The 101,556-nt window shown below is 55.2% G+C and overlaps 7 protein-coding genes across 19 annotated transcripts in view; 6 read left to right on the forward strand and 1 right to left on the reverse strand.

Annotated features, from left to right (window-relative positions):
* Positions 1-4,866: 4,866 nt before the first annotated feature.
* On the forward strand, positions 4,867-17,616 carry LRRC61 (leucine rich repeat containing 61). The gene is made up of 2 exons (XM_039253881.1): positions 4,867-4,949; positions 16,097-17,616. Exon 2 carries the CDS (start codon positions 16,255-16,257, stop codon positions 17,032-17,034), a length of 780 nt encoding a protein of 259 aa, XP_039109812.1. The 5' UTR covers positions 4,867-4,949; positions 16,097-16,254; the 3' UTR covers positions 17,035-17,616.
* Positions 4,873-12,336, forward strand: ZBED6CL (ZBED6 C-terminal like). Of its 2 annotated transcripts, XM_039253879.1 has the most exons (3): positions 4,887-4,949; positions 7,057-7,343; positions 7,751-12,336. In XM_039253879.1, exon 3 carries the CDS (start codon positions 7,788-7,790, stop codon positions 11,043-11,045), a length of 3,258 nt encoding a protein of 1,085 aa, XP_039109810.1. In that variant the 5' UTR covers positions 4,887-4,949; positions 7,057-7,343; positions 7,751-7,787; the 3' UTR covers positions 11,046-12,336. The 2 variants fall into 2 exon arrangements, with proteins under 2 accessions (XP_039109809.1, XP_039109810.1); XM_039253878.1 differs by lacking the exon at positions 7,057-7,343 and having other exon boundaries at positions 4,873-4,949.
* Positions 17,617-17,749: 133 nt separating the features above from the next.
* On the reverse strand, positions 17,750-21,217 carry RARRES2 (retinoic acid receptor responder 2). 3 transcript variants are annotated; one of them, XM_039253882.1, is made up of 6 exons: positions 21,125-21,217; positions 19,966-20,198; positions 19,625-19,729; positions 18,665-18,760; positions 18,293-18,410; positions 17,750-17,865 (listed from the first exon to the last, which is right to left on the reverse strand). In XM_039253882.1, the coding sequence occupies exons 2-5, from the start codon at positions 20,137-20,139 to the stop codon at positions 18,294-18,296; spliced, it is 492 nt and encodes a 163-aa protein (XP_039109813.1). In that variant the 5' UTR covers positions 20,140-20,198; positions 21,125-21,217; the 3' UTR covers positions 17,750-17,865; position 18,293. The 3 variants fall into 3 exon arrangements, with proteins under 3 accessions (XP_039109813.1, XP_039109814.1, XP_039109815.1); XM_039253883.1 differs by having other exon boundaries at positions 19,966-20,237; XM_039253884.1 differs by lacking the exon at positions 21,125-21,217 and adding an exon at positions 20,464-20,582.
* Positions 21,218-32,508: 11,291 nt separating this feature from the next.
* Positions 32,509-38,558, forward strand: REPIN1 (replication initiator 1). 10 transcript variants are annotated; one of them, XM_039253922.1, is made up of 3 exons: positions 32,509-32,523; positions 33,890-34,087; positions 35,776-38,558. In XM_039253922.1, exons 2-3 carry the CDS (start codon positions 33,931-33,933, stop codon positions 37,491-37,493), a joined length of 1,875 nt encoding a protein of 624 aa, XP_039109853.1. In that variant the 5' UTR covers positions 32,509-32,523; positions 33,890-33,930; the 3' UTR covers positions 37,494-38,558. The 10 variants fall into 10 exon arrangements, with proteins under 10 accessions (XP_039109853.1, XP_039109849.1, XP_039109850.1 ...); XM_039253918.1 differs by lacking the exon at positions 32,509-32,523 and adding an exon at positions 33,021-33,194 and having other exon boundaries at positions 33,961-34,087; XM_039253919.1 differs by lacking the exon at positions 32,509-32,523 and adding an exon at positions 33,021-33,194 and having other exon boundaries at positions 33,961-34,087; positions 35,779-38,558.
* A 3,690-nt stretch (positions 38,559-42,248) lies between these two features.
* On the forward strand, positions 42,249-62,070 carry ZNF775 (zinc finger protein 775). The gene is made up of 5 exons (XM_039253929.1): positions 42,249-42,345; positions 53,254-53,315; positions 57,411-57,472; positions 59,967-60,823; positions 60,908-62,070. The coding sequence occupies exons 2-5, from the start codon at positions 53,287-53,289 to the stop codon at positions 61,271-61,273; spliced, it is 1,314 nt and encodes a 437-aa protein (XP_039109860.1). The 5' UTR covers positions 42,249-42,345; positions 53,254-53,286; the 3' UTR covers positions 61,274-62,070.
* A 9,185-nt stretch (positions 62,071-71,255) lies between these two features.
* Positions 71,256-76,096, forward strand: LOC120246416 (zinc finger protein 22-like; the record flags this gene model as incomplete). The annotated part of the gene is made up of 2 exons (XM_039253917.1): positions 71,256-72,066; positions 73,838-76,096. A coding segment is annotated over one exon (552 nt), but the record flags the coding sequence as incomplete, so codon positions are not given.
* Positions 76,097-92,278: 16,182 nt separating this feature from the next.
* The window catches only part of GIMAP8 (GTPase, IMAP family member 8), a 26,559-nt gene continuing 17,281 nt past the window's right edge, over positions 92,279-101,556 (forward strand). The window contains 2 exon segments of the mRNA XM_039253935.1: positions 92,279-92,391; positions 98,733-99,393. Of these exon segments, the coding sequence (XP_039109866.1) occupies positions 92,339-92,391; positions 98,733-99,393 (714 nt within the window). The 5' untranslated portion in view covers positions 92,279-92,338.

Here is a 101,556-nt window from a genome sequence, read left to right on the forward strand (position 1 = left end):
CCCCCCCCCCCCCCCCCGCCGTGTCCCTAACCTTACGACTAAGGGTTGTGATAGCAGCCAGCCTCTCCCCTTCATCTGAAAAAGTTCAGTCTTTCAGGACAAGATCAGCCCCGACAAAGACCTGGGAGACTCTGAGGTGGCAAGTCTCTTCACCTGCCTGTTCTGCATCTCACGCATCAGGAGTACGGGGCTCAGAACTACAGAAGCTGTGCCCTGGATAGGCTGTGCTACCACGTGCAACAACCAGGCCCTTAGTCTGCAGCAATCGATTTCCCAAGCATGTTCTTCTCTTTTTTCTTTCTGCCCAGCCTCCCAAAGGCCGTTCACCTGGCCTGAGCAGCTCAGCTTGGCTTCAAGATTGGGAGTGAAGAATCAAGCACTGGGCTGCCTTCCACTGATTGTTAGTTGGGTGAAAGTTACTTAATCTTTATGGTTCTCAGTTTTACTGCTCAGCTGCTATAATAATAGTGCCTGCCTCATGGAGATTACGAATATGAGCCCAGAGAATGGATTAAAGTGGCTGCCTCACCAGTAAGTAGGAGTTAGTAATCACTTTATTTTTATATACGTTAGTTCCTTGCCACTCTTTATTCTGCCAGGACCTCAGCTTCATTTTCCTTTTTGTTTTGTTCCCAATAAAGCATCACAGATACCATGCTGATCCACTGTGAGCACTTTGATATATGAGGTAGGACCTGGGAATTGAGGATCATGAAGGATGTCTGGGGCCTGTTTGGGTATCTGTATTTATTTTATTTTATTTTGTAAGTTTATTTTTGAGAGAGAGAGAGTGAGAGAGAGACAGAGCATGAATGAGGAAGGCGCAGAAAGAGAGAGAGGGAGACACAGAACCTGAAGCAGGCTCCAGGCTCTGAGCCATCAGCACAGAGCCTGATGCAGGATTCGACACCATGAACTGAGATCATGCCTGAGCCAAAGTTGGACGCTCAACCGAGTGAGCCACCCAGGCGCCCTCTTATTTTATTTTTTAAATGTTCATTTTTGAGTGAGAGAGAGAGAGAGAGGGAGAGAGTGTGAGCATGCGTGCGTGCACAGTGGGATAGGAAGAGAGAGAGAAGGAGACAAAGATCGGAAGCGGGCTCCGAGCTGACAGCAGAGAGCACGATGCGGGGCTCCAACTCACAAGCCCGGAGATCATGACCCAAACAGAAGCCGAGCGCTTAAGTGACTGAGCCACCCAGGCGCCCCATGTATCTGTGTTTCTGTTTCCTGTCAAAAGTCCATGACATAACTTACAAACGCAGCATCCTCTCAATGAAAACACTAAAGATGGGGGAGGAGGGGAAGCGGTGGATACTAGAATAGATATGCATATTCTCAAGTTCTCAGGAAAAAATAAACATGCGAGAACTAACCAGGAAATTACGGGGAAAGCAGAGTTTGGGGACACTCCCAGATACAAAGGTATGATAAAGTCACGACGTGCAAAGCTACAGAAATGAAAACAATGGTGCTGGCACGTGGACATCTCTGAGGCACTGAGACAACCAAATAACATTATAAACGACGTGATCGGGGCCCCTGGGTGGCTCAGTCGGTTAAGCATCCGGCTATAGACTGTGGCTCAGGTCATGATCTCACCCTTGGTGAGTTCTACCCCCGCATCAGGCTACTCGGTGACAGCGCGGAGCCTGCTTGGGATTCTCTCTTTCCCTTCTCTCTGCCCCTCCCTGGCTTGTGCCCACGCATGAGCTCTCTCACTCCCTTAAAATAAATTTAGAAATAAATTTTTATTTTTTATTTTGTTTAGAAATAAATTTTTAAAAAGACTCGATAAAGCGTAAAGATGTGAACCCTTGTTGCAGAGGTCGCAGTTTTAGCCCAAACTGGAGGACTGGACCAGCCTGGGGTTGGCTTGCTGGGGGCCAGGGGAGGGGCGCTGTGAGGGTAAAACCCGCAACCACTGCCTAAGGTAGTGACCCCAGCCTAGGCCCTTTCATCAGTCTGACCCCAGAGCTGCCAAGAAGCTCAAGGTAGCCGGTGACACAAGACTTGGGCACTTTGGTAGCGAAAGGGCATTCTCTGCCCAGCCCAAGGTGGTAGGGTGTCCCAGTAGACTTGTCCCAGCTGCGGCACCACCGCCAAGCAGCGGGGAAACTGCCCCGGGAGATCCCCCCGGGGCGGGGGGGAGGGGCTTCCCGAATTGCCAGGTGGGCCTTCAAGGCTGGAAAAGACCCCGGATTACAATTGCTGCGCTTCCTTCTGTCTGCGCGCGGGTCGCAAGGGGCCTCGGACATCGGCTAGCAGATAAAGACTAGGCCACCACTGTCCCGCAGCGCGTGTGACTGCTTTCTCCGAGGCCACGCCGCTAAGGACCCCCAGTCAAGGTGAGGAGAGCGCGGCGACCGCTGGCGGAGCGGACCCTGCAAGCCCCTGGGGTGCCGGCCGCCGCCGGCCGCGCCTGCGCACTGGGGGCCTGGCCGCCGGCAGGAGGAGCGTACCATCCGCAGGCAGGGGTGGGCGCGCGTCGCTCCCGGAAGTAGCCCCCGCGCGTGCCGGAACCCGAGCCCCCTACCGCGGCTCCTTTGGGCCTTTGGCGCCGTCCGGCGGCTCCCGCCGTGGCTGGGGACGAAGCGCGGCGGCCGGTGGGGCGGCAGGCTGGTCACTACCGACCGCGGCGGGGCTGTCGGCTGTGTCGAGAGCGGCGCCCGGCCTCGCAGCTTCGCGGGCCTCGTCTCAGCGGGCGGCCAAGCCCCCCACCCCCCGGGCCCCAGGCCCTAGGTAAGCCGGGGAGGGGGCGCTGCGGTACCCCCTTCACCGCCGCGGCCGCCGCGGCTGGGGGTGGGGCGCCTTACCAGGCCCGGCCCCGCCCATCAGATGGCCCCAGGGTCTCCCTCCCTGGCCGGCAGCCACCTCCCAGCGCCTGGCGCCCAAAACGGGCCCGGTGAGGCCCAATGTACCGGACAGCGGTTCTGTCCAGCACTCGCTCTGTGCCAGGGACTGCCCTTGAAGTCTTTTGGATATTTTAGCTCACGGAACAAGCCTGTGAGCTTGTGGGTGGGTACTGCTGTCCCTGTTGTGTAGATGAGAAACCCGAGGCACCCTAGTGCGGGGTCGTAGCCAGCTGTTGTGTGGGTAGCAGCCAGGATTTCAGCCCCCGTCCCCCGGCTCCCGACCTCATGCCGTTCAGCCCGTTAAGGAAAGCAGCCGCGCAAAAAACAGCAGCGGGCTCTCCTGGTGTGTAATTTAAAACCGATCTCATCTTCGGTCACTTTTGCGTAATGTGAAATCTATCGACGCGCGGTTATTACTTAAAATGTCGCGCTTAGGGTTTGCAGCTAGCCACATTCGCGCGCGGGTGGACCCCCCAAAATATATAGTAGTTTGCTCTACTCTTTTCCTTCCTCCCATTCTTCACCATCTTTCTCCCTGCAGGTGAATGGGGGGGGGGGGACATGCAGAGCCCAGGACTTGAGGGCCCAGCAGGTGCCTTGAAATGTCCTGGGGTCTGGGATGGATAGACCGTGCACAAGCTAAGACAAGACGGGGCTGGCGTGTGGGATTGGGCAGTGAAACCTCGGTGCAGGGGCGCCATAGTTAGGAGATACCCAGGGCGGGCTGAGCTCTGCACAAGGCTCTGGGGTCAGGCAGGCAGAGAAATAGAGAAGTGGCTCCTTTCCTTCTGGGCGCGCACATGGGGACAGGGCTGCTAAGAGCAGTTAGAAGAAGGCCCTGCTCCTTGCAGCCAGCACAGATGTACGCGCTGAGGCACCTCCCAGCTCAGGCTGTAGATGTATGGCTTCCCCTGGGGAATCTGTAGGCTCCTGGGCACAAACTGCCTCAGTTCCTTCCCCCAGCCGCACTCAAGGGCTTGCCTGGCCCCACAGCCATCCTTCTTTGCTCTCAGAGAAAACAGATTCCTTCTCATCTCCAAAGATGAACCTGCTCACCGCCGGTGCCCTGCATCCCTTTCCCAAAGAAAGTTCCTGCCATCACTGCTGCTTTCCTGCATCTGTTTATTTTCTCTTCCCACTGCGCCCCTTTCTCTGTTTGGAGATGGAGCCAAGCCTTTTACCTCCCGTCCCAAAGTGTGGCCCTCCTTTCCCCACCCCACCTCTGACATGGCAGGCACCTGTGCCCCTCCCTCACCACCCCAGTCCTTAGCACACGACCATGTCTCTGTCTTCTTCGTCCTCTGCAGCGACCTGTGACTCTGCCTGGCCTGCCTGGAGAGCCTTCTCTTGGCCTCCCTAACTTGCCTTTAGTTTCTTCTGTGTCTGTCTGTCATCTTGGAAGTCCCCTCCCCCTCTGGCCTCTGCAGTGGCAGTGTTGCCTGGCCAGCAGCCCGCCCCTCTCTCCCCCATTCAGCCCTTTCCCTTAGTGTCCGTGGAGACTTTCACATGGATCTGTACCGTTAGCTCAGACCCGACCCTGTATCTGTCACACGTCCTTCTAAAGATTTGTTGCAGAAGAACCTCGAATAAGTATAACCAGAAGTGACCTGCACTTCTAAAGGGGATCACGAGGGAGTCCCCTCTCTGTCCCTAGGTTCTCCTCCACATGTGTCTCTGGAAGAGCTGTCCAGACTGTCCCCTCGGCCCCAGTCCCTCTGCCACTACCTGCTCCGGCCCTCCTCGCCCCCGGAGCGTGTGCCTGCCTCATGTGGCCCCACTGTGGGACTCCTGATGCTGCCCAGGGTGTAGCCCGAGGGACCCTGTCACGCAGTTGTCCTCACAAGTGCACCTGTCGTCTCTCGGGAGAAATGTCATAAATAACTTCTTACCGATAATCAAAGTACTGGAGTTTTTGAATGATTTTCTTTTCAAATTTTACATCTCAGATTCACTTCAATTCCAGTTGGTCGTCCCCGTTTGCTTTGGTGGAAGAGAAAGCGGTGTGTTACCATCGGTGACTGCGCCTACGCAGGGTCCCAAATATACCCTCAGGGAGTCCATCAGGATTTGAGGATCCTGAAGCAGTAGCTGAAGGTAAGCAGCCCCTCACAAGACAGAGTCTAAAGTCCAGTGTCATAGAATCTGTCCCGTGTCACTTATCTATAGGTTAGCCCGCGGCCCTGCCGCCACAGCGCAGACACCACTTACCGTGGTCTGGCGCCGTGAGCCCATTTCCAGGTTGTCTTCTTGTCCCAAGGCCAGGGGTGCCAGCCGGGTACTTCCCCTCCTCTGTTTGTGTCTTCAGGGCACAGGGCTGGCTTACGGCAGGTATCTGGTGAATTCTCATTAAGTGGTCGAGTGGATCGACCAAAACAGATGTACAGATGGGACAAGGCAAATTGGAGAACAGAACAGGATCGGTGTGAGCCAGGCCGCAGTCCTAACACACAGTGTTTTTCCCAGTGTTTTTCCCTTTGCTCGGCCGTCACCGTTGCGGGCAGGTCTGGTTTTGGTGGCTTGCTCTGAGCTCTCAGTGGTGGCGAAGAGCCACTTCCGGAGGCCTGCTGCCGGCTCTGGTCTTCGCTCTGCCACTGACCCTCACGCCCGGACTCAGGCTCTCCGATTCGTCAGTCATGAAATAAGAGCCGGGGTAAGCCCAGCCCGGTTCTGACGTCCCAGAGCGCTTCTTCTGGGCCAGGACGGTGTCTCGCCGTTCCCGGGCACCCTTGTTCAGCCCTTGCACGGTGCCTGTCCCATGGGGGTCACACATGCGGTGCGGCAGCAGCTGGGTTGTTGGGCAGGGGCCCTGGCGTGATGCCTCTAATCCTTCTGAGGTTCTCCCAGCTGGGAGGGGCTCCGCGTCACGTGCCCTCACCTCCTCACGGTCAGAATCTTTTGGAGCTGCCTTGGTGGGCTTGTACCTGCTAAGGCAGTCCTGCCCTCCCTGGTGATTCTATTTTTCTCTCTTTTTTTTTTTCTCCCTACGTGCATGTGCAATAGAGGGGTGAGGGAGAGGGTGGGCACTGGTGGCCGGGGGAAGGAGCAGAGGGAGAGAGAGAGAGTCTCAGGCAAGCTCCACTCCCAGCGTGGTGATTCTTTTTGGGGTTTTGTTTCGTTTTTTATGTTTTATTTATTTCTAAGAGAGAGAGAGAGAGAGGTAGCGTGAGTGGGGGAGGGTCAGAGAGAGGGAGACACAGAATCTGAAACAGGCTCCAGGCTCTGAGCTGTCAGCACAGAGCCCGATGCGGGGCTCGAACCCACAAACCGTGAGATCATGACCTGAGCTGAAGTCGGATGCTCAGCCGACTGAGCCACCCAGGCGCCCCGTGGTGATTCTTTTTGGTGTTTAGTGTCTCTCAGCGTCAGAACGTACCAGTTTGAAATCTCCCTGTTCAGGCCACATCTTGTGCTGGCGCAATGGGACTTGAAGTCCACTTGCTTCCTGAAGTGTGTGGTGAGCTGTTAGTTAACCTTCTGTGAGGCTTCCCTTATCCAGAGAGATGTGTTCTCGTGCTGGGCTTTTCCTTTCCTTCCCATTCCCTTTCCTGTCTTTCTCTTCTGACTTCTTGGTGTCTCTTTTCTGGTGTGCCTGGGTCTGAATGTGACCTGATCTCTAGGAGAAGGAACACGGAGAAGGTCGTGCCTAGGCTTGAGCGTCTGGGTGGACGGTGTCCCGTTTCCGAGGGTGAGGGGCCTGGAGGAAGACAGGTGAGCGGGAGCTGGAGAGAGCTCTGAGCCGGAGAGAGGCTCACGGGGCATCAGTGTGCAAGCGCAGCCCCCTTGGGGAGGGTGTGTGAAATAAGAAACAGGACCTGGGCGTGAACCCTGGGAAACAGCAGGAAGAAACAGGCGGAGGAAGAGGGGCCAGAACAGAGACCGCAAGAGAGGTGCAGGTGGAAGTGTGGCATCCCAGGGCCACAGAAAGATGGCCTTCCAGACAGAGGACGTGGGCCAGCCGCCGTGGGTTGCAGAGAGGCCCGTTGGAGGCGGTACCTAGGGGGACGCTGGTGGCTTTGGCAAGAAGGGAGCAGAGGGGGCGGAGCCAGAGTGGGCTTTGAGGGGGTGGGAGGTGAGGAAGCGCGAGCAGCTCTTCAGGAGTCTCTCTGGGGCAGAGAGAGGGGAGTGACAGGGCACTAGGGGGCACGCGTCACTGGCATTGGGCTCCCCTGTTCTGTGCTCCTGTCCCGTGTCCCTGACGCAGGCTGACTTCTAGAGAAGGAATTTCACAAGATCTAAGCAAGGCCTCTGGCAGCCTCACCGCCCAGTACCCAGCGTCATGACCTGTTTTTGATGCCCTGCCGTGTGACGGGCATAGCCCAGGTGCCCGGGATGCAGAGACGTGGGCTCCACGCCCCCCGGCCTGAGCTGATGGCACCTGGCACTTGCGCGTCTTCCAGAGAGACCTGCCTGACTTCTATCTGTCCCCTCTTTGGGGACTCACAGCTGCAAGTGGCGCCCCTTCTTTCCCCGCACCTCCCTGTTGTGCGGGTCAGTCACTTACTTGCGTCTGTCTCTCACGTGCACACAGGGGCCTTGCCGACCTTCTACGTTATCCGCAACAAGGCACAATTATCACGTGCCCGCTGGGTTCTCAATAGACATCGAAAGGAGAAAGAGCAGCCTCAGTTAGTTTGGCAAAGATGGACATAGAAACCACTAACGCACAGAGGGCCGTGGGGATTCAGGTTGAGGGCTGTTCCGTTCAGTCCGGAGGAGTGGATGGCAGCCTCCACCCAGGAGGTTGTGGTCCTGAGACTTTTGTCCTGGGGCTGATTTCCTAGGATCTCCCTGCACTTCCATCGTCTCTCTGCTTCTCTCCCCTCCGGCCTTCCCCCCCCTAGTCCCCACCGTTGAGTAGGGGAGCTGAGAGCCGTTCTTTTCATCTTGCTTTGCAGCCTGGGCCCATCTTCTCATTTCCCCAAGTTCCCAAGCATGTTGGAAGTAGAAAAAGTCAGGAAGCCCCCCAAGAGGCAGACACCTTCAGGATCGGCGGGGCAGGGGCTGCCTGTGTGCGCCGACTCCTCCGTGACCAGACCCAGGAGCCCAGCTGCGTCCCTGGCTTCTCCTGGCTCCAAGTTTAAAACCAGAGCCACCAATACCTCTCACGGACTTGGCTGGGGTGCTGAGGGGCGCCTGCCGAAGACCGAGGTCAAACTTGAGTTTGTGGATCTAGAAGAGAGGGCTGTCAGTGGCCACAGCGAGATCGAACTGTTTGCCTCCCCGGAGGGGAGTGAGAGGGATCTGCCCCTACGGAGGAAGAGACCTCACCCCTTCCCCAGTTCCTCGTCCATCCCTGCACCTGACCGAGTTTTCCTGGAGGCGCAGGAGGAAGGCACCCTGGGCCTGCATGTCCATCGAGAGGTGAGCGAAGCCTGCTCCCCGGGGAGGCCCGGTCTGCACCCAGCTGCCTCCCGTGAAAAGTGCCAGGCCAGCCCTGGGCGGAGTAAGCCAAAGGGAGACTCTGACCTCTGTAGCCTCAAATGTGTGCCTGGGCCGGAGCCCACCGGGCAGCCCGGGAAGAAGGTGTCCAAGCAGAAGGCACGTGGGCAGAGGGAGGAGGGGGAGCAGGCAGGAAAGAAGCCGAGGGACCCAGTGCTCGGCTCCGGCCGGTCCCCCTCTACCCCGCCGCGGCTCCAGTCAGCCGGCGCGGACCGGCCAGAGGTGGGCCCGCCCAGCGAGAAAGAGAAGGCAAAGCAAACTGACCTCCTCATCGCCCATCTGGCCAGAGAGGTGCGACGCCTCAAGAGGTGGAAGAAGAGACACTTGCTTGCGGCCGTTGGGGACAAGTCACTGCTGGGGAGCCTCCAGAAGCCACCCTGCCTGAAGAAGCTGGTCAGGACTCTCAAAGCGGAGACCAAGGGCTGGGCGTCTCCCGGGCAGCCCCCCAGCCCCCCGGACACCACGGGTCACAAGGGCGCGGCCGATCTCCGACGGTTCTTTACCATTGACTGCAAGAACGCCTGCCGGGTCACCTGCACTCTGTGTCATGCCAGCGTCAGGCAGGGCAAATTTAAGGGGCATTTCCGAACCTCAGGCCTGGTCTGTCACTTGGTGAGTAAGCACGGACTAGAGAGAGAGGGGAGGCAAACTGCAGCCAGCCCGGGGGAGATGCGGGGAGGTGCCCCAGAGAAAAAGCACAGGGGCCCACCCTCACAGACCACTGGCCTCGCCCCCCAGGGGCTGCCGTCACCAGGACACCACGCAGAAGCCTCCCCCCTGGTGGACGGTGACAGGCAGCTGGCCGCAGGCGGGCCTGAGCAGCTGTCACCGGCTCCACCGCTCTTGCCTCCTTCCCACCAAGATGAACCAGCCAGTTGCCCGCTGGCGGTCGGGGAGGGCAGGGGTGGCTCATCTGCCCTCCGCCAGCCCCGGGCTCAGGCCTGGACCCAGAGCATCGCCGAGTTGCTCTGCAGCCTGGCGTTGCCGCTGTCTTTTGTTTCATCGCCGCCTTTCAGAAGGTTTATGGCCCAGGTTGACCCTAGCTACCACGTGCCGCCTCCAGCCTTCTTCTCCGGAAGAGCCCTGCCTCTGCTCCGGGAGGCCGTCGGTGCGCACGTGTGTCGGGAGATGCAGTGGGCCAAGGGCAGCTGCGCCCACCTCACCATGTCCGCCGCTGCCCAGGACGCGGTGGTGGACTACGTGGCTGTCACCGCCCACTGGGGAGCAGTACGGCCGGGAAGCCGGCAGGTGGCGTCGGGGAGCCTGAGAAAGCAGGCCGTGTTGTGGGTTCGAGGCCTGCCCCGGGAGAGCTCTCTGGAGGAGCGGCAGCGGGCACTGCGGGAGCAGGTGGGCCTGTGGCTCAGCCGCAGCTCCCTGCAGCCGGGCTTCCTGGTGGCAGGCGGCTGCCCCAGCCTGGAGCAGGCAGCAAGGACAGAGGGCTACACCCCCCTCCCCTGCTTCGCCCACTGTCTCGACTCCCTGGTCAGGAGCTTCCTGTGTCACCACCAAAGCGTCCAGCTCATCCTGGGGACGGTCCAGGCCATCTGCGGCCATTTCCAGGGCTCTGCGGAGGCCCGGCAGCTCCTCGGCCAGCTGCAGCAGCAGTGTGGCCTCCCGGCCCAGCAGCCCTTCTGGGAGCTCTCGGACCACTGGGTGTCCGCCTGCTGCTTGCTGGAGTGGCTGGTGGAGCAGCAGCAGCCGCTGCAGGAGTACGAGAAGAAACACCAGCTGGGCAAGGCTGGGACGGCCCTGTCCGCTACGTTCTGGAGCCTGACGCACAGTCTGGTCACGCTCCTGCAGCCCTTCCGGGTGGCAGTCCAGGAGGCGAGCGCCGCGCAGGCTTCACTAAGCCAGGTGCTGCCCCAGCTGCGCTACCTGCATATCTTCCTGGAGCAGGTTAGCAGGCATTTCGAGGACCAGGGCAGCGGGGAGGCAGGGGCGGCTGTCCGCCTGGCCAAGGGCTTGGCCCTGCAGCTCTCCACAGACTGCCAGCTCGACGAGCTCTTCCACCGCAAGGAGTTTGTGCTGGCGACCCTCCTGGACCCCCGCTTCAAGGGCAAGATGGAGTCCATCCTGCCCGCAGGGGCTGACATTGACCACTGGAAGCAGGTGCTTGTGTACAAGGTGAAGGAGGTCATGGTGTCTGACTACTCCCTGCCTCCCTCGCCCTCCCTGCACAGCCCCAGGGCAAGTCATGCAGGTCCCACGCCAAGTGGCCGCCGCGTGGCCAGGAGTCTCAGGGCTGAGCGGAAGGGCCAGGAAGTGCCTGTGTGGGGAGGCGGTGGCCCCGGGTGTCTGATGCTGGGCCAGAGGGAGAAGAGCTTGCTGGAGCAGCTGGAGAGCGTGGGGCTGCTGGCGTCCGAGAGAAGCGGAGCCTCGCTGTCCACCGAGAGCCATCTGGCCAGTGTCATCGTCAAGAAGTACCTGCGTGAGAATGAGACAATTGGCGCCCAGGAAGACCCGCTAGTTTACTGGGAGAAGAGGCAGGAGGTCTGGCCGGCTCTGGCGAGACTGGCCACTGTCTACCTGTCCTGTCCCCCGACAGCGGCCTTCTCCGGAAGCGTCTGTGCCTCCCTGGGCAGCCCTGCGCTTGCGGAGCACGGCGCCCCTCTCCCGGTGGCGACCATAGAGCACCTCCTCTTCCTGAAGACCAACCTGGAGAGTTTCCCCGACTACCCCGCCCCTGCCCTCATCTTCCCCAGGGGAGACCCGGCCGAGGCGGGGGAGAACAGCGAGGCTGACCTCGTCTGACGCCCTGAAAGTCTGCCTGTGGGAAGTGTGTCTGGCCTCAGAGAGGAGGCCACAATTCCGCACCCTAGGGCATTAGACAGAGATGGCCGGAGTCCTCACCTGTTTGGAGGGAAGAGGGACAGGTTCTCGGTTCTTGACACCTTGCCTTCCCGCCACTCCCCTCCCCCACCAGGGTGATGTCATTTTCCATCCACCATTGCTTAATTTATTTCTAGTAGTTTGTGCACAGAAAAGGTTAACTCTGTCCAAAAGTGACTGTAAGCTGTACCGCACAGCCAGCCCGAGCCTGGCGAGCTGTGGACGCTGTTTCCAGAGCTCCTTTCACTGGAGAGGAAAGAAACCCTGAGACAGAGTAGCCATTTTAGGAGGGCAGTGTACGAGCACGCAGGCGACAGTCTTCTTGGGGCCTGTAGCTTCTCCTGGGCCCAGAGGGGCCAGAAGCCCCTACCTCACGGGGCTGCCCCGCTAGTGAGGAAGAATGAATCGAGCACAGCTGATGTGCCCAGGGGTCAAAACATCACCGGCACGTTGTTTCCAGACCAGTGGAGACCTCGAGGCCCCTTCCTCTCTAGATGAACGCAGTCTCGCTCAGAAAGGTCTTCGCGGCCTGCCCCGGCCCTAGGGAGCTACGTTTCTGTCCCTCCTGCAGCACTCCCCCCTCTCCCTGGTCACTTGTAAAGGGCAGATTCCCCGCCCCCCACCCGGCCCGGAAGCAGGACCCAGTGTTATCAGACCCACCGGTGCCAGCCTGCCCAGCACCCTGTCAGGACAGGGTGCGAGTGCACCAGACCGGGAGCTGGTGGCATTGGGGGAGGAAAGAAAGAAAGGGAGAGGCAGGAGGCACTGGGGCAGGCCTGTCCCACCCCCGCCCCCCGACCCCTTCCCGCACACGACGCAGGGTTGGCCCTCCTGAGGAGCCGGGGGCCCAGGAAAGGTGGCCCTGAGGCAGAAGGTAGGTAGCAGAGATCAGGCAAAACGCTCCGGGTCTGACTTGCGCTCAGCCTGGCTTTGGGGTGCGTGGGTGTATGGGGTGTGCCTGGGAGGCCCGTCCCCTCGCCTCCTTTGAAGAGGGTGGCAGTCACTCAGCCTCCTTCACCGTGGGAGATTTGGGAGTTACTGGGAACGGAAGGAGAGGAGACCAGTTCACTCAGCCTCTGTTAATACGCAGACATACTTCCTCTATTTTCTTTACCTGGGGACCCTACCCTCCGTCGTGTTGAGGATGCCGTACTTTCGTCAGAAAACTGTAATTACTGCATCTTCACCTCCTAAATAAAGCTTTGTAAACATGTTTAGTGGTTGGAGTAGTGTGATATAAAGTCCAGTCTCCAAATCGCTCAGGTCACATCCTCCTCCGCCCAACCCTACCCACCCCCCCCCAGCTATATTAGGCTCCTCTGTCTGGGAGGGGAGGGGAGGGGCCTGGACTATTCTAGATCAAGTTGGATAGTAAGCTCAGAGCATGGCCCTGGGCGGCTCTGCTGCCTTTCCTAAAAGTGCACGTGTGGTTCATGTGATTTGTGTGGTTCGTGCTCAGAGTCCCGCACCCCCTCCCAAATTCTTATTCAGTGGGAGAGGGGGGAATGTGAGGTGCCCTGGGGGCTGGGCCTGGCTCTTCAGGGTTAGCAGGCCAGGAGGGGGTGTGGGGACTGGTAGAAGAAGGTGAAGGAGAAGCTGGCTGGTTCCCAAGCAGTGGCCCTTGGTGGGGGGAGAGCAGTTTTGTCCCTTGGGGACACTTGGCAGTGTTTGGAGACGTTGGCTTCTCACAGCTTGTTGGTGGGGCTGCTCCTGGCTTCTCTGAGGCACAGGGATGCTGCTAAACTCCTGCGACGTGCAGAATCACCACCACGACAGAGACTCCCCCAGTCTCAGGTGGCAGTTGTGCTGATGCAAAGGACCCTCATCTCCACTGGGGAGGGGAGGGGATGGGCCGGAGGAAGGGGCTCCGGGGTCATTGAAGCAGCCATGTGACTGTCCACTTGAGGGGCAATTCGTTAACCACTTCCCCCTTCCTACCTCAGCTGGCTCCTGGGCATCGTTTTACAGCCCACTAGCTAGGTAGGTAAACTGAGGCTCATTAGTGGCAATTCAGAACGAGGGAAGGTGGCCCTCCCGCAGGATAGACGAGTGTCCGCTCTGCCTTAGTCACGGTCCCATCCGTGTGACCAAGTCCTGCCACAGACACATGCTGGACCAGGATGGGAGGATCCGGGCTCCGGATGTTCAGGGAGGAACCGTGCCGCAGGGGGGCAGGGGGGTGGGGGTGTGCTGTTCCATCGGCAAGGCCGCCCGCCTGCCCGTGTGTTAGCAGGGTTGCAGGCTGGGAGGGCGAGTGCTCAGGCGGGTGCTCGGGCAGGCTCAGACCTGCCTGCCTAAGGCGTGCAGATTCCAGGGAGGATGCGAGGGGGCAGAGCAGAGGTCTGGGTGCTGAGGAGTCCGGGTTCTGTAGCCAGCGGGGACGTGGTCCCATGAGCTGGAGGGCTGAGTGCCTCCTGCCAGGCAGGACCTCGGGGCCCGGAAGTCCCGATTTCCAGTTAATGTGCTCTTCGCTCCTGTTTCCTCTTCTGCAAAAGCGCTCCTCCCAGCTGTAACGTGGGGAGCACGTGCAGTTCCCCCCCTCCCCCAGCCCCACCACTGCCAGGTCCCCTGTCCCTTCCCTCCATGGTGGCCATCTCTGTCTGGATGGTCACTGGGCCAGTTCCTCAGGGCATTGCTCCCTAACCGTCGTGGTCGGGCTGGGGGCTAGCCGCCGCCTGGCGCTGCTCCACCCAGGGGCCGCCTCTCGAGTCCGGTGGCCATTTTAACACTATGTCCGTCACTGGGTCCTTGCACACCTCCGTCTGGCTGCTCGTCAGTGCCCTCCATCTAGCTTCATAAATGTTGGCATTCTTTTGAGATCAGCTCGTGACTGCTCCCTTTCACTGTGCGCCAGGGGCTCCTGACCACGTTCACCCCCAAAATAGTGTGTGGTTGGGAGGCTGTGCATAGTCCTGGACAGAGGCTGCAGATACTGAGAGAGCTCTGTGGCCTGCGGAAGGCCGGCCCGTGAGCCACACGTTCTCACCGGGCACCTTGGCAAGTGACGCTGGAGTCCCTTCAGCCTGGAGCTTCGGCCGCCTCCCGGGCCTGATGCACACGGTCACCTCCAGCTGAATGTCTTGCCCCCCAGGCTGTCCCATGAGCCCCACACATTGGGGAAGGGAGCCCCTGCAGCCAGTGACACGGCCGGAGCGTTAGAAGCTGGTCTAGACTCTTCCATGCTCACTGCCCTCCGGGAAGCCTGTCTTTCCAGTGCTTTTATGGCAGTTCTGCACCCAGTGCGAGAACCCCTCTTGCACCCCCCCACGTGACAGTTTTAAGTGGGTGCAAAGTTGACTGCGTCCCTTGCTGCTTACAGGCCCTGTAGATCCCATTCGAATACAGTGAACCGGACCTCTTAGTGGATGCCTGAATCGCTTTTGGAAAGAAATGAAGTGGAAACGAAGGGGTGTTGTGGACTAGAGGGAGCTAGGTAAAGCTGTGGGGGAGGCGGATCAGATGTTCGCAGCCTCCCCAGCTCCCCGTGGGGGTGTGGGAGGAGCTCTGGGCCTGGTTCCCTTGGAGAGGGAACTGAAAAGCCGTGTGGATTGTGTAAACGCAGACTTGGGACTCATCAACACCCTGGAGTCCAGGTTTTATAAACAGCAGGAGTGAATGGTCCCATGGTTCTTTGCAGGCGTCGCCCTGCCTGGCCCAGGCCCGGCCAGAGTCTGCAGGGTTGGGACTCCGCCACTGGAGCAGAGGTCCCTTCTTGTTTTCTCTCTGCTCAAACCTTGACCCTGCTGTGGCCAACATTGCCAGGCCTCCTCCCTCCTGCTCCACGGCCTTGCACTGGCACCTATGCTTATGCTGTCCCCCGGCCGTTGGTACTGGAAAGGCCCTCCCTCCCCTGCCTTTCCAGAACTCAGGATGGGTTCTTCCCATCCAGGTCCTTCCCGCCAGGATGGCCTCTTTGCCTGGCCTTCTCCCCGCTTGTGTTCTTTGGAAGTGACGCCATGTTTGCAGTGGGACCGTGCTGTCTGGCACGTAGGGATCGATGCCCGTCCGTCGATGCCAGAGTAAAGAGCTAGTTTGGCGGGTGGTAGGCCGGATGGTGGAGAGGTGTGCCGTCAGGACTGGCAGTGCTGCACCTGCTCGCGGGACCTTCACCCTCCCTTCCTTTCCTTGACCTCAGTCTCCTCATCTTGGACTGAGAGCTGAGCCTTCAGGCCCCGCAACTGCGACCAGAGGCTACGTGTTGGCCCACACAATCTGGAGACCCTTCTGAACGCGTTGCTAATGTTTGAAAAAAACATTGAGTCAGTTTTAAAAGATATAAAGAAGTGGTGGGATTGGGGGGTCCTGGGTGGCTCAGTCAGCTGAGCGTCCGACTTCGACTCAGGTCATGATCTCACAGTTCGTGGGTTCAAGCCCTGCGTCGGGCTCACTGCTGTCAGCCTGTCAGGGCAGAGCCCACTTTGGATCTTCTGTTCCCCACTCTCTGCCCCTCCCCCACCTACATTCTCTCTCAAGAAAATGAATAAACATTAAAAAAATTAAAACTAAATCTGAGTCAAGACCATTTGCGAGAGGACAGAGCAGGACCCATCATGCTGCCATTTGGGTCTGCATATGGCAGGAAACAAAAAGGAAATTGTTGAGGGTGGTGACCTATAATCTATTCAAAAACTAATTAAAATAGTTAAAAGAAAACACCTCAGGATTCATAAAGATAGATCACGAGTGGCTGCCGAGAAAGGAAAATTTAGAGATTGTGCCTTCTGGTGCCGAGACGGAAAATGGGAAGATTCTGCCTTCCGTCCAGTGTGGCCGTAACTGCCAGAGCTCGTCAGGGTCCCCCTCTTAGGTGGGGGCCTGGGCCTGGGCCACCTCCCTCGAGGGGCTCTGTGGCCTCAGGTCTTGCGGGGCCAGCCAGGCTCCTGCCTCGGTGGTCCAGGCTGGGTGGTGCAGTCACCTGCTGCGGGCTCGGTGCTCAGGAGAGGCCTGCTTACCATTTGCTTGTCCGTCCTCAGGAGCGTCCGGTCCTCGAGCAGGGGTGCTGGAAACAGGCCCCCGCACCAGCCTGAGCACACTCGGCCCCCTTTTCGGGGCAAGCGGTCAACTGCCCCCCCCGGCACCCGCGTCCCTGCGGCAGGACCAGGGCCCCAGCCGCCTGGACTGACGCCGTCTGATGGAGCCCCAGGCAGAGAAGCCAGGAGAGGCGGACGGGGTGCGAGTCACGCCCCAGCTGCTCAAGTCGCGCTCTGGTGAGTTTGCCCTGGAGTCCATCCTGCTGCTGAAGCTTCGGGGCCTGGGGCTGGCCGACCTGGGCTGCCTGGGGGAGTGCCTGGCCCTCGAGTGGCTGGACCTGTCGGGCAACGCCCTCACCCAGCTGGGCCCGCTGGCCTCCCTGCGCCAGCTGGTGGTGCTCAACGTCGCCGACAACCGGCTGACGGGGCTGGAGCCGCTGGCCGCCTGCGAGAACCTGCAGAGCCTCAACGCGGCGGGCAACCAGCTGGCCGCCCCCGCGCAGCTGCAGTGTCTGGCCGGCCTGCGCAGCCTCCAGTGCCTGCGGCTCCGGGACCCGCTGGCCCGGCTCAGCAACCCGCTGTGCGCCAGCCCCGCCTACGCCGCGCTGGTCCGGGAGCTGCTGCCCGGCCTGAAGGTCATCGATGGCGAGCGCGTGACCGGGCGCGGCAGTGAGTTCTACCAGCTGTGCCGTGACCTGGACAGCTCGTTGCGCCCCAGCTCCAGCCCGGGCCCGAGGGCCCCCGAGGCGCAGCCCTGGGTAGAGCCAGGGTACTGGGAGTCGTGGCCCGGCCGGAGCAGCTCCATCCTGGAGGAGGCATGCCGGCAGTTTCAGGACTCGCTGCGGGAGTGCCACGAGCTGGACCGCCAGGCCCGCGACAGTCTGGCCCGGGCCGAGCAGGCGCTCAGCCCCGCAGGCGCCACCTCATCCTTTGTGTTTTGAGTATCCCCGCGGCCCGTGGCAGCTGGGCACGTGGCCCCAGGGTTAGCATACTGTGGCCCAGCTGCCCATGTCTCCCCTACGGGGACACGTCCACGCGCTCCTCATGCTGGCCGCCGGGCCGCAGACTGGGCCCTTCGTTTATCTGTGTTCCTAAGAGCAGCGCCTCCCTCTTCCTCTGCCTCAAGGAAAATCCCATACCGTCCCTCCCCGAGCTGCAAGGACACACCCCTCGGTGGCCTCTGGCACGTGTAAGGACTCTCCTCAAGCGGCCAGGCACCACCTGCACTGTGCACCTGGGAGGAGGCCGTGTCCACGGCTGCCACGCCTGGCTGCGCGGGTCTGAGACTTGAGGGAAGACAGTCGCTTTTTCATAAGGCTGAAGATGAGAAAGGTCGGGAACCTGTGTCCGCTGTCCCGGCCAGTCCTGGGAGAGGCCGCGGCAGAGCCCGGAAGCTGGCGTTGACCCACCTTCCAAATGACCCTCTGCTGCGGGCCCCCCCCATCCCCTGGGACCCTGGAGCCTCCGCTGCCCACCCTCACCCACGCCGATCCCTATTAAATCTTTCTGTTTTAGGAAGCATTGCTGCCTGTCTGTCGGTCTGTCATTTTCCATGCGCGAGCTTTGTTTTCCCAGCTCTTCCTCACTCACTCCCGCAGCTGAGCTGAGGAGAAGGGGGGCGTGCAAGGGGGGGCGTGCAAGAGAGGCAGCAGCGCATCTGGGAGAGCAGTTTTATTCGCTCGGGGGTAATGGGATCGGCCTCCCTGGGCGCAGGGACGGAGGTCAGGCTTGCACTGGTTCCCCTGCTACTGTCCGGGAAGCGGGACGAGCGTCTGGAGGAGAGGACAGAGAAACCAGCTCTGACTCCTCTCCCCCTTGCCCTCCCCCGCCGTCTCCCCAGCCAGCCTCCCATCCCCAAACACTGGAGGGCCGTCCCGCCCCACGCAGCCCTCCCTCGCCCCCGCTCAGCCCTCCCTCGCCCCCCACGCAGCCCTCCCTTGTCCCGCCGCCTACCTCAGCTGGAGGGCAGGGCCTTGAAGAAGGCAAACTGTCCCGGGAAGTAGTAGCTGTGGGGGTCCTCCCCTGCCCGCTCCACCCGGCCGCACTGCGCCTCGTGCTGCTCCTCAGCCTCCTGCCGGCGCCAGCAGCTGCTCAGGNTCCCCAAACACTGGAGGGCCGTCCCGCCCCACGCCCCCCTCCCTCGCCCCCCCCCCCCCCCCCCCCACCCCCCGCGCAGCCCTCCCTTGTCCCGCCGCCTACCTCAGCTGGAGGGCAGGGCCTTGAAGAAGGCAAACTGTCCCGGGAAGTAGTAGCTGTGGGGGTCCTCCCCTGCCCGCTCCACCCGGCCGCACTGCGCCTCGTGCTGCTCCTCAGCCTCCTGCCGGCGCCAGCAGCTGCTCAGGCCCCCGGCGTCCCCGCGGAGGGCGTCCCCACAGAGAGTGCCCGGGGAGGGTGCCTGCACCCTCTGTGGCACCCACCTCCACATCCCTTGGGGAGTAGCGGGGCCAGGCCCCTCCCCCCTCCCCCCTTCCCAACCTCCTCAGCCCTTCCTCGCAGGCTCCACAGGCGCCGCTTCTCTCCCTGTTACCGACCTCCCCCCGCCTCTCCCCCTCCTCCTCTGCCCACTCGTACCCGCTGAACCTGCGTGAATATGGGGCAGTGGACCATCCGGCCTAGGACTTTGTCTGCAGAGTTGAGCTTGACGCAGGCCAGGCATTTCCGCTTCCTCTGCGGAGGGCAGCACGGGGCGGGAGAGGAGAGCGGTGAGGGCAGGCCTGTGGCCCCAGCGGGACAGAAGCCGGGGGCTGCGTGCCGGGGACGTGGGTCCTCCCCGCAGGCCCTAGGGCTGAGCGAGGGGTCCCGCCGGCCAGCTGGTTCTGGGTGAGGCGCAGCCCGGGCCGGGGAGCTCCCGGGCCTTGAGCCTGTGTGGGCAGGACTCCTTCCCCAGACGGCCTCTCCCCACCGGACTCTCACCTGAGCCACTCTACTGAGCTGTCACATTTCTTTGCGTTTTCTTAGAAGATTTGATTGGAACACAAGGGTTGTGACAGCAAAGTCTGGAAAAATCACTGGTATAACCCAGTCCCTCCTTTAATAGATGGAAGGAACTGAGGCCTTCAAGGAACCCAGAGTGACAGGCTGGCGACTGGAAGGGCGGGGACTAGAACCAGATGGTGGTGCTCCCGGCCGGGGCGTCCCGGTGGTGGTGGTGGAGTACAGCTGAGCGCGGCTGCGGATCAGCCCAGGCTCGGCCCTGTCTACCCGAAGACTCACGGAAAGCGGGCAGTTCAGTGGGCCTGAGATGGGCGCCCGGCAAACCCCGAACCGTGGGCCTCTTCCTCCAGTGACCAGAAGCCTACGGGATGAGCTCGGACGGAGGCGGACTCTGTCCGGAGAACGTGCGTCCCGGCCCGGGCCGCCCACAGCACCACAACCCGGGGCCCACACGGCCAGGCCGGCCTCTAGGGAGGCTGCCCAACCTCGGGGCTCCTTGCCGGATCTCTCCCTGCACCCCGGTGACGTACGCTCACACCAGCGAATGCCCCCGCCTCTCTCTCTCACACACGCGCGCACACACAGGCCTTCGCTCACCCCATTGGGCTTGACTTTGCACTCAGCTTTTTTCCAGTCTTTCTTCCGGCAGTTGGTCTGCTGGAGCTTAAATTCCAGCCTCACAAAGGTCCCTGCAGGGAAGGGCTGCCGACAGACAGAGACAGGTCAGCATCCGGCTGAGTGGGCAGAGCGATTCCGATTCCTGGATGTGACTCCCCCCCCCACCAGGTGGCACTTCCAAGGAGGCGGCTGGGATGCTGGCCTCCCGAGAACCAGGTGCTCAGAGCCCAGGCGCTTTTGCATCTGCTTCCTCGGAACAAGCTTGTGGCCCCCGTCCCCTCCCCTACCCTACCCTCCCCTCCCCAGGCAGTGCTGCTGACCGTGTCCGTGGCACTGTCCACACCAATCTCCTTGAAGGCCCACTGAACAGGCGGGTGTTTGTGGAATTCTTCCAGGGCCACCTGCAGGCCCCGCTGCTGGGCCGCTGTGAGCTCCGCGCTGCCCACGCCCACCAGGCCCAGCCACAGCGCCAGCGGGATCAGCAGCTGCCACATGGCGTCACCTCTGTTGCCCCGGCCCCGCACAGAGTGTGTTCGGCTCCCTGGCCCTGCAGCTGGTGCGGGGGGCAGAGGTGGAGGGGCAGGAAGTGGCCCTGAGATTCCCCTGGTATTCCCCTGGTGCTCGCGCCCCCCCACCCCGCCCCCCAGCTTTCCTGGGATCCCGCTCAGCCCACAGCTGGCCTTGCCCTGGCTAGGTGCTGAGCTGGCTTTTGTCCTCAGGCCAACAGCCTGGGAAGCCCTCCTGCCTCCCGCTACCACCGCTCTCGGCCTCCTGATTTCTTTCCCCCGTGTCGCCAGTCCCCTCTCGGCTCCCCCTACCTCAGCCTCTGCAGTGCGCTTCTCCCCCAGCGCCCTGAGCCTGCTGGCTCCCTCGCAGCCCTCGGAGCCCGGGCTTCCCTCGGCCCCCAAGGCTAACTCAAGGGGGAGGGGGAGGACACCGAATGGAGGCCAGCTGGAGGCCCGAAGGCCAGAATATTTTGGGGAGGACGAATACGAATTTTTTTGGGAGGACGTAAACACAAGGGAGGGGCCAGAGCAGGGTGGGAAGGGGGAACGGAGGATGCTTAACCCTCCCTGTGCTGGGGCTGCTTGTGGCCACTGGCCCTGCCCCTGCCCCCAGAAACCCAGGTCTCAGTCCCGCCCCACTGTTCTAGAGGCAGGCGCTCCCCCCTTTAACTCCTTTTCTGGGGCCTTCCCCACCACCCCTCTCCCAGCCCTCCTGATCCCAACCCCCAGCCCCGCCTGGGGCTGCCTGAGGCGTGGACCCACCCCCTGAACTCTGGTTACAGACAGTCTTAGAATCAGGAGGTTACAGAGGTGGAAACAAGCCCCCTTGGTGAGAGATATCAGGGTGTTGCCTTACAGCAAAGGCTCATGGACGGACAGACGGACAGTCGGGTTGACCGATCTCACCCTTGGAGCTGCTCCCTGTGGCTCCGCCTTTCACCCAGCTGCCTCCCCAGCCCTCTCCCCTTCTCACCTCCTCTCCCGTGCCTCGGTCTCTGCTGCCCTTCTCCTGGCTGACTGTGGCAAGCCTGTCAGCCTCTTCCTGTCCCCCACCTTCCAATCCACGGTCCGGTCTCCATCTCCTCCCACTGCCCCCCCACCGCGGCCCCTCCAGCTGCCGGCCCTCCCAAGGCTCCTCCCCACCCTGTTAGGATAGGCCTGGGCAGCCAGCCCTCGAGACCTCCCACCTCCCATCCACCCTCCCGGGTCCCCGCCCTGCCTTGACTTGCCGCCTGACCTTCACCCCAACCCCGGCCAGTCCACCCTCCCCCCACCCCCCTTGGCTGAGGAGCCCAAGTGTTCAGCGGGCCTGGCCCAGCTTCTCCATGGTCCTGCCTCTGTGGGGCTGCCCTCTTCTTCGGCCCCTCCTGGGTGCCCGTCTCCAGCATCCTCAGACCCACATTTCAGGAAATCCTTCCCCACAAATACAGACATCCTTAAATCTGATGAGGCCTTAGGAGTCCTTTGACCCCTCCCCCTGCGTCCCAGGCCACACACACACACACACACACACACACACACACACACACACACAGAGACAGATTGAGAGAGAGACAGGAGTATGGTGCCCAGCGATCCTTATCACCAGCAAGCATGTTCAGTCTTGATCCTGCGTATCTCATCCTTGGTGGTGGTGGATTCTGAGGTCTCATGGGAGCCTGCGGGCACGTAGGAACGGGGTGATGGAACTCATCGGGCTGGCATGGGAGGAGGGGGACACTGTCCAAATACCGCTCAGCCGCCACGCATCCTGAGCAAACAGGAGCTAGCTCTGGGACTTGGCGGACCAGGGACCAGCACTGCCATTTCTCTGGCTCCAGGCCCTCGGCTAATTACCCCAAACAGAGGGTCTCCTTTACCCTCCCCCCAATCCCTGGAACTTCTGCTTCCTTCTCTGCCAGCTGGAGATCAGAAACTCCAGGCTACGGACTTGTTTGGAGGATTTGAGGACTTACTGGAAAGTGACTGATGGCCGAGGGTTTGGCACAAGTTTCCTCACCTTTCCCATTCACCCCTGCTGTGCTTCTCCACAGGGAGCTACAGATTCCTTTGCAATGTGCCCTGGGGGCACCACAGAGACCCTTGGCTTCTGCTGGCTCAGTCGGTTACCATGGTTCCTTCCGGCAGGCTTGTAGAGCGTGTCCTGTGCCTTGACCACGATTGTCTCCTCTCCGATCTTCTTTCTCCTTGTCAACTTATATCTTTTTATTCATTTACCATTGTTTTGACGGAGTTTTGGAAGGGAGTAGGGATAAACACGTGTATGATCCACCATGTTTAGTCAGAGTCCATGAGTTATTTATATTGATAGTGTGTATCCACATACACACTATATACAATTACTATATATATGCGTATATATATAGTTATGGGCTAAATTGTGTTCCTTTAACATTCATATGCTGAAGTCTTAACCCCAAGTACTTCATAATGAGACTGTATTTGGAGCTTGGACTTTAAAGAGGTAATTAAGGTAAAACAAGGTCATATGATGGGGGCTGGAGACGACCAATCCAATATGACTGGTGTTACGAGAAAAGATTAGGACGCAGAAGGAGGACCATGAGAAGACGCAGGGAGGAGACAGCCATCTGCAGGCCAAGTAGAGGAGCTTCAATTTGGACTTTTGGCCACAAGAATTGTGAGAACAACTTTCTGTTGTTTGAAGTACCCGGCGTGTGGTCCTTTGTTGTGACAGTCCTAGCAAACCTACACACACACGCACAGAAGAAATCCTTTCCTAAGACGTGGTACTATGGACTCAACCCGATTATTAGAAAAGCCATGTCTATGTGATACAATAATCGGTGATCAAAAGAATGAGGCTAGGATGGCTAATACTAAGCTGAAAAAGAATCAAAATTGCCTTTTTAAGAATAAACATATGGGAGTGCCTGGGTAGGTCAGTCGGTTAAGCATCTGACTCTTGATTCAGCTCAGGGCATGATCTCACAATTCATGAGTTCGAGCCCCACATCAGGGGGGTGATGCCAATGGGGAACCTGCTTGGGATGCTCTGTCTCTTCCTCTCTCTTCCCCTCCCTGCTTGCTCTCTCTCTCTCTTTCTCTCTCTCTCTCTGTCTCTCTCAAAATAAGCTTAAAAAATAAAAGTATAAAACAAAAGAAGCAACATATGAATCTTGTATTTTATCTGGAAAAACTAAGAAAATGGGATGCCATTTTTAATGTTTTGATGTGGCAGGAAATGAAACTTAGATTTTAATCAGTGAAAAGTACCTTAACATTAACATACCATACCATACCCTTTCAAGGAAATTCAGCAAAAGGATAAAAGGAATTTGTACCTTTACGAAGTACATTTAAATAGTCAGCTTCAGGGGCGCCTGGGTGGCTCAGTCAGTTAAGTGGCCGACTTTGGCTCAGGTCATGATCTCACAGTTCCTGGGTTTGAGCCCCGCATCAGGCTCTGTCTCTCAAAAGTAAATATCCCCAAAGACAAGGGAATCAAGAGCAAAAATGAACTATTGAGACCTCATCAAGATTAAAACCTTCTTTTTTTTAAATTTTTTTTTTAATGTTTTATTTATTTCTAGGAGAGAGAGAGAGAGAGAGACAGCGTGAGCAGGGGAGGGTCAGAGAGAGGGAGTCACAGACCGAAACAGGCTCCAGGCTCTCAGCTGGCAGCCAGCACAGAGCCCGACGAGGGGCTCGAACCCACGAACCGCGAGATCATGACCTAAGCGAAAGTAAGATGCTTAACCGACTAAGCCACCCAGGCGCCCCTAAAACCTTCTTTACAGCAAAGGAAACAATCCATAAAACTAATAGCCGGAATGGGAAAAGATAGTTGCAAATGACATATCAGATAAAGGGCTAGTATCCAAAATCTATAAGGAACTCACCAAACTCCACACCCAAAAAACAAACAATCCAGTGAAGAAATGGGCAGAAGACATGAACAGACACTTCTCCAAAGAGGACATCCAGATGGCCAACAGACACATGAAACGATGCTCAGCATCCCTCCTCATCAGGGAAATACAAATCAAAACCACACTGAGATACCACCTCACACCAGTCAGAGTGGCTAAAATGAGCAAATCAGAGGACTCGAGATGCTGGCGAGGATGTGGAGAAACGGGCACCCTCCTACACTGTTGGTGGGAATGTAAACTGGGGCAGCCCCTCTGGAAAACAGTGTGGAGGTTCCTCAAAAAATTAACAATAGAACTCCCCTATGACCCAGCAATAGCACTGCTAGGAATTTACCCAAGGGATACAGGAGTGCTGATGCATAGGAGCACATGTACCCCAATGTTCATAGCAGCACTCTCAACAATAGCCAAATCATGGAAAGAGCCTAAGTGGCCATCAACGGACGAATGGATCAAGAAGATGTGGTTTATCTATACGATGGAATACTACATGGCAATGAGAAAAAATGAAATCTGGACAAGTGTAGAAACAAGGATGGACCTTGAGGGTGTTATGCTGAGCGAAATAAGTCAGGCAGAGGACAAATACCATATGTTTGCACGTATAGGAGGATTAGGAGGAACTAACGGAGGACCATGGGGGAGAGGAAGGGGGAAAATAGTGGGGGAGAGGGAGAGAGGCAAACCATGAGAGACTCTTGAATGCCAAGAACAAACTGAGGGCAGATGGGGTGGGGGAAGGGAGAGGGGGTTGATGGGCATGGAGGAGGGCACTTGTGGGGATGAGCACTGGGTGTTATATGGAAACCAACTTGGCAATAAACTATTTAAAATAAAAAAAAAATAAATAGCTTCATGATGCAAGAATATTTTCCTAAATCAAAGTGGTCGGGGCAAATACCAAGGTGAATATCCCACAGACCTCATGGAGTCCATTAAACCTCACTCAGCGATCTACCACTAGATGGAGATGGTGAGCACAAGCTAGGTCCTTTACACTCAGCCAGGTTTTTCAAGAACAGGCTGTAGAATTATTTTTCTTACATACTTGTGGTAGCCTATGGTCACTTTTTGATTTATGGTTGCACTGTAAGAAGTTCTTTTGGCTCCATCTGACCCATAAATAATTCCAATCTGTTAAAATGATTTTTATCTACCATCCACACATTTGTTAGAACCGTAAACCAGGGCAGGCACAGATAATAAGCAGCATCTCCACCAGTGGAAGGTACTTAGAGCAGTTTGGATGCTATGAAATGAAATACTTTCCAAATGTTCTTTTTAAAATGAATTTTATTTTGTATATTGTCGAATGTAGTGATTTAGTGGAATGTTACTATGTAGTAGTTAAGCATGTTAATATTGTTGTAATTTAAAAAAACAATAGAGAGAGAGAGAGCCAGGGAGGGGCAGAGAGCCAGGGAGACACAGAATCGGAAGCAGGCTCCAGGCCCTGAGCTGTCAGCACAGGGCCCAACACGGGGCTTGAACCCGCAAACTGTGAGATCATGACCTGAACAGAAGTGGGATGCCCAACCGACTGAGCCACCCAGGCACCCCCACTGCTGTAATTTCTAATAACGTCCTCAGAATAAACCTTCTCAAGTCCTGTTTAGAGGAAACTCTTCTCATGTGTTAAGACAGCAGAGGCAAACCACTTCTGAGAACATCTGCGATCCCACTGGCCAATTCTGAAGGCATCAAATTTAACTGTGACCCAGATTTGGTCTTAGAACAGGGGAGAAGCCTCCGAGTTGAAGTCAGGTTTTACATTCTGACTCACCACGTGGATTTGTTTGAGAGGAGCCTGGGTGGGAGGCAGCTCAGGCTGGAGGTAGCGCTTTCCGTATTTGGTGAACATGTACAGATTTGGTAAACATGTACACCTGCCTCTGCTGGACTGCAAAGGCTTCACAGAGATTCTATTTAGAATTTCCTTGTGTTTCCAAATCAAGCTGGGCTTTTAGTAGATTTTAAACTATGAATGGATACCCACAGGCTTCCAAATCCATCTTCTGAATTAAGTTGAAGAAGACACAGCCCGATGTCAGCCTGGAGTAGAAATAGACCTGGCGTCATCATAGCAGAGGAGATTTGACCTTGAAAGGGTGAAAATGGAGATCTCCAGGGAAAGTCAAGTACCTCCTCTCCTGGCTGAGATGCCAAAAAGATTTGTTGCCACTCTTCCTGGCAGCGTGTGGTCCTGAGAGCCAATCACCAAGTAGCGGTAAACGTGGTCGCCAGGGCGTCCGGCGCCCTCCTCCCATTGAGCTTCAGTCCCCCTCAGAGCCAGAGGCTCCTCAAAGGTTCTCGCATTCCTGTCATTCTGGAATAATGCTCTTGATAGAAGAATATGTCTAAGGCACCGCTACCTATAGTCAGAGCCCTTCAAGGGGGTAATTGTCTTCTTCTTTGCCTCCCTCACATACTGATTGGAGTTTTCCCATGAGGAAAAGGGGTCTTTTTCTCTCACTCAGAGTTCTGTGAGACTCGTATCATCGGCTCAACGAGCAGGGGCAAGTGGGAGAGAGTTTGAGGTCTGCTGGTAATGACGGTCCAGACTGCTGCCTCCACACCTGTGTGTTCTAACCCAGTTCACTCAGCGTGGGCTGGAGCTCTTCCGTTTCCTCATTCATTTGGCCCACGGCACCTGGCGTTCCTACCATGAACCTGAAGCCTTTCTAGAAGCAGCTACAGTAGACAAGACAGGAGGGATCCCTGCTTCCTAAGTGAGTCCATATCTACAGGGTTTCCCCGCAGGTGACAAGAGCTATGCGGAACAGTGGAGCCAGGCAGGGGAGCTGGAAGGTGATGGGGTAAGAGCGGGTGAGGGCTGATAAAGACCCTCTCATCCGTGCTCAGGTCCCAGTCTGGAGTCTATGAATGTTACCTTATGTGGCGAAGGGGACTGCACAGGTGAGTAGGCTGAGGATTTTGAGATGGGGAGATCATGTTGGGGAGCTATAATTAAAAACAAAATCTCCTACCGACCCAGAAAAACTCTCCGCAAAGGCAGAAGAGAAAGAAAACAGGTTTGTTATCAAGTAAGCATGAAACCGGAAAGGGATGTACGTTACAGACGAGGAAAGGTATGCTAAGAGATTAGGAAAACAGTAAGAGATCTCACCCTGTTACGCAGCCCAGCAGATGCACCTAACACACACACACACACACACACACACACACACACACACACACGAACACACTCAAGATAAAGAGTAAACTAGTCCTTCCCAGATTTGTCACCGTGGTTCACCGTGAACTCACCTGGTGACTGGGGTAGCCACCTGTGTTTGCTCATTGCCTTTGTGCAAAGAAAAGTACACGGCTTCTATCTTTATGACAGGAGGTGGGTTCGCAGCTTGGAGCCAGGCACCCGCAGAAGTCAGGCTCCCCACCTCCCTCCCGTGGGGAGCGGGACCCAGGGTCACCATCTCCCTTGCTGTTTACCTATCAGAGAGGTGACTCCCAGGGCTTCGGAAAAGAGGCCTGGGTTGTAAAGCTGACAAGAGGCTTGTGTGGCTTTTAAAAAGATTTACGTGCATCTCCAAGGGGCAGAGAATAACTCTCAATGACAACTTTACTTTTTTTAAATTTGTTAATGTTTATTTACTTTTGAGAGAGAGACAGAGACAGAGCATGAGTGGGGGAGGAGCAAAGAGAGAGGGAGACAGAGAATCCGAAGCAGGCTCCAGGCTCTGAGCTGTCCGCACAGAGCCGGACGTGGGGCTCGAACTCATGAATCGTGAGATCATGACCTGAACAGAAGCCAGACACCCAACCAACTGAGCCACCCAGGAACCCCACAACAACAACTTCTCTCAAGCAAAATGCTCTAAGGCAAGGGGTGGGGAGGGAGAGTCTCTCCCTTTTTGCACCAGGGAGAATTAAAGCTAACTTTTCATAGTTTTAACTTGTATTTGCCCTCGCAGTTAGCCTGGATTGTCTGGGTGGCCCCAACAACGTGATCACAGTGGTCCTCACCAGAGGGGAGCAGGGAGAGCTCTGACTCCAGCAGGGACAGATGTGACAGCCCAAGTGACCTGCTACACTGCTGGCCTCCAAGCTGGAGAAAGGGGCCCGGGGGGGGGGGGGCGGGGAGGGGAGACACAAGTTGCAGCTCTAGAAGCTGCGGAAGGTGAGGAGACCAGATTTTCCCTTAGAGCCTCCGGAGGGAACACAGCCCTGCTGACCCCTCCATTCCTGCCCAAGCTGATTTTGGACTTCTAGCCTCTTCTGGAACCAGGAGAGAACGCGTGTTGTCCTCAGCCGCCAGATCAGTGATAATGTGTCGCAGCCACAGCCGGCCACAGGACACTCCTTCAAGTGGGAGGTGCCGAGAGGGGAGAGGTTCACTGGGAAGCGCCGTTTTGAGGGGAGGAACCCTGAGCGGGGATCTGAGGAAAGTGATGAGTGATCCAGGCAGAAGGCCGCCGTGGGGGGACCGGGCTCCTGTGTCTGGGCAGCGTCCAGCCTGACCAGGGCCGGGGGTGCCAGGGACAGAGGTGGGCGCAGTCAGGCCTGGTGGAACTGGAAAGACACTGGCCATCTGAGGCCATCGAATGGAGGGCCACGCTGGCCTGGGGACGGGCCTGGGGTGGCAGGGACAGTACGGGAGGCTGCCCCAAAGGGCCCGGAGCAGTGGGGGGCACAGCTGGGAGCTCCCCCACCCCCACCCCCGGGCACTGGCCTCACTGCAGGAAATCAGATCGCTACCTGGTTCTTTCTGACCAACTGTGCTTTTCCTTTCAGAAACAAAACAGACTCCTGGAACGAGAGACGAGAGACGCAGCAGGACAGTGTCAGGTGCAGCTGTTGGGGGGACCTTTGCTCTCCGTCTGGGGCTGCTCTTACAGCACCGTCTTGCCTTTACACAAGGAGGGGCGCTTTGATCTTTTCCTGAGGCGTTTCCACGACACAGAGCAAGCTCCTTTTGCCCAAGGACGCCAGCCGGGGACACTTAGGGCCTTCCTCGGGGCGGGGGCGGGGGCGAGGCTGCTTTCTGCCCAGGGCCCTGCGGGGGAGGCTCATGATGATGGAGGGCTGGCCATCACCAAGGTCACCTGGGACTTTGGGCCTCCTCCCGGGGCTGCCGGCAAACCCCTGGGGCTGGCCCTGTGAGGGTTTCAGGTCTGCCCTCAGGAGGGAGGCCATCTCAAGCCAGAGTCAACTGTCAGTTGCATTAGAGGGAAGTTCTCCTCTCCGGCTCCCTACTCTCCTCCAGCTTTTCAACAGCCATCCATTCAAAATCCGTCAGCAAGCGCTTGGCTTCATTTCACATTAAGCGCTACCCCCAAGGGAGAGTTCCGTCGCTAAAGCAGGGCGACGAGTCCTCTCACCATCCCTTCGAGTTGTGGGAAAATAGCGAGGACCATTTGTGTGTGGCCCATGACGGGGTGAGCGCGTGGCCCAGTGGCAGTGGCAGGCGCCGCCTCCATATATGTCGGATGTCCAGCGAGTCCTGTGGGGGCGGCTGGGACGCTGTATCTGCGGGGAGGTGGATGCAGGTTTCCCTCTTGCAGATACAGGACGGCTTCCAGGCAATACTTGATCCTGGGGCTCACGGGTGGCTCCGACGGTTGAGCATCTGACTCTGGATTCTCACTCAGGTCATGATCCCAGGGTGGTGAGATGGAGCCCCGCCTCCGGCTCTGCCCTGGATGTGGGGTCGGTTTCAAATTCTCTCTCCCCCTCCTGCTTGCACACATGCTCTCTAACATAAAAAAATTAAAAAAGATGATACGATCTAACAAGACGTTAAACAATACTCAATCCTCTTGATAGAGGATTTCTGGAGACAGGATGCCCCTCATCCCCAGGCATGCCCACCTACTTTGTCATCTAATCCACCAGCGGGAGCCAGCCACCGGTGGAGGGGAAGGGGATCCTCCCCAAACCCCTGACAGGTTTTGCTGTCCAGTGGGCCGTCTACCCTGTCCAGCTCCATCCTTCTGTGACAAGGATGTCAGAGCTACTCCACCGGGGTAGGCCACTTGGCTGGCTGCTTGTACCACCCCCCAACATCCTCCTCTAAGGCACATCGAGGGGTGAAGTCTCAAATACCAAGGCCTAGAATTCCTGGCTGGCATAAAGGGAGCAATCCCTCCTCTGTTCATTTCCTCTCTCAGAGCGAGGGCCCCATCATTTCTTTCTTCGGCTATGCCTGAAGAGGAAGTTACAGCAAGTGGTTAATTCCACTGGGGGCCAGCGAGTGAGGGAGTAGTTTATGACTTCAGCGAAGAGCCTTTCAGCTAAGAAATCCTGGTTACCAACAGATGAAGATACTTTGGGGATCCATGAAGGAATTTCCCACCGAGGGTGCTTGCGGGAATGTGGTGTTGGATGTACCACATTTAGCCATGAACCGATATACAGCTCGTAATTACTCTGTGCTGGCCCAGCACCTGGTGCTTTCCCACACATACGACCTTAAGAGTAGGGCCAGTTTCCTATCAGCCCCTAACTAGCTGTGTGGCCTTGGGCAAATTCCTTAACCTCCCTGAGTCTCAGCAGTTTCCTTTGTAAAACACTAGAAGAGTTGTATTTTCCAGGGCTGTTAAGAGGATATATTGAGGAATATCTGTGAAGTTTATCACCATCTCTGACACCAGATAAGGACTCCCTACATGTTAACTTCCCTTACTAAGTATTTAGGTAAAAACTAGAGTATCTTCTGAATGCACTGAAAGACAAATCTGTCTTCTGTAACCACCAAACTTGATATATATTGTACACTATGCTATGAATCTATTTTCGGAACCCCAAAATTACATGATCTGACAGAGGGTTTTTTTTTCATGTTTGTGAATTTTATTATGTGAAAAATATAAAACTTCTACATTTAATCTACAAATAGAAACCTTGACTTTGAGAAGTAAAATAAGACCTGAACAAAGGAGGGACCGAAATCTCAAATCTCTTCAAATGGATTTTAAAATATTGACAAGAAAAATGTTAAAATGGGGGCAAGTTCTAAAGTTTATGTGGAAGAATAAACGAGTGACTGTAGCCAAGAAAGTTTTTTGGGGGGAGGGGGGAAAGAATCTGTGTGTGGGGGAAGTACTTACATTATTAGATATTAAAACTTATTTTCTATGACAAAAATATACACATAAAATTTAATTTGGGGTACAGCGGTTACTCTATATATGATACCCAAGGCAGAAACCCTAAAACCCTTTTACTTTATAAGAAACGAGCCCCCAAACAATGTGAAATAAAACCAATTTGCCAACTTTTATTTTATTTTTTTTAATGTTTTATTTATTTCTAGGAGAGAGAGAGAGAGAGACAGCATAAGCAGGGGAGGGTCAGAGAGAGAGGGAGTCACAGACTGAAACAGGCTCCAGGCTCTGAGCTGGCAGTCAGCACAGAGCCCGACGTGGGGCTCGAACCCACGAACCGCGAGATCATGACCTAAGCGAAAGTTGGACGCCTAACCGACTAAGCCACCCAGGAGCCCCTGCCAACTTTTAAAAATGGACAAATAGAGGGGGCACCTGGGTGGCCCAGTCGGTCAAGGGACTGACTGTTGACGTTGGCTGGGGTCTTGATCTCAAGGTCGTCAGTTCGGCCCCCACGTGGGGCTCTGTGCTGGGCGTGGAGCCTACTTAAAAAAAAGACATACATTCAAATAGAAAAGTGAGCAAAGGGACATTAGCAAATTCGCAAAAAAGAAAATACAAAACAGCAACAAGTAACTCTGAAAAAACAAGCCAGCTAACTAGCAATCTAGGAAATGAAATATGAAATTCAAAACAATGAGCAATGACTTTGAATTTGAAAAAATAGCCTGTGTTATCAACAATACGGAAAAATGGGCATTTCTCAAGGGAAAGCTAATGAATTTTCCTGGAAGATAATTTAGAAAGCATTTAAAAAATACACTGTGCCTTTGATCCATCAGTTGCCCGCTCCTGGAATTTTAAAGTCAGGCAGGTACAATAAAGGATGAAACTATAATGATCAATGATACAGAAAAACAAGAAAATGTATCTGTACATTTATTCTGCCATTAAGAATCATGTCATAAAAGAATATCCAATAAAATGGGAGAAAAGGCAGAATACATTTTTGCAACGCATCATCCTAAGTACATCAAACATGCATAGATAAGCATAGAAAAAACATCGGAGGAGACCTATGAAATGTAACGGATCTAAAAGTAGGGGAGATTTTTATGTTCTATTTCCTACTGATGCAAAAGATTTGTTTTAAAAATGATTCTATACTCAACATTGACTTTGTTGAAAAGCATAAAAGTGCACGACACTTTTAGCCTGGAAGCCCCAGGAAGTGTTTGGTTTGGAAAGCCACGGCCACCTGCTCCGTGGTGAGTCATGGGCGCAAGCTCGCACCTGCCTCCGCACTCGCCAACCGGCTGCTGCGCGGTTTCAAGCGAAATGCCCGGCGCGGGAGCTGCCCCTGGGCCAGGCCCCGTGCCCCCGGCCCCGGGAAGCCGGAACGCCTGCTCCTGGTAATTTCTGGAATTAGGGCATTCCCTTTGTAAAGTTCACGCGATCGGGCCTTTCCTCTCTCCGCTTGTGAACAAACCAGAAGCCAGACTTTCGGGTCAGCCGCGCCGCCCCCAGCCACGGGTATTTCGATCCTGCAGCGCTGCCAGGGGTCGAGGTGGCCCACGGCGGACGCAGCAGTGCAGGGGTGGCCCGGAGGCCGCAAGCGCCCTCAGAAGTCAACAGGGCCAGGTCTGGCCCAGGGACCGCTGTGCGGCCACGCGGTCGCGCAGGGGCGCGCGTCCTCCATAGGGACAAAGGGTCGGGAAACTTGATCTGGGCCCGTCCCGGAAAATCCGGGCTGCGGTCGCCATGGCTACCGAGCGGGGCTCCCGGCTGCCGCCCCCGACCCGGCCCAGCCCGCGAGGGGGCGCAGGGAGGGGGGTGCAGAGGGGTCTGGCCCCGCCGCCCGCCCCGCCCTCCGGCCGCAGCCGCCGGCCCCAGCCCGCGACTGACCCTCGGCAGCTCCTGTAGTCACGTGGCGCTGGGAACCGGCGGGGGGGCTGGGCCCGGGCCTGGCAGTTGTGAACTCGAACCTGCCGCTGTCGCCGCGCGGGGTGGGGAGCGCGGCCGCCGGCGCCGGCGTTCCGGCCTCATGGACGCGCGACGCGCCTCCGCGCACCCCGCCGGAGAGGTTCGTCCCGGGCAGGGCGCGGGGTTCCACGCGGGCCGGAGGCCGGCGGCCCTACCTGCCGGGCGCGTGACTGTGTGTGCGCTGTTTGTGTGTGTGTTGGGGGGTGGGGGGACGGTGCTGGACCGAATGGGGGGGGCGAGCCCGCGCACCTGCGCACAGGCTCCGCGAGGTGCGCTCTGCGTGGGGACCCGAAAGGGCCCACTCGGGGTGCGCGGAGCCGTATGTCCGCGACGTGGACGGGGGACACGCGCGAAAACAAAAGGGGGGTGCGGGGGGGTCTCCACGACCCTTTGCCATCCAGAAGGGGCAAGGGGATTGTGACCGAGACCTAGCCACACTAGCTCGCCCTACGCAGCCCCTTGGGAAGTGGGCCTGGAATTCCTGTTGGGAGGAGGGTGGGGGAAGGGGAGCCAGCAGGGATTCCAGAGTTTCTGCCATCGGCTGGCCTTTGGCCATCAGCATGGAGAATTCGTGCTGTGACCTTACCAGTGGAGGAAATGACCCCCAAACGCTGGCGTGTACTTCCTTGGTGAAGGGGGCACATCTGTTTATTAATCCAGTATCCATTAAGGTTCCTCTGCCGGGCATGGTGTCGGGCTGGGGTGGGGGAGGGGGTTGTGGCTGGCGAGGACACAAAGATGACTGTCCTAGAGGAGCTCAGAGCTTCACGCGTGTTTTCTCTCCCCTCCCCGCAGGTAAGGCTGGCCTCTCTGCGCTGGGAGGCCTGAGCTCTGCCATGGGGGTAGGGGTGTCTTTACTGCTGCAGTTTTCCCTGACATCTGGGGGCTACCAGAGTGTGGGCCGAAGCAGGCGCTACAGCCGCGGAAGTATCCCCAGGAGCATCCCCAGGAGAAGCTGGAAAAAGCCTCATCTCCAGCTCTACGGTCTCCAGGGTAGTGTCTGGTCTCCTTTGTTGGGTTCCCACACCATTCCACAGCCCCAGGGCTCAGGTCTCCTCCTGGAGGAAGGAAGTCACCTGTAGGGGGGAAGGATCACAGTTCTAAACCAGTCCTTGCGCTCAAGTCTGGCGGTGAGGAATGAGTCATGTCTGAGCTCCTCCAGAGTTCTGCTCTAGGGGATATAGGAGGATGTGCCTGGAGCCGGCAGTGAAGGTTCATTAGGAGGCTATCTACCATATCTACCAGCCACCCCTCAGTGGCTCTAGGAAGCCGTGCTCGAGGAATCCGGGCTCCCTGGCACGGCAGAATAGCTGAATGTGGGGCAGCCCCTGGTGGGGTTGTGGCACGACCTGGCAGGGAACCGAGATTACAGTCTGGTCTTTCCTCCCCTTCTCTTGCCCCAGTAATACCCACCATCCCGGGGGAGGCAGGGATCCGGCCCGGAGGGTAACAGGCGGTTAAGTGTTCCTTGGATTCCCCAGCGCTTTCCTTTTTGCTATGTCCTAATCGTGTGTGGGTGTGTGTGGGGGCGTGGGGGGAGGGGGGGAGGAGGGCAGGCAGGCAGGCAGTGTGCGGGCACAGCCAGGACAGACCGGGGCCTGGCGTTCTGCAGGGCTGGCAGTATCCTCCAAGCGCTGCCCTCCTGTTCCCCAGAAGCGCTGTTCTCTCTTGCTCTCCAGGCTTTTCTACCCTGAGCCACTGAGGTTAGGGTGGCCAGCAATACCTCCCCTATGGTGCGATTAGAGCCCCGGAGACGGTAAATAGGATAAGGGCTCTGGAAGTTTCTGTGGGAGCTGTACGAACCCCCGGGGTTTTGGAGGCAAGAACACTGGCTGGGGGAACACTGGCTGGGAGTTCAGCAGACCTGTCCCCTAGTCTGGGCTCTGCTCTTGGCTTACTGTGTCCTCTCCGGCAAGTCCCCGCTTCTTTTTATGCCTCAAAGTTGCTTCATCTATCAAACAGGGAGCTTAATGTCTGTTCATCCAGCCTGACAAGTGTTGCTGTGAAGCTCAAGTGTAGCAACAGGAAGTAGTAGAAACAAGCTGAGGGCAGCGGGGAAGCACTTGAAAAGTGGAAAGCACTAGAGGGAGAGGTGACTGCGCTTTCCGGTGAGTCCTGAGGCAGGAATGTTCGTGCAGCCAACGCGGGAGAGTTTACTCCGTGCCAGACACTGGGGTGACTGCCACGAGGGGGATTCCAAGAAGTGTCAGAGTTCCTCCCTTCTGGTAGTTTCCGGGCGCAATGAATCCTTAGGACAAATACCCTTGAAATGGTATCTGTATTTTTTTAATGTTTTATTTATTTCTGAGAGAGAGACAGCGTGAGCAGGGGAGGGTCAGAGAGAGAGAGGGAGACTCAGAATCTGAGTCAGAATCAGAATCAGGCTCCAGGCTCTGATCTAGCTGCCAGCTCCAACCCACCAACGGCGAGATCATGACCCGAGCTGAAGTCGGACACTCAACCGACTGAGCCACCCAGGCGCCCCACAAATACCCTTGAAATGGTATCTAGAAGCCCACAGTTGAACTAATGCAGAACATAAAAGGAAATAGAAGAGCAGTCCTGATTCAAGGGCTCTAGCAGTTCAGAGGGATGAGGTCCTCTCGGGCCTGGGGTCGGCCAAGGAGGAACAGGGGCGGGATGAATCGATCTCCAGAGTGACACTGCTTTTCCACCCTCAGCAGAGGAAGAACCCATGCTGGAGCGTCGCTGCAGGGGCCCCCTGGCTACGGGCCCGGCCCAGCCCAGGCTCCCTGGGCCCTCCCAGAAGTTGCCCCAGACCCTGGAGAAGGAGCCCCGCGGGCTGAGGTTACAAGGCACTTCCGTGGCCCAGTCGGGCAGCCAAGCCCCGGGCAGGGCCCACCGCTGTGCCCACTGTCGAAGGCGCTTCCCGGGCTGGGTGGCCCTGTGGCTTCACGCCCGACACTGCCAGGCCCGGCTGCCCCTGCCCTGCCCCGAATGCGGCCGGCGCTTCCGGCACGCCCCCTTCTTGGCGCTGCACTGCCAGGTCCATGCCGCCGCCACCCCAGATCTGGGCTTCGCCTGCCACCTCTGCCGGCAGAGCTTCCGAGGTTGGGTGGCCCTGGCTCTGCATCTGCGAGCCCACTCGGCCGCAAAGAGGCCCATCGCCTGCCCTGAATGTGAGAGACGCTTCTGGCGACAAAAGCAGCTTCGAGCTCACGTGCGGAGGTGCCACCCCCCAGCCCCGGAGGCCCGGCCCTTCATATGCGGCAACTGTGGCCGCAGCTTTGCCCAGTGGGACCAGCTGGTGGCTCACAAGCGGGTTCACGTGGCCGAGGCCCTGGAGGAGGCAGCAGCCAAGGCTCTGGGGCCCCGGCCTCGGGGCCGCCCGGCCGTGACCGCCCCCCGGCCCGGCGGGGACGCCGTCGACCGCCCCTTCCAGTGCGCCTGCTGCGGCAAGCGCTTTCGGCACAAGCCCAACTTGATCGCCCACCGCCGCGTGCACACGGGCGAGCGGCCCCACCAGTGCCCCGAATGCGGGAAGCGCTTCACCAATAAGCCCTACCTGACCTCACACCGGCGCATCCACACCGGGGAGAAGCCGTACCCGTGCACGGAGTGCGGCCGCCGCTTCCGCCACAAGCCCAACCTCCTGTCTCACAGCAAGATCCACAAGCGCTCCGAAGGCTCCTCCGCCCCGGGCGCCCCCGGCTCGGGGAGCCCCCAGCTTCCGGCCGGCCCGCAGGAGGCCTCGTCCGAGCCGCCCGCAGAGGCCCCCCTGAAACCGGCCCGCGAGCTGGCGCCCGAGGCCCCCGGAGCGCCCCCGCGGGACCCGGCGGCCGCGCCCCCCTCCCTCTTCGGCTGCGAGGACTGCGGCCGCAGCTTCCGGCTGGAGCGCTTCCTGCGGGCCCACCAGCGGCAGCACACCGGGGAGCGGCCCTTCACCTGCGCCGAGTGCGGGAAGAACTTCGGCAAGAAGACCCACCTGGTGGCGCACTCGCGGGTGCACTCGGGCGAGCGGCCCTTCGCCTGCGAGGAGTGCGGGCGCCGCTTCTCCCAGGGCAGCCACCTGGCCGCCCACCGGCGCGACCACGCCCCCGAGCGGCCCTTCGTCTGCCCGGACTGCGGCAAGGCCTTCCGCCACAAGCCCTACCTGGCGGCCCATCGGCGCATCCACACCGGCGAGAAGCCCTACGTCTGCCCGGACTGCGGCAAGGCCTTCAGCCAGAAGTCCAACCTGGTGTCCCATCGGCGCATCCACACGGGCGAGCGCCCGTACGCCTGCCCCGACTGCGACCGCAGCTTCAGCCAGAAGTCCAATCTCATCACTCACCGCAAGAGCCACATCCGGGACGGCGCCTTCTGCTGCGCCATCTGCGGCCAGACCTTTGACGACGAGGAGAAGCTCCTGGCCCATCAGAAGAAGCATGATGTCTGAGAGGCGAGGGGGCCCGGGAGTCCTTCACAGGGGAGCGTTGCCGGGGGGTCTGGGCCGTCGGGGGAGGGGGCCTGTGTTGCTGCCGGTGTAGGCGAGGGGTGGGAGAGGCAGCGAGTGTGCTGGGACCCTGTTAGAGAGAGAGACCACTGGCGGGCCGCAGGGACCCCGGCCTCCAGCTGGTGTGAGCTAAGGTTGTCCTGACCGTCCTGTGCCCTGGAAAAGTAGCAATAGCAGCCCCACCTTATTCTTAGAGCGCTCTGGCCGGAGGGGCCACCAGGGGGCAGGAAGACCCTTCCCCGCTGGTGTTAACGCCTTAATGTCCTTGTCCTTTATTATGAATTCCTTCAGCTGGTTCTTTTTGTTTCTTTTTTTCTTTTTTTCTTTTTTTTTTTTTGGAAGTAGGCGTGGTGCAGTCCTTAGTAAAAGAGCACTTGGGAGGAAAAGTGGACCAGCTGGATACACCTGGGAGAACCTGCTGGCCCTGTTAGGCAGCACCTGGGCCTTTTCCAGCACTGAGAGGTGAGGCCGTGCTGCTCTAACCTGTCTCACCCCCGTCCCCCTCCTCCTGCCCCTGAACAGGCACCGGGACTCAGAGAGGCCCATCTGCTGTTAGCGCTCAGCTCCACCCTGTCCCTCCCCATGATCAGCGCACCACCCTCCCGGCGCTCCGAGCAACCCCTGACTAGTCAGCAGCCCAGTGTCCAGGCTTTTGTCTGAACACCCCAACCCTCCACTCCTTCTGGAACTCAACATGGTGGAAAGGACTGGCCCGTTGATAACGGAGGGCCAGCCGGAAGGAAGACAGGGGCGAGGTTCCTTTTCAGCACTTCTAGGGTTTGGATGCCCGGTCTCGGCTTGAACACTTAAGTGACGGGTAGACCCCACCTCCTGAGGCCCTGGTCCTACTGTAGGATAATTCTAATTGTTAGAGATTCTTCCTTAGAATGAATGGAATCTGCTTTCCTGTAATTTCTACCTACTGGGGGCTTGTTCTGCTCTCTGGAATGAAACAGAACAGCCGCTTACCCTCCTTTTCAAACTAGAGAATAAAGATTTGGTTTTAGAGCTGGTGGCTGAGTGTTCTTTTCTCCCAGGAGCTGTGTAATTTGAGAGAGGAGGAGCACACTCTGCCCTGAGGAGGGAGGGCTTTGGGGAGGGGCGGTTGGAAAGAGGAAGTGCCCCACCCCAGCTCCTGTGCACCCTGCCTGCAGTGCTTCCCGGGGGAGGCCAGGCACACCCCGCAGGTGGGGCTGTTTCTCCAGGGGGTTAGCTTTCCGTGGGGTCGGGTCAGACTTGTCGGGTGCCGGTTATCAGGAGTTAAAGGGCTGATGTGAAGGTCCGGCAGTGCCTTCCAGGCCGGCCGGCTGCTCTTCCCCCCCATCGGCCACTCTTCCCCCCACCGGCTGTTTCATACAAGTTTGGGTGCCTATTTTTGGCACATAACAGGAGGCCCTTTCCCTGCCAGTTTTAGTAATTCCTGCACAGATCCCGCACCTAGCACGCGGCGCATAATAATCACCACAATATATTTCTGTGAGTGGCACCTTGCAAAGGAGTCTTACCTAAATCATCTCACGTGATGCTTGTGTGGTGGATGCCCTTCTACGGATGAAAACATTTGCTCAGGGTCATATGACTGATAATCACCAGAGGCGATGTAAACCCAGACCTGTCTGGTCCCTTCACCTGTGCTTCTGACCACTGCCACGTGTTTGTCGGGTGAATTCAGTACGCTGCTGCTTTCAGTGAAGATAATTATTAAGCGCCTACCGTGTGCTTGACGTTGTAATGGAAACTAGGGGTTTACCAAGACTTGTCCTTACCTCTAAGAGGCCTAAGTATGGGGAGGACGTATATGTGTACACAAGTAATGGCAGAGGATGGGGGTGAGTAGGACTCCCAAGTGTGGGGGATGGAAGCAGATCACTTCCAAGTTTCATGTTGGTTTATGAGGGCAGGGAGCCACTCAAAAACCGGTGTAGTTAATGGCAAATTATCTTTCAGACACTGGAAGCATTGTATCAAGAATGCCTCACTTTCAATATCTCTCTTTAGGGGACCCTGGGGCTTCAAGGGAAGGGGAGCCATGCTTTTTTGGTGGGGGGGGGGGCAGGAAAGTAGGTCAGTGTCTGGAGATGATGAGCAGGGAGCAGGAGACGGTCCTCGGGCATCTAGGGTTTATACTTGCCGGTTGGGGAAGGGGATGTGGGAGAGAGACTCTGACCAAGGCTCCTGACTTTGAAAAATCATCACTTTTATTTAAAAAAAATTTTATTTAATGTTTATTTGTGTTTGAGAGAGACACAAGTGGGGGAGGGGCAGAGAGAGAGAGAGGGAGACACAGAATCAGAAGCAGGCTCCAGGCTCTGAGCTCCAAGCCGTCAGCACAGAGCCCGATACGGGGCTCGAACTCGCCAACTGCGAGATCATGACCTGAGCCAAAGCTGGACACTTAACTGACTGAGCCACCCGAGTGCCCTGAAAAATCATCCCCTTTAAAGGAAATGCTTAGCATGTGGGGGAGACAGGCACTACATGTCCACTAGTGCTGGGCTGCACCTGCTTTGGGGTAGAGATGGTGACGAGGGGTCCAAAGTTTGGGGAAAGCCCCAGAAGTGGCCTTGAGGAGGCTGGTAAAGCTGGAACCGGGTGAATTTGTCTGTGGGTCCTTTCTGGGTCCCTTGGGGGACCCGGTGGTTCCCAAGTCCTTGCTCAGCATGGTGCATGCTGACAGCAGTCTTGAAGGAGGAAAGTCTCAGGTTGGAGGGCACAGCGCTGCAGACAAGAGCTATGCTTCTCTTCTGAGGTGTCCGGTTTTATTTCCCTCCTTCTCCTTCTACAGTTACAAAAGTACTAAATTAGCTTGTCAAAATTTAATAATACAGGCATATATTTGTTAAATGTGTAAGTCTTTCATTCCCCCCTCCCTCCCCATTCTGTTCTGTCTCTTTTTTTCTTCATTTTTTAAAATGTTTATTTATTTTTGAGAGAGAGAGAGAGTGCACTCATGGGCATATGCAAATGGAGGAGGGGCAGAGCGGGGGGGGGGGGGGGGACAGATGATCAGAAGCAGACTCTGTGCTGATAGCAGAGAGCCTGATGTAGGGCTCGAACTCCCAAACCTCAAGATCCTGACCTGAGCCGCAGTGGGAGGCTTAACCAACAGAGCCACCCAGGCGCTCCGTCTCTCTTTTTTTCCTTAATGTAAATAGGATCCCAGATGTGCTTCATTCTTTCGGTCCTTGAAACACTCTTGGTCATGAAATGTCAATCTGGAAGAAGTCTTTCACTCTGTAGAGGAGGAACCATGTCCAGAGAGAAGTGCTCTTCTCACTCATATCCAGTGGCAGATGTGAACTGGTATACTGGAATTCCACAAGCCTTTGTTAAACCTTCCGTAGGGAATCAAGAAAATAAAGGGGTGAATGGGGTTCTGTAAAAGGTTGATGGCCTAGTGGTATCTGGCCTCTGTGTAGGGTTCTATGCTTTATAAATGTTTCCATAGACAACAGAACAATTTGGGTCCTGCAGAAATCCAGGAAGGTAGGTATGTAACTAGGAAATTATTAACTCGTTTACAGAGAAGTCAAAGTCCAGCGACAGAAAAGTATCTTTTGTATAAACTGCACAGAAGTTAGTGGCAAAACTGATAAAATATCAGTCCAACATTATCTATTGTTGTGGGGCTGAACAATAGCTGGGGCCATGGCAAATGCTTAGTAGGCAGCTGTTGACTAATTAGAATGAGGTCCACCCGTTTAACGGTAGGTTTGTAAAAAGTCTCAGAGAGAGAGGCCAGCTTCTGTTTTTAACAACCTCGTGTCTCCAGCGCAGTTTCTAAGCAGCTCCAGAGAGAATCCTGCCAGTGGGAGTTGACCTAGCTGCCTTGAGGTAGCAGGGTCAGGAGTCTTTATTGGTATAAAGGAACATTTGCTTCCAATTAGTGTGGGTAGAAATGAAAATTCTCTTTCCTGAAGATCTCCAGGAACAGAAGACCCTCCTTGGCCGTCGGGACCCTGCCTCTAACTCAGCAGTGACACTCGACCTAAGAACGTGACCGCTTCAGACCGCTGTTTCTGGACGAGAAAGCGAGGGGGTTGGGTTGAATGATGTCTCATCCCTCGCAGAGACCCCAGGGTCGTCCATCGCGCGCCCACGACGCGCCTGGGGCCGCGCGGGGCGCGGAGGGCAATGTCTCTCGGGTCGCGCAGGACAAGTAACTGCTTCTCATCCTAGCACTTGGTGTACGGTAGTGCTAAGTGCCAGCACCATGTCACACGCACACTCGAGTGGGAGCGTCAGCGTGGGGGTTGTACGTCTTGTTCCCCCAGACCCCGGCACCAAGAGGGTGCGGGCGCGTCCCTGAGTCGGACGGATAGTTGCCGAACGACCGATGGATCGGAGAGCGCGTCCGCGGGGCTGGAGGCGGGGGAGAGCCCAGAGAGGGGAGGAACGGGGTGCTGCGGCGCCGCCCGGTCCCCAGCGCCCGGCCTCGCCCTCGCTCCGCTTCCCGTCGGAGCCCTGGGAAACGGGTCCGGAGGCGGCGGCCAAAGCGTTAACGCGGCGCGGGACCCCGGGAGGCCCCGCGGGCGCCGAGGTCAGCCCGCCCACGCGGGCTATTGGCTCAGGAGAACAAAGGGGCCGCCCCGCGGGCTTCTCCGATAGGGCGGAGCTGGTCATCTGAGCGGCTCAGCCAATCAGGCGGGGGGACGGCCCTGGGGATGGCCAGGCTCATTAACCAATCAAGAGCAGGTGCCCGCCCCGCCTGTCCCGGGACTGGCGGGGCCGGGGAGCCCAGTGCCCAAGTCGCCCCGGGGTGGCAGTTCCCGTTAACCTTAACCACAAAGTCAAGGTATTTATTCCCGTCTCCTCCCTCCGAGTCCCTCCGAATCCGGGCGGGAGGGGCGTGCGGAAGGACGGACCGTGCTGAGGGGCCAGCGCCCGGTCCGCTCCTCCCGCGCTGCCCCACCACCCAGCCTCAGGCTGGAGGCGGCCTCGGGGGTCTCGGGGTCCCCTGAGCCCCTGACGCTGCGGCCCCGAACTTTCCCCACCCCCACACAGCCCCTGGGGAAAGGGACCCGGGTCGTGCGTGGGAGGGGCGGCAAGCCAGGGCAGAGAGCAGGCGGGGGCCGTGAGAGCGGGAGGGACCGGGTGGGGAGCGGGGGGCTGATCCCTGGTCCCTCCCGGCGGGCGCGTTCTGCCCTAGCGCTGTCCCGGTGCTTGGGGGCTGTGTCAGCTGTGCGAAAGACCGAGCTTCTGGAGGGCAGCACCCCCAGTGCTCGCCGCAGAGTGACACAGAGTAGGTGCTTAATAAATGAGTAAATGAGTGGGCATAGAGATTGGGAGTGCGAACAATAAGAGGCAAGCACCACAGACGTTGGAAGTGCGTGCGTGCCTGTGTGTGTGTTGGGGAGGCTCCGTTCCAGGAAAATGGGCACCGGAGTCAAGACCTCAGTGGGGGTGAGGGTAGGAGCCGGGGGCTTCTTCCCCTGTAAACGTGGAGGAAACAGGGATGCTGCCTCCTCCAGTCCTCTGGGTGGGATGGAGTCTGGAGTGTGTGCTGGTCAGCCAGACCTGGGGTTGGGTGTGGTCAGAGCTCTAGCGCTTGAGGCTTACTGATGTCCAGGCTTCACCGTTAGCTGTTCTTTTTGGGTCCCTGTTCTTCTGTAAAAGGAAGAGATTAGAGGGTATTAGTCTCCTTTCAACTCTAAGGCTCCGTGATTCTGTGCTTCTAATGTGTTTTGGACTTAAATTTCTGTATTGTAAATGTTTTTTATTAAAAATTTCATTAATGGTTTACAACACGTGGGACCTTGGGCTGGATGTTGGGGAGAGAGAAATGCTCCATGTTAAGATCTTTATAGTCTTGTTGTGGAGACAGATGAATTATTATTATGCTTTTTAATGTTTACTTATTTTGAGAGAGAGAAAGAGAGAATCCCAAGCAGGAGCTCCACTCAGGGCTGGAACCCATGAACTGTGAGATCATGACCTGAGCTGAAACCAAGAGTCAGTCGCTTAACTGAGCCACCCAGGTGCCCCCAGACGAATTATTATTCCATGTACATGGTCTTGGGTTGGGCGGGTGCACAGGTCAAACAGAAGGGCCCCTAACTGAGGGTGGCATACCCTAAAAGGCTTCCTAGTCAAAGTGATCCCTGATCTAGGCTGGGCAGAGAAGAGCTGGGCAAGAATGTTCCAAGACTGGTAATGGGTGAGTCAAGATGCGACAAGGTCAGGGAGTCACATGTTGGGACAGTAGGGAGCTGGGAGGCAGTGAGGAGAGGTGAGCAGAGGCCAGGTTCTAAATGATCTTGCCAAGACATTTTTAGCTGAGCCTAAAAGTGGTGGGGACCCACTGGAATATTTGAAGCCAAGTAGTAGTATGTCCTCATTGTAATATTAGGGAAATTTTTTGAGTCCTGGGTGCTGACTGGATTGGAGGGGCAAGATAAGCCATGAAACTAGTACAGTTTTGGGGCAAGAAAAGGGAGGCCTGAACTGAGGTGGGGCAGTAGGAGATCTTGCAGGTATTAAAAACAGCACTGGTGCAACTTATTGTCCTATGCATTGTGACAGTTGCACTCTGTGGTAGTGACAAGTGGCGGTGGTTTTGAGAAGCCTGATGAAGACCCCTTGTCCAGCCTTGGAGAGGCAAGGGCCACCCAGGACAAAGTGCAGAACTTGGTGGAGGTGGTCTGACCCATGCACTTGCCCCCTAGTGAGGGTTAAGCTGAGGAATCCAAGATTTCCTAGTGCAGGGGTGGCTGGGAGGGAAGAGTGTGGTTGGGGTGTGCAGAAGACCTGCGGTCTAACTCCCTTTGAGGCAAGGGGTGTCACCTCAGGGCTTTGCTTTCCTCATTTGACAAGTGGGGTGGCACTCCTTGCTCTTTCCAAGCTGTTTTGAATGTAGCAGGGAGGTAGAAAGGTGTTTATAAATGGAAATGTGCCGTCTGTCCAAAGTGTTGTCAGTAGTCAGTTTCATCCCTTGCCGTCAGATCGGGTAATGGGGGTCCCCCGGCCCTGGCAGGCTCCCGGTCTTGGACTTGGGGCTGAGGAATCTCTTCTAAAGGGAGATGGGTGAGCAGAGACTGGGGCTGTGAATGCCTCAGGTGAGGGACAGGCACGGGCGCAGGGAGGTGGGGGTGGTAGGGCGGTCCCTGCAAAGGTGCCAACGTTGGGCAGGTGGGGGCAGAGGTCCCGGAAGGAGGGCGCTCTGAGACTGGCCTGGAGTGAGATCCTGGACCTCGGGTGGACCTCGGGGAGGTGGGTAGGCATCATAGGCTAAGGCAGCTGCCCGGGCTGTCCGTGGACCTGGTTCCCAGGAGTAGCTGCTGGAAGGAACCTGAAGTCTTTACGTGGAGCTGTTCTTTTTTTAACTTTTTTTTTTTTTTTTAAGAAAGAAAGAGCATGAGCAGGGAAGGGGCAGAGGGAGAGGGAGACACAGAATCGGAAGCAGCAGAATCTGAGCTGTCAGCACAGAGCCCGATGCGGGGCTTGAACTCACAAACTGCGAGATCATGACCTGAGCCGAAGTCGGACGCTTAACCGACTGGCCACCCAGGCGCCCCAACACACAGAGCTCTTCTTACTGGGGCAACCCTGAGGTGCAGTTCTTACAATGTGGGAGGCAGGGAGGGGGTGAAGGCAATGTAGTGACCTAAAAATAATTTGTCTTGCACTTTGTGAATGGCCTTCAGAGTCCTTTCATACTGTGTTTCCTCCTTGCTTGATACAGCGGTTCAATACACCGGAATAGGCGTTCTTGTTTCCCAGGTGACATCATGGCCCACCCTTTCCCCTGGCTGCCCACCTCTGACCCCTCTCCTCGGACTGAGGACCCCGTGTTTGGGAGACTGAGGCCTGAAGATGCTGGAGTAGATGCGGGGGGAAGGGGTGAGGCTTGGAAGAAGGTGCGTGGGACACCCACACCTGACCCAGGGCGGAGTGAGATCCTAGGGAAGATGGGGCGGAGGCCCAGCAGGGGCTGGGGAGTCTTGTGGGAGTCACAGAGGATGCGGGGCATGCTCACATCGGCGTGTGGCATGGAAGTGGGCCTCTGGGGGGTGGAGGAGACGCCTCCCTGGTCTGATTTGAAACCTCTGGGCCTGCTTGTCTGTCTGTGGGCCCTGGAGCCACGGTAGGTGGGAAGCAGATGTCCTGGGGCCCTGAGAGCAGTTGGGCTGTGTTTCTGATAAGATTTTAAACCTACCGGTTCATGTGTTCTTGGTCATAAGCTCCGGATGAGAGGAAGGTGGGAGGTCTGGTGTCCAGGGACCTGATACCGGCAGAGAACCGACCATCCAGATGCCGGCTGGGGGATAACCCCAGGGTGCAGGCCTTGCACAGGAGTGGCATTTGTAGGACTGGCCTCGGGGGAGGGCCCGGTGGCTTTGGAACAGGTCCTGGGAGACGGAGGTTCCTCTGGCTCCCTGCCCACAACAACGCTGAGCCTTTGAGCCAGTCTAGTCCCCCTGCCCGGCGCTCAGCGCCCCCAGCCCCGCTTTCCTTACTTGCCCACACGGCTGCCTCTGCTCCCACCCCCTTAGGCACCCGCACCGGGCCCACAGGAGCCTCTACTCCCCCCCGGCCCTCCCCCAGGGCCGCTGAGGGTGCAGCAGCCTGCCCTACAGCTGTGCACGGCCTTGAGGTAGTCCTGGTAGTAAAATCCGGGCACCCCCCCTTCCTTCTGCCAGGCCCGCTCATGCTGGTGAGCAGGGTTTGGGGTGACTGAGTGGGCACTGGACTTCTGAAGATTCTGAAGCAGCTGGAGGGGTAAAGGTTTAGGAGGAGTGAGCGGCTGTGGCCCTTTGGAGAGGGCCGAGAAGTGGAGAGCGGGTCCTTCTCTGTCCCTGGGAACAGGGGAGAGGGCGACTCTGCTGGCATGTAGGCTCTGGGCAGCGTGTGTAGTGTTGCCGCAGATGTCTCATCAAGGGCCCGGAATGGACCTGGGGAGCAGGCCTTTTCAGGCACCTTCACCTTAGGAACCCAAGGCCGAGAAGCAGAGTTGCTTACCAACACTTAAGGACAGGTGGCTTAGGACTCAAGGCCCTGATCCCAGGCTGGGCGTGACATGGGCCTGATATGAGAGGCCAGGTCCCAAGGAGACAGGCAGCCTTTGGGAACAGACTGGGCTGAAGGGCCGGCCCTGGGGGGCTCGCAGGGGAAAGGGTTTGCTGCTTCCTCTTGGGCTGGGAGGGGTCTCTTGCTGCTCTGGGCCTGCTGAGCAGAACCCAGTTCTCCATCTATGGCTTCCTGTGCAGATCCAACTTCTCCCCAGCCAGCTACAGCCCTGGCTGACCTCACGCCGTCCCTCCCCCCAGCTCAGGTGACCTAACAGGTGGCTGTCCCCCATCACGCTACCTCCCTTCCGTCTCCCTGAGTTCCCTTTCTCGAGCAGTAGGCCGTTGGGAGGATCACGAGCGTGTGAGGATACTCGTGTCCCACACAGATCCACATTTCCACATCCACGAGCACGCCGGGCAGTACTTGGGTGCTCCGCCCTGGCGCACGCTGGTCTCCGTGCGTCTGCGGGTGTATCTGGGGGTTTCTAAACCCTCAGTTTCATTGTACTTTGCATATAGTTTCGCCGCTGTTATCTTAGGGATGAGAGTCTCCGTATTATATTTTTGCACCTCTGAACTTTTGCTTACTCAGCCTTGTTAGACGTCAGATCCGATGGTTTCTGGATGTGTTTGTGGGTACGTTTAGTGTTTTTATCAGCTTCTCAGATGCCTGTGATTCATATTGTAGATACAAACACCCACTGATAGTGACTGAAACTGGATTCCCAGGCGGAAAACCTCAACTTGTCCTGAGATCGTGGTCATTAGTGACTGAGGACTGGGGCCGGCGGAGCCCTCTCTGCACTCCTTCATTTGTTTTCTCCGTTCATTCACTGATTCGGTGTACAGGCATACCTCGGAGATATTGCAGGTTCATTTCTGGACTACCGCAGTAAAGCAAATATTGGGATAAAGCGAATCAGGTGAATTCTTTGGTTTCTCGGCGCATACTGAAGTTATGTTCACACTGTATATGCAGTAGTCTGTTTCCTGTGCAGTAGCATTATGTGTATGTTACATCTAAAACAACCATGTGCATGCCTTAATTAAAAACTAAGTTCGTTGCTAAGAAACACTAGCCATCATGTGAACTTTCAGCAGGGCATATTACTGATCACGGATTGCCGCAAAAAATACAACAGTAATGAAAAAGTTTGAGATATTGCAAGAATTACTGAACTGTGACCCCGAGACACAAAGTGAGCAAGTGCTGTTGGGAGAAAATTGTGCCAGTAGACTGGCTCAGTGCAGATTTGCCACAGTTTGTAAAAGAAATGCAGTATTGGCAAAGTGCAAGAAAGCAAAGTGCAATGAAATGCAGCATGCCTATAAATCAAGCGTATCAGGGACTGGGCAGGGCAAGCCCCTCCCATCCTTGAGCTTACAGTCTAGTGCAGTGCCGTCCAGTAGAGTTCTGTGAACATAGGGGTGTTCTCCGCCGTCCATATGGTAGCCTGAGCACTTGAAATGTGGCCAGTGTGATTGACCAACTGGATTTAAAATGTAATTTATGTAAGTTTGAATAACCACATGTGGGTACAGAAGCCAGACTCCTGAAAATGAGGGATTGGGAGTTTGAGGTTTGTTAAGTCCTGTGCTTTCTCCTACAAGGCAACATGGTCCGGGAGAAAGAGCTCTGGCTAGGGCAGGCTGACCCCGGTTTGGTTCTGGCTCCAGTGCTTACTAGCTGTGTGACCTTGAGCAAATGACTTAACCTCTCCGAGCCATGGTTCCTTAGCCATGATTGATTGTGAAGGATGAACTGGGCGGTGCCTGCTCAATGCTTGGTGCGTAGCCAGTGCTCAGCAGGTGGTGGCTCTCTCGTGTTCTGATCAGATCAGTACTGGAGGCTTGGCTGACCGCCCCTTCCTGCCACAGCTAGATCAATATCAAGATCTCAGGGAAGTCCCGCACTCCCCTCGATAAATTCAGTTGGAAGAGACAGAACCTCCGTTCCCAGGGAGCATTCTGGGAGCATCTGCCCAGAGTGGAGGCTGGCTGCAGCCTGCGCCCACTGGGCCACTGCCTTACAAATGCTGTCCTGAGCCAGTCTCGAGTCCCGTTCCCTGGGCATCTGACCTGTGTGAGCCAGCAGGGTGGGTCAGGCAGGGAGATGAGAGGCGGCGCCTGCCCACAGGGAAACAGGACCCGAGGACATAAAGCTGGGAGCGGGCCAGGCAAATGAGAGCACGTGGGGGCCAGGGCGGGAGGCCGGGTGGGTGGGCCGTGCACCGTGGGCCGGGTGGGATCAGGCCAGCGGAGGGGTGGGAGAGACAGGGGTAATACAAAGGTGGGATTCGGGAAGCATGGGCGCCTCGCTGGGGGCTGGACGAGGAGGGGGCACTTTGGGAAGGGGAGCTCCTTCCTGCCCACAGTGTCGGGGGTGGGCGGGGGCCGGGATTGTTGGTTTGGGGGAGCAGCGGCGGATGGTGAGGGGCCAGGTGTGGCCCTGGTGGCGGCTCAGGGCTGAGAAGGGCCTGGGAACTGGGCCTCTGGCCAGGGTCTGGGGGAGACACAACCCCCTCCAGGCCTCCGCCCCTGGCACGTGGCCAATCCCCACGCCACCAGGGACAAAGGACAAGTGAGGTGCCTTCCGACTTCTTCCCTGCCTGAGGCCTGATCTGTGAAGAAGGCTGTGCTTGGCCGCTGGAAAGAAAGTTCCAGGGGCCTGAGGTTGAGAGGCTGCGGTTACACGTGGCCGTGTCCCTGCACTGCCCCTCCCGTCTGTGGCCTTTCTGTTCACCCCAGCTGCTGTCCGCTCCCCTCCCTGCCCCCAAGTTTCTGCTGAGAGCAAAGCCCCTTTGTTACCTTCCCCTGCCCCCAAACCTCACCACCTGCTGCAGGATACAATCCCGGCTTTGTGTGGCCTGGCCGTTGTCCTGCAGCTGCCCCCCGCCCCCCCACTGAGGGCCTCTCTTTGAGGGGCTGTCATCCCAACTGCAGCCTGACCCAGTGTGGGAAGGGGGGCCGGGCCCAGAGCCAGGTGCTGGGAAGGGGGAGGTGACCAGGGGTTTGTCCCCAGATCCACAGAACTTGCTGAGCAGGGAGGGGAGAGGTCCTTGGAGACGGGGGTGAGGGCCCTGCGCGAGGAGCTGAGCAGCCTTCAGGGACTCAGTGTGGCCCTGATGGGGGGGTGCGCGTCGGGGACTTGTTGCCTTCTGTTTTCTGGGCAGTGCACATGCCGGGCCAGGGCAGTGAGCCGTGTGTCAGGGAGGGTGGGGGAGTGGCGGGTAAGCAGGGGCGTGCAGAGCGGTGTAGCAGGGCGGAGGCAGAAGAGAAAAGCTTAGAAAGGGCACAGCTCGGCGTGGCCACTCGCGGAGACTTTCCTCCGTTTGGCTTCCTTGGGCTTTTACCCGCAGGGCACCTGCTGGCCTGTTTCCAGGCACATCCCACCTGAGCACCCTGTTGGAGATGGGCCGTCAATACACGGGGGGCCTGCCCCCCATTGCTGTCCTCCGTGCCCCCCCGTCCCCCGTCTCCTCGGGTCCCCTTCCCCTCAGATCGCGCTCTGCTGACTGGGACCACGCCCTGAGCCCCGGTGTGGCTGGGACAGAGAAAGTCCCCAGGGATATTGGAGGGGCTGCCGTGTGGCTCTTTGTGAAGCACCCACCAAAAATTGAACCCTTTCTGGGACCTGAGGTGATTGTCAGGTCCCAATACCCCTTGGAAGACAGAATGGATCAAGTAGCACCATTTTGATGGGGCTCAAGGGTGTAGTGTATGTACGGCTCTTGTGAATGAGGCCGGGCCCACGCTCTGTCCTCACCTTGAATTGTGGCCCCGGGCTCTGGCCCCTCCGAGTTTTCCCATATTGAGGTAGCCTCCCCCTTCGCCAGCCCTCTGAACTTCGTTAGGGGGTCCTTGTATCTCCAGCGGGCGAGAGGCTTCCCCAAGGCGTGGGACACGCAGGAACCTGGAGGGAAGAGGTGGCGTGAGGGCAGGAGCAGCAGCATCCATCAGGGCCCTCCCGGTGGGGTCTCCCCTCCCGTCTTCTGCTGCCCGCTTTTCCTCTGCACCACCAGCAGCTTTTAGTGTCTGTACGAAACCACAGTAGGAGCGCATAGCAGACCCCTGTTGGGGAAATAGCATCAAAAACCAAATCTCCTGCCAAGTCAGCAAAGCTCCCCACAGAAGGAGGAGAGAAAGAGAAAAGAGAACAGGTTGGGGTTTTTTTAATCGAATAAGCATTAAACCAGAAAGAGATGCCCATCACAGGCCATCTGCTAAGAGATGGGGAACACAGAGAGGTCTCACTCTGGTGCGCAGCCCAGCAGAGGCAGCCTGCCCCTCACATGCTCTCAAGACAAAGCATAACTAGTCCTCGCGCAAGAGCCCTTCCTCGATGGTACCATTTGTCACCATGGTTCACCGTGAACTCACCTGGTGACTGGGGTAGCCACCTGTGTTTGCTCATTGCCTTTGTGCAAAGAAAAGTACATGGCTTCTATATGACAGGAGGTGGGTTCACAGCTTGGAGCCAGGAGCCCGCAGAAGTCAGGCTCCCCCCCTCCCTTCTGTGGGGAGTGGGACCCAGGGTCACCATCTCCCTTGCTGTTTACCTATCAGAGAGGTGGGTCCTGGGGCCTCAGGAAAGAGGCCTGGGTTGTAAAGCTGGCAAGAGGCTTGTGTGTCTTTTAAAAAGATTTACGTGCATCTCCAAGGGCAGAGAATAACTCACAGTGACCACTTTTCTGAAGTAAATGCCCTAAAAGAAGGGGGGGCTCTTTCCCTTTTTGCCCCAGTGAAAATGATTTATGTATTTATGTATTTATTTTTTTTTTAATGTTTTATTTATTTTTGAGAGAAAGATAGAGACAGCGTGAGCAGGGGAGGGTCAGAGAGAGAGGGAGTCACAGGATCCGAAGACAGGCTCCAGGCTCTGAGCTGTCAGCACAGAGCCGGATGTGGGGCTCAAACCCACCAACTGTGAGATCATGACGTGAGCCAAAGTCAAACGCTTAACCGACTGAGCCACCCAGGTGCCCCTGATTTATGTATTTTAAAAAAATTTTTTTAAACTTTTATTTGTTTTTGAGAGATAGACAGAGCATGAGTGGGACCGAGGCAGAGAGCGAGGAAGACACAGAATCCGAAGCAGGCTCCAGGCTCCGAGCTGTCAGCACAGAGTCGGATGCCGGGCTCAGACTCCTGAACCGTGAGATCGTGATCTGAGCCTAAATCAGATGCTTAACCGACTGAGCCACCAGGCACCCCGACTTACCTATTTTTTAAATTCATTTTTGCCCTTTGCCCCTGCCCCCACCTCTCTTGGCAGGTCCCAGGTTCCCAGCCTGGGTCCCTGTCCCTGGAGTGGCTGTTGGAAGGGGACCTGGGAGAAGGAGGGGTACGCCCTTGGGATGGGGCTTCTCGAGGGACAAGGTGAAGAGCAAGAGAACACGGCTTTTCGGGAGGTGAACTGGAGGAGCCCCTCTGTAGCAGTGGGAGGAGCCGAGCATCTGGGGTGTGGGGGAGCAGACACCCCAGCTCCTCACTCGGGCCTTGCGAGTGTGGGCGCTGAGTGGGTATAGGTGTGTGAAACGAGACCCCAGTCCCTAGGAGAGGCGGGGCAGGGAACCATGCCACTCCCCCCCCCTCAGCTGTAGCATCCCCTCTGGGCCGGGGGCTCCCTCCCAGACCCGGATTCAGCAGGGAGCACACAGCAGCCCGACTTCTCCATGATGGGGGATGGGCAGGCCAGTAAATACCGCATCGGGCGGTGAAAAGTCCCAGAGGAGCACGAAGAGGAGTTGGGGCTGTGAGTTAGTACACGGTCACCCGGGGAGACCGCTGTGAAGGCGCGTTTAGGCAGAGACCCGAGAGGCAAGAGGCGAGGCGGGGCTCTGGGTTAGAGGGTCCGAGGCTGGGGCCCCCAGCAGCGTGGCCTGCCCCGGACGGTCAGGATGTGTCCAAAGCCCTGAGCATTAAAAATAGAAAAGAGGGGGCACGTTGGGGCTCAGTCGGTTGAGCCTCCGACTCTTGATTTTGGCTCAGGTCATGATCTCACAGTATATGAGTTCGAGCCCAGGGTCAGGCTCTGTGCTGACAGTGCTGGCAGTGTGGAGCCTGCTTGGATTCTCTCCCCCCGCCTCTCCCCCACTGGTTCTCTCTCTCTCTCTCTCAAATAAATTAAAAAAGAAAAGAAAAGAGATGAGCCCCAGATCGGTGAACTCTTTAACCAGCATTCCACGTGGCCTGTGCCTGATCTCACATGGAACAGGGGTGGAAGGGGACTTTGCAGGAGTGGGGCCGGCGGCTTGGGAGGGTCAGTTCTGCCTTCCAGGGTGTCTGCACGAGCACTCAGGAAGGTCTCAGGACTCAGCTGCGTGTCCTGGGGTGCCGTCTCTCACCCTCCCCTGCCCGTGGGCTTGAGGCTCCGCTGTGGGAGTTCGAAGACCTGGGGCCTCACTCGGCGCCACCGTTCAGCCGCCCCTGTGACTCAGGGCAGGTCAGTGGCCCTCCCTGGCCTCAGTTTCCTCCTCATAAAATGAGGATAATTCCTGCCTAGCAGATATGTGCGCCACTTATAATAGCCCCGCGCTTTCAACTGAGGTCATGGGCAGAGAAGCTCTTAAACACGAGGGAACGTGTGAGGGCGGGAGGACGGGGGCCCTGCTTGGCCCTTGTCCCGCCTGCCAGCTGCCCTCCCATTGCCCCGCCTGCCAGCTGCCCTCCCATTGCCCCCTTCGCGCCCGCAGACGGCAGAGCTGGTGCTCCGGAGGCCTCCGTGAATGCCAGCGGCCTGCTGGCGCGAGCACAGGTGAGGGAGCACCGGGGGGGTGGGAGCCGGCTGCGGCCTCCTCTTCCAGGCTGCCCCCCCGCCCCCCTCCCCCGCCATCCTGCCACTGAGTGTGCGGTGTCCGCTTCAGCTCAGGTCACCCTCTCATGGTTCGTGAGTTTGAGCCCCGCATCGGGCTGTCCGCTGTCGGTGCGGACTCTGCTTCAGATCCTCTCCCCTCCCCTCTCTGCCTCTCTCTCTCGCTCAGGAATAAACATTAAAAAGAGAATGGAAAGAAGACAGACTGTGGGAGCTAATAAAACGACAAAGGCCGCTGTGACTCACTAGGCAAGGGGACGCGTGCACACCCGCGTAGGAGGCCACATGCCAGGGCGAGCGGGTGCTTGCCAAGTGCTGGCATGAGGGGTGCGTGGCGGCCGTGCGGACCTAACACTGAGAACAGCCCTCCGGGTGGGACGGTCCCTGCTGGGTCTCCATCGGGGAAGTGCAATTTGGTCCATTAAGGCTTCCTGGGGTCACTCAGAGTTCGCGGTCCATTGGGAGGAAATAGGCCATCAGTTTGGGTGTCTCCCAGGCAGGGTCCTGTGAGTGGAAAGTCCTGTGCTCTCAGCAGAAGATGCCTCCTCCCCCCCCCCCCCCCCAGCATCCCCAGCCTCCTGGGGAGGGTAGAGCCACCCTGCTGCAAAGTGGCTCTGGCCCTGGGAGAGGGGAGCAGGACCCATCCCTAGACATGCCGCCCCAGGCTCAGTGACGCGGGTTCCTTTACCTCCCCTCCCTCCAGAGCCCCAGCCCTCCCCCGTAAGCATCGCAGTGAACCTAAGACGGAGACAAATCAGCTGGTAGGGTAAATACCAGAATCTTCCAGCTCACGGGGGCCAGTGTGATGTGTGGACACCCCGCGTTCCGGGGCTGGGTCCTGACTCAGACTTCCGTGAGCGGCACCCACTGCTGCCATGTCACTTTGAAGGCTGAGTCCTCAAGGTGTGTGTGTGTGTGTGTGTGCGTGTGCTCGTGCGCGCGTGCGATGCTGACATTACCATAATTCTAGGAACACCGAGGACAGATGGTTCCATATATTTTAGCAGAAGGACCCTTTTCCCAGGGAAACTCCTAAGGAGAATCCTAATGCAGGCAGGAGAGGCAGGGTCAGCCAGGGCCCTTGCCCCGGCCTGTGGCAGCTTCTGAGGTACCCTGGGGTCTTAGGGAAGAGGTGGAAGAATTCTGGCTTTGACTGGGGGGGCTCTCGGCCTCGCACAGGCTCCTGCCACCTGCTGGCCAGGCTTAGGGAGGACTCTTCCTGGCTGGCCCCTGTTCCAGGTAATTAAGAGCTTACCTTTGTTGTTCTTTTTAACTAGAGAGAGAGAGAGAGCAGGCAGAGAGGGAGAGAGGAGAGAAAGAGAGACTCTCCACTAAGCACAGGGCCCGATGCAGGTCTCAATCTCATGAGAGTTGGGGGGATCTGAGCACCTTTTAATTTCCATTTATTTTACATGTTTTTTTCCTTATCATGGTGAAATATACATAACATGAAAGTCACCATTTTAAGTAGTTTTAAGTGTACAACGCAGTGGTAGTAAGTACATTCACACTCTTGTGCAAGCATCTCCCCACCATCCGTCTCCAGAACATTTTCATCACCCCAGAAACTCTGGGGAGCAAGAAGTCCCCATGGAGCACCTTTTCATTTTATCTGTACCATTTAGAATTTTTATTTATTTTTTTAAAATATTTTTTATTTATTTCTACGAGAGAGAGCGAGACAGCGTGAGCAGGGGAGGGTCAGAGAGAGAGGGAGACACAGACTGAAATAGGCTCCAGGCTCTGAGCTGGCAGTCAGCACAGAGCCGGACGCGGGGCTTGAACCCACGAACCGTGAGATCATGACCTAAGCGAAAGTCGGACGCTTAGCCGACTAAGCCACCCAGGCGCCCCTACCATTTAGAATTTTTAAAAAGTAACCTTTTCAAAAAGTTCCCCGAGGAGCAGAACCTGTTTACGGGCTCCTTCCACAGGTAGGCCAAGGCCCATCTTGCACTACCCCCCGAGCCCTGGGGGAGAGGTCCCAGGGCGTGTACCTCACAGGGCTTGCACGCACGCCGCCCAGCACACATTTGTATCTGCTCTGGGCCCGACAGCGGTGGACAGGAACATTCTCTGGGCTTTGAGGCCGGGGCCATCGTTTTGGCTGAAGAGGGTGAGCCCTCTCAGCCATCAGCCACCATGATGAATGTCAAGGTCAGGTTTAATGAGAGCAAGGCGGTGACTTTTATGGGGCTCTGGGGCATTAACTGGGACCCCGTCGCTTGAGTATATTTTTGGATTCACTACCCACCCAGTTGGGACACCGAACCCTGTTAAACACTTCTGCTGACCAACACTTCAGTGCGTCTAAAGAAACCTTCTTATAATCCAGCAAACTCCTTCCACTTCCTGCCAGTGTGCGACTGAGCTCACCACTCTCCCCTTCACATCATCATTTCTCACAGCCAAGCACCTGCGGACGCCTCACAAGGCCGTTTTGCCGAGAGGAAAACTGGCCCCTCACAGGTGCTTTCTGTGACCCCCATGTTCCCAACCTATCCCCGCGGTCACCGTGTCTGCTTCCCGGTCCTTGTGATGGGCAGTGAGGCTATGGAGCGGGGCAGGACCCTCTGACCCTGGAACCAAACGCTGCCAGATCCTAACTGAAGCTTTCTTTGTATTTCTTAAAATATTTTAAAGGTTTGAAAACTATATTGAATAGTCTCATAAAAATTCAAACAGTGCAGAGGAGCGCCTGGATGGCCCAGTCGGTTGAGCGTCTGACTCTTAGTTTCAGCTCAGGCCGTGATCTCACGGTGGGTGGCATCGGGCTCTGCGTCGGGCTCTGTGCTAACCACGCAGAGCCTGCTTGGAATTCTCTCTCTCTCTCTCTCTCTCTCTCTCTCTCTGTCTCTGTCTCACAAAATAAATGAATAATCATAAAATTAAAAAAAAATTCAAACAATGCAGGTAAAGCAGGGGCCCCCTCTGACCTCTCCAGTCTAGCCCCGTGTCTACAGGGTGGCCGCCATTGTGAATCGTCCTGGACTGTGCGTATGGACGTCCATAGTTTTATTTTTCACAATTTGGCTCAGACGATACTGTTTAGCAGCCTGTGTTTTGTTTTCTTCATAAAATGTTTCAGAAATCTTCACGCCACAGTATATTGCTTTCATATTCATTTTTTTCCCTCTTAATTTATTTTAAGAGAGAGAGAAAGAGTGCATGCCAGCAGGGGAGGGGCAGAGAGAGGGAGAGAGAGAGAAGTGGCTGCACCATTCTGCATCGCCTCCAGCAGCGGGTGACAGTTTCCGTGGCTCCACATCGTCACCCACGTTCGGCATCGGCCGTGTTCTGGATTTGGGCCATTCGAAGAGGTGTGCAGGGGTGGTATTTTAGCTTCCAATGGTGCAGAAGCCAGATTCTTCCTGTATCATTTTTAGAGTCTTCTGGATGATTTATGCACATCAGAAATTTTATAATTTGCTTCGTTAGGATTACACTGAACATAAACATTGTTTTGGAGCAAAGAACTTCCTTCCTTGTCATCTAGGAATATGATGTTTCCGTCCTTTTAGTTACCTTTTCTTTAGCCCTCCAATAACGTATAAGGGTTTCCTTTATATGTTTTTTTTTAAGTTTATTTTTTTGAGAGAGAGAGAATGTGTGTGCGTGCACAAGCAGAGTAGGGGCACAGAGAGATGGAGAGAGAGAATCCCAAGCAGGCAGCTTCCCAAGAGAGTCATCTGCTCAGAACCCGGTGTGGGGCTCGAACTCATGAACCACGCGATCATGACCTGAGCCAAAATCAAGAGTCCGTCGTTTCACCTACTGAGCCACTGAGACGCCCCTCCTTTATATAAGTTTTGCATGTCTATCAGGTATTTTCCCAGTTACTTTATAGCTTTTATCGCCATTTTTAAAAACTTAGGAATATTTATATGTTTTTATATCTGGCAATCTTGCTGAAACTTTTATTTTTAATATTTTGTCAGGTTCTTTTGCACATTCTAGGTTAATAATTATCCGCAAGTGATGCTTTTCCTTTCTCACATTTATATATATTTTTCTTTCTTCCCCTTATGCCCTGGCTAGTTCCGCAAGGACGATGTTGAAGAGTGGCAGCGATGGTGAGCGTCATCTTCTCTCTAACTTGGGTGCGTTTTTGATCTCGCCTTTGGTTATAATATTTGCTGCAATCTCTAGTACAGCTTGTCAACCTAGGAAAGTTTCCTTATTTCCTAGTTTGCGAAGAGCTTCCTCCCTCCCGCCTCCCTCCATCCTTTCTTCCTTCTCTCCCTCCAGAAATGACGTTGAATTTTCTCCTATGACATTTTTCATGTGTTGAGATTGTAGAAGGTTCTTCATGTTTAAAAAGTCACTGTTGGGGTGTCTGGGTGGCTCAGTCGGTTAAGCGTCCGACTTCAGCTCAGGTCATGATCTCACGGTTCGTGGGTTCGAGCCCCGCGTCGGGCTCTATGCTGACAGCTCAGAGCCTGGAGCCTGCTTCAGATTCTGTGTCTACCTCTCTCTCTGACCCTCCCCTGCTCACGCTGTCTCTCTCTCTCTCTCTCTCAGAAATAAATAAAACATTAAAAAAAAATTTTTTTTTAAAGTCACTATCATGAACTATATTGAGCCATCTTTGCCTTCCTGGGGAAGATCCCATGTCAGCTTGCTTTGCCAATGTTTTTGCTTGTTGGTGTTTGGCGTCTACTTTCAAACATTAAACCTGTAGTTTCCTGCCACTCTGCCCTTGACTTTGTACACACTGGGTTATGCTAGCCTGCGGGCTCCCTCCCCCCTCCCAGTCACTGTCACAGTTTATGTAAGCTATGGATAAACCTTTCCTGGAAATTTTAGGAGAACCTGTTTTTATCATTAAGAGGACTGTTACCCATTTTCGAGGCAGAACGTTAGCCGTCTTTTCTGTCTCTTTTAGCATTTTCTTTCTCATTTCCTCCTGACTTAGTTTTGTTCATTTATATTGCCTCACAAAATCATCCTTTTTACATAGATTTTTCAAACTGATACAACATTTACGCATTAGGATTTTTAGAATCCTTTTTATATCTCTGTGTTCCCTTAATCCTATTATCTCTGCTTTTATCTTTATTAATTGCTTCTTCCTACTTCCTTTGGGTTTACTTCATTGTTTTTTTATATTGGAACTTATTTAGAGTTTCTTTGTTTTGTCCACAACGGTTTTATTTCACCTACTTTTTAAAAGTTTATTTTTGAGAGAGAGAGAGAGGGAGGGGCCGGGAGAGAGAGGGGGACAGAGGATCTGAAGCAGGCTCTGCAAGGCCAGCAAAGAGCCCAATGCAGGGCTTCGACCCACAAACTGAGAGACCATGACCTGAGCAGAAGTTGGACACTTCACCGACTGAGCCACCCAGGCGTCCCTCCTATTTCACCTACTTTTTACTGAATGTAAACTTTTTGTTGAAGTGTAACACAGAAAAAGGGGCAGACCACAAGTTCTATAAATTCTTACACAGTGAACATGCTCCCGAAGCCAGCACCCGGATCGAGAAAGAGAACATTTCCAGAACACCAGAAGGCCCTCAGGGTCCCTTCTAGCCATGACACTGTCCATAGGCTGGCCCTTGTCCTGACTTCTAACTCACTGATTAGCTTTGCCAGCTTCTGAGCTTCCTCTAAGCGGAATCACAGGGTCTGTATTTAGTGTCTGTGGCAGTCCTTTTCCATCACGGCTGAAGTCCACGAGCAAGGGGAGCAAACAGCCTGTAGACCTGAGCTCACAGCAGCGTGTGGGGGTGGCGGGGCTCCTGTGAGTAAAGCAGCCTGGGTTTAATAAGGACGGCATAGCACCTATTCGGGGTGCTTAGACCTTTCCGGGCCACTTTCTTGTTCTTGTTTTGTTGAAGAAAGAGTGAAGTTCCCGAACGGCCACGGTCCAAGAAGGTGGGGTGCTTAGGCACCGATCTGGCTGCCATGGAGAGCCCGGCAGAGGAGTGGAGCTTAGGTACCCCAACACCGAGGGACCGGGCGTGCACTCACTTTGCAAGCTCCCGGCACACGGATCCACCTAGAAAAGGAATGAGATGCAGGCGGCTCAGTCAATCGAGTGTCTGACTTGTCATTTCAGCTCAGGTCACCATCTCGTGGTTCGTGAAACCGAGCCCCACACTGGGCTCGGTGCTGGCAAGGACAGTGCAGAGCCTGCTTCGTATTCTCTCTCTCTCTCCCTCTCACTGCCCCTCCCCTGTTTGTGCTCTGTCTCTGTCTCTCTCAAATAAAAATAAACATTCATTTTAGAAAAAGAAGGAGATGCTTTGAAGCTTGGCCGTTCTCCGCTCAGTGGGAAGAGGTCATTGGCTTGGTTCCTTTAACTTTCCTGCATCTCAGGGCCTCAGCGTCGAGAAAGCCGGCCAGCAGGTGTGGCAGCCTCCCTTCCTCTCTGGTGGCTTTTCCTCTGCCCTCCGGCACACCCCCACCTGCCCTTACCTTACAGGCCTTTCTCCTGTCCCTGCTCTCTCCTTTATCCCCCCTCACCTCCCCCTCAGAGCTTCCTTCTGCATTCCTTCTGCCCGCCTTATTTCCTTTGCTCTGCCTTCCCGGCCCTTCTTCTCCTCCGTCCCACGAGCAGTGAGTGATCCTCCGCATCCCCTCTCCCTCTGTCCCCAGCAGGAGATGGGCCTGTGATGAAGATCAAGCAAGAGAAGCCCGAGCGGCTGGTGCCGCAGGCCGTGCTTTCCGAGAAGGATAAGGAAAACATCTTCCAGCAGCAGCATCGGAGCCTCCCGCCATGCCAGACCGCTGGGAAGCCTCGGGCCTTGGGGGGACAGGAGGAGACTGGGGGTCCGAGGTGGGCCCCTCTCCCTGAGCAGGCCGGGGAGCTGGCGGGCCGGGCTCTCTCCGCCGGCGAGGCTCACTTCGTGTGCCTGGACTGCGGGAAGCGGTTCAGCTGGTGGTCGTCCCTGAAGATCCACCAGCGCACCCACACCGGGGAGAAGCCGTACCTGTGCGGCAAGTGCGGCAAGAGCTTCAGCCAGAAGCCCAACCTGGCGCGCCACCAGCGCCACCACACGGGCGAGCGGCCCTTCTGCTGCCCCGAGTGCGCCCGGCGCTTCAGCCAGAAGCAGCACCTGCTCAAGCACCAGAAGACCCACGCGCGGCCCGCCACCCACTCGTGTCCCGAGTGCGCGCGCTGCTTCCGCCACCAGGTGGGCCTCCGCATCCACCAGCGCGCGCACGCCCGGGACCGGCAGGGCGCCCGCGCGGGGCTGCAGGACTTGCTGCGGGCCGCCGCCGCCCGCAGGGGCTGTCGCCTGCGGCCCGGGCCGCCGCGGGGCCGCCCCGAGTGGGCCTGGCTGGGACTCTGCCAGGGCTGGTGGCGCCAGGCTGAGGCCCGGGCCGCAGTCGCCGCCGCCGCGGGGCCCGGCGAGCCGCGCCAGTTCATCTGCAACGAGTGCGGCAAGAGCTTCACGTGGTGGTCGTCCCTGAACATCCACCAGCGCATCCACACGGGCGAGCGGCCCTACCCGTGCCCCGAGTGCGGCCGCCGCTTCAGACAGAAGCCCAACCTGACGCAACACCAGCGCAACCACACGGGCGAGCGGCCATACCCGTGCCCCGAGTGCGGCCGCCGCTTCAGCCAGAAGCCCAACCTGACGCGGCACCTGCGCAACCACACGGGCGAGCGGCCCTACCCGTGCCCCGAGTGCGGCCGCCGCTTCAGCCAGAAGCCCAACCTGACGCGGCACCGGCGCAACCACACGGGCGAGCGGCCCTACCCGTGCACAGAGTGCGGCCGCAGCTTCAGCCAGAAGCAAAACCTGACGAGAAACCGGCGCAACCACACGGGCGAGCGGCCCTACCTGTGCGCGGCGTGCGGCCGCGGCTTCAGCCAGAAGCAGCACCTGCTCAAGCACCAGCGCACGCACCGCGGGGCCCTGGCGCCCGCCCCCGGCGCCCAGGACCAGGCGCTGTAGCGCGCCGCGGACCCGAGCGGACTCGCGGTGGGGGCGGGAGGGGATGTCTGTGGCGGTGCGCGTGGCCAGGAACGGTGGCTTCTGCAACCCCGGGGGGTAAACCCTCGTCCAAAGGCGATTTCCTCGAGGCTAGAGAAAAGAATTCCAGAAGCATCCCAAAGGGGGCAGGTAAAGGTCCAAGTGTGGGCTCAGGGAGGACGTAGGATGAAACATCCTCACTCTGGAGCCCGGATGTGCCCGTCGGTCCGTCGGAGGTGGGACCCCAGGCCGCACGCACCCGGGGAGGGGGCTGTCAGGGCTCTGGGAGAGGCTCCCTGGTGTGAAATGGCCCAGGGCTGGACTTGATCAGCTGTAGCAGCAGCCGGTCACGTGCAGGCTGCGGGATGGCCAGGGGCCAGTCTAGTGGGGGAATTTTAACAGACCGATAGCAAGGACAGAAGCCAACAGTCGTGGCTGAGGAGGCGCAAGAGCAGTTTCAATGCCAAGGGCAGTGCCCGGCACTTAATGGCTATTCAGTACATGTATTTGGAAGGACCGAATGGTTCCGCGGCCCTTCCCAACCGTGAGTGCCCCAAAACCCAGAGTGCTGTCACAGTGGGCTGGACATTGGGACTGGTATGTGTGTGGTGGCCGGACTGGGGTAGGAGAGGGGTGGTGGCGTCTGAGGTTCAGTAGCTTGGGGAGGGGCCCCCAGCAGGAAGGAAGCACGTGTGGCGCCCGCCAGTGGCCGGCCCCGACTTGGCTCTTCCTCAATGTCAGTGTTGCAGAAGAGAAAAAATGAAGAATGGACGGTCTCACGTGGTCTCATTGTCCTTTGCAAGCTGCCCTTCGGAACTCCAGGTCTGTGTGTGCTCTGAGGCATCCCTCTGCCCCCAGGACCGGGACAGGGAGCTTGACCTTGAGCATAGCAGCTCCCCATGCCCGGTTCTTGCTGGGGGTGGAGGGCAGTCTTCCCCTCTCCAAACCAGTTTGGTATCTTCCCACACGCCCTCCTCAACTTCTAGCCCCCAGAGGTTCCTTCCAAAACAAGGACGCAGGGCTCCAGTCTGGGCCTCTGGCCTCGCCTAGGAGGGGAGGGTGGGTGTTGGGGTACCGGGGCTGGAGAGGTGGGAGGTGAAAGAGGAGACCCTAGCATTCCGTAGGAGGGCGGACTGTGTCTGCCTGCGTCCCAGGGACCCGCCGGTTTCTCTGAACTCAGGGAAGTGTTACCTTTTCCAAGAGCTGCTGGATTTAGCACCACTTCTGGTCACCATGTTCTCAGGATCTGTTAGGTCCCCTTCACCCCGCAGGAGCCCTGATCATGGTAGCATCATGGAGAGACCTGTGGAGGTGGCTTTACTTGGGTAACAGGGCGCCAGTAATGGTCAGCGCTCGGCCGGGCAACCCCTGGTCCAGGTCTTCCACCGCGAACCCTTCTGTGTGAACTCTCCCACTGGGCGAGCTGTGCCCGGTTGTTGGCACTGATGTGAGAGTTCGGCTCTCAATCCCGCAGGGTTTTCCTAGGCACCAGGTGCTGCCCTACCTCCCTATAATGCCTGTTCTTCCCCCCCCCCCCCGCCCCCACCACAACTCCTGTCCCAGCTCATCCGGCTCTGGGAGGCCAAGTGCCCTGGATCTCAGCGACACCTGCTTTGAAACACGGGCAAAGCTCAGGAGTCATCTGCTTCTTCCACTTTTCCACTCAGCAAATCCTGAGACCAGCTCCAGCAAAGCACACCTCCTCCAGGAAGGCGCCCCAGAGTACCATTCCTGCATATTAGAAAGCTGCCATCTGCAAGGATGGACCTGCGAGTCCCTGGAGCCTTGTCGAATCACGTGCCTGAGGGGCAGTGCAGGCAGACAGACCTCAGTCAGATGGGAGTTTCCGTAGGATAGAATGAATGGGCCATTGTCCACAGATGGCCAGCGTTTAATGATCAAGTCAGTCAAACAGAGGTGTTGCTAGGAGTGTGGTTAACGAGGCCTAATTGCTGCTTGCTTCCCCACGCACCTTCATGAGGCTGTCTATTCACTAGCCCGAGGTGAGGTGACCGATCCTCACAAGTGGTGCTTTGGGTCACAAGGGGGATAGGGCCCCATCCATTAGAGCGAAGGATTACTGCGATGTACGCCCCATTGACCAGTCGGGGGATGGGACACACTGGTTCACTAAACAAGCCTACTGTGTGCCAGGCACTGTACCAAACTGGAGGGACGCTGCAACGAAGAAGCTATTGTCTTAGCGCAGGCCGCAGTAACGAAGTGCCACAGGCTGGGGGCTGAGACAACAGACGTGTTTTGCTCACAGTCTGGAGGCTGGGAGTCCAAGATCAAGGGGCTGGCAGATTCAGATCCTGGTGAGGGCCCACTTGCTGGCTTGTAGACGACCACCTTCCCTCTGTGTCCTCAGATGGTAGGGACAGGGCTGCACTCTGGCGTCTCTCCCTCTTCTCGCAAGGACACTAATCTCGTCAGGAAGACCCCAGTCTCACAAACTCATCTAAACCCAACTGGCTCCCAAAGGACCCATCCATCACCTTGGGGGGTCAGGGCTTCAATATATGAATTGAAGGGGGGACACAGTTCAGCCAATAGCAGTCAGGGCCCCTCTCCTTGAGGAGTTCATGAACCTTCATAGGAAAATCGCTAATACACAGAACAGTCTGTACAGTCAGCTCTGGAAGAAACTGCCCCGGCCCCCAGCTCCCTTACTAAAGCTTCCTCGTTGGCTATGTCATTTAGCATCACTGCGAGTCAGTGACCGTGGCAGGGCAGTGATACAGGAAAGCGGGATGTTGCAGTGGGACTTGTCCACCAGGTCACGTTTCATGTTACAAACCAACGGCAGGTCACAGGCCTCCTGTTAGCCAAGCCCCTTCCACCGTCCCAACCCCAGGCTTCTCCCACCCAAGGGGGGCCCAGCATTGTCAACTTCCGTTTCCATCCCCGCGCGTTTTGGAATAATAAAACTCGGCCAGGGAATACTTAGGAAGAGGCACGTCATAAAATCAGACAGGGAGGTCAGATCTCTGGTTTACAATCGCGAATACTCCAGAGCATGAGGAGAGAGAAGTTCCACAGAGGAACAGAAAACCACCACGAGCCAATCAGGATCTTTAAGGACTTCTGTCCACATCCGGGTAAGTGCAGGTCTGTGGCGGGGACCCTGCAGCCAATCTTCCAACGGGCCGGATGAGCCTGGTAGAGCTGGGGTTTCCAGAACTGCCTGTTATCATCCTCATGTGAGAAGCAGGCTGGGAGCTAAGAAAAAGGAACCAGGAGCTCAGAAAATGGTGGTTCTTTGGGAAGCAGCATAAACTTCCAGTCAGGAGGCAGCCGGCAAGGTGGCCAGGGTTTGGCTTCCTGCTGCCCAGCCCCAGGGAGCTGCCCGAGGGGGAATAGACTGGACTGCCTCCTGGCAGGTGCACCCACAGGGAGACAGAGGGACCAGCAGGGGTTTGGTAGATGGCCCCTGGTGGGCGTAGGGTATGCTTCTGAGACCTTTCCCTTTTATTTAAGTAATTTGGCAAAACAAAACAAAAATGACCTTTTGGCAAGCGGAGGAGGGTTGGGGCTGAAAATAGTATGTTCTCACGTGTCCGCGTTCTTACTGGATCATGGCAGAGAGGAGAGGGAAATGGATGATATCCTATAGCATGTCCTTTGGGTTAAAAAGAGAGTGGTGTCTCCTAGTTTACTCGGATTTGGAGGGAGTGGTGCCCTAGACAGGCGCTAGCCAGTAGAACTTCCTGTGATGGTGAAAACATTCCATAACGTGCTGTCCCATACCATAGCCACCAGCCACGTGTGGCTACTGACTACTCAAAATGTGGCTTATGAGGCTGAGAAACAGAATTTAAGATTTTACTTTATTTTAATGGCTTTAAGTGGCCACACATGGCTATTGAACAGTATAGCTCTAGGAATAATGCTCCTCCTGGGAAGGAATAGACATGTTGTGTCTCTCCCTGCCACCACCTAAATCTAGAAAGAGCTTTCTTTTGTTGTTGGGAGTAGTGGATAGAGTCAGAGAGTTCTGGGGCAAAATTCTTCTGCCTTTCCCATTTATGCTGTGGGACCCTGTGCCGGTAACCTGTAGTATAGTGCTGGGCACACAGCAAGCACTCAATAAATAGAAATTCTAATAATTACTTTAATAAACTCCATGTGTGGCTACCTGCACAGCATTTGTACAAGTGGAAGTTTACTATGGAAAGAGAAGAATGGGGTTTTCCCCAAACAGAGCTCCATCCCGCAAGGAGGAAGTCACCACCTGTGTTAAGTAGGCGGGCTGCAAGTTTAAGGACTTGGCTGAATTGATCATAGGTCACATCTTGGGTTTTAATGTCCAGGAAAGAGAAACTTTGGAGCAGATGAGACCTCGCACCCACACCCCCACATCTCCACCCGGGTGTCGGCGGTGTCTCCCAGCCCCCAATGCTGGGGCTGTAGCCTTCCCTGCAACCCTCTATTCCTTACATGACATTAGCACACGGGCTAGCTGGGGGGCCATCTCTTCTCTCCACGCTACCGGGTGTAGCTTGCAGACCTGCATTCATTCAACAGAGACTGACTGAGGAGCTATTCTCAGTCAATAGCTGGGCACTTGGGATACAGAGAGGCCCAAAACAGGATCCCTGACCTTTGAGGCGCTCAACCTGGTGGGAAAACAAAGGTGTGCTAAATCCCAATTGGAAGTCCGCACAAGGTGCTTTGGAAGGGGATGCTAGTGATCGCTTTGCTTTCCAATTCGGGGGGGTGGGGGTGGGGAGGGGGAGATGGGAGGAGCTAGTAGGGTGGGGGGAGTGGTTGCCCTGCTGAGCAGGAAAGCGCAGGCCATCCAGCCCAGAGCAGGGGAAAGCCTGAGGAAGGCTGGGCAGGTTTCTGCAGGAGCAGCTGTCCGGAGCTGTCCAGGGGAGCATGCGGGGTGATCTTCCGTCTAGCCAGCTCTGGGAGGGTGTGGGAGGGCCCTGGGCAGGGCCCCGCTGAGCCCTGCACACCTCTACCCACAGCGGGGACACAAGCCTGCTGTTCTCTGGGACACTTAGGCTGTGAGCAACCTAGGCCTTTGTTAGGGTCCAGTGTCCAGCTGTCACACGAGGCTGGTGGAGCCGTGGTGATTGCCATGCCGGCCACTAGCCCTGCCTGTATGAAGAGGCATGGCTTCATTTGCAAGATGTCTCCACGTCTCCTTCCTATTGTGTTCGCCACAGCTCGTGAGAATGGTGAGGAGAGGGCTGTCTGTTGTATTTGGGGGGGGGGGTTATATGTGTATGAAACCAGAGAAATGAGGCGACTCAGCAGAAGTCACACATGGGCAGAGCAGAGTTGAGGTCTCCAGGAGCCCATGGCCCTTGGCCTTGACGGGGTGGGTTTTAGGTGGTATTGTCTCCCTCCCATGCCCATCCCCCACCGTGTGCCTTTCATGTCCTTTCCAACTTGGCACTGCTTCCTTAGAAAGTGCTGCTAAAAATATGGGTGACATTCTCAGGTATATTGTTGTTTTTGCTTTTGAGAAACTTGGTCATTTACTAAATGTCCCCGTTTCTCCTGTAGCCTGCAGAAGAGATGAAAGCTGGTTGCTCTGGTGGGTGACAACTTTTACAAAGGGAGCTGGACACCTGGAGGTGTGGCTGTTCCCCGAGCACCGCACCAGCCCCTGGGTAGAGCGTGGGTACCAGTTATCAGTGGTTAAGGGGTGATTTTGTCAATGCAATGGGAACATATATCTTGGTGAATTCATTTCTTTCGGCTTCTCAGAATCCCCTCCCTGTTGCCTCTATTTTAAGTACCAGGGTCCTTGGGATGTCTAACTCATGAAGTCCCACATACCTCAGCGACTTGCTACAGGAGCAGCATGGATGGGGTGGGGTCGGGGTGGGTCTTCAAGAGGCTGAATGGATCTGCTGGGATAGACTGGTCCACAGAGCGGGATGTGAAAGCAGGCAGGCCTGAGCTTCAGGCCTGGTGTTGAGAATAAGGGATTGAGTTTATTTCCAGGTGCCCCCCACCTGGAATTCTACAATTCCCAGGCTTTGAAGGGCAGAGTGGCAGGGGCGACCGCACGGGGTTTGGAGGGCTGTGTCTCCCAGAGCCCCTCCCCAGGGGTGGCACCACCCCAGCTGTCACATCCACCATCTGTTGTAAGGAGCTCTGCTCCAGCCTCCAGCTGGCAGCTACAGGGGCCGCTGAGAAAAAGGCTACTTGATGTTCCTCTAGCACTTTTACCTTAAAATCACTGTCCCTTCCGGCCCCAGTTTATCTATGAAACGTAAATTCTGAGGCACTTTCTTTCTTACTCTGGACAAAATGATTTCCAATCACGATCACCACGCCCTGTTTCTGTTTGGGGGTTTGGTACCCTGGGGGGTGCAGGGGACAGTGAGCTGGGTGGTGGGCCTGTCTCCCCATCTGGGCTTAGAGCTGTGTGCATCTCCGGGGAAGCTCTCTGTGTTTCCATTTTATTTTCCCATCTGTAAAATAGGATAATGATACCTGTGTAACCGACACCGCACATGGTTATTGGAAGGCTCCCACGAGGTAATATATGGGAAAAGACTTTGTAAAAAGACAAGTAATGTATAGGTAAGGGGTATTATTATTGAAGGACAGTTGAAAGCTCGAATTCAGCCCAGCCCTGCCTAAAGAGGTGTGGTAGTGGCTCCTTTATGGGATATCTTTTTGTTTTTTTAATGTTTATTCATTTTTGAGAGAGTGCAAGCGGGGGAGGGGCAGAAAGAGACAGAGGATTCTAAGCCGGCTCTGCGCTGACAGCAGAGAGCCCAGTGTGGGGCTCCAACTCATGAAACGTGAGGGCATGAGCTGAGCCAAAGCCCAGCGCCCCCGCCCCCATTCTTTATGGGACATCTTTGGCCGGTCGGAAATGGGTCCAATTCTGAGGAGGTGGGGGGATCCGTAGGGGGATCACTTCTTCCTTGCACCCAGCCATGCTGGTGGCATAAACCGGGCCATAGAGCAGGGGGGAGGCTTTCGCAACCCCATTAGCTGGGCGGCTCAGACTCTGCCCCTTCGACGGCTGTCTCCCACCCATGACACCGCGCTCAGAGAGGCTCCGCAGCACGGGCTCCTGCCTCCGCCCCCTGCTCTCTCTTGCAAGGGAAGACTTGTACCGCCAGCGCCCCAGACCCTCCTGCTTCCTGGGCCCCCCGAGAGGGGGCGGGGGGGCAGTTCGAGGGCCCGGCCCAGGTAGCGCTGCTTTAGGATGAGGGAGGTGAGGATGAGGCTCTAGCTGCTGGTTCGGGGCCTCGGAGGATCCTGCAATGGGAATGGCTGAGGCCGGGGGGCTGGGGGAGTTGGGGTGACCCTCCCGGCGGGGCTTCCTGCTCCCGAAGCGGCTCCCGCCCGCATCCCTCTCCTGCCCCGGCGGGCGCGGCGCTCGCAGCCCTCCTTTCTCCGCCAGCCAGGTCGTTGGCGAGTTAGACCTCCCAGCCTCACGGGGCTGCTGTGCGGCTGCGGCGACGCTGGCGACTGCGGCGCTGCGGCGGAGACGGAGGGCTCGGGAGGCGGCGCCACGTGAGTCCCGGGCTGCCGGGGCCGAGGCCGCGGCGGGAGATTACCGTATTTATCGAGGCCAGTGCCGGACCCTTGGGGGCGGGTCACTGCGGGCGCGCTACCGTATTTGCCGGGAGCCGCGCAGACCCCTTCCGGGAGCGGGGAGCGCCGAGACTTAATTACGTATTTTTCCAGGGTCTCGTGGTCCTCCCGGGGGCGCCGCGGGAGCCGGAGGGTGGGCCGCCTCCGCGCCCCGAGGAGGCCGGGGCTTGCAGCGAGGTGGGGCGGGTTGCGGCAGCGGGGTGGGAGGCCTACGTATTTTCGCGGGGGCGAGGTTGCGACGCAGAGTTTACCATATTTCTCCTGGGGCGCTCTGGCCCCGGGAGTCGGCACGGTTGTGTGCGGAGGTCGGGTGGGTGGGGTCAGCCCTTTTGATTAATGCAGCTGTTAGATAAGGAGGGCGGTGCGGGAGGCTGGCCGCCTTTATGGGGGCGAGGGAGAAGGGGCGCGGGAGTCGCTGCGGGAGCGTTACCGTGTTTGTGCTGGGCGGCGCAGACTCTGGGAGAGAGCCACTGCCGGAGACCCGAGGAGCAGGGGCGCAGCCTGGGCTGTGAGTGCGGGAGGGATGGAGCAACTTGGGGGAGCCGAGGGTGGCCGTGGCTTTAGACCCTCTCCGTAGTGGGGGCCTTGGTCAGAGACATATGCTGGGGGACAGCGAGGAGGCTGTCCAGAGACAAGGCCAGGCTGAGATTGGCCAGGGTGATGGTCTGTCTTTGCAAATGTCAGTGCAGCCGGCGCGGGGGGGGGGGGGGGGGGAGGGGGGAGAGGAAAGCCTGTGGGTGGGGTCTAATGTAAGTAGCACTGGTCCCCTTCTCCAGGGTGTGTGTGTGTTCCGCCCTGGCCTGAGGGTACGGGGAGACAGAAGGGGGATCCCTGAGACCCCACTCTGCAGATAGATGGACTGAGGCTGTAGTGAGCAGTGAGATCTGGAAGTGTGGAGAAGGCCTGCACGGAGGTCTGGGTCCCTGATGGGGTGGAGGAGGGCGGGGGGTGCCGGCTCAGCCTGTCTGGGGCAGGCCTCAGTGCTCTGCAGGAATAGGATGCTTAGGTTTTTTAGGTGAGGAGCACGAGGGGAGTGGCAGCGGACAGTGGCCTATAGGAGCAGTGGCCCTTTGGGTGATCTAGAACTCTGCAGTGGTCAGGATAGTGGTGGTGGTCTTTTATGTGCGTGTGTATTTTGAGGGGGGTTTAGCTGGTGAGCGACACATCGAGAAGAGCTTTTGACAGTGAGTCGGGAAACTTAGGGCCTAGTCCTGGCTCACCTTGTGCGACCTTGGGCAAGTAAGGTGACCTCACTGTGCCTCGGTTACCCTGTCTATAAAGTAGGGTTCAGTGAGCCCGGCTCCTTCCTCGGGGTCGCTGTGAGGACAGTGGGAAACAATATAAGAGACCACGGTGCCACTGGGAAGAGAATCCTTAGAACCAGCATGAATGGGATGGAGCTGAACTTGGGATGGAACTGAACTTGGGGTTGTTTGCCGAGACTCGGGGTCAGGCTTCCATGTCTTGGGGATTCCAAGAGGAATCTAGCTGAGACCAGCCCCTCCCCCTCACCCCTCCCTTACCCCCCCAGGGAAGGTCACACTCCCTTTCAGTGATTTGCCAATCTTTTGCAGCCATGCCTCATTTTGATAAACAAAAAGCTGCTGCCTTTAATGTTTAATTGAGATTACTTTCAACTGTACAGGAGTTTTGTTTTCTTTCTTCTTTTAAGCTTTTCAAAAATATCTTTGAACCACCAGGGACCCCACCCTTCTCTCCAGATTGGGGATGCACCTACCTATCGCCCCCCCCCCCCTCCGTCCCCTACCTCGAGATTCTGGTTGGAGAGATAAGACATATGCAGGTGCTAACTTACAAGACTAGAAACCCCAGCATATTACCAGTTTGCATTTATTCAATGCTTTGTGTGGCAGGCTCGGTGCTTGCTGCTGGGGATAAAAGAAGGAAGCACGTCTGTCCTTAAGGCATGACAGGGCCGGGAGACCGAGGTGGCATGACTGACCTTCATACAGTGTGATGACTGAAGGTCACAAGCTTGGGCCACAGGGCTCAGGAGGGGCTGGAGGGGTCAGGGAAAGTTCTAGGAGGAGGTGAAGTTGAGAAAGGCCTCGAGGAGGGGCAGGATGTGATTTAAGGGTAGAAGAGAAAGAAGGGCTTTCCGGCAGGGGAACCTGGCTTGAACAAGACTGGAGGGGCGGATGCTGAAGTGTGGGAGGCCAGTGCAAGGTCCAATGTCCCTGAGCTTGGAGGCCGGCTGATCCTTGGATGCCCCCACGCCTGACTCCTCTCTCTCTCTCTCTCTCTCTCTCTCTCTCTCTCTCTCTGCTTCTATCTCTCCAGGGACTGGTGACTGCGGCTGGAAGTGCCCATGACAGAGCTGGCGTCCTCAGGGGGCGGGTCCCCTGCGGGGGACGGGGAGGAGGGTCTGGGGGACGAGCAAGGCCTGGTCATCCACCACCCCGCGGAGGAGCAGCCTCACCGCTGCCTGCTGTGCGGCCAGACCTTCTCGCAGCAGCCCAGCCTGGTGCGGCACCAGAAGGCGCACGCCGGGGTGGGCCGCGCGGCCGCCTTCGTGTGCCCCGAGTGCGGCAAGGCCTTCAGCGTCAAGCACAACCTGGAGGTGCACCAGCGCACGCACACCGGCGAGCGGCCCTTCCCCTGCCCGGAGTGTGGGCGCTGCTTCAGCCTCAAGCAGAACCTGCTCACGCACCAGCGCATCCACAGCGGCGAGAAGCCGCACCAGTGCGCGCAGTGCGGCCGCTGCTTCCGCGAGCCGCGCTTCCTGCTCAACCACCAGCGCACCCACGCGCGCATGCCCGCCCCGCACCCGCGCCGCCCCGGCGTGTTCGGGGAGCGGCGGCCCTACTTCTGTGCCCGCTGCGGCAAGAGCTTCGCGCGCGAGGGCTCGCTCAAGACCCACCAGCGCAGCCACGGCCACGGGCCCGAGGGCCAGGCGGCCCATTTAGGCCGCGTGCTATGATGCGCGCCAGGCCTGCCGCCGCCGGTTTCCTGCCCCAGAGCTGCGTCCGGGACTCCTGGAGATGGCGCTGGGCTGCGGCCCCCGTTCTGCATTCGATCCTGAGAGACGGGGAGGGCTGGCCTGGGGTCTGGAAGGCGTGGGCGGCTGCCCAGCCTGGGCCGCCTCTTTCCGAGTCTTCTCCAGCCTACGGCGGGTCGTCCACAGCTGCTTTGGGCCCCTGCATTGGTTTTCCTCCTCTGGTTCACCCGGCCTAGCGTAGGTGAGACCCAAGGCTCCACCAGACCCCCTCTCAGGCCTGGGCAGGGGTTGGGGGGGGGGCGGGGGCAGGCGAGGAAGGTGGTGTGAACTGGGCTCTGGGTCTATGACAAGCTTCTTACTAGATCTTCATTCCCAGAATGTCAGCGTCGAAAGTCACCTGGAGAGAGAAGGCCACTCTCCACCATCCCCAGCACCCCTCTCCCCGCTCAAGGTCTCTGACTCCAACACTTACTATCTGGTGTACTTGAGAAGTTATTGCACTTTATGACTCAGTCTGTTCGTCTGTTTAAGTTGTGTTTAAGAGGGACTTCTCCCTGGGATACTGTGAGGATTGTAGTCAACATTACTAGATAAAAGAAGGTGACATCGCTGGTCTGGAAACATTCATTGAGCACCCCAGTGTGCCGTGCACAGTGCTGTGCTCTTGGGAGGGGGCACTAACACAAAGCCTTGTCATCTGAGGGCTGACACTTGGTGCTCACACAGGTGATGCAGGCCATCCTAGCGGACAAACCAGAAGGTACTCTGGGAGGTGGGGGAGGTGATTGGTGGCACCCAAAGTGGTTTGATGGCTTGAACTGGGTCCGGAGGGTGAATAGAGGTGCTCTAGGGGGAGCAAGGGAGTGGGGGGCTTCCGAGGTGGGGGTCGCATAGAGGAGGCTCATATTTGCCCTACAAGGCACTTTGTGGCCATAGTCAGAGGACACCAAGGTGTTTAACGAGAAGAGCGTGGTGATTCAGACACGGGGTTCGAGGAGTAATGGAAGCACCTGAGGACAGATCCGAGTGGGCTGAGCAGGAGCGTCGAGGGTTGTGGGGTCATCTGGGCAAGAGTCCCCATGCTAAGGGGCTTCACCAAGGGGAGAGCTGGGACCGTCCCCCAGGCCCCTGATTCCAAGTTGGTGCTCCGAAGCTCAGGCTGCTGCTGCTGCTGCTGCTTCTTCTCCTTCTTTTCCTATTTCTACTTCTCCTCCGTTTCTTCCAGTTAATTTTATTTATTTTTAAATATAGTTTATCATCACATTGGTTTCCATACAACACCCAGGGCCGCACAGGCTTCTCCATCCATTTGGCAGGTGAAGAAACTGAGGCTCGCCCCGGCTTGCCCCCAATCTCACTTAGTACTTAGTGGGGTCACAGGGCAAGCCTGGCCCCCAAGACCCTTTGTCTCTACTGCCCTGCCCATAAGAGCAGCTCTTACTGGGGGGGAGATGGAGCGCAGAGGATGTGGGGATGTGACCAGATGCCGCGTGGTAGGTCCTGGGCGGGGGCGCCCCTGAATGACTGAGAGGGTCTTAGCAGCCATAGTAGCAGGTTGGGAAGAAGGGAGATGGGGGGCTCGGAGGGGACCTGCACTCACAGAGCCCTTGCTCTGTGCCCAGCCTGTGTCACCACCCCGCTAGGTGCTAGAGGCCTGTCCCTGCCCTTCCTTAGGGCTTTGTGGCTCCTTGGGGAGCAGTGGCCCTCGGCCTGCCACCAGGTGGCAGCTGCAGTGGGGACCAATACTTAGTGGCAGAGGTGAAGAGATTAACCCGGGACCTGGGACATCTGGAGCCCACATGCCCTAAACCCAAGTTGTGTCGGGTTCACGGGGTTGATAATCCTGGGCTGCTCCGTAGGGGGCCAAGAGGAATGGCTGAAAGCCCTGGGCAAGTGCAGCGTGGCCCCGTGGACCGCTCCCGCCCGGCCCCAGAGGGGTGGCTGAGGGGTGGCCGGGCAGGGCCGTGTCAGAGCCCCAGGCCTGACCCTGGTCTCTTTGTCTCCATGAACAGATGTGGAGTGGGCAGGACCTCCGGGCAGCGTGCGAGGCACATCTGGGCACAGACTCTGGAAATGGGGCCCTCTGGGGGCCTGCCCACCGTCATGAGGACATGTCCCCTAAGAAGACCTACCTCGGGAGGTGCCGTTCAGAGGGGACCCGTGCGTCCTGGAATTGGAGGCCGGTTCTGTGCCCTGGTGGACAAGCTTCCTGGTTGGGAGTCACGGCCAGAGAGGAGCTCGTGCCGGCTGCCTGGCCACAGACTTCCACTCCCGTGTGGCATCAGGGACAGAGCCTGAGTGGAGAGCCAGCTTCTCTGCGCCTGCCTGGCCCACCAGAGACAGCAAGTAACTGGCCTAAGAGAACACAGCAAGTCGGTAGGAGGCCTGGCTCTAGAGGCTAAGCCTTTCCCCCAGGTGTGAACCATACCTGCAAGGCTCCGCTTTCCTTTCAGAGCAACGGCTCTCGAGACTTTGGGGGTGGGAAGCCCTTGGAAACCTGACAAACGATATGAATCTTCTGGAAAATGCGCATACTCCTGTGGACCCAAGAATCTACAAGCAAGTGCAAAGCTCCTGGACCTCCTGGCCGGGAATCTCGGCCCCAGGACCTAACCCGCCAGTCCTTCCTTACCTGCGACAGATCCCTGGGTCAAGGCCACCGCATGAGTAACATTGCTCCCTCCTCCTGCTGAACTTCCTTTCCTCACTCAGGAATAAAGAATTCTGAGGAGGGGGACCCTTTTAGTCACTGTCTTCTCCCAGGCCTCATGGTACATCAGGCTTCTAGAAGGAACCTTTCTCCCCTTCCACAGATGTTGCTGGAGGCTCCCTGGCCTGGGCTCTGATCTCATTGTGAAAGTGGCGGGGAAGCTGGAATTTCCACCGTGCAGGGTGTGCATGACCTTGGGCCTACCCGGTGGCCGGGGGTCCTGCTTCCCCAGAAGCCAAGCCTCTGCCAGACCAGGTGTTAGCCAGGCCTGACGTGGGGAAGGCTGAGGGAGGTGGGGACGGAGCCTGGCTCCAGGTGCCCGCCAACTCTGGGGCCGGCTGAGCTTTTCTGTGGTCCGTGCATGGACGCGGAGGGGCAGAGGCCGGGCCAGCAGCCGGGAGAGGACTTCTGTTTCACCCTGAGCGGGTTGTCCTGGAGCTCACCGGCCTCCCCAGAAGGAACCACTCATCTGAAGAGGTGTGGCCGATGAGGGCCGGGCTGGGGTTTTGATGACCTCCAGACCTCTTGATGCAGGTTTTACTTAGTGAAACCCTTGCAGGGAGGGGAGAGGCCCGTAGCCATGGATTTAGATCAAGTCTCGGCAATCAGAGTTGTGGAGGGGGCACTGTGGAGTGTTCTGGTGGGAGGTCCCAGGGCCAAGCTGGGCTTTGGGCAGGGTTGTCGGGAGGCCTCCCTCCTCCCCAGCTCCTGGCCCGGGATCTTGCTTGTCTCATCCCCCTTGCAGTCTGGCACAATTCTGCCGTGTGCCGTGTGCCGGAATAACTAAGCACACTGGGGAGATCCCAGAAAGAGGAGGCACTCTGCGCTCTGGAACCTTCCATTTGCTCTGATCCTTGGCCTGCCTGGAGGGAGTCTCCCAGATGCACCCCTTCCCTGCCGATCCTCAGCTCATCTCCCTCCCGTTTAACCATGCAGCCCTCATCCACCTTTCCGGGCTCCCCCTTCCCTGGTCTCACTGTGAAATGTGCTCCTCCCCCATCCTCCCCAAGCCCTCTTCTCCAGCAGGCTCCCCACCCTCATTCTCTGAACAGTCCGTGTTAACACACCGTCTCAGCCCTGGTGGCACGTGCAGCCTTGCACTCTAGCTTTCTGTGCACGTGTGTGTACATGTATGTGTGTGCGTGTGTGTGTGTTGAGTCTCCAGCTAGACTGTGAGCTCCCTGAGGGCAAGGGATGTGCCATTTCCTCTCGAACCCCAACAAGGTCTGGCACAGGCTGGGCTCCTAACACTCAGGATATACTTGCCTACTGGCTGACGGGTCCAGTGCTGGAGTCTATAGTGTGGCTGGTGGTGAGGAGGAGGAGGAGGAGCATGAGTTCACACGTGGGTCCATTTCGCTGGGCCGTGAGCTGGCTCCCCTGGGGACAGTGATGACCGCAGGAGACCTCAGGTCCTCACCTACTTAGGGCAGTGGGGCAGGAAGGACGCCCCCATGGCCACGCAGGAGTGCGTGCAAATGGCCGTCCAGGCTGAATATCTCCGTCGGGCACCGATGCCTGCCGGGGCTGACCAAGTGGAATAAATGTTCTCTCAACATCAGCTGGTGTGAGCGGTGGTCTTTTGGGGCTCAGCCGGGAGCAGGGTGGAGGCCTCTAGCCGAAGGAGCTATTTCCATTGTTTGCCAAAGGCTGTAGCAAGCATAGCTTGAAAGCCACAGCAATGAATAGTTTGACCCCCTCCTCCCCACTTCAATCTGGATAATGACTGTTTGGATTTGGGTAATGGATATTGGGGCCCCTTCAAGCAGCCTTGACTGTTTGCTGAGCCTAGGGTGCGGCCAGACCTGCTGCGAGGCTGCGTGGTGATCCCCAGCCCGGCCTGAGAAGTGGACTGTTAGCAGTGCTCCGTCTGAAGACTGTCCGTGCTCTGCTGCTGGCCATCTGCCCCCTGGGAGCCTTGGCCAGCCACGTGTCTTTCCTGAGCTTAGTCCGCTCACCTGTGACCGTCCAGTTGTTGCTGAGGGGCTGGCCCTGATCACGGGCAAGGCTCAGCCAGCACCTTCTATGTCCTACTCTGTGTGGCAGATCTGGGGCTGCATTGATGGTCTCTATCGGCCAAGGGAGGTCCTGCGTGCCAGGAACCCGAGGACAGGACCTGTGGAAGCTGGGTTCGTTGGGGGTGAATCAGGCAGTTGAATTTGTTCAACTCAAATTGACTAATGTCTAAATGGGGAACCGTGGACTCAGGGGGCAGAAGTGCAGTGACTTGAGGGTGACAGCCGGGACCCAGCTGTCTTGGGCTGTGCCCTCCCTCCCCGGGGGCTGCCTCCCCAGCTTGCACAGGAAGAAGCCCTCTGTCTACCGAGGCCAGGTTTCTCCCCTAAAGGTCCGAACCAGCCGCAGGGCTGATGGGGTGGCAGAGGGCAGTGATCTGAATGGCCAGGCCCCAGGGCACACAGTGCCGCTGATGGGTCAGCACCCCTGGAGCCCGTGGTCTGTGAGGGGGTGAAGGTGCGGTTGGTTCAACAGAAGACAACCAGAGGGGGAAGGCGGTGAGGGTTTCCAGGTGGGCAGACCGACATCCTGCTACTGACCAGTAACACTAAGTCCCCTGGGGGCTTGTTCTAAATGCAAAATCGCAGCCCGGCTCCAGAATCGGAGTCAGCAACTGCATTTCAATAGGATCCCCAGCCAATTGCACATGTACACACAGGTGCTCGGCACTGTCACTTGCCTGTCGAGGTGGGCCTCTGACTCAGACAGGCCATCAACTCTTCCATCTAAAGGAGGAGACTGAGGGGCACCTGGGCAGTGCAGTCGGTTAAGCGTCTGACTTGGTTTCGGCTCAGGGCTTGATCTCAGGGTTTGTGAGTTCGAGCCCTGCGTCGGGCTCTGCACTGACAGCTGAGCCTCTGTTCACTCTATCTCTCAAAATAAATAAATAAACATTTTTTTTTTTTAAAGAGGAGATTGGGACATGGCATTCCTCTGAGGCAGGCTTGTGGGTGTAGAGGCAAGGTGCTGTCTCCGGCAGGGTCCAGGGCCCCGGCTACCCTCACCACATCCCAGGCCTGGGGGTCAGTGCTATCGTGACCTGGCCTGCCCAGCCTGGCTTTATGCGAATGTACTGTCAGGAGAGAAAGGCCCAGAAAGTGGCCAGTCCTGGCTGAGGAAGCAGGTGGCTCACCCAGAGCGATTCCTCTTCCCTGTGTGTGCACCCTCCCCACCCTCCCCCTACCTCCATATAAGCCCCTTCCAAACGTGGCGAGGCCTCAATCTCATGGCTGTAATGATGCCCAAGTGAGAGGTTGTTGGCCCTGCGAGTGACTCGTGGCATTTCAGATCCCCTTTCCAAGCTGTTGTGAGTGTGGGCAGCTAGTGGTTCACAGCTGGGTTGCTCCCTGCCACACCTCCAGGCGGGCCAGCTCTGAAGTGTAGTCCCGAGGGATCCGATGACACTAGTTTCCAGCTGAGACCACACCACTGGCTCTTCTCGCCACCCGATCCTGCTTCCCACTCCCCTTTCTCCAGAGCACACTTCGCAATAGCGCCTGTTCTCCTTGGACAGAATCCTTGCCTCAGGCTCTGCTTCTAGGGACCCAAGCCTAGGAAATACAGGCTCAGGAATACAGGCTCAAAGCACGACCAGTATCTTTATTCACTTCTGTGTGATGCGAGTTACCTGTAGGTTTCCAGCGAAGAACTGCCGGTAGATTAATGGATTGGGGCGGCCACCTCCTTTGTGAGGGGCCAGGCCTGAGGCCCTAGGTGCTGGTGTGGCAGCTCCTCACCAGCAGCTCTGAGGCCCCTCCCAGATGGAGACAAGGCAGAAGAATCTAGATCAAGAGTCAAGGGTTGGGGTCTAGTAGAGCTGTGTGGCTTTGGCCAAGATCCTTACCTTTTTGAACCGCAGTTTTCTGATCCACGAAATGAGCAGTGTGGACTAGCCACGCACTGACATTTCTTCGAGGGGTGAGATTCTATAGTTGCTTCCTGACTGCTTGTGTGTGGGCTCTTGGGGGTTGTAAGGGGCAGACACCACTCTGTGTGGCAAGGCCTCATGAGATGTGAGGGGGCCCGTGCACTGCTGTGCCCCCCAGGGGGGCATCCCTCTCCTTGGCCCCCACACTGTCCATGTGACTCAGCCCTGCCCCTTCCTACAGCCGCCAACGCCTCTACTCTCTAGCACATGCTTGTGGGATGAGACCAATTTTGTTTTGTCTTTAGGCAAGACAGCTTGCTGCAGTTTCTAGCAGCAGAGACAGAAACACACCTTGGAGCAGACCTCTGTTCTGGAAGCCCATTGGTTAAACTCATGTAAAACAAATTCCCACTGCTGGTCTCAAACTAGCCTCGGGCTTGGGTGCAGATGCTGCAGCAAGCATTCTAGCTGCTGTGTTTAACAGCAATCATTTTAATGTTTATTTTTAAAATTTATTTGGGGGGGCACAGGTAGGGGAGGGGCAGAGAGAGAGAGGGAGGGAGAGAGAGAGAATCCCAAGCAGGCTCTGAACTGTCAGTGCAGAGCCTGACACGGGGCTCAAACTCATGAACTGTGAGATCATGACCTGAGTTGAAATCAAGTCTGAGGCTTAACCAACTGAGGCATCCAGGCACCCCAATAGTCAAAGGCTATTGCTGGGGCACTTGGGTGGCTCAGTCGGTTAAGCATCTGACTTTGGCTCAGTTCATCATCTTGAGGTTTGTGAGCTCGAGCCCTGCGTCAGGCTCTGTGCTGACATCTCAGAACCTGGAGCCTTATTCGGATTCTATGTCTCCCTCCCTCTCTGCCCCTCCCCCGCTCACACTCTGTCTCTCAAAAATGAACAAGCATTAAAAAAAATTTAAAAAGCCTGTTGTTTGGCAGAGCCCCTGGGAATAGGCGCCTCTCTCAAGTGTGCAAAGGACCTGAAATTCTTTCATTCATGAGGGGCTGAGCTGGTACCTCTTCCGGGACGTGGAAACCTGGTAGGGACAAGCAGGGTCCCCAGACATTAGGTTTAAAGCATGTGGGTCCAGGAGAGCCCTCATTTGTGGGAGCAGCATGCACGGTGTCTAGGTGTGGGGCCACAGGGGCTCTGGAGAAGGGTGGCATGGGGTGCACATGGGGTGCAGAGAGGTGCAGAAACCCTGGCGGAGGGGGGCAGGCAGCCTCCTCCACTCGTGAGCACCCCCAGAAATTACCGGGTGTATGTGTGGCGTGGGGTCCCTGGGGGAGGAATGGCTCATGCAGAATTCTCCGGATCGGGGAGGGCTCAGTCTTGATTCGATCCTAAGAAGCGTATTGCAGGCTAGTGGAGGGGGTCGCCCTGGCCATCTTTCCCACCTCCTGTCCTGTGTTCACCATGGTGCCTGTGGTCTTGTCGCTAATGCTGCTTCCCACCCCTGCCTGCGGCTTCCTCACCGCCACCACCCTGTCTTTCTCTTTGTCTCACATGCAGAGTCCCCAAAGTAGATTTTGGTGTGATTGGTCACCATCGCTTTAGGGAGTCCCTGGGACACAGTCCGTTCTTCCGGGACTGATGTTGCCAGTGAGATTTGAGATGGTGCCTGTGGCACCGTGAGTGCTGGGTCCAACAGCTACCGCCAGGGCGTAAGTCCCGGCAGCTTTTGAGGGAATGCCCGAGCACGTGTCCCCAGATGAGGGTGAGGTGACAGCAATAGGGCTGGCTGGCTGGCCTGTCCAGCCAGTTCTCTGCTTCCTCCCTAACTTTTACTGTGCAAATCTCTCATGTGGCAGATTCAGCCATATGCCTTGTGCCCTTTTTCTTCGACGCGGGGCTCGAACCCCTGAACCGTGAGATCATGACCTGAGCCGAAGCCGGACACTCAACCAACTGAGCTACCCAGGTGCCCCACCTTGTGCCCTTTTTTATACTGTTTTCTTAAGATTTAATTTCTCATGCCTTTGGCTGATCTCCAATGACAGCATTTGTACACCGTCTGATAGCCCGATTTCTTGTGCATAAAGCCCTCAAGGACTTGGGTGCAATTCTGCAGGTCTCGGACCCCGATGTCCAACACTGGAAGCCCAGGGAACAGGGCTGGGGCTTGGACTCATCAACGTTGGTTTCAACTTGGACACGATCATGCTCTGCAGATAGTGCCGGAGCTGGAGCAGAAATATCGTCATGGGAGTTTCTCTCAGTTTCCTGGCCTCCCCCAGGTTGGCATGTATTTATAGTCACTTCTAGTGCTTGGAGATGATTAGAAAGTGGGGCTGTTTTCTTGGCCGTTCCTGGAGCATATTCATGAAATCTTACAAGAAAATTGAGAAACAGGCCCATAAATACGACATGTTGTCCCATTTATTAGGCAACTCGCAAAAAAGCCCCAAATAGCACTGAAAGATCCTATCGTGTGAATGCAATGCAATAACATTAAAATAATTTTGGGGAGGGGTCCGGGTGGCTCAGTCGGTTAAGCGTCTGATTCCGGCTCAGGTCATGATCTCTTGGTTCATGACTTCGAGCCCCATGTCAGGCTCTGTGCTGACAGCTCAGAGCCTGGAGCCTGCTTCGGATTCTGTACCTCCCTCTCTCTGCCCCTCCCCTTCTCTCTCTCTTTCTCTAATGAACATTAAAAAAATTTTTTTTTACAAGAAATAATTGAGGCACCTGGGTGGCTCTTTTGGTTGTACATCTGACTCTTGATTTTGGCTCAGGTCATGATCTCAGAGTCATGGTATTAAGCTGAATGTCAGGCTATATGCTGAGGATGGAGCCTGCTTGGGATTCTCTCTCTCTCTCTCTCTCTCTCTCCCTCCCCCCCACCCCGCCTCCTCTCCCACTCATGCTCTCTCTCTGTCTAAAATAAAAAAATTAAAATAAAACAATAACTAGTTAAAAAAATCACAAATAAAAGTTTCTGTACATTCAGGGACTTAAACACACACTAATAGTTCACAGAGCACAGAAGAAACTGCAATGGACATGATGCCATGTTGATGCACTGATGGCTATGAAAATACTGCATTTCACAACTTGTGCCGTACAATGAAAATAGTAATTAGAAGGAAATTTTAGCCTCAAAGGCACTCATTTGAAGAGAAGAAAGTTTGAAAATCAAAAAGTGAAGAGCTCAACTAAACAACATTAGAAAACAAACAACAGAATGTGCCCAAAAAAGAAAGATAAAAGTTAATGGGATGGGGGTGCCTGGCTGGCTCGGAGGAGCGTGCAATTCTTGATCCTGGGGTTATGAGTTTGAGCCCTATGCTGGGTGTGGAGATTGCTTAAAAGTAAAATATTAAAAAAAAAAAAAGTTAATGGGATAGCAAACAAAATACTAGTAGAGACTCAATAAAAATAAAAATCAAAACTGATCCTTTGAAAAGAGAAATAAGAAGGACAAACTTCTGGCTAAAAAAAAAAATAGAGAGAGAGAGAGGTGGCTTCACTCAGTTAAGCATCTGACTTCGGCTCAGGTCATCATCTTGAGGTTTGTGACTTCGAGCCCCGTCAGACTCTCTGCTGACAGCTCAGAACCTGGAACCTGCTTCAGATTCTGTCTCCCTCTCTCTCTGCCCTCCCCGACTCATGCTCTGTCTCTGTCTCTGTCTCTCTCAAAAATGAATAAATATTAAAAAATTTTAAGAAAAAGAGAAGGCACATGTAAATAACATTAGAAATGGAAGAGAGGTTGTAGCTATGGGCACAGTAGAAATTTGGAAAAATCACAAAAGAATACCATAAACAATCTGTGAATTTTACAGTCACATGAAATGGAAAAACTTCTAGAAGAACGTAAATTACCCAAAGAGACATAAACAGTCCGAATATACCTGTGAACACGGAGTAACTGAATCAGTCATCAACTATAACCCCGTTCCTCCAAATTTTTGTCAACCTTTCATGAAGAGATGATCCCTCATCTATAGTCGGTTCCAGAGAATGTGGGGAGAACATTTCCAAACTCTTAATGAGGCCAAGGAAACCTTGAAAACAAATCCAGACAAGGAATACAAAAGGGAGGAAGACTTTTAGGCCAATGTCACTTAGGAATAGAATCACAAAAACCCAAAACAAATATCAGCAGCTCAAATCCTGAAATATATTTTAAAAATACATCGCGGCCAAGAAGATCATCTTGAACAAATATACGGATGTTCAACATCAGAAAAATCTGTTAGAGAAATATACCTCTTCAACACACTGATGGAGGAAAAATAATGATGATCTCGACAGATGCAGAAAAAGCTTTTGCTAAGATTCAGTGTATTTGTAATTAAAAACTCAAGCCAAAAACAAGTAAACAGGAGAAAACAAAGCCCAAACCAACCTCTTTTTCATGGTTTCCTCTGTTGTCTGTTCCTATTAATGATTTCAAATGTAAATATATATTTAAAAAAAGTTGTTAATGTTTTTTATTTCTGAGAGAGAGAGACAACGTGAGCAGGGGAGGGTCAGAGAGAGAGGGAGACACAGAATCCAAAACAGGCTCCAGGCTCTCAGCTGTCAGCACAGAGCCCAAAGCGGGGCTCAAATCCACCAACCGTGAGATCATGATCTGAGCCGAAGTCGGACGCTTAACCCGCTGAGCCACCCAGGCGCCCCTGTAATGAAATACTTTTGAGACTACATTTCAAAGTTAGCAAAGTTGGTGGCTCCTGGCTGGCTCAGCCGGTGGATTGTGGATTGTGAGTTTGAGCCCCATGTTGGGTGTAGGAATTACTTAACAAGAAAATCTTCCAAAAAAACCCCACCAAAATTAGTAAAGTTGATACATTGCTGGTTTAGACATTTCACTGAAGACTGATTGATTTTAATTTTGCAGATTTTTGGGGTATTTTTTAAATGTTTATTTATGTACTTTTGAGAGAGAGATAGAAATCAAGCAGCGGAGGTGTAGAGACAGAAGATGCGAAGCAGGCTCTTTGCTGTCAACGTAGAGCCCCATTCAGGGATGGAACTCACGAACTGTAACATCATGACCTGAACTGAAACCAAGAGTCGGACGCTTAACTAAATGAGCCACCCATAGAGGTGCCTCGAGATTGTTTTTGGTATATTGAAATAAAAATAATCTCCAACGTCCTCGTAATTATACAAAACCCATAAGCCTTAGGCATTGTGCTTATGTCTAATGGTTACATGGACCTGTGTGTGTGTGTGGGGGGGGAATTATATAATTTCTATCTTTCCTTCTTTATTTATGCATCTAATAAATGGAGTTCATTTTGTTATTAAGGTGCAAAATGTGTGAGAATCTTCATTTGGTCGACTATGTGGTTAGGTATCCAGAACCTGAATAAGATAAAGGGGCTAAGATTGATGTTGTTTAAGGTCTACAAGCTTTACATGGAGTAGAAAATAAGCCACGGAGATCTAACACACACTACACTGAGTATAGACAATATTGTACTACAATTATGTAAAGCGATAGACATCAGAACTGCAGTCATATTAAAATAGAGACATATATCAAAGCGACACATTGAACATCTTAAACTTCCACATGTTATGTGTAAGAAAACCCAACAAACCCTAAATAGGCTGCATAATCACCAGACTTTTGTAGCAGAGGCCAATGGGAAAGTGGTGCCCTCTAGCGCACGTTTGGAGAACTGACGCTGAGTGCCTAAGACTGCAACCAGGGCCGTTTTTCTGAAGCCCTATAGGCACCCCTCCATGCAAGTCCGGGAGCACGTACACCGTCAATAAATATTTCTTGAGTGAATAAATATAACCATGAGGCTTTCTGGAAGGCTCTGTGAAGGTGAGTCAAAAAAGCTGGCTTGTTAAAGCCAACTTGTCAAAGTAAATTGTCCCTTTAGATATGAGTTGAAGGTTGATGGCTGACGGAGGAGACAAGAGAAAAATGGAGGCACAGAAACCTGATGTGTGTTTCTTTCCTGGGTTTCCAGAAGAAATAAGAAGGAAACATAGAGTAACTTTCCAAAGAGAATTAGCCAAAAAAGCCAGCAATCGGGGCCTCTGGGTGGCTCAGTCAGTTAAGTGTCCGACTTGGGCTCAGGTCATGATCTCACAGTCCATGGGTTCAAGTCTCGCATCAGGCTCTGTGCTGACAGCCCGGAGCCTGGAGCTGCTTCAGATTCTGTGTCTCCTTCTCTCTCTGACCCTCCCCTGCTCATGCTCTGTCTGACTCTCAAAAAATAAACATTTACAAATTTTCAAAAAATCCAGCAATCAAAGTTTGCTCCAAATTGCCTAATGCGTCCTAAAAGGGAATGGTTGTGAAATCCGGAGGGGCACCGAGTCCCTGGCTGAGAGGTCCTTCCCAGGACCAGAGGTAGGGAAGCTTGAAATAAGACTGTGGAAAGCAGTTACCGACTGAAGAGCTTGGGCTCTTTTCATCTGTGAATAAATCTTCAAAATGCAGAGGCTCTGGGGGAAGTTTGACACTTACTGTGTATTCAGTGATATGGTCTATTAGCTTCTTCTTAGTAAAGTAATAATTAGGTTATTGTGCTGATGCACAATAGATTAAAGATTGAAGATCTTTAATTTCAGAGATACACAGGGAATAAAATGCTGCGATTTGCTTCCACCTGGAGTGGGGGATGGGTGTGGCGGTGGGAACAGGTGTGGGCCACAGGGAACACGTGTTGATAATCTGAAGTCAGACAGCAGGTGCCTGGGGCTCATCTCATTCGACCAGTGTCGTGTGTTAGAAAATTTCCTAAGGACGATTTAAAGTGTGCTTGTACTTAATCCTTTTGCTCTTTTAAAATTTCCCTTCCCAATACTGCTAGAAGAGCCAATGTTGGTGGGGGAGAGGACACGTTTGAGTTCAGCCCCTGCGCACCGCTCGGAAGGCAGGCTCGGGGCCATCCTTAGAAAGAGCAGTTGTAAAGAAACCCGGCACACACGGCCCGCAGTCTGTTTAAAATGGTAATTTCCTGGGGAAAGTCCAAGTGGTGGGGTGCCCATTCCGGCAGACGCCTTTCCCAGGCTCTGCCGAGCCACCTGTGAAGGCTGACGGTTGTGGGGGGAGGGAGGGTCCGATCCTCCGATCCCCTCCCCTGCTGGCCTGCCGGCTGGGGCCTGGAACCCCCCCCCCCCCCCCCCCCCCCCCCCCCCCCCCCCCGTTCCACTGCCCTGAGGCGCTGAGCGATCTCCACACAAACGAGAGAAATGTGCCGAGAGACGATGCGAGGGCCGTTCCCACTCTCTGCTGGTCCCTTGGCCTTCGTTTGCTTTCGCAGGGCACCCGGGACCCGCTCCTAAAATTCAAGGTCCGCAAGCTTCACCAGCCCCTCCGTGCCTGCTCCGCACTCCCAGTGCTGGGGGTACGCTCTGAGCTACCACGGCTAGGAATCCCCACGGAAGGGGCACTCGCGCGTTTCCCAGCGTGGTCTCCCCCCATCCTGCACTTTCCCTGTTTTATATGAGAGAACAAAGCAGTTAGCGCAGGAAGTGCCATCCACAGGGAGCAAAGACAGGGGCGCCTGGGTGGCTCAGTTGCTTAAGTGTCCAACTTTGGCTCAGATTATGATCTCACAACTCAGGAGTTCGAGCCCCACATTGGGCTCTCTGCTCTCAGTACAGAGCCTGCTTCAGATCCTCTGTCTCCCTCTCTCTCTGCCCCTCCCTCATGCTCTCTGCTCTCTCTCTCTCTCTCAAAAATAAACATTAAAAAAAATGAAAACAGGGGCGCCTGGGTGGTTCAGTCAGTTGAGTGTCCGACTTCAGCTCAGGTCATGACCTCACGGTTTGGTCTGTGAGTTTGAGCCCTATGTTGGGCTCTGTGCTGACAGCTTAGAGCCTGGAACCTGCTTTGGATTCTGTGTCTCCCTCTCTCTCTCTCTCTCTCTCTCTGCCCCTCCCCCATTCATGCTCTGTCTCTTTCTCAAAAAAAAAATTAATTAAAACATTAAAACTTAAAAAAAAAAAAAGGCAGGACTCAAATGTGACCCGACTGATTCCATCCAGCAAGCTGTCACCATGTGCATCAGGGAACACAGAAGCGTGTCTTACCTTCATTTTATTTGTATTTATTTATTTAAGTTTTTAATGTTTGTTCATTAAGAGAGGGAGAATGAGTGGGGGAGGGGCTGATAGAGGGAGACACAGGATCTGAAGCAGGCTCCAGGCTCTGAGCTGTTAGCACAGGGCCTGATGCGGGGCTTGAACTCATGAACCGTGAGATGATAACCTGAGCTGGAATTGGAAGCTTAACTGACTGCACCACCCAGACACCCCTGGTCTTACCTTCTTTTTAGAAAGGGGGAACTACGCCTGGACAGTTACAGAAGGCTTTCTCCTTTCTCCCTAGCCCTTCTTGCCAGGTGCCCGGAAGGGGGAGGAAGTAGCTTTTAAATGACCACAGGTGGCCGCTAAGTCAGGATGACCTGCTGGTGTAACTGATGAGTGCCAGCAGGTGGCAGCAGAGAGTCCACCCTGGCCGTCAGGTGCTAAAGCAGAAAGCAGGAGTTGGGGGGGCCGGAGACTGAGCTAGAAGCTGCCAGAGTGGGGATCCAGGGCCACTGAGTCAGGAGTGCGGAGGCAGCAGCGGGAGGGAAGAGGGCAGGCCGGCCCTGGGGACGCCCGCTCGGGAGTCAGGAGGTGAGGAGGAACTGGGGAAGAGGTTCACTGGGGTGCTCCAAGCTCCCACCTGGGACTCGGTGCCGCTTTACATGCCTGGAAGTCCGTGCCTTTCCAGCCGTGTTGTGCCGCCTCTTAGGCAGACTTTTATGGCCCTGAGGCTTATAGCTCACTGTGCTTCTGGAACCTCTGTAATCAGGTACAGCCAGCGTTCGGGGCAGCTCTTCGCGGCCCTTCGCTGCAGGGGAGCGCCCGCCCCCTCCAAGTCTGTCCCCGGCGTCCCTGCCGGCTGCTCTGGAATGTCCCTGGAGAGGCCATCCGGGGCCTTATGGAGGAGGAGTGGAGGGGGGGCGTGGGGAGTTCTCCCAGCAGCAGAGGCCAGAAGCACGGTTCTCAGGACTGTTTTCCCTCGGGAAGCGGAGAAGAAGGAGCAAATCACGTGCGCCCTGAGTCTGTGTTTTTGGGAGCAGCCCACTGGGGCCCTCGCTAAACACTCCCTCCCGCTCGGCACCATCCAGCATCGGCAGCTCGGAGGCTTCCTGCTTGCCTGGGGGAGAGCGAGCTCAGCCTGGTCCTGCAAAGAGGTGCTCACCGCCGTGCTGAGTCTCCTTTGGAGAAGAGGGGACAGAAAAACAAGGATTTCAGGAATCCAAACCAAAAATAGCAGCGGGGGGGGGGGGAACCACTCAGAAAATCCCCTAACCAAAAACATACAAGAAAGAAAAAAAATTGAGAACGGCTCGGGGACACTGAATTGTCTTGAATTGGGAGATTGGAGGCGGGTTGCTGGCTCCCACCCAGAGGCTCCAGGGAGACAGCGAGTTGGAAGAAAGCTCATTGCAAGTCCTGCTTTGCTTCTTTTCCAGCCAGCATCCCAGGCAGGGGCAGGTGTCCCGGGATACAGTCGAGGTGCTAGAAAAGTCCTTCCGGGTGCTGATGGAACCACTTGGAGCAGCCGCCTTTGTGCCCGACGTCAGGGCCTCCCTCCCCCACCCTGCCCGCCTGGGGGATTAAAGGTGCGGTTGTCTGGCTGGCTCAGTCCAGTAGAGCCACTCTTGATCTCGCGGTTGAGTTCAAGCCCCACGTTGGGTATAGAGATCACTTAAAAATAAATTCTGTAAGGGGCGCCTGGGTGGCTCAGTCGGTTAAGCGACCGACTTCAGCTCAAGGTCATGATCTCACAGTTCATGGGTTTGAGCCCTGCTTCAGGCTCTGTTCTGACAGCTCAGAGCCTGGAGCCTGCTTCAGACTCTGTGTCTCCCTCTCTCTCTGACCCTCCCCTGCTCACACTGTCTCTCTCTTTCTCTCTCTCAGAAATAAATAAAACATTAAACATTTTTTAAAAAATTAAAAAAAATAAATTCTGTAAAAAAAAAAAATAACAAAGCTCGGAAAGACTGCCTCTTCCCAAGGCCATCCTGAGTCTAGATACTGACGTCGGTAAAATTTGCAGTAAAGGAGAGAGAAGTCGGGCGGCATCCGGAGGGGGGATTGGGGTAGGGGAATTTTCTTTTTTATTTCTTTTGTTTTGTTTATTTATTTCGAGAGAGAAAGAGAGAGAGCAAGCAGGGGAGGAGCAGAGAGAGAGGGAGAGGGAGAGAATCCCAGGCACGCTCTGAGCTGTCAGTGAGGAGCCCGATGTGAGGCACGTACTCACAAACTGCGAGATCATGGCCTGAGCTCAAAGCAAGTGTCCGACGCACAACCGACTGGGGTTCCCAGGAACCCCAGGAATTTTCTTTTTTAAAGATGGGAGAACATGGCATGGTGGCATGCTGATGGCAGTCGTAGGGGCCGCTTTGAGGCAGACAGGCTTGAGCAATGGAATATTCAGGAACGTTGAAAGGGCCCACAATGACCACCGGGCTGAACACAGACAGGCCCAGCAGGCGACCACCTCCATATACCCACAACTAACCCATGCGCTGCTTACAGCCAGGCCATTACCAATAAGGGGGAGGATTCCATAGGTGGCCATACCTCCTCATCTTCCCCCTTTATTTTATTTTATTATTTTCTAATGTTTATTTATTTTTGAGAGAGAGACAGAGGGGCAGAGAGAGATGGAGACAGAATCCGAAGCAGGCTCCAGGCTCTGAGCTGTCAGCCCAGAGCCTGACGTGGGGCTTGAACCCATGAACCGTGAGATCATGACCTGAGCCAAAGTCGGACGCTCAACCGACTGAGCCCCCCAGGCACCCTGGGAATTTAATTTTTCATTTGCCTTTGTTTCCCACATCACATGGCCAGTACTTAACCTTACATCTTGATAAGGGTGATAAGGGCTCCAGGAAACGGAGTCTATAGGTTTCTGGAGATTAGGCTCTGGATAAGATTGCCTTTTGCTTCCAGTTTACTAAGTTCTCCGTAAAGTGAAGGAGACTCCTGTCCTGTATGGCTGTGATCTCTATCCACCAACCATTTGTTTTCTTTCCTTTATTTTTGGGCAGCCGGGAGTGTCCAAGGAATATCACACATATCCCACCTTGGGTGTGTGTGGGGGGGAGCTGTTAGCCTGTACTTTGCCCTCAGCCTGCCTTACATTCCCTCCTCACTTTTACCTCCAGCCTGACCCCATTTCCCCATGCCTGTGGGGTTTGCCATAACCCCTCTGCCTGAGTGTCCCTTGCAAGAAGTTTCTACATGCCCTTCATGACTCAGGGTGGGCGTAAGCTCCCCTGTGTGGCAGTTTCTTCCTCTAGTGTGTCTTGTAATGCCCTCCATGAGAGGGCCTGCCGCAGGAAACAAATGGTTCATGGATTTATTTATGAGTTTGTTTCCCCAGTTGGTTGTTTCTCCATCTTTTCTTTTGAATAGTTTTTTAAAACTTTGTTTATTTTGAGAGAGAGAAAGCATGAGCAGGGGAGGGGCAGAAAGGGAGAGAGAGAGAGAGAATCCCAAGCAGGTTCCCCACTGTCAGTGCAGAGCCTAACGCAGGGCTCGATCCCATGAACTGTGAGATCATGACCTGAGCTGAGAGCAAGAGCTGGGTGCTTAACCGACTGAGCCACCCAGGCACCCCTGTTTCTGCATCTTGGAGGACTTACAGCCCTTCCTCTTTGCTCCCCTGAACACATCTCCATGACAGCGTGTGTTCTATCTATTGTTCTATGACCTTAGGGCTCGGTCTCCTCATTTGACCGAGCTCCTTGAATGGAGATTTGTCTTGCAGGTCTCTAAGCCCCTGTCTCATGTGCTGCCTTGCCTGGTAGATTCCACGTTTGCACAGTTTGTGCCTTCCAGGCTTATATGACTTCTAGAAGCCCAGTCCTCTCCTCACCCCCTCTGAGAGGAAGGGAGAAGGGAGAGCAAATGCTGAGGGAGTAGGTTTGCTGCCCTTGTCATTAGCCACAAAGCCACTAGGGGGCAGGGAACTCCCATCCTACCCCTGACCTGAGCACAACCAGCCTTCTGCGCAGAAATCCATTCTCCACAAGCCAATGTGCTAAAATATCAGGGGTTTTTTGTTTTGTTTTGTTTTGTTTTTTTCTGCCAAATGGTCCACTCAGCAAATAATCAACTTGCTAAATCAATGAGGAGTTATTTGAAGCTGTGGTTTTACCTGAATGCTCCCCAAATGCTTAATATTTCAGAACAAGGGAGCTTTTTCTCCATTTACTGTTTTCTCTATTCTGGGGAAATGGTATCCCACCAGGCAGTGACTCTCTGCCCCTGAACTGACCCTCGCTTCTGGAAGCACCACAGCTGGGATGATCACAGGGTGGGATTGCTGGACCCATTGCGACAGAGCAGCCCCTCAAAACCTGGTCAGAGCCCCCACTGCTCCTCCTTTCGCAGGGTCTCCGGAAGTCTGGGTACCACCTGACACCTTTCAAAGACCAAGCCTGCTGTGATGGCATGAGTTCAAGGCCTTGGATCACCAGACTCTGCATTCCCATGAAAAGTGCTGTCAGGCGGTTGGACCTCCAGGACATACCCTAAGCGAAGAAAAGGCTAGTCACAAAGGACAAACACCCTCTGGTTCCACTCCCATGAGGTCTCTAAAGCCCTTAAAATCACAGAAACAGAAAGTAGAGAGCTGGTTTGGGGAGGGGAGGGGAATTAGGGGCTAAGGAGTGCAGAGTTTCATTGTCGTGGGCTCGGAAAGTTCCCCAGCTCTTGCACAACCAGCGAAGGTCCTTGAGGCTCCTGAACTGTGCACTTAAAAATGGCTAAGATGGCGAGGCGTCAGGGTGGCTCAGTCAAGCCGAGGACTCCTGCTTTCGGAGCAGGTCCTAATCTCACAGTTCCTGAGTTCGATCCCGGGATCCTGGAGTTCAAATCCCGCTGAGAGTGCAGAGCCTGTTTGAGATTCTCTCTCTCTCTCTCTCTCTCAAAAATAAATTTTTAAAGATGGCTAAGATGGTAAAATTCTGTAATGTTACGGTGTGTGTTGTTGTTTTTTAAAAAGACCATAATGGGGTGCCTGGGTGGCTCAGCGGGTTAAGCACAGCGTTCTGCTAGGGTCATGATTTCTCAGTTCATGGGTTCGAGCCCCCTGTCCGGCTCTGTGCTGGCAGCTGGGAGCCTGGAGCCTACTTCAGACTCTGTGTCTCCCTCTCTCTCTGACCCTCCTCTGCTCACATTCTGTCTCTCTCTCTCAAAAATGAATAAATATTTTAAAAATAAAATAAAAACCATAGTAAAATAATAGTCTTTCTCAGTGTTGGGCTTCTGTAGTAGGCAGCCTTCGGATACTATTACCACTCACAAAAAGGGTTTCCTTTATAAAGCTATTGGAAAGCATGGAGGCTCCAGCATTTCAAATGTTAGCCTGGCTCTAGGAAGGAACCATTTAGCCTGGGAAGCAGCGCGTTCCCCAGGTCGGGTTGGAGGGTCCCCCAGGAGGGGTGTGAGGCCTTGCTGGAGGGTGGGGGAGGGGGAAAGGAAAACAGAGTCTCCCTGTTTCCTCAGTCTTGGGAAGGGGTCCCCGGGGTGCCGGACAGCAGCCGGAGAAGAGCCGCCTCCGCACCGGCCAGGCTCAGCCTCTCCAGGCTCCACGTGCGTCCCGGGGACCGGGGACCGCAGCCTCCGCACAATGACCCCCTCGGTGGGGGGAACCCTCCCGACGCCCGGCCCAGGCCCCGCGGCGGCGCCGCAGTCCCCGGCCGAGCTTCCGCTCTCGCGTCCGGCGCTTCGTGTCCCCGGAGGGGGCGGCCCGGGGGTGGGGGGAAGGCGGGGGGAGGCATGCTGGTACCTTGTCTGCACCCCGCGACCTGCCACCAGCCCCGACTTCCCCGCCCGCCCCTGAGGGCCCGCCCCTGCTTTCTCTCCGCGCCGCCCCCCTCCCGCCGTGGGGCGGCTGCCGGCGGGGCCCCGGCCACTGTCCCGGAGCCATGGAGCCGACGCTGCGCGCGGAGCCCGAGCAGGAGCCGGAGCCGAAGCCGAGGTGCGTGCGCGCCCGCGCGGGGGCGAGGCCGGGCAGGCCGGGCGGGCCGGGGAGGGGGAGGGGGGAGGGCACTGTCGGGTCCCCTCAACGGAGCACTCGGGGTGGCCAACGGGGTGGGCACTCGAGGTGCCCCAAACAAGACTTCTGGTTTTACCTACATCGAAGCCCCCTGGGCTCTCACCGCTGCTTTTCCCGCCTCCTGATGACCGCCTGACCTGCGGGGCTGGGACTGAGTCCTCCCCAGGCTGGGCTCTGGAAGCTTCTCTGGCCATCTCGTGGGCGTGAGCTGCCCCGGGTACGCCACAGATTCCCCGCCCCGTTGGGAGCTTTGCGTGGACGGCTGAAGCCACGTACCCCTTGGCTGTATCCTGAGGACAAGTGCAGGTTGATGCTGGAGAGCATCAACTATAGCTCTGGAGAGAAGGTTCTCTTTTCTCTCTCGGTTGCCTGGCTGGGGTCCCCAGACTGCTCTGGGAGATGGTCAGAGGGGAGCGTGGGTAAAGGAGAGAGTGAGGGAGGGGGGAGTTTTGTTCCCTTTTATCCTCAGAAAAATTTTTAAAAGTATTTATTTATTTATTTATTTATTTATTTTTTTTGAGAGAGAGAGAGAGAGTGAGCGGGGAAGGAGCAGAGAGAGACACAGAATCCAAAGCAGGCTCTAGGCTCTGAGCTGTCAGTACAGAGCCAGTTGTGGGGCTGGAACTCATGAACTGCAAGATCATGACCTGAGCCGACTGAGCCACCCAGGCACCCCTTAATATGTATTTTTGGGAGAGAGAAAGAGAGAGAACAAGCATGGGAGGGGGAGAGAGAGACGAGGACAGGATCTGAAGCAGGCTCAGCGCTGTCAGCGCAAGGCCCCACACGGGGAACCCAACCCATGAACCTTGAGATCATGACCTGAGCTGAAGTCAGCCGCTCAACCAACTGAGCCACCCAGGTGCCCCCTTTGCTCTGAGAAAATGCGGAAATTGACAGTTCCCAAGGAGGGGGGTAGGTTGGGTGGGCTCTTGATTCAATATGGCAGCATCTCTGGAAGTAGCTTAGCAAAGGCTCATTAATTTACTCACACTATGATATGTAAATGTATGATGTATGATATGATATGATCATGTAAAACAGGGGTACTGCCTTGGGAAATAAATTCCTTTTCTCTTTAGACCTGCTGGAGGCCTCTGCTTTCTTTAGCAATTTGCCCACTAGTGTCTTTTTTTTTCCTTAAAAAAAAATTAATGTACAAAAAATATCACGTCACTGGCTTGGGATACAATGTAAAGTTACTTCTCTTTTATTATTCAAAGTGACACCGCTTAAGTCACCATCTTCATTTCTCAAAACTGTTTTTCTTCCTTTCCTCACCCCTCTACCCCATGATCATTCATTTAACACCACTTATTAAGTCTATACTGTACGCCAAGCACAATATCAGGGACTAGGGACACAGAATAAGACAGGCATGGCCTCTGCTCTTACAGAGTTTCATCCCGAGGGCGGTGGAGAGAATACCGAAGTTAGATGAAGTAAGTACTATCAGACGGTTCTTACCGAACACCTTCTGTATGTCATAGATATGATGGTGAACAAGATAAAGTGGGCCTTTCTTCTCCTGGCACTTACTTCTCAGTGGTGGGGAGACAAAAAAGAAAGCAATAAGGAAGTAAAAGCACAATGTGAAAAGTGATTGCAGTAGTTGTTGGGGAGGCGGTACAGAACAGGGTGTGGGGGATGCAGAGTGCTGTTGGGATGCAGGGGGGTGGTTGCTCTTAAATGTAGGATGACGGAAGGCCCTCTGTCCCACAAGGAGGTGAACTCGCCTTGCGCGAATCTGGGGGAAGAGTGTTCTAGCTCAGGTGAGCAGCCAGCACCACGCCCCAAGGTTGCACGTTTGGGGAACAGCAGGGAGATCCATGTGACTACAGTAGACAAAACAGGGTGGAGAGGGGTGGGTGGGGGAGGAGATCAGAGAGGCAACTAGAACCCAGATGGGGTAGGGTCCTGTCGACCACTGTAAAGGCTTTGCTTGTTGTTTCGAGTCAGGGGGAAGCCACTTAGGGACTTTGAACTGATGAGTGACGTTATCTGTCTCTTGTTTGAGTAGGAGCACACTAACTGTTGACAGACCATAGATTCTAGAAGGGTGGAAACGAGGGGACCAGTGATTCTGTTACTGCAGAAGTCCAGAGAAGAGCTGATGATCAGATCAGTCTGGAAAAATCACAAAAGTCTTGACCCTGAGTGACATTTCAGCTAAGAGGTGTTGAGTGGGATGGAATTTTCCAGGCAGACAGGAGCGTGGTGCATGCTGGACCCTCTGGGGTAGTGGAGCTGAGGTAGCAGAGATGAGGTGGGGTCCCTGATTGTGAAAGGCGCCTGCAATACAGGCTACACATGCTTTTTATATCTATCTATCTATCTATCTATCTATCTATCTATCTATCTATCTATTTATTTCTTTATGAGTTTGAATTTTTTGTTATGGCCTTCTTTATTATTTTTTAAAAATTGTTTTAACATTTATTTATTTATTTATTATTTCCTTAAATAGTTTATTGTCAAGTTGGTTTCCATATAACACTTGGTGCTCATCCCAACAAGTGCCTTCCTCCATGCCCATCACTCCCTTTCCCCTCTCCCCCACCCCCCCATTAACCCTCAGTTTGTTCTCAGTTTTTAAAAATCTCTTATGGTTTGCCTCCCTCCCTCTCCTTAACTATTTTTCCCCCTTCCCCTCCCCTATGGTCCCCTGTTAAGTTTCTCCTGTTCCTCATATGAGTGCAAACATATGGCATCTGTCCTTCTCTGCCTGACTTATTTCGCTCAGCATAACACCTTCAAGGTCCATCCATGTTGCTACACATGGCCAAATTTCATTCTTATTACCATGTAGTAGTCCATGGTATAGATAAACCACATCTTCTTGATCCATTCATCAGTTGATGGACATTTAGGCTCTACCCATGATTTGGCTATTGTTGAGAGTGCTGCTATGAACATTGGGGTACATGTGCTCCTATGCATCAGCACTCCTGTATCCCTTGGGTAAATTCCTAGCAGTGCTATTGCTGGGTCATAGGGGAGTTCTAATGTTAATTTTATCAGGAACTTCAACACTGTTTTCCAGGGGGCCTGCACCAGTTTACATTCCCACCAACAGTGTAGGAGGGTGCCCGTTTGTCCACATCCTCGCCAGCATTGGTAGTCTCCTGATTTGTTCATTTTAGCCACTCTGACTGGCGTGAGGTGGTGTCTCAGTGTGGTTTTGATTTGTATTTCCCTGATGATGAGGGATGCTGAGCATCATTTCATGTGTCTGTTGGCCATCTGGATGTCCTCTTTGGAGAAGTGTCTGTTCATGTCTTCTGCTCATTTATTCACTGGATTATTTATTTTTTGGGTGTGAAGTTTGGTGAGTTCCTTATAGATTTTGGATACTACCCTTTATCCGATATGTCATTTGCAACTACCTTTTCCCATTCCATTGTTCCCTATGAGTTTTGTTGATTGTTTCCTTTGCTGTGCAGAAGCTTTTTATCTTGATGAGGTCCCAATAGTTCACTTTTGCTCTTGATTCCCTTGTCTTTGGAGATGTGTCAAGTAAGAAATTGCTATGGTTGAGGTCAAGGAGGTTGTTTCCTGATTTCTCCTCTAGGGTTTTGATGGTTTCCTGTCTCACATTCAGGTCCTTCATCCATTTTGAGTTTATTTTTGTGTATGGTGTAAGCAAGTGCTAGTTTCATTCTTCTGCATGTTGCTGTCCACTTTACCCAGCACCATCTGTTAAAGAGGCTGCAGTGACAAATATTTTATACAGATGTTGTTCTCTGGCCATAGAGTAATAATGTTAGGAATAAACAAAAAGATAGCAAGTTTCCCAATACATATTTATTCGTTATTTATTATTTTTTAATGTTTTATTTATTTTTGAGAGAGTGTAAGCAGGGGAAGGGCAGAGAGAGAGGGGGACAGAGGATTCAAAGTGAGCTGTGTGCTCATGAGGGAGCCTGATGTGGGGCTCAAACTCATGAACCGTGAGATCATGACCTCAGCCAAAGTCGGATGCTCAACCGAATGAGCCATCCAGGTGCCCCTCATTTTTAAATTTTGTAATCACTTCTCTTAATTTATGGATCAAAAATAAATGGCTAAAATTAGAACATATTTAAAACGAACCAACAAAAAGAGCGGAGAGAACAACACTATGTGGATGTCCATTCTTCTAAAACTAAGCCACAGGGACGCCTGGGTGGCTCAGTCAGTTGGGCTTCCAACTCTTGACTTCAGCTCAGGTGATGATCTCGCAGTTTGTGAGGTCGAGCCCCATGTTGGGACTCTCTCTCCCCTCTCTCTCTCTGTCCCTCCATGATTCGTGCATGTGCACACTCTCCATCTCTCAAAATAAATAAATAAAACTTAATAAAACTTTATAACTTAATAAAAAAATAAAACTAAGCTACAAATTCAATGCAGTGACATTCTAGATTTCAATAGGATTTCCTAAAGAAAATGAAAACTGATTTTCGGGGCGCCTGGGTGGCTCAGTCGGTTAAGCACCCGACTTCGGCTCAGGTCATGATCTCACGGTTCGTGGGTTCGAGCCCCACATCAGGCTCTGTGCTCACAGCCTGGAGCCTGCTTTAGATTCTGTGTCTCCCTCTCTCTCTGACCCTCCCCTGCTCACACACTCTCTCTCAGAAATAAATAAAACATTAAAGAAAATTAAAAAAAAAATGATTTTCAAAGTTCTACAGGAGATTAAAAAGCCAAGAATTCCACAACAATTTTGAACAATAGCAAGGTGTTAAGATCTGCTCTATCACGTAATGAATCTTATTTTAAAGTTATATTTTTAGTAGGATAACACTAAGTCATTTTGGTTTTAATAATTCAGACTTCCTGGTTCAAGGGGCACCTGGGTGGTTCAGTTGGTTAAGCGTCCGACTTCAGCTCAGGTCATGATCTCACTGTTACTGAGTTCAAGCCCTGTGTGGGGCTCTGTGCTGACAGCTCAGAGCCTGGAGCCTGCTTCGGATTCTGTGTCTCCCTCTCTCTCTCTCTCTGCCCCTCCCCAGGTTGTGCTCTGTCTTTCTCACAAATTAATAAACTTAAAAAAATAAATAAAAAGAAGGGGGAGGAGGTGAGAACAGGAGCTCCCTACTTGGGTCTGCCTCTATCATCAAGAAAACAATAGCATTCCCAAAAGGCCTAGGCAAATGTTCTCTCAACTGTCATTGGGTAGAACTGGGTCACATGGCCTCCCCTGGTTGAAAGGAAGCTGGGAGAGAGAGCTATTAGTTTCCTCTTGCTGTTGTAACAAATTGCCAGAAAGTTAGTTACTGAAAACCCACCAAGTTATTATTTTACAGTCTGGAGGTCAGAAGTCCTAAAATCAAGGTGTTGGGCAGCATCCTTCTGGAGGAGGCTGTGTGGGAGAAGCCATTTCCTAGCCTTTTCTAGCTTCTAGAAGCCACCTGCATTCCCCTTGGCTGGCGGCTCCTTATTCCATTTTCAAAACCAATCGTGCAGCATTTTCAAATCGCTCTCACTCTCTGACCTCTGCTTTTGTCCTCACATCTCCTTTTTCTTACTCTGACTTTCCTGCCTTCCTCTTGGAAGGGCCTCTTTGGGGGTGATTATATTGGATCCAAGATCCAAGATTACCTCTCCATCTCAAGATCCTTAATCACATTGGCAAAGTCCCTTTTACCATGTAAAATAACATAGTCACAGATTCCAGGGATTAGCACATGGACATCTGGGGAGGGGGCATTATTCTGTCTATCACAGTGTCTACATTTTCCCCAGCATGTATAATGGGTGATGGATATAGACAGGGTTGGTTTAGTGAGTCAACAGTGTTGGATGTCTCTTTTTCAAACGTTTGTTTATTCTGAGAGAGAGAGAGAGAGAGAGAGAGAGAGAGAGAGAGAAAATTATAGCACGTGGGCAGGGGAGAGGAAGAGAGAGAGAGAGAGAGAGAGGAGAGAGTCCCAAGAAGATTCTGTGCTGTCTTCGCAGAGCCCCATTTGGGGCTCTATCCCAGAAACCATGAGATCATGACCCGAGTTGAGATCAAGAGTTGGACTCTCAACCAGTTGAGCCACCCAGGCACCCTTACAGTGTTGGGCGTCTTACCAATATGGATTTAATTCAGAGACAAGAGCACAGAGAAGATTGTGGATTAAGATTGTGGATAAACAGGATTTCTTATCCGGATCTAGTCTGAGTTGACTTCAGTAGCCCACATCCGTGGGGAACAAACAAAAAGAATGCATTTTTCTTGCTGTTCCTCTATCCAGTCTTGCATGGGTTGAACACTGATGTGTTGCTTTTTGTCCCAGCAGAACGAGCCAGAGCCTGTGCCAGGAGAGGGGACCAGAGCCAAGCTGCCCCATGCCAGAACTGAGGCTTCTCCTCTTAGGCAAAAGAGGTGCAGGAAAAAGTGCCACAGGAAACACTATTTTGGGCAAAGCTGCGTTTCTGTCCAAATTCAGTGACCAGATGGTCACTAAAACATGCCAGAGAGAGAGTGTGGTCACAAAAGAGAGAAGGGTTGTGGTCATCGACACCCCTGACCTTTTCTCCTCAATGTCTTGTGCTGAAGAAAAGCCACGTAACATTGAACACTGCTTCGAGCTCTCTGCTCCCAGCCTCCACGTCCTGCTTCTGGTAATCCCCATCAGCTTTTATAAGTTTGAGGACATAGAGACAGCCAGGGGGATCCAGGAGGTGTTTGGAGCTAACGCCAGGAGGCACATCATTGTTGTCTTCACTCGGAAGGATGATTTGGAGAATGTTTCACTGCAAGATTGCATTGAAGGTCAGGACTCCCTTAAGGAGTTGGTTGAAAACTATGGAGGCCGATACTACGCTTTCAACAACAAGGCAAGTGAGGATGAGCGGGAGGTCCAGGTGAGGGAGCTCCTCGGCATGGCCCAGCGTTTGGTGGATGAAAACGGAGGACCATATATCGTGAGCCTCAGAAATGAAGGCGGTGGATGCCTGGTAAGAAATGCTTAAGGTCTGGATGTTTGTGGTTAGAGCTAGTGGGTTGAAGACAAGCACAGAGAAGTGAAATGTCACATTGTGTGGTGGAACGTAGGCTTTAGTTGGGAGCTGTTTATCCAGGATCTGGAAAGATGAGGCTCCAGACGGTAGGTTGCTTTGAGTATCACCTTTTGGACTTTGAAATTTATTGGCAAGTTAATGGATACGCTTGGGTCCTTACCTAAGTTTTTCCCTCACAGTATTGGACACACAAATAGACCCTTTCTTCCCTTGGCTTCAATACAGCTACACTCTTGTTGGGTTTTTTCTTCCTACTCTTTCTGCTTCCTCCAGAGATTGCTGAGTTCTCCTCACACAGCCTCTAAAAGTTGGCATCTTCAGGGTGTGGTTCTAGATTTCCCCAGTCCTCTGCCTTCCAGCTTTGAGCTCCATCAATTGCTAATGATTTCCAGATATGTCACTCCAGTCTAGGCTTCTCCTCTGAATCCTGTTGCCGTTTGATACCTCCACTTGGCTCTTCTACAGGATCTCAGGCTTCTCAAGGTCAAAACTTTTGGTTTTCCCTCTGAGATCTATGAGACTTCAGTTTTCCTCTCACCTGGGTAAGTGGTCGTGATGCTCATTATGCTCCTTGAACCTAAACCCGGAGGTCAGCTTTGCTACTACTACTAGCTGGCAGCTGATATTCGAGAAGTCATTAGGTCTGGTGTGATAGGTCCCTGGAATTCATGCACTTCTCTCCATCTCCACTGCCCCTGTCTGGTTCAAGCCAGCCTCCATTCTTGCCTGTACTGTTTTACAAACAACCTTCCCCTCATCCATTCTTGTGCCTTACTCCTCAATCCATTTCCCCTTTTTAAAAAAATTTTTTATTGTTTTATTTATTTCTGAGAGAGAGAGAGACAGCATGAGCAGGGGAGGGTCAGAGAGAGAGGGAGACACAGAATCTGAAACAGGCTCCAGGCTTTGAGCTGTCAGCACAGAGCCCGACATGGGGCTCGAAACCACGAACCAGGAGATCATCACCTGAGCCGAAGTCAGATGTTCAACCGACTGAGCCACCCAGGCGCCCCTCCTCAATCCATTTCCTACAAGACAGCCACAGTGGCATTTTATTTAATTTCTAGACTTGAATGGAAAATGTATTTGTAACAAAGGAGGATACAAAAATTCAGGCTTTTGTCTCTGAGGACCTCACGCTTCTGTTTGAGTGACTCATGCATGAGACATGAAGCAGTTCCTGATTCAGGGTAAGTAAATGAATACTGGTACAGACGAGTCTTTAAACACAGTATCCACGGCTGTAAAGCAAGCAAAACTCCAACGTGGGGGCAGTTTTGGTCAGAGTGAATCTTCGAGAAATGATGAGCGTTGAGCCCAAACAGGATGGAAATGACTTGAAGGAAGGCAATATTTATTGAGCACCTGCTAAGTTCCAGACCCATAGACTGACCAACTCTTCATACCCACTCAGTGTACTGATGTTCCATAGACGAGGACCTTGAGGCTCAGGAGAACTTGTCACTCTCTTATCTCCTAGGCCTGACATCCCTCTCTCTCTCCTGCATAGCCTCTGTCTCTCCCCTGAAGGCTATATGGAGCAGGGATTCAGCAGAGAGGATAAAGGAGCACAGAATGAGCTCTCTGCAGTGTAGCCGGAGCACCACTCCCTCTTGTTTAAAATGCTGCAGTGGCTGTCTGCTGGTCTTCAGATCAAGTTTGGAATCCCTGACCTGAGCTGGCCCCGCACCCTCTAACTTGCTCTTCATGTGTTGATCCCACCGGCCTTCCCTGTGTGGTCCTTGACTTGCACTCATGCGTGCTCTAGAGCTTCGAACGCGGGGTTTTGTCCACTGGGCCCTTCCCCTCTCCCGCCTACTCCGTTCCAGGTCTGCTTTTGTGTATCCATCTGCCTCTCCTCGAGCTCCCTTCCTCCGAGAGTCTTCCCTGCGGGTCCCTGGGATGAGCGCCTACAGCCCCCTTCCCTCACGGCGCTCCTCACCATCATGGCGCTCCTCCCCCTCATGATGCTCCTCCCCCTCATGGCGCTCCTCCCCCTCACGGCGCTCCTCCTCCTCATGGCGCTCCTCCCCCTCACGGCGCTCCTCCTCCTCATGGCGCTCCTCCACCTCATGATGCTCCTCCCCCTCACGGCGCTCC

Source organism: Hyaena hyaena, unplaced genomic scaffold, assembly GCF_003009895.1.
Source record: "Hyaena hyaena isolate Hyena2069 unplaced genomic scaffold, ASM300989v1 scaffold_471, whole genome shotgun sequence".
Taxonomy (NCBI): Eukaryota; Metazoa; Chordata; class Mammalia; order Carnivora; family Hyaenidae; genus Hyaena; species Hyaena hyaena.

Excerpts from the sequence above, each read along its gene's own strand:
- ZNF775 (XM_039253929.1), top strand. The coding sequence starts at position 53,287 with ATGCCAGCGGCCTGCTGGCGCGAGCACAG. Across the intron at positions 53,316-57,410 it reads GCCTGCTGGCGCGAGCACAG|TTCCGCAAGGACGATGTTGA; the intron begins GTGAGGGAGCAC and ends TGCCCTGGCTAG. Across the intron at positions 57,473-59,966 it reads TCATCTTCTCTCTAACTTGG|CAGGAGATGGGCCTGTGATG; the intron begins GTGCGTTTTTGA and ends CTCTGTCCCCAG.
- REPIN1 (XM_039253918.1), top strand. The coding sequence starts at position 33,156 with ATGGACGCGCGACGCGCCTCCGCGCACCCCGCCGGAGAG. Across the intron at positions 33,195-33,960 it reads CCGCGCACCCCGCCGGAGAG|TTTTCCCTGACATCTGGGGG; the intron begins GTTCGTCCCGGG and ends TTACTGCTGCAG. Across the intron at positions 34,088-35,775 it reads CCAGCTCTACGGTCTCCAGG|CAGAGGAAGAACCCATGCTG; the intron begins GTAGTGTCTGGT and ends TTCCACCCTCAG.
- LRRC61 (XM_039253881.1), top strand. The coding sequence starts at position 16,255 with ATGGAGCCCCAGGCAGAGAAGCCAGGAGAGGCGGACGGGGTGCGAGTC.
- RARRES2 (XM_039253882.1), bottom strand. The coding sequence starts at position 20,139 with ATGTGGCAGCTGCTGATCCCGCTGGCGCTGTGGCTGGGCCTGGTGGGC. Across the intron at positions 19,730-19,965 it reads TGGACAGTGCCACGGACACG|CCCTTCCCTGCAGGGACCTT; the intron begins GTCAGCAGCACT and ends GTCTGTCGGCAG. Across the intron at positions 18,761-19,624 it reads GCAAAGTCAAGCCCAATGGG|AGGAAGCGGAAATGCCTGGC; the intron begins GTGAGCGAAGGC and ends TGCCCTCCGCAG.
- ZBED6CL (XM_039253878.1), top strand. The coding sequence starts at position 7,788 with ATGTTGGAAGTAGAAAAAGTCAGGAAGCCCCCCAAGAGGCAGACACCT.